The sequence below is a fragment of the Scardinius erythrophthalmus genome, assembly GCF_964197995.2.
Source record: "Scardinius erythrophthalmus genome assembly, chromosome: 14".
NCBI classification, from domain to species: domain Eukaryota; kingdom Metazoa; phylum Chordata; class Actinopteri; order Cypriniformes; family Leuciscidae; genus Scardinius; species Scardinius erythrophthalmus.
In genome coordinates, this window is record NC_138234.1 from 25,234,662 (window position 1) to 25,335,651 (window position 100,990).

The window sequence follows — 100,990 nt, forward strand, 5'->3', positions numbered from 1 at the left end:
ATCCAAGCATGTAGGTAAATCCCATAATACTGCTGTTCAACACCTATTTTTAACGTCCATTTAATTCGGCAATCCGCGATCGCACGTGACAGCGTCAGCTGATGGATAACACTACCTCACATTTATCATTTACTTTTTGATAGAAGAAAAAAAACGATTACAAATAAACAAAAACATCAACCATCTCATATCCTATCAGAAAAAAAGTCCATTTGATGCCTTTAGGAGAATTTTATGAAATATTAATCATATATAGGCCTATTATGCATTTAAAAATGCAGGTGACTACTTTGGATTAATGTAGACCTTAATTTGTCCTCATATGTCTCATGCAACATAACTTGTCAATAAACCAACCACTGACTTGCATGCATCTTTAAAAGAAATGTATAGTCCAAAAGAAAATTGCAAGTTCATACATATACATGCACAAAATGTCTTCAGTACTGTTCAAATCTTGATACCAGATATATAAAGGCCTAAATGAAGCTCCATCCTCCACCACTGGATGGCAGTGTGCATCCACGACTGTGTCTATTCACTTACCTTGACTAATTTTGCCTGTTTGCCACTAAGGAGAAAAGGGTGACCTGTGCTTTTTACATGTCGGCATGAACCCCGTCATTTGCCCTTTAAAGGGTCATCAGCCAGGTTTTCCTGTCTTGAGGCCTGTGCTTATTAAGTAGGACTGTGCTTAAATCGGCTTCCTCAGGAAATATATATTATGTACGTTCCTCAGTCTCTCTCTCTCTTCCAGAAGGTTACAACATGCTGAGGCAAGTTCGCCAGGTCTTCTTTTTGATTGACAGCTTCCTAACAAGGACAGCCTAAAGCGACGGAGGTGCACCCTGAAGCCCCTCTCCTCTCCCATGATGCACCAGAGGGCAGAGGGCTGTGTGTGATGTGTTTGTCTTTATCTTGTTCCACCTGCACACACAGCCAGAGCGGTATAAATGTGACATTACATATATGAACTTTCACCGTTTCTCATCAGGGTGGACATGATGATAAAGAGCCATTAAAACACCTTCCTCTGTCCTCTGAATGGCTACATGCTATGAAACGGGCAAGAAAAAAAGAAAAGAAAAAACTACAGACCTGTCAAAGTGTCATTATGCATCTAGACCTGCTTGCACATTTTAACATGGGTAAATTACACTTCATATATACAAATAAGCAGGTGCTGAATGCCAACAGATGGAAAATATGTTGACTGATGACAAGATGGCGAAAACACTCTAACCTCTAATATTTGCATCAAAAGATATATTTAATGATCAAATAGAGAAAATAGATCTTATATAAACAAAAGAGCTTTCTAAAAGATATATTGCAATAACCTAAGCTTTATCAACAGCATTTGTAGCATATACCTGTTACCACACATAAAAATTAATTCATCACAAAAAAAGCTAAATCATGATTACAGTAATGCTCAACACACTCACATCACATTGTGTAAATATTGGTTCCCAAGGCAATTGGAATCTAATCAGCAGACCGTCGAGGCTTGTGTATCTCCAAAATGAGTTGAATTTTCAAAGGAGGTAGCCAAGGCACAGTTTCGAGGGCCAAGAAATGTCCAATCAGCTGGAGAGTTCCTTGGTCCAGCATTAACACAGCTGTAGTGCATTGAGACAAGCAACAGGCACCACAGATAAATAGGACGAACATACCTGACCAGTTGGACATGGAAACCAAGAGTACCTCATTGTCGGCATACCTTGATAAACCATTCAACAAAAACTCGAGGCAGTCATTAAAATTCCAGATCAAAGGATACATTCATGTCAGCTCCATCATTCCCTGCACAACGACAAACCTTATTCATGTGTGGCGCTAATCAAGATGCGGAGTCCAACAAAGCATTCAGACATCAACTTCTAGATCTTCTAGGACCAAAGAGATGGAGAAAGAGCAATTGAATGTGAAAGAAAGAATGAGAGGCAAAAGAATACACCACAAGGGATTCCAAACATCTTGAATGCACTTTGATGTATACATCTATTTTTAAATATATACATACTATTGCGCTCTCCTGGGCTGCACTATAATATTCCTGACCAAACAGCAAACAGCAGGTAGGCTAGCGAACTCTCCAGAGGTATTCATCTTCTATATTTTCTGACAAGGCAGCTCTACTCATTCAGTTCTTCCCCATTTCTCTCTCTAGTAAAGGTGGAATCTGTCAGTTAAAAGCAAGCATACAGTACAACATACACACATTACTCTTTCTTAGCTATTGAAAGTAATTCACACACTTTCTATTTATCATTAGAAATTCCATGTGTCAGATATGGATGTGAATATTGATATTGCTACAATTCATGAACCTTGAAATTTTCAACAACCATTCAGAATCAAGAGTTCAATCATAGCGTATTACTGCTAATAATTAATGTATTTACTTTTACACAAAAGAACTGCAATACTACAGCCGTTTACACCTAAGAAGTGTACTCGTTGATCGGATCACAAGTGCACAACGCTAAATACAGGAGTAACCGGGGTCTAAAACGCTTTGAGCTTGTCCACTTTCGACCACTTCCACAGGTAGTCGAAAACGCATTCGACTGGTTTGCTTTCGTAGTGTAAACGCTCATGTGGTTGAACAGCCACAAAAGACAGTCTACTCTCCACCTACTGACCTAATGCCTAAACATTATTGGAAGCGCGCTAGCCAGACGAGATTTAAACTTTGTCGACTGAAGACCCAAGTTTGGTTTTCTAACATGCACTCACAGCATTCTTGCAGCTTTCAGAGCAGAAACAAAAGTTGCTGCTCTCCGCATGTTCTCCGTCATTTCCGGTCACATTCATATGTAAATTTTGTTCATTAGATCAAAGATCGGAAAAAGTCCATACATAGACCCTCCTCTTGAAGAAATCAGGACAGAAGTGGTTAAAAGAGATGGATTAAAACACCAGGTGTAAACGGGTATGTGTTTCCCTCGTCTACTTGTGATCCGATAATACAAAATGCATCAATACCAGCTGTAAAAAGGGCCACAGATGAAAATACTTCAAAAACACTTGGTGGTAACATTTCCAAGTCCATCAAATTTAATCATACATGTTTGTTATAAAAAATGCTTTTAGCATACTAATCGGTAGAATAAGACATTAGTGGCAACAAAACAAGTGAGGTACTGGGGGACCATTCCTTGGCTGCCCGAAGGAATTGGTAATAAAAAGCTCCTGGTAGATGACCTATCAGCGATGAAACAGAGACACCGATCTAATGAGATATTGCTAATGAGTAGTGTAAACGAATGTGTTTGTTCTTTATCATGGCTAAAGCTAATAAACATCAGTTTATGGTATCACCTTGATTAGCATGTGAAGCATTCTGAATTCTTATGTTTTTACTCTGAAAATGTAAAATGCATTACATTGAATTTAACTTTCAAATCTCAAAATAAGAACAAGAAAAATCACGGTATGCAGTGTTTATTGTCTGGCCTAGTTTATTTCACAATTATTATATCCCAATTTGATACACTAGGAAATAAGTTCACATATTAAAACACTTATTTAACAACATCATTGCAATAAAGACAATAATAATGAGCAAGGCCTACATCAGGAACTTGGAATGGCAAAGCATTCCCCAGAGAAATACCTTTTTTTGGAAAGATACATTGGCTGCACCCCAGAGACTTGGCTCTCAAAAGCTAGCCACACACAGTATGCAGCCTTTGTTCCACTGAAAGCATTTGTCTTCAGTGCAGCGCAAAGAAGAGGGGTTAAAATCCAATTCAATCGATATCACTGGAGACGTACAGATACAAACAGAGGCTAAGGACCCCTCCCATCACCAGCTGAAAGTTAAAATAGAATAAAATGTTGAAATGCCTTTGAAGTTTCAATACCAAACCCTGAGCAAGTCAATACTCACCGTATTGTTACAGATACCCAGAACATTTCTACAGAAATCCACAGAAAAACAATGACAGTTCTATCTAAATATTCACATTGAGATGTTAATTATTGTCTGCTTGCACAAGGTCATGCAATGCTGAACAATAAATGGTATTTTAAACATTTGGTGGAGCTTATCAAGGATTTAATATTCAGCAAGAGTAAGGGAAGGTGGTCCATGTGAGGGTGTTGCATTGCAATCCCAGGCCAAGGTAGTGTATAAATAAGATGACTGTCCCACTACCATGACCAAAACCCCTCCCATTCACTCTCCATTCTCTTACCTTTACCACCTTCCCTCCAGGTTAACTCTGTGTCCCAGCTAATGAGGAGTTTCCGTGGCCTACTGAGCTCCCGGGATGGGATGGAGCTTACCCCCGGTGTGGGACTGGGGGAGCGGGACGGTAGAGCACCGGTGTCAGCCTCCGCTTCACTGCACATACATCATGCCGGTCATTAGTGGAGGATCAGGCTGGACCTTTGGCCAGCGCGCAACTGGCGGCAGGGAGGGGATGGCCATAAAAAACCCCAGGCTCTGTCACTCATTGTCACTTAAAGTGAGAATTTATCAGGGCCTCTGTCTGCGCACCAATGAATAATGAATGAGGTTCTGGAGCTTTGCCTTGACGCTCGGGTGCTAATGGGGCCGGAAAGCTTCGGCAGGACCATCCTTTGTGCCAGGAGGTTGCACTGTCAGGGTACGGACTGGCCTCTATTGGTGGCCGAGCCTGGCCATAATATCACACATTCACTGTGAGGTATACCCCTTCTCTTGATGTACATGCCTGGAGCACCTTCTAGACCCTGGGTAGTCCATTTTGTAACACCAAAAGTCTTAGGAAGTTTAACACCAGTGCCTATTTAAGAAGCATAAGCGCCCTCAGTTTTGGAAGTGTCCGAATTCTTGTACAAGTAGTGCATGTTGACATTCCCTTGTGTTATTTGGCACAAGACTGGATGAATGTTGTTATTTTGACAAAGCTGCTTAGGGTGGCCTTAGAAGAGTTAAAACTTACTTGACTATAAATATAGAAGCCCTTTTGCTGTCAAAATCTGGATTCAGGGAAGAGAAGTTTATCCCTCACTGGGGCTTTAGCATAGACTCATAAAGACCAGCATATTGCATCAGTTGTAAGTATCCAAAGAGAAATGATAAAAAAGGTCAGTTTATTTTACTCGTTAATTCAGAACAAGCTTGAGATAAGCTGAACACATCTGACATCTCAGGACCTTTGTATAACCGAAGAAGCAGATAAAAAAAAAGAGATGTAGGCTCTTCAGAATCTATAAATTATTGCCCTATGCAATACTATCAACCTTGTTCTGCATGTAAACCGCGTGAAATACGATCCAGCGTAGTGCAGGAAATACTGTCACAATCCAAACGTTTGGAGTTAACTTCTTGTGAGGAAAGTTTGTGTTTTCTGGACCGAAAAGGACTGTTCAGTTTACGCATTTTTTGATACTGTAACTTACTATAAAACTCTATGCTCCTGATGAAATAAAGAGTTCAAAATCAGTCTTAAAGTCTGGGAGCAAAAGAGTTTTTGATTTATTCAGAGAAAGATTTTGGGGCGAATAAAAAAGAAAAGAAACAATAAACAAGCGCACATTCTGAGCTTCTGCCACACTTTCTTCCTGTCAAGTCTGAGAACTTTCAGCTAATTACGAGCAAAGCCCCACACCACAGAGAACTTGCATCCGTCGCTGTCTGAGGATGACAAAAGGCTTAGAGGGGGCAAGAAACAAACAAGCCCCAGAATACGAAGAAGGCTTTCCAGCTAGCTGCATGGGCGACAGCAACATCTAATCAGTTGGGGTTTTTTTTTCAGCGCTGCCTTCAGCGTCGCATCGAAGGCACAGTTCCTCTGATCATTGTGCGAAGGGGCTCTCCCACTGCGCCAGTCTCCTCTCCTCTGAACCACGGGTCAGTCCTTGGTGAGTAGCCTTGCTCCTCCGTCTACTTCATGGTGGTGCATCTCAACTTCATTACCATGCAGAGACACATACCGGGGGTAACTGCACCCCAGGACTGCCTGGAGGGGCTACGCTCTATCCGGCCTCCATCGGGATCTCCCTCGCTGCTGGTTGCCGCCGAAACGGGAGCGCAGAATGGAAACGCAGTGCATTAAGTGACTCCGTGCCTCAGGGTCAGAGAGGAGGCGACGTGGCATCTCCGCCGAGCAATCGTAAACAAGCAGAGGATGTTAGATCTCTTCATCCTATTCAAATGCTTTATTATGCTGATTTTTGAGCAAACTGTAAGCTAATCAGGGCAACTTTTTCCCGTTCTCGCATGCACACAGGGGAAATTGTCAGAAAGGTTAGGTGCTGAGAGTCAATTCTGGTGCCTCGCCTCCAAACTTTACACTCTCTGGATCATTTCAAACAAACACGGAGAGTCCGAGGCTCTGTTGCAGTGGAAGAGATTTCATGCAGCATACTTAATTGGAAGGGGGCTTGGTGGACCATTGCGAGAAATATTCACATTCAGTATGCTCTTTGGGACCGAAGTTGTAAATAGTTAATTATGACTCTGTATGCAAATGTTGGCCTTTAAATGAATTCAAGGAATAATTTCCATGTTCATGTATTTGCATAAATGCATATTACATGCATTTCACACTCAACACCTCAAAATGTCATAAAGAGTTATACAATTTTAAGTTGATATCTAATGTATTAACTTGCCGTACCTCATACAGGTTACAGAAAGGACCTTGAGAATTTCACAGAACACAAAAAAGATTTGACGTTTATCTTTATACACTACAGGTCTCAGTCCTATTCTTCCTTAGAAAACTATTTTTTTTAATAAAAATACATTTATATACATTTACAATTATATTACATTTACATTACAATAAAATAAAAAAATACCGGGGTGATTAAACTGCCCTTACATCATATTCCTCCTAATTAAAAAACAAAATTCTGAATAGTATAATGTTTGTTAAATCATACTCATGTGTTGCAACCAACATGCAGGATAAAACTACATTAACATAAATATAAAACAAAAAATCAAAAAGAAATAACCAAATAAAACAGGAACTGATCACTATACACTATAATTTACATAGTAATTTCATATATTCTTGATGATAGTATAAATGTTTTATAACCATTTGAAATCAACACAGATTTTTGGATGCATGTTGGTCGTAACAGAAGGCCACCAGAACATCATTTTAGCAAATAAAGTAAATCCTACAAGAAACTACAACCGCAACAAACGATTGATGCAAAGAAATGGTCTGTTTACAGATTTTCAATGACATTTTACCCGACAAATATCCTTCACTAATCACCACCTGCATTGAAGATCCAACACATTATTGTTATCCTTATTCCAGGTGGGCTGGTCTTAAGACAAAGCCTGAGCTCTGGCTGACAAGAACAGGTAGAGAAGAAGCAGGGGAGGGAAGGAGGGCGGCTAGGACGACTGTGTTAATTGGACTTTACAGTAACAGCGTGACAGGTGTTGTTTGAAAAAAAAAAAAAAAAAAACTCAGCGAGAGTAGGAAAAAGAACACACCGAGCAGTTTGTCAGGAAAAGGCAGCTCCATCCTCACGCAACCGTTTCCCTTGCCGTTCTCCTTCAAAATGAATGCTGTCTACTTGTTTATCGCTGAGAGAACTCCAGGCCGGCATCCTCACACTTTTTTGGCCCTGCCACATGGAGGTGGGGCTAAGCCTCATCCTGATAGAAGCCCGCGTCAAGAGTAATCCGACAGGATGCCCCCCACTCATGATAGATATGCAATACTTGTCATTTAGAAGAGAGAAATTAGGTGTTTTCACAGATGCGGCAGGTCATGCCACTTTGTTGCCTCGTTGCTGTCAGAGCAAACCACGTTTTAAAACACGGGAAGTCTTCTCTTGCGTTAAAAGCTGTCAACAAATAAAGCCGACAACAGCTCGCTCTATTCTCTCCGGGCAAAGGAATTTGTCCAAAACAGATGAATCCGTGTATCATTCGTTCAATCGTTTTTTGATTTAATATTGAAAGTAGAAAAATGAGAAAACAGTTCCTTTTTCGATTTTTCATTTTTTCCAAAAAACGAAAAACAAGAATTCAGCTTGATTTTTCGTTTTTCGTTCTGAGGTAGCAAAATTAATAAACAGCTGGAAAATTCGATTTCTACACGTGGGCGGGAATGAAACGCCCCTTTCCTCTGATTTGTCAGCCGAAGATCAAACTGTCCCGTCATCAGCTCTTCCTCAGTTCTGCACTGCAGAATAAGAGTCCTCCGTTGTGTGGATTCTTAACGCGTTTATTGCAACTACATTTAATCTTTTTTTCATCAAACAACCAGACTAACGAGTGGTTCGACACAACCCGTACTGGGAAATAAACTAGACAGGGCTTTCTTCTGTGTAGATATAAATTCACCTAACTTTATGCTTTGCATCAGCTCGGTATGCAGGGTAAATGACAACTGTTAGCCTAACATGGTCGCCCTCGATCGCCCAGTAATTTTTTTAAAATAATAAATGTAGATATAGATAATCAATATAATTAGTTATAAATTAAATATTTTAACACTTATAGAAAAAGAAAAGAATAATGCATTGACTATATATAGCCTAAGCCTAGGCTATATTAACATAAACGCATGAAATGTCATTCAGACTGACTATCTAACAACCGGAGAACAGAGAACAACATAGATATTAAAATACATACTCTTCTGAGTTTTATAATGTAGGCCTTATTGTGTTTTATTAAAATTTATTAATTTATATCTCAAAGATGTGCGCTTGTGCGCAGTGCACTGGGTCATGTTGAGAGGGAAACAAACGCATTTTTATTATTAGCCTATTCAGAAAAAAAACGGTAAATAAAATTCAACATTAACATTATAAACACTATTAATAACATATAGGCTATTTCTATGCGTATTTTACTTCCCCTTACCATTACTTCCCCTTTGACATTTGCCTATGTCAAATCCTTAAATGAATGGTATTCAGAAAACAACAAGAATAAAAAATAAGTAGCCACGTATAATAAAAATATAACCTAATAGCTTATAATAATAGCCTATTGTGTCCTTTATTATAAACAACATTTAGCCTATTTTAAACGCCAAGCCTAAACAAATTTAGGCTATTTGAATCGAAACTGAAACTGTACCGGCGTTGGTTCCATATAGTTTCCATATTTGCAATGCAAAATTTCGATGCTAACTATAATGTAAAGAAGGCTTTAAACTTCAGTCGAGTCCCAATATAGGCCTACACGTATAGGCTAAATCATCCTCTTCACAGCATGGGAAATGAGTTTGGATTAACTGTGCGGCACAGCCTTTATATTGTACAACAGACGAATTAAATTAAGCAGAATAACTTTTTATATATTTGGTTGACTGTGTTTTATTTTAATAATGAACAGGCTGCGATGTCAAGTTAGCAATGCCAGAAGTGAACTGATAATAGCCTATGTTGCCTATGTTGTGAGAGCGAGCGATGCGTCAGCGCCATCACTTGGAGTTGTTGCTCAGCAGGGGAAATAACTTCGTTATTCGTTACTCTGTCATTCGAAACAGTAAAAATTTATGTTTTTATTTGTTTACATTCAAAATGACTACAAAATGTCATGCCTTTGAAAAATAAAGAAAACAACATGATTTCTACTTTAGTGCGTCTCAGTCTCCTTGAACATCTTTCTGGCGCACACCAAAAATGAACCAAAATAGAGTGAATAGCCTTCGGACGCGCCTACTTTTCAAAGTCAACATTTAGATTATTTGAAGTAAAATGCATTATATAGTCACTCAGGAATAAAACTCAGCGTGGTTCATGATAAAAAAAAAAAAAAAAAAAACTTTACAGTTCGGAAAATATGAAAATAGCAAACCCCTGGCACTTGAGAACTCTGGTCTACAAAGAAGAAAGCCCCGTCTAGTCTATTCCCCAGTACGGGTTGTGTCGAGCCATTCATTAGTCTCGTTGATGGAAAACATGAAAAAGTTGCAATAAACGCGTTAAGAATCCACACAACGGAGGACTCTTATTCTGCAGTGCAGAACTGAGGAAGAGCTGATGACGGGACAGTTTGATCTTCGGCTGACAAATCAGAGGAAAGTGGCGTTTCATTCACGCCCACGTGTAGAAATCGAATTTTCCATCTGTTTATTCATTTTGCTACCTCAGAACGAAAAACGAAAAATCAAGCTGAATTCTTGTCTTTCGTTTTTTTGGAAAAAAACGAAAAATCGAAAAAGGAACTAGTTTTCTCATTTTTCTACTTTCAAAATTAAATCAAAAAACGATTGAACGAATGATACACGGATTCAGATGTTTCACCTCTAAATATATATAGTCTATTGCTGTTGCTTGTGATGGCATACACACAAAGTAATTTTGTTCTGGAAAACGTTGTTGTACAAACTTCAGTTATCTCCAGCTGCATTGACGTCAACTCTAAACCACGTTGAATGTGATGTAGATGCGATTTCAAAGCGGTTTTCTTCTAAACGAAGGACACACAAGGTCATCAGAAAATGAAAAGCATCTCGACAGCGACTCTGCTGACAATTTCAGCCTTCCCTGCGTGTCTTTCTTCTCGTAATGACCGGAGACCAGCGGTACAGCCTCCGCTGGCATGCAGTACAGAGGAAAGCGTGGGAACGTACAGGCAGACGTGGGCTTTTGCTTCAGTGTGCAGCGAGGCCACAGGTTTATGCAGGAATGCCTGTGGTCGCACGCTCGCCGCGTAAATCAAGGCTCCAAAACAGAGCATTTCATTCAGTGAGGTTGGGGAGGCAAAAGCTCAGAGGACGCCTGCATCTGGTAGCGTTTTTGATTTACTAGGGACCTGCACAACATTACAGCACTGGAAAACGGTGGGAGCCCGAGTCCAAAGGGCTCTAATGTGTAGGCGAACGCAGTCTAAAGGATTCGGTCGTAGTGGTTGGCATCCAGGAGCGATCTGCCATTCCACAGGATATGAGGCAACGAGCAAATGCGCTGGCTTAAATGAGTTTTTCTGTACGAATCTGCGAGAAAAAAACCCCAAACCTTTCAAAAGGAGCAGGACTCATGTCATAGCAGTTAGGGTAATAACACTTGAAAGAGAATATCACATTATCACATCTGACATGTTTATGACATGGCAGCACAATAAGTTTTCCATAATCATTCTGCATAACATCTTGTTTGTTACACCAAGCTCATATATCATAAAGTTTGAACCTATCCAGACAAGATTGTCCTTAATTCAAAATCAACATAAATGCAAATAAATGCAAAATATTTAAATCCCTTAAAGAATTCAAACAAAACAATGAGGGAAAAAAAATATTTCAGGTCCTTGATTAAGGAGGTAGACAAATACAAACAATGTTTTTAACCCAGGTTGAATTCAATTTAGAGGATATCTTCATCAAGACAAAAACTAGAACTAAAACAAAATTAACATTAATTGATTAATTACTTTCAAATTTTCTTGTGTTTTCCAACCAGAGCATACGCACAGTCTGATAAAACTGTGAGAATGACAACAGTGATTTAAAAAAGTATTATAAGCCTGAATGAAACCGAAATAGCCAAACACGTATGATCAGTTAAATGTATTGCAGACTTAATTTGCATAAAAAAAAAAAAAAAAAAACACAACATCAATGATGCACCATTACTATTTACGTACAGCTTACAGGATGAACCCTATTTCTCGTTATTTATTTATTTTTTAGACTCTGAGTGATTTTAATTACTTTACACTCCAGATTGGAGTCCAAAAAGAAAATAATGGCAAACATTCTCTCTTTTCATGCTTACTCAAGCAAGTCTATTTACTTTTTTTTTTCTCATTCGCAGCTTGATGGAGGGAGGCAACAGGATGGGATGTGACATTTTGGTTGGAAAGGCTTCAGAATTCAAAGCAGCTGTGGGTAAAAACCACCTGTAAAGACACTCTCTGGATCAGATTTCTTTTGAAACCTCAACCTAGCATTTGTTTCCAATAGTTGGCTTGTGAAAAACCCCAAAAATTTCTAGAGATGCTTCCTTGGCCGGGCAACAAGATCTAAATATACCAGGAGATGCTTTTCAAATGTTTATGGGTCCTGCTCAGAGGGTAGCCTTTTTTAACATTGTTAAGGTTCACCACAGATGACCATGTATTTCCCCATGCTTCCTCTGGAAAAAAAAAAAAAAAAAAAAAACATAATACATGGAGTTCATGGACAACAGTATTGTATGTGCTTATTTGTGCATAGTATGCATAAAACAGCCAGTTCATCGTCAGATTACTGTCATCTGTAAATGTAAGTAATAAAAACAACAGGCCTATTTGTTTTGGCATGATTTTTTATTGTAAATGTTGGTATGATTTTAAACATTAAGTTAACGCATTGCGTCTTGTTAGAGTCACCATGAAATCAAAATGGACAATTCTTATGTTTTTACAGAATGTTGTGTTGTGTTAATTATAAATGATTTACCCATATATAGACATCTTTTTTTTTTTTTTTTTTTTTTATTAATATGCCAAGTCTTGATATTTTCATAGTAATTTCCAGGGTAAAGAAGGATAGTTAAAACAGCCTGCATAATGATTACCTGAGAGCTCACCTGTTACATACGGTAGGTGACACTGGTTATATACTCTACTGAAATCAAACTGCGTAGGCTATTTCACAACGAAAAGAACTACATAGCACCATCTTGCGCCCAAGTTATATGCTGTTAATGGCAAATTGATGTATTTTCCTATGACAACAGTATAAATATGATTCAGCACATAATTACATTTCATAATTGAACACTGTCACCTTTGACTTGTTGAGGTGGTTTTTGTAAAACTGCTTAAAACAATATTTGAAGAGTTCAGATGCAAAAGCCTCTAAGTGCCATCTGAAATTTTCTTCTAGAATGATCATTTTTATCAGGCTTGTATACTTATATTCAGTAATTTCACTTAAATGGCAATGAAGATTACCTATTAACTGTCATTTAAGTGAAATTACTGAACTTAAATATACAAGCTTTATAAAAATGATCATTCTAGAAGAAAATTTCAGATGGCACTTAGAGGCTTTTGCATCTGAACTCTTCATTTATTGTAAAAAAACAAATACACTGAACTGAGTGTGAAAACACTGAAATGCACAAAAACATTTTTATTTGACAACTTTAATTTCTATTACAAAATATTGAACAAGAAAGGGAAGGAGGAGATGGATATATAGATGTGAAATGACCAGACTGAGAACTTTATCTTTATCTACTAAATATATATGGAGAAAGTTTTCCTTTGGGGACATTTGCAGTTGAAAAAAGGTAATAAATCGCAATGTATCACAATACTCAGCATAATCGCAAAATGTTTAAAATTACAATATAGACCTTATTTACACCGGCGCCATCTTTGATTTTTAACGGGAATGAAAGTGAGGCTATAGGGATAGACATGCATCTCTTTAGTGGGATGTACTGTAATTTAATGCGTTGTGGAAAATTATAAGTGATCTGGGAGCTTTATACAGCTATTTACAGCAAATGCCACTGAAAACACGTCAAATCTATCTCTCACAGACTCGCTTTCATACCTGTCATGGCACTGCTCTGAATAAGGTCTATTGTATCGAGGCTTAAGTATCATAATAATATCGTATTGTAGAGCCTCTGGCGACTCCCACCCCTGGTTGACATGTTAAGATTATCCCCAAAGCACAAACAAAACAGCATAACATAAAATGACCAAAAAAGCAGAAACATACGTTTCAGTAACTGAAGTTTTTAAGGACGACGATTTCATTATGACAAAAAGTAAAAAAATAAAATGTTAACAGGGTTGACGAATAACCTCTTTAAATAATACATTTTGTCAATCAAAATGTTAAAATTATGTAATAAAAATACAAAAATGTTAGCTTTTATAAACACATCTTTATTTTTCATAAATATGTGCATATTTGCCAAAATAGCAAAGTGAAGTTAAAAACAGAGGGGGGGGAAGAGACCCCCCAAAAAAAGAAAAAATATATTTTTGTTAATGCATGTTGAAAACTGTCTATGGTAACACAATAAAAGCTGGAATCAGATATTCATTGTTAAAGTCATTTTACCACGCATGTATGAGGGAACGCGTTTTGTAGAATGACCCAATAAAGAACAAAAGGAAAGTAAAAACAGAATCATTAACAATACATAAGGCAGAGTTTACTCGCTGTTGTTCTTTTTTTCCTTAGAAACCGCAGTTCTAAGATATTGCCAGACATAGCATTTTGGAGAAAACTTTTCAAATAATAATAATAATAATACATTTAAAAAAAAAAAAAAAAAAACAGCAACGGTTTGAATGGTGGATGTTTGGAGATCATCCCTTGATAATTCTCTTCCCCTCACAAACTAATTGGTTTAAAGTTGCCAAGCATGCGCCACAAGCTATTTCAAACCTGCATGCTATTGACATTTCATGTTTCAAAGCACAAATCCTTTCAATAAAGGAAAAAAAAAAAAAAGAAAAGAAAAAAATCCTGAGATGCGCAAGCTATTTTCCTCCATGCATGTCCACTGGGGGAAACGAACATTGTCTACTTGTTTTTTTTTCGCCCCGATTAGGACTTGTTTGTTGTCCCTGCTGCACTCACAGCTCCAAACTTGGACAAAGTTTGGCTCAAAAGCTGACACTCTCTGCTGACCACACAATCGGCCAATAAAGCATCAGCTTCCCGGCCACTTCAAACGGCGTGAAAGAGGCGAAACTCGCCTCAAGAACCAGACCTAAAGAGAAACGGCACGTTTCTCTTGCCGAAATACAGAAAAAGAAAAAAAGAAGAAAAAAAAAATCTATGAAAATGCTGCCAGCAGCTGAATCTGCTGCCAATGCAGAAGGGACACGTTACAAGTGCTGGTCCCTCTGGCAACAGACAGATATAGAGAGCTGAACCAAGCACCTGGATCTTAAGGAAAGAGAATATATTTGGCCTTGGTGCAAAAGGTAAAAACATCTGAGTCAGTTCGGCTTCTGTAGTGACATCTCTCAGTGTCTGTGCAGTCTGCCGACAAAGTGTAAAACGGATCAGTGGGTAACAACTAGCATACTGTTCAATAACAGGTCTACACTACTTTGGAACATGTTTTGCGAACAGCGAAAAAAGAAAAAAAATCTCAATTTCTTCAGACTGACTGATGCAATTGTTGGACGTTAGGAAATACATCATGCTACCACTAAATTAGCAGAACTTTTTAATGATCTTTCCAGTTACTTTTGAATCATTTTGCTAACATAGATTTGAGAACCCAATCAACAAATTCATTTAAAAAGAAAAAAAAAATTCACTCAAAAGAATGATTCTTCAATGATTCAGAGTAAGTTAAACTCTTAAAAAAAAAAAAAACCCCTCATATTTAGTAAATAGAGTGTTACTATTTTTTTTTTTACAGTACTATTTAAAAGTTTGGGTTCGGTAAGATTTGAATAAGGCTCTTATGCTCAAAAAAGCAGCATTTATTTAATCAAAAATACAGTAATATTGTGAAATATTATTACAATCTAAAATAACTTTTGTCTATGTGAATATACAGTAAAACGTAATTTATTCCTGTGATCAAAGCTGTATTTTCAGCATCATTACTCCAGTCTTCAGTGTCACATGATCCTTCAGAAATCACACTAATATGCTGATTTGATGATCAAGAAAAACATTTCTGATTATCAATGTTGAAAATCAATGTATTTACTCTCACAACTCACACAATTTTAACGAATCCTTGCTGAATAAATCTATTAATTTCGATTAAATAAAGGAAATTGGACCCTAAACGTTTGTTCAGCAGTGTACAATCATAATCATGTTTGCTCTTTAATTCCACTGCTCATATTGAGCTAAAAGCGGTATGAACATGCCTCTCATCTAACACTATGTGAGCTGTACAACAGAAGGTTCCATGCAGGTCAGTGTCAGTCTGTGTTATGCAGTTAGACTGTATCACCACTAGATGGATACCTGCATCTGTTTTCCAATATCAAAATGTACACTAAGTGCACAGACAACAAATAAATAAAAAAAAACCTTTTTCATAACTAATATCGACATTGGACCAGTCTGGGTAAAGGTAGCAGCTTGCACGAGGTTGGAAACAACAATCCAGATATCAATTGTGGTGTTTACTGAAGTTTGTTTTCGTTGTTCTGGCAGTTTCAAGGGAGCAATTTCCAGTGATAAAATTGAACCGCTTTCCTTGAGGAATTCATTAGAATGAGAGGAAATAGTCCCCTTGTCGATGTCTTTCCTGGAGGGAATAAGCCGGACGTGGACCCTGGGGCACGGGCGCGACACGCTGCCAGCTAATAAAGCTCGGGGCTAAGCGGAGAGAGTCGCTAAAACAATACAAATAAACACAAGCAAATACGAGTGGGCGACGCTTTGGGGGATTGATTGGCATGTGCAATTAAAAACACTCTGAAAAGCAGCACAAATAAGAGTTTTATAGTTAAAAAGTGAAACAGTTTCAATGTTATGCTAATTTGGAGAATGCTAAACGGATATCAAACTTTAATAAATAACCAAAAACACCAGAGTAAATGGTTTAAGTCATTTCATTTTATTTATTTTTTCCATTTCAATTAGCATACAAAGAATTAATGTGCATCTTGAATGTTAAACGTTCAAATAAACAGTCAAAAAAAGACAAATAAATAAAAAGTTGCCTGTCGCTCCCAAACGATTTGGGTGAAAGTAGAGTACAGACCGTGAGCGTCCGATTCATGTGTGCTTTACCGTGGTAAAGGATCCAGATCTCGCTGGAGACGGCTTTGAGTGCCTTGTTGAGATAAATACATACTATTATCTATAAGGCAACAAGCATAATCTGTTATCGTGTTAACATAAGGCGAAAGAAAAAGGTGATTATTGCAAAATACATAAAAAAAAAAAGAAAAAGAAAGGGTAAACACTAAAAATGCTCTCGATTAAAGTTACAAAAAACATACCATTTTATACTTGGTACTATCACAGCAAATCATACTGTCTGCAAAAGGTGCTGCATAATAGCTGCTGTCTGTATATTATAACTTCATACGCTTGTGTAACTCATATTAGACCGAGTTTGCAAAGATCACAAGCCACATTCTGGAAAGCAGCACATGAGCACATAGATTATAGTCTGGAAGAGGTCAAAGTTTGCGTGAACATAGTGGAATTGTACAAGGCCAAACGGACTCATTGTAAAAAGTAATTTGTAAACGTACCTCTTTCAGGATGTGTTGCATGTAAATCAATTGAATGATGTAATTAGAGCCAATCTCTTAAAAAAAACCTTTTGGTTTACAGGAAGAAAGGCACTGTTTTCTTTTCTTTTCAGAGCAAGGCACTATGAAGGCATAGAGAATGTGTGAATATTTATAAGTTACTGCATTGCAAGTGAGGCCTTTGCATTAAACATTTATTAAAGTTCAAGTATCAGCCGTAAAGGTGCGGATACTGGGAATAATTTCCTTTTTAAAACGGACCTCATGCTGAATGCGTTATACGATAACGCAAATGCACCGTATTGTCATGATCAATGATTTATTTAATGCAATTTAAAACCACAAAAGGTCTAAGACCTCAAATCCCAAGAAGAATCGCAATAAACATGTTTTAGGTGCGGTAGGGATGGCGAGGAAATAAAACATTACTTGGGACTGAGTGCATGTTTTTCTGGCATCACAGCAAGATGCAAGTACAAACTGCTGAGGTTTAGATATGGACTAGTAATTTAGCCCATAAAAATTGCGACAAATACCACTATGATATCACGCTCTTTTAATAGAACGACAAACCTCCTAAATGTTTTAATGCAACAAAGTTGCTTTTTAAGGGGAATTTTCATTCTCTTTTTATAGGGATGTTTTTCTCATAAAAAAAGTTCTTGGAAGAGTGTTATGGGATTGTGAAAAGCATATCAGATTTCATGCTAATGCGGTAACAGCAAAAAATGAAGGTATATACACAACCATCGCACTGTACCAGCATTGAAACCAGCAAAAATCAAGTCAAACCAGTTTTTAGAACACTGCTTAATTTACTATTTTCTTCTTTGGAGAGCTATATTAAAAGGTCATGGTCATTTTTTGTATTTTTTATGTTGTTTTGGTATACCAAAGGTCTTGCTTTGTGCCTTACATTGTATGTTTTGTACTGAAAGATGCCAGGTTTCATTACGATGGAGCAAAACAAGCTTTAAATGACATTGGTGGGCCAGATTAAGGTCTTCAAAGTAGAAGCAAGAGGAATCGGGTAAGCAAACTCAGTTTGCGATCGTCAAGGCTTGCATGTGCTTGGCGATGCTGTATACGTAGGTGATGTCAGGTCTTTTCTCTGGGTCGGGGTTGATGCACATATCTACCAGTTTTCTCAGCTTGTGGAAAAAAAAAAAAGAAGATGAAAATATAAGATGTTAATTCATAATACAGATCAATAATACGAAGCACCAGACAAACCCCAACTTTTGAATGGGGAAAAAATTATATATACACATACATACATATATAAACAATTTATTTTTATTGTTTTTTGACTCGCTAAAGCATACTTTTTTTAATACATTTTTCATAAATTCTTAATAATAATAATAATAATGATGATAATAAATATATTTGCAACAGTTTTAGTTGGAGTCTGGATTCCTGTATTAGTCATTGGTTTAAGACAAACAAGATGATTGACAAAAATGGCAAGTGTTTCAGAGAACAGAGCTCAGAGAACAGGAAAGCCGAGGGAAAGGCTCCAAGCAATGTAACTTCCAGCAAGAAGCCCTCTGGCCCTGCGAATGTTTGTTAATTCTCTGCTACAAACATTCTACACATAAAAGAAGTACACAAACATACAGTCCCCGCCAGTGAGGGACGGGAATGATAGTCGTGATGCTGCACTGAGAAGTAAACTAAGCCCAGGCAAGCAGCAGTAGCAGCGGCAGCATCATTAAAAGTGGGGGAAAGGGGGGAAAAAAAGCGGAAGGAAAGAAGATGCCCCTGTGTCAAATCGCCATGGCAACCGCCTCTCTTGCCGGGGCCTGGCTGCTGTTGCATGGCGCGGCGTCTCCTAATCAGCCCGGCATGTGAAATGCAAATGCAGACAGTCTGAGAATTAGTGGAGAAGAAATAGGAGGCGGCGGCAGTGGGGGCGAGTAAGGATGCAGATATGTAAAATATTCATGCTTTTGCACGAGAGAAACGCGGGGGGTTCGATGGTCGCGGCCCCCCCCCACCCGTTTTAAGGGGGGCTGTCTGTCAGGTGAGATACAAGAGACGGTAAATGACACACCAAAGATGAGCGGCTGACACTTTTTTGCCTTTCGCCTTCAGGAGCATTGTTTACATGTAGACAGGGAGGGAGGCAGACCTTCCTGCAGCACTGGAAAGCTGAAGGAAGTGCTGAATGGAGGAAGAGTCGTGCCAGGCTTGTAAATAATAATAATGGCAGCTTTGGTCGGACGTGCCGGATCTATCGGAGGATTTTGTGGGTTCTCCAATGGTTGACATCAGAGAGTGCCGGCATGTTACGTGGAAAGACCGGCTTTCCATGCTGGAAATTCACATGCTGTTTTGGTGATGGACTGCTTGATGGACCAGAATTGAACATGCTATTCACAAGTATGGGGAGTAACTAAAAGAGATCGGTCTGATTATTTGGTCATCATTTACTCACCCTAATGTTGTTCCAAACCCATTTGACTTTTGAAAAATGTATTTTGTACATGCAATGAAAGTCTATGTGTGGTCCACAACTACTTCTCTTGTAAATAAGCTCTTAAGGCCCTGATATACTCACGACAAAGTTATTTTTCGTTCTTTCTTTAGGAGTAAAACGAAGTTCGAAATATGTGATCAGCGATATACTGGTAGCGAATATCCGACCACGCCCACACTGCTGAGAAAACTGAGAAATAGGCAAGCATTTTTAAAATAAAGCATTAGAAAAGCATCCGATTATAGCAACATGGATTTGTTTGCACGAGCTCTGCAATTCGGCACTCCAGTAAAGTCACGTCATGTTTATTTATATAGCACTTTATACAATAGATTAATTAAAATCAAGCAGCTTTACTGTTTTAAACATGAAAAACAGTGTCAGTGTCTCGTTTCATCAGAATTACAACATTTTCTACTATAAAGTAGCTCTCCAGTGTGTTCATGTTCTCACTCACAGACGTTTAACCTTGACTGACTAATAAGACCAAATTAACCCAAAAACATTTTCACGTGAAAGAAGGCGGAGCCTCAGCGTACACCTATCTATTACATAATCGCCATGAACCAATGGTAGTACAAAGGTGTTTACCAGCCGTAGCAAACTTCAGGAAAATTTGCTTTGGCAAGCTTTTTCTGAACTGCCAAAACAAACTCCAAACGAAGTTAGTTTTGGCATGATTTTGTTCTTCGATTTCGCTTGAAGTATATCAGGGCCATTAGTGAGATTGACACAACTATGAAGGTTCGGCCACATTAGCAAAATTTCCTAGGCCAAAAAGGTAATTGCCTATTGTCAATAGTGTAGCGATGTATGAAGCACAGCTCACACGGAAGTCACTTTCAGACAAAGCAACTTGGTCAATGTGGCGAAATCTGCATGTGCAATTCTTTGAGCTTGAAACATACCTCTTCAGAGTAATGGTCAGACGGTAGTGGGGGGTAGTCACACTGCTCGATCTTTTTACACAGCGAGTACAGGTTCATTTTGTCCCCGTAGAATGGACTCTGCAAGGCAGCCATCTAAGTGAGAAGAAAAGAAATGAAACATTTAGAGAGAAGGTTTCAGACGTCCTGCTAGCTTAAAAAAATGGGTGACAAGTTCTTTTTTTGAACTTGCAATTTGGCAAGGTTCATATCATGATCATTTTAACTCAATTCATTAAAACAAAGGTACAAGTAGTGAGCATTTCTATGAATAAAAACAACAACAAAATTTACTTATATTTTCAGTTCACACCTGGAGGTTGAGTAATTCATTTACTCCAATGCAGGTACCCATATCTCTCATGCCTGCAATGCACACTAAATCTTCATCAAGCAAAGGCTGACTGTCTGAGGAAGAGACTATGGTGTCCCACGTCACAGATGGCAGCAGACAACTGCCATCTGTTTGCTCAAGATGTCAAAAAGCTAAGAGTCAAATCTATAGAGCATGTATCATGTCACTCTCGAGATGTTGTGCGTTGCATTAACGATATTAAGTACATTAAACATTCTTACACTCTTAAAAGTAGAGGTTCTTAATAGGCATTGATGGTTCCATGAAGAACATTTAACATCCATAGATCCTTTCCACTGCACACGAGGTTCTTTGAGGAAGAAGTTTCTTTAAGATTAATAAAATGTTCTAAAAATCTTTATTTTTAAGAGTGGAATCTTTCCATTGCAGAATAGGTTCTTAAGATCATTAAAAACATGGCTCTTTCAAGAACTGTTCACTGGAAGGTTCTTTAAGGAACCAAAATGGTTCTTCTGTGGCATCACTGCAAAACATCCTTTTGGAAACTTTATTTTTAAGAGTGCACTTAGAACAATATAGTTCATAACTTTAATATATATAATAATATAGCTAAGCTGTAGGATGTTTAGCTTATTGCTACATTAATATCAAATTCAACTGATGTGTGTGGAGACAAATGGGCTTACTCTGAGCATTTTACTGGCTCACTTAACTTTAACTTTTCATTTAATTTTTGCTCAAAGTTGTATTTCTGACTTGTTAACGAAGTAGTTCACCAAAAAAATAAACGGTTTACTTGCCCTTGTGTCATTCTAAACCTTAATGACTTTGTTCTGTTGTACACAAACAAAGATATTTTAAAGACTGAAAATCAAAACAGATAAATTTGGGCAATAAAGTAAAAACAATAAAAACAATCACGCCACAGGTGGCATGTATCTTCAAAAGAACAAAAAACTAAACGCATCCATTTACTCAACACTTCCAAACCACATTTGCCAACTCATGGCTAATTAGCTTTATGTATCTGGCCTGATACACTTAAAGAAAATGATGGATGTCCTATCCCAAGAAACCATAACAACACGAAAAAATAAAATGCAAAAACAAAAAAGGATGATAGCATTTCAGTAGATGTTTTGTGAAATTAATGTAGAAGATGAAAAACAATGTTGATGTCAGACTTTTTGGGACATCAATCCTAGTGGTAGGGAAGAGATGGATGCAGTGCATCCTGTTAGCCTGGAGCTGTGCAATCCCGCTCAGCCAGGAATGTGATGCTTTGATGACGTTATGAGATTATGATACTGCAAAAGCAGACTGGCAAAAACAGCCCCATGCAAAACAACTGAAAAAAAAAAAAAGAAGCTTTCCAGATGCCAAGCATGCAAGCCACACAGTACTCGCACGAAACCACTACACCGCAAAGCACACTGGACGAGAACTCAATTAAATTGACATAGAAGGACAGAGAGGAAACGGCGAGCGAGTTAACGGAGGTGGGGGTGTTGGGGGGTGTGATCGAGCGAGGCGAAACGGCGGTTTGGGCTGTCAGAGGAGGAGCGGAGGAGAGGAGCGCGGAGGGGCAGAACTCATGGACCAGAGCCGGTTTCATCACCGCTCCACACAAAACGGGAAAGGGAGGGCCGGAGGAAGGGGGAGTCCCTCTCTAATCACTGGCAGTGCAGGAACTGGGAGGACTGGGATGTTTCTTTAACATGCACCATTCTTACACAAGTACTTCATACAGTACTTCAAACTAAATGTGTCAGAGCAAAAGTCACCAAAAAAATGCTCAGGTGTTGTTTGAACAAATCCAAAGAAACCACCCCCAAGTCTCCATACCTGCATTTATACGGCAGCAAAATTATGATTAAGTGACATATAAACAACAGTGACAATTGAATTCTATAACTAAAGTGACTCTTACATTTTTAGGATTCACACTTGTATTCAAGAGTGAGTGTGGTTAACCTGTGAGTTGTTGCATTTATTTTATATTTTTTCATGAGGGGTTCCAGTAACTCAAATAAACAACATGAACTTAAAAAAATAAAAAAATAAAAGCATTTTGGTATATGCACGACTTTGCTAAAGCAGAAAGAGATGAACAAACAAAAATGTCATGTCATCTGAAAGTTTTACATCCAGACACTGCCTTCCATCAAGACTCGACAGATTAACTTCTTTTTATACAAGTTATTTATTTATTTATTTGTAAATGGACACATTTGTTTGTATGTGTGTATATTCACTGTCTAGGAAAAAGAAAAAAAATCGCTGTAAAGTTGCTGGATTTAAATGTCAAATGCTTAAGAGTCTATGAATGGATAATTATTGCATTGATTATTGTGTTTCTAGCATGTTATACACTGAACAAAGATGCTGCCAAATGTACTGAAATGCCTTTGGAGACAGCTTATGGTATAAAAATGAACATTCAATTCACGGGCAACAGCTCTGGTGGACATTCCTGCAGTCAGCATGCCAATTGCACGCTCCCTCAAAACTTTAAACATCTGTGGCATTGTGCTGTGTGATAAAACTGCACATTTTAGAGCTGCCTTTTATTGTGGCCAGCCTAAGGCACACCTGTGCAATAATCATGCTGTCTAATCAGCATCTTGATATGCCATACCTATGAGGTGGATGGATTATCTCAGCAAAGGAGAAGTGCTCACTAACACAGATTTAGACAGATTTTTGAACAATATTTTAGAGAAATAGGCCTTTTGTGTACATAGAAAAGATCTTAGATCTTTGAGTTCAGCTCATGAAAAATGGGGGCAAAAACAAAAGCATTGCGTTTTTAATTTTGTTCCGTGTATTTTTGGCAACAGTTCTTCTAACCCTAATTGATGGAGTGTGAAGCTTTTCATTTCTTAAACAACCATGTAGGAAGAAACATCATGGCTATATTCCAGGATGACAATGTCAAGATTCATCAGGCTCAAATTGTGAAAGAATGGTTGGGAAGGAGCATGAATAATCATTTTCACACATGAAATGGCACCTCTGAGTCCAGATCTTATACTCATTGAAAGTCTTTGGGATGTGCTGGAGGAGACTTTACAGAGTTTACAGAGTACATTGACAATACAAGAGATTGACCAAAAAAATGTATGCATCTCTTAATGGAAATAAATGTTGTGATGTTATTTCCATCAAGAGGTGCATACATTTTTGGTTGCAAGTGGATACAAAATATTACGAGCTTTCATGTTTGCGGTTGCCAGATGTCAGGGTTTTAAATCCCCCAATCAGAGCTTCTCTCTTAAAAAGAAGCATTTTCTGTCCGGTGTTTTACTTAATCTTTGCAATATGGCATCCATAAACATGAAAGACCGTAGAGGCTTGTAAAAAGCAGTCTGTAATATTTTGTATCATCTTTTTTTGTACAAAATGTACACGCACTCTCTCCACACTGTGAAGAAGTGCCAATGATCTGAAAACACTGACAAACAATTAGGGATCTCCATTTGAGATATTATGCTTAAATAATAGTATCACCCAGACAGTCTGAGTTCTGAGCCACTTGCACTGTTTGCTGTGACTAAATCTGCCATCAAACCCCTCAGTGATGAACTGTAATAAATCCAAACATGGATCTCGACTATAATGTTTGATATTATGGTTGCTGAATAAATGCACTTACGCAACCTATGTGTGGCAGTACAAAGTCTTTTTTGCTGTTGTTTTAATAGAAAAACATGAATGTAATTTGGAATTACTGTTAGGAATTTCACTGTTTAAATTTTGGAGAGAAGTTTCTTGTTTTACCAGTAATGTAGAAAGTGTGTTAATTTATATGATAAATAGCCTATAATAAATAAAAGAAAACTAGATGATGTAAAATAAACCATGCGTATGAGCTGACATTCTCTTGATTTGTGCTTGTGTCTTGATAAGTGAAAGTGCAATAATTCTGATGAAATGCAAATATATATATTTTTATTCAACCATTATGAAGCATGATGAAATTGTGACAAAAAAATTGACTAAACTGTCTAGACATTTATGCCTAGTTTCAAATACAAGCCTTAAGCCTAGTTCCAGACTAAAATGCATGTTTTAACTGAAAGCAACTTGCACTGATGCACACTTTTTTAAGGCATGTTTATAAAAGTTACTAAAATGTCCTAATTGAAATAAGGCCTAATCCTGGCTTAATCCAAGCCTTGTCTTCGCTTAAATTAAAAATGGATAACGAAGTAAATGGATAAAGTAGACAGGTAAACTTATACATGCTTTTTTCCCAGATAGGTATGATGAAAATAATGGGGCCAAAACTTGATTTTTGTAGAAAAATGCATGTCCTTTTTGTTCCTCCATCAGTTATGGGGATGGAAATGTATGTATGTGACAGTAATGGGCTCTGTGAATGAGTGTGTTTTGACCAGACTGCATTTGGTGTGTTTTTCCAGTGAAAAAAAATTATTCACAGCAAAAGGGTGGGTGTTTTTTTTCTTATACAGACTCAAGATGATATACCTATAGTGTCATTTCATAGCAACATCTGTTTTGCCAGTGTGCCGCCACTCTTGCGAAGAGTTCCTCAAGATAATTGCGATGTGCAGGACCGTAGAACGGCATTTAGGCGAGATGAAAACGCAGCCGCGGCTTAGACTGTTTACATGCGGTGTGCCTACCTGTGGAAGTGTGGCCACAGAGGGGGGTCAGGGGCAAGTAGCAGCTGTAGCCAGCAAAGGGTTAAACAAGGACCACCATATTTTCATGCATCTTCCGCTCCTGACAGATGAAAAATGTCAACTGTCCTGTTTTTATTTTGGAGTTTTTGCACTATTCATCTGGTTCATTAGTGCCTGGGCGCTCTTGGCCCTGACAGCTGCTCGCCCCGTGCTCCCGGCCCCTGAATTTTTCAGGCTAATTTGATTCGGGGCGCCCAGGCGATGGGCAAGATGATTGACTTGCTCCCTGACCCCCGGAGCCCAGCAGCTCCCCTCATTGGTATTCCAGAGGAGTCCACCCCGCACCACGCTGGCCTGCTGTCTGTCTGCGGGGCTTCGGCTACCGGTGCACGGTGGCGAAAGACACACACGTTTACACACTCACATGCACACACAAAAGAGGGGGAAAAACTTGCACACACAGACACCAAAGCTTAGAGGAACATACTTAAACAGAATCTCAACCACCAACATGGTGGTTGCGCTGACACAAATACACACTCGACACTCGAAAAAAAGAGCCATGCCTGCTCAGAAACACACACACACATAGATAGATGCTCAAAATATCACAACAGCAGGAACCGAAAACAACTAAGACAGACATAACCACATATGGCCACCCAGACAGGAAGACAAAAACAGACTCTTTTCTAATTCCTACCTTAATACAACCTGACCACCCTGGCTTGCGACGATAGTTCCTTTATTTAGTGAAACTCAATACACTACAGGGTTAACCCCAAATATCTCACCCATTGTTGTAGCGTGGAGACTGCAAAGTGAACTTGCATTAAGAATTTCCCTTCCAAAATTCCCAATGGCGCATCAAATCAAGCTGACAAAGCAAATGCAATCAATCAAAATATAAACAACTCTGATTATGGCTGCTACCATTTCAACAAGTGTTGATTACAGCATTGCATTTAGGTCTACTGTGATTACATAAAATGTTTCTATATACTTTTTTTTAATAGCTTGGAGCATTTTACCTAAGCACACATACATACTAGTACCATATATATATATATATATATATATATACATATTTTTTTTTTAAATCATATTGGTCAAAAATGGATTTTTAATTGTGTATGCTCATTTAAACTTTTTTTCATTTATATTCAGATTAAGTGAAAGTGAAGTGCAAGTAAATGTAACTTTAGCAAATCAACGTAAATATCCATTTTTCAAACCATAAGTCATCATGTCCTGATGCCTAAACTCACTTGTAACATTTCAAATGATCGATTTCAGTTTGTACTGTTTTATTTTTTATATTTATTTTGACAAAATAGTATCCAATTTTAATGTCAGCCTTTGATCGCATATCAGCCATAACATGAAAATAAATACTAGCTTATCGTATCAGAATTCAGAGAGAATGTCTCAGTCAAGGAGACCATTGTTTTATTATTGATCTCTGTACCTTGTTGAATTCTTTGCATGCCAATTAAACTCCTAGAGAAGGTCCTGGCTCAAAGGAGCCATGGAGGAGGGCGTAGCATATGAAAAGACTCGTGTTCAAGTGTGAGAAAAGCATCATTATTTCATGTTGCTCATCCTTCTCGCACTCTTTTTAATGATATATTAATCAAATGGAAGTGCAGGCATAAGGAAGGAACACAATTAAATATGAATCCATATTCTGCTACTTGAAAAGTCCCCGTCTGACGCCACAAACTGACTTGTACAAACGCCTAACCTACACACACAATGATGTTTAAGTTCTCTGGGTTTTCCTCTTGAACAAATGAGAAGTGAAAAATCACCTCTCCTTTTAGTAGCGCGATCACTCCGAGAAGAAAAGTTTTAGACACGTTTTGTTTGTAAATTTGCTGAATGAGTGTGCAACGCTTCTTGGTTTTATGCATCATTAGCAAAACATGGGTGCGGCTGCTCATCAGAATGTCAAGAGTTCTTCTGAGATGCTGGCGTTCACGTACGCTGCTCTCTCAAAGCGCCTTTAAAGAACATGAGTATTCTGCAGCTGTACACGGTTGGGGCAAATTAATTCACTAAGATATCAAATTAAAATCTGAGATATGTGGTGAGAAGACACCAAGGTATACTGGGTAATCTATATTTGAATAGGATTCGGGGAGGGTTTAATTAGCTCAAACGTCTTGATGGATGTTTACTATTCAGGTGTGGGATAACACTTCCCAAAAAAAATCTGCAAAAATACTTGAATATATAAAATTCCTGAGCTCTGAAAACGAAGTGCTATGCTGCATCCCGCCAACTATGGACTAAGCATTCTTATTTAATGAAAGAATATCATTAGCATTACATATCAAAAATTCAACACTCCTCTTGCACCATGTGCATGCTAATCTGCTTACTTTTAACGTTCAACGTCACTTAGCAGATTCGGTTCTCATCTCCGATGTTCTACTCAAAACACATGGTCGTAAATGAAGATGTGACTTCACAGTTTTAATTGTAAAACCTGGAGCAGGAAAACTGGCCTTGTGTTTTTGCGATGAAGGGAGATGCAATGGTCTCTGCCTCTTATTTATGCCAACATAAATCTGAAACACCTTCGAGAACGGCTATTAAGAAGAGTTTTAAGAGGACTTCAAAAGGCCGAGCCAGACCGTAAGTGCAGAGATCTACCTATATGAACTCGGTCTGTCTTTAATAGAGAGTGGAGATGGTGCAGGGCGGAAACGGCAAGGACACAGAGAGGGCCATCGGGGTAGCTTGAGACGATCCTTTCATTTTCAGCATCATAAAACCCAACACCAAAACCAATTGCACGAGTGCTCCAAGGATGGGTTAGGAGATCATAGGCTAATATAGCCACAGGAAATGGTTTTGATGGTTGGGGGGGATATGTAGAAAATTTGTGGTCTGATTTAAGGTTAAATTGGAGTCAACTGAAAGGTGAAATCACTGAACGGTAGTGGTGAGGATTATGGTTAATCTCAGATAATAAAATCATTATTTCACCAAAAGATTTGGTCACTGACTGATTCATCCAAACGATTCATTAAAAGAAACAAGTCTTATTTTATTACAATTTGCATATACAAATCTAGAAAGGGACGCCAGAAAAAGTGAAACTAAAACTAAAATGAAAGAGAAAACTGAACATTTTTAAGATTAAAGCTAATTAAAAATATCCATAAATATTAAATACTTAAGTGAAAGAGAACAATTTGTTTACTTGTTGATTCATTCAAGAATTTCCACCAAACTGTAGCAAAATGTTATCTTAGCTTAAAGCTGCAGTCCGTAACTTTTTTGTATTCAAAATTTAAAAAAATTATATAAGCGAGTACATCATGAATCCATTTTCCAAACCGAGTTTTTGTTTTATTCTGAATCACTACGGTCCACCTATAATAAGTGTTTATATTCAGACTATTTAAGACTGGTTCGAGTCGGCACCGCTGCGGAGCAGCACAGTATCTGCATGACCCGTCATAGACATAAACAGAGAGAAGTAGCTCCGGCTACAATGTTCTTCTGCAAGACGCATGCAGTTCTGTTTATTAAAAAGTTACGGACAGCAGCTTTAATAACCTGTCTTTAACCAGTTACAATAAAGTTTAACTAGCTGCGTTTCCTGTTTGCATATGTATATATTTGTATTGTAAATGTTATTAATTGCAAAACATGATGCCAAAAATACAAAATATCCGTTCTTATCGGCAACAGAGCCAGCTAACTGTTGACCTATTCAGGAAGTAATTGAAGAGAAGGACTGCAAAAACTTGGTATAAAGTTTAATAGTAGCTAGCGTCCAGTCCACTAAAAACCTTTATTGGCTACTTTTTTGAATAGCCAAAATATTACCCAACTAACACCCAAACAGATCAAATGACCCTCAATTCTTCCACCTACCACAAAACCACACATTTTCTCCATATTGCAGAGCTGTCAATAATGCAGATGGACCGTGGTGTACAGTGCAGTGCTATTGACTGATGCGCCATGGGGAGAACGTGTCCCGTCTGCCGTGAAGGCCATTTGGGAGTCAACCCCAACTCTGGCCTCGTCCTGAACCCCACCTATTCATCACAGGATGGCCGGCAAGCAACATCAGCTGACCAAATGAGCTCCAACCAAGTGCGTCGGCATCAAACAGAATAGCAGATGCATATGGAGGAATACAATGCACAGATATTGATGATTTTCAATCGAGGTCTCGCAACCTCAACGGCTTCCACCACCCCTCACCCCCCTTGAATCCTCCATAACAGATCGACTAAAAGATTCATGCTCTCAGAATAAAGGAATTACATGCACACATATAGGCCTTTCACACAAAATAGATCAATGAGGATCAATGGAAGATGGCACAAGTCTGCAAATTAACAATTCAGCAGTTCAGCACTGCAATGGAACACAGCAGATAGCTTTCAATTGTCTACTAAGACAATGTTTACACACACACACACCAAAATAAATTATAAAACTGGACACACAATATATGGGCCTATATGTAGAGTACCTGAGTCAATGATATGATGCAATATCTTTTTGTCCCATCTTTATGAAATTATTCAAAAACTACCAGGCTTGCCCCCTAATAGTCCACTAAACATTAGTCGACAAGAAGAGACTTAGTCAAACAAATTTGTAATTAGTCAGTTAGCTGCAGAAAAAAAAAAAACTCCACAGGAAGTGGCAAAGTCACGCAGTCCATAACGGACAGATCGTAAACAAGGCTGGTCCATGTGGTATGTCGGGCAGGAAATCCAAATGTTCGCCTATCATTCATCAACCTCAAATATGGCTTATTATTTGAAACATGCAAGTAGTAGCCTAATGTTAGTGACTTTACATGGCAGCTCACTCTAATATTAACCTAGATAAAGGCATTATTTGGTGCATATCCAAGGGTGCGGAGATCACTTGCATTTTTTCCTAATAAACCGCAAAAAGAACTTAAAATGCTCCATAATTTCTGATCATATAGATAAGAGTAATATTTCAAATTCCAAACTGTAGAGTCTACTTTTATTTGAGCAAACTCACAATAACAACAGAAGTTGCAGTGTTGAAAAATAAAGAAAAACAGATGCGCTTTCTGCCGTCTCAGACTCCGGGAACTGCTTTCTGGAGTAAGTCACAAAAATGAACCGAAACTTAGCGTATACTTGCCTCACAGACATAACAAATATGTCTATCGAAAGCTTGAAATTTCTACTTTAAAATGAACTATTCAAATCGAAAACAACCTTATGAAATGTTACTGTGTTAAACCATTAAGCTGCAGAGATGACGAGTCAGCATCATCAACTTTTGCAGCTGACACTGACTCAGAAAACACTAGTTTCATAAATTATTAAAATGTTCCGAAAGTCTCCTTGCTGTACGTAAAGGCAAAAATTAAAGCCAAAAAACAAAAACAAAAAAACAGATACAGCTATCCTGACATCACAAAAAAGCCTGCTTCATAGCTTACTAAGTTCAGGTTGTAAAATGTTGCGATTCAACTAAAAAATTTGAATAATCAATTACAAAAATTGAAATGTTGTAAGAAATTTAAAAATGATTATTTTTTAAATCAGTAGAAAATGAAATGTAATTTGATTATAAAATATTTCTTAAATTGTTCTTTTTTATTATTAAAATGCAATGTATATAAAATGCAATATATACAATTGAAGAAGATATAAAAGTAAATTACATTTTTCTCCAATTAGTAAATAGTAAAAAGATGATCAAATGAAAACTTCATGATAACGACTCCAAAGTCATTGTTCTAAAAAAAACTGCTTTAAAGTAACATCACAGCAACTGCCGACGGGTTTGCCGATCATCAGATCTGTCACTCAAACAGATGTCAATTCATCACCTCCCAGCTCTCCGCCCCCTCCAGGTCACGTGAACTGCTGGAAGTGGGACAAGATGAAAGTCTTCGTATACCGTGGGGCAACAGCCCCGATCTGTTCGAGGCTGAGCCTGGACCTGGCTTTAACAGAAGCTTAAGAGATCACAACTGTAACCCGTTTGCCTTCTCCCTGCACTTGGCTGACCCATGGCCACTGCGAAGCAGGACGGACTGATCACACTGATGGGCCTGGTGCATTATGGGAGACTAATTAGTGCCAAGAAACACTGTCTCCAAGCAGCGGTGAACTCAGATGGTTGTTTTTCAGCCCCAGGCACTTTGGGAGGTGTAGCTACTGGTTAGCTCCCCCAACCCCCACCCCCCCAAAAAAGAGGCAAAAAGACGAAGTGGAGAAAAAACACACTCAGGGGATTGAAGGGATAGAACGGGTACCGGACTAACAATGCATCTATTTCCACACTGTGCGAGTGTGAGTTTGCGCCTGCTTGCGTGTTTATACACCAGTTTTCGGTAGCCAGTGCATCCCACGGGATCGAGCATTGTGTCATTTATGGATTGCTGCTATCCATTCCAGGTGGCCCCAGTCACCTGGTTACAATGAAACCAGAGCCAAAAAAAAACAAAAAATGCCCACTTTTGAACAGGGATCGGAATTTCGCAAGATCTGATGTTTAAAAGAATAGTTCCCCTGAAAATGTTAATTATTTCTTATTTCCTCGCCTTCAAGTCATTTCAAAGACATACTTTCTTTCATTGAGCACAAAAGGAGAATTTCTGAAGAATATACAGGCCGCTTTTTTTGAAATAATGAAACCAGTTACAGTCTGAAATAGTTTGCCTAAGATACATTACAGGACAACTAATTTAAGAATCCTATAAAATAGTTTTATATATTTTATAGTTTATATATTTTTATTACTTTTATTAAGTACCAGAGGTATACATCAACCTAGACATGAGGGCCTTGGAATATTGTCTCATCAAAACGTTTGAGAACCACTGATATCAAAGCATTTAAAAAATAATCAATTAATTGTTTATTTAAATGAATTGTAATCTAAATCAAAGTATCACACACATGACCAGCGTCGGTCAATAGTGAGCCTATACGTTCTGACGTACAACCCAGAAGCGCTGCGCTGTTACACTACGTCAACTCACTCAGAGGCCCACTTAGAAGAAAATGAATAGTTGAATAAAGTCGTTATTTTTGTTTGTTTTTTTCGCACAAAGTATTCTCATCGCTTGATAAACTTATGGTTGAGCCACTGTAGTCACTTTGACTATTTTAAACATTGTCTTTACAAACTTTTCTGGGCCAGCAAGTTTCAGTAACATAGAAGCCTATGGAGGACTGATCCAGCTCTCAGATTTCATCAAAAAATATCTTAATTTGTGTTCCAAATATGAACGAAAGTCTTACGGGTTTGGAACAACATGAGGGTGAGTAATTACTGACAAAATTCTCATTTTTGGGTGAACTAAGCCTTTAAAGATTCAAAATGACAAAAAAGCACATTAAAGTATCATGGAAATGGTTCACACAATTCCAAATCTTCTGAACAGACCAAAATCTGTAGTGATACACTGTAAATCTTAATAACCATTGTAGCTCTTCTTGGTTAATTTATGAAAGCAAGAAGTAGTGATGTCTAATTCACAAATGAATCATTCTTGTGAGTCAAATCTTTTTTTTTTATAAATCCATTGGTCCAATTCACAAAATACATGAATGATTCATTCATAAATAGGCTGATTTGGTTCTCAACTTCTGTGAATCATTGATCAAATCATTGCTAAACCTGACTGGAGACAAAGATTATTAACGAATAACTTAAATTTAAGTTTATCATATGACTTAAGAAGCCTTAGAATAGATGAAATGGATGACTTGAATTATACTTTTATGTTGTTGAGAATATTGATAAGAAAGGCAAGGATGTTCTTCAAAAAATGTACCCTTCATGTTTTTCAGAAAAAGAATGCTATACGGATTTGGGACAAAATGAGGGCGAGTTAATAATGACAGAACTTTTATTTTTGGGTGAAGTGTCTTTTTAAGGTCCAAACACACTGCTGACCCCCTTGCAACTTCATCTTCATCATCAATTTAGACTAAGTGCTGAAGAGAAAACTGCTGCTCCGAGTCTAATGGATCCTGGTCCGCTGTGTCTTCGAGAAGCGTATGCTATTAAAGCATAATCAAAGCAGGCAGTATCATTTCATAGCAAGAGCACTGCATGTTATTTAAAACACATGTAAATGTCATTCAAATTTCCTCATCAGCTTGGGAACATACTCCAGGTATCCTACGCAGAGGCCAGTTACCTCAGAGTACAAAACCATATTGTTATTTTCATGACAGACCGCGAGGTGTAGGATTGCGTCTCACAAAAGGAGACGAACGGTGCTGGCAGAAGCTTGAGAAGAGAAAGGGAGAGTTAGGGAGGGCCGGGAAGTATAAACGGAGGAAGGGGGAGTGATGGGATGGGTTTCTATACCTTACCTCATAGAGCAGGCAGCCTAGCGACCAGATGTCAGATTTGAAGTTATATCCGTTTTCGTGTATTCGCTCGGGAGACATGTAATATGGGGTGCCCACTGGAACAGAAAAAAAGACAGATAGAGACAGACAGAGAGAGAGAGAGAGAGAGAGAGAGAGAGAGTTAGGCTGTCTGGTTTGCTATGCGAGGAGTTCATCCATGGATGCTTCATTGACAAAGGTTTAAGACTGAGGAGTTTTAGATGACTAAAGAAAGGTTACTAACAACAAACTCAGCGATGCGTGTGTACAGTGTGGAGGAAAACACATTTTAACAGTTTGTACACTACTGGCGGGTCAATTTTGAAAGAAATTAACACTTTTATTTGGAAATGAGATTTATAATGTTACGAAAAAAAACATGAAAAAATTTATGAAATTAAAAAAATTAAGCAGCACAACTGTTTGTTTAACATTGATAATAGTAAGAAACGTTTCTTGAGCAGTAAATCAACACTTACAGTTCTGAATGGCAATGAAATAAAACATTAACATGAACAAAACCTGTATAATTTGGGAACAGTAGAAGTTTGATGTTCATATTAGAAGTAGAACAACTTTTACAGATGGAGCCAAGTGCTGTAAATGTTCATGAACGTATGTAGGTGGTTTAGAGATCTGGGGGGACTGCTTTCAGATTGCAAGTGTGTTTTGGGGAATGGAAATCTCAGCTTACATTCGAGCAGATTTAAAATGTTTCATTCACCTCTCATTATAAAATAACCTCAATGATTTACAACAGAAGCCATTCAACATGGCCAAATGAAACTTTAATCAATTCACTCATGTTTTTTTTTCTTTCTCCACTCCTGTACACTGGATTGTCTTTGAAATTCGATAAACTCCAAAAAGCCACTGCACCAAAACCGTCTTCGATGGTTTTACCAGGACTGACACAGGAAAATCGTGGACCTTTCTGATGATTTCACACTGTAGCGTGGGGCTCATGCATGACGGCTAACCACCAACGCATACTGGTTTGATCTTGCCATTTAAATATTGGTCTTGGTCATTTGTGTTTTTTATTTTTTATATATTACCAATAGAGTGAGTAGGGGGTGGAACTATCAGTTTGCTCAACCAATGGCAGACAGTGGAAATGTTTGGGAAACCTGCCAGAGGTAAACACAAATTACGTGCCATGATGTCGAACATGTTGGAAGGCATTGCGAATTGCACCGTGACAGACGTGAGACTGAGCAGAGCGTCAGGTCGCTTAGTCTGTGGCCCTGCAAAGAATTGTGGGTAATTGGCAGTGACTAATAGCCATCAGGCAGAAGAGCGGGACCCAAGAGGCCAGTCAAACTCCCTGCGCTGTACTCCCTGAAGCCGTGACAAGCTCTTTACTGCTCAGTGACTGTGGCCAACCAGCCATCCACCGTGAAAGATTGATGATAGAAAGGGGGGGAGGGGTAAATAAGAAAAAAAAAGAATAGAGTAAAAAAAAACATTCTGACAAATGCTCGCAGTTTACGAAAGTTTAGCCTTGGCACAAACAGCTCAGATGTGACAAAGCGCTAAGAAGTCTCAGGTGGCGAGAACAAGAGCCAAAGCAAAACGTCTCGACACCGAACAACGTCAGAATGTTTGGGCGGGTAGCGGGGCTGAGGTTGAAACACTTGCTGAGAAAAACACAAGTGAAAATGTGGCCCTTCCCTCCTACTGTTTCGCCTCATGATGCAATCAGTGTCAAACAGACCTACGTTAAAAGCATTTTCTTTTATAAAAGTAGAGGAAAGTCAAACAGATGGTGAGAGTTGGCCTATGAGAAATTCCAAATGGCATCGGTGGGATCTGATTGGTCAATATTGTTATTTCAATTGTCATAAATTTGCGATTATACCTAGGGATGACTCATGTATTTAAAGGATTAAAATAAAATGTTACCAAGATGATATCAAGCTAATCAAAGTGTAAAAATAGGCAAAATGAGCATGTACAATTAAAGAAGAAAAATCCAACAAACCTCTAATATTGTTCGATAACCAATATGGTAGAAATATATTGTGTTGTGTATTCCAAAATATATCTGTGAAGCTGAAGTGAATTTAGAAAAATAGAATTGCAAAAAAAAAGAAAGATAACAAATGTTTTGAAACCGGTTTCCAAACACTCCACTCATCTGCCACTGGTCAAACAAACAGATAGGTCCGCCCCCAAACGCATGCTATTGGTCGAGCCAGTGTTGCTATACTGGGTTGCTTGGGATTCCAAAAAAAACAGACCAATATTTTGAAAAAAATCAACTTGTGTTGACACTTTTAGCAAGAATGAACTTACGATTGGTCTATTTGAAAAGTTTCCCCTATTAAACTACTTTAAAAAATGTTGGAGGTGTCAAAAAAAAGTATGACCTTGAAACACAACATAGAAACTGGCCTCTTCATCACAAGCGTAACTAGCAAAAATGGTCATCAAATTTGTGCTGTTTCAAAGGAGTGCATCGACATCCATCATTAGAGACTAGAAAAGGATCTTTCGAGCTAATAGTTTTATAATAGCCAAGAGCTACAGAGCAACTACTCCGACAACACGTCAAATTATGAGTGCATTACTTAGTCATGCAAATAAATCGTAAGTTGCGTTGGGATTCATTCCCATTATTATGAATTATGACATTACAATGCATTCTTTGAAAAATGGGCCAAGATCCTTTTTTGTACGGCAAAACAGAGAGAGAAGAGATTACCACAGACTCTCAACGGTACGTTAATTACACAGGAATCCACAAACATGCTTAATTACAAAAAAAAGGAAGTGTAAACGGTGCGAAGTGAGGGATTAACAGAAAAATCCGCTCGGTCCCGTTAACTCCTCAGACCTGTGAGTCAGAACATATCACCCCATCACCTCAAAACCCTCGGATGAGACGCTAGCATGTAATTCACATGCTCTCTGCGTTCAGGATTAGCTTGCTTTTCCTTACTTTAATTATCCATTATATTCTTATCACTCTCCCCGACTTTCTTTTGTTCCGATTTCCTCTTTAAAAGCCTCCCTTTCAGCTCATTACCCTGCTTAATTTAAAGGCTAGGAAGCCTCTGGCAGGAAAAGTAAAGATGAGCTATCTTCCTTTCTTTCAGTCTTCCGCTTTGTTTGTATCTGTGGGCTGCAGAGTCACTCGGAGACGGAGTTAAAAGGCTAGGGATCGGCTTCTTAAGAGAAGAATTGACAGCCGTGGAACGGCACTTCCCGGACCTCCATTCAATGTGCATCCCAGAGTTCTACCGTGGTGGTTTGTCTCATTACAGGCTGAACTGTCAACCCCCAAACCGTACCGAAGCAACCCTGCACCCTCCACCCTAAACCGCCCCCATGCAGGGAGAGAAGCGAAAGAGGGGGAGAGGTGGAGCGATATTGCGAGGAGCGAGAGAGAACGGGAAGCTTTGGTCTGCTCGCCCCTGAGGGACACACAGATCGAAGGTCTCTTTGCCCATGGGTGAATTTAACCTGCCATGTAGACACTCATGAATTTCATACCCTGCTACGGTTCAACCTTCAGCCTTCGTATGGAGAGCCTGAGCCTACGGGACAGGTGACAGAACCGCAGGAGTCTCTCTCTTTCTCGCGCACACACACACACACACACACACACACACACACACACACACACACACACACACACACACACACACACACACGCACACTGTATCTACCTGGGTGTCTTTATGCTCGTTTGTACATTCATACTGTCAATACTAAAACATCCCGAGAGAAGAATTTCAGGCGCTCGGATAAATAAATAAGTAGGTAGGGAAGTAGCTAGGTAGATAACTCTACAAAAGACAAGTGCAACTGCGGTGGTATGATACACCAATGCATTAACGGTTATAAATCATGTCGGGGGCCTAAAAAAGCCTTGTTAGGGATCCCTAACATGGCAGTCTGTAAATGATATGGTGTGGCACCGGCCCCAGGAGCAGGTGCGAATGGATGATGTGGTCGGTTCCCAGGTGACGCAGGCGCCATTAAGACATGATTAAGGACAGCCCTGATTAAGCCCTCGCCGAGATTGTAGCTCATTCTGAGATGAGGAAGAGAAGAATCCTGTAGAGGGCGCTGTGAGTTCAGGTTTTCAGATGCATGCGTTTCCTGACTCACAGTGTTGTTTTCAGTAAAGGTGAATTCTGAAAGTATGCAATGCAAGACATGCTGCGAACTTGGAGGTTACTTCTCATACATCATCACGTTGACATAAAACATTATTTTATACTCCTACACACAGATGCATAGTTTACCTATACATATTACATTTATATGCCATTTATATTCTGTTTCATATCGTAGTTTGTGAATACAAGACAATAATTAAATCTATTCTGGTGTGCTAATTGTGTTGTTTACTGTAACCTGTCAGCAATAGTCTAATAATTGTAAATGCAGAAATAGAAGTCCAATTAGCTTAATTAGATAAAAATTATGATAATATTAATTCTAAGTACATTTTATAAATAAAATATGAGTTTGACATGACCGACCAAAACTTACTAGCATAATGCTAAAGCGTCTCTATGATATTTGGATCCCTAGATATGGTTTGGGTTTAAGTGTTACAAATGAATTTAAGCATTACAGCATTATAAATGTACAGTATGAAAAAATATAAATTTATTTTGAGATATTTTTTAAAGATTATATTTAACAGTAGGGGTGTAACGATATTCAAACCAAACCGAAAAAACGCGATACACCAACCCACGGTACGTATCGCGATACTCGCGTGGCGTACCGAACACACCCCGCCCCCTTCTGCCCAGCCCATCCCTAGCCCATAGTTGAGGTTGACCTCACTTATGTCACAAAACTCATTTTTCTTCCTTGACATTTGCTTAAATAGTCATTAGGGGTGTAACGGTACACATATTTGTCCCGCAAATTTCGTTATAGCCTAACCACCACCTTTAACCACCAATAATCTCAATAAGCTCCGCGTTTTGTTACCTTCTATATAAGAAACAAAGTGTATTTTTCAAATGATGCCCATTTTATCACGAAATTCAAACAATAAATGCCGTTTTGACGCTCTTTAGCGTGGTGTGACAGATCACTGTATAGGCACCTCCGTTTAATCCGCAGAGTGAACGCGATCATCTCTTCCTAATAAACATGAATGAACATCTGAAGGTATGTTGAAAGAAACAGTACATACAACTTACTGAAATGTATTATATCGTATTGTAATCGCTCAGTGTATCAACGGTGGAAAAACAGCTTGTAAACAATATCCCACTTAGCATTACATTTACCTCAGGCAAGTCATTCAGTATCCACAGCTTGTTGTTTTTTTCTCTTTCACTGAATATATGTACTATATTAGCCTGTATTAATTATATTTTACTTAACCTGTTAGTGATGTCTTGATTATTTAATGTATGTTTAAAATATCTGTCATGAAAATGACAGCCAGTGTGTAAATTATTATATTTCAACAACAAATTGGAGTAAAAACATATAATTAAATTTAGAAGTTAATGCAGGAACTGCCTTATGTGCAGTCTACATGTTTGCATACAATTCATTATTTGAGTGTTGATTATTATAAAAAAATGAAAATAAATAGCAACTGAATTTAAGCTAATAGTTTGGGCCCTGTTGTTAACCTTTAATATTATAGTAATGTGCAAGTAAGGGCTCCCTGAATTCATTTTAAGACAGAGTTTGTTCAGTAAACCACTGTTTAATATATATAAAAAAAGCAATTTTATGTTTAGTTTTCTCTGCCCTGCTGTACTGAACCGAACCGTCAAAACCGAGATACGTACCGAACCATTAGTTTTGTGTACCGTTACACCCCTATTTAACAGTGTCATTAAAATCAATCAATAAATAATTGACTCTCAGTGTCTCCTAAAGCCAAGTGAATCAAAGTGGATTAGACGAGAAAATGATTTAAGATATTTTATGCTACATTGTAGCAAAAACTCTTGACTTTGAGGGTGAAAAAAAAGTCTTTTTTAGCAATACCACTGTCTATAAAGCAGAAGACAAGCTGTTAACAAATTTGTATACTCTTGAAATGAGATTTTAAACAACAGGTCATCTCAAATATACGGCGTGTTAAAACTGCACCTCCTCGGGTAACTTCGCCAAAAGTTGCTGTCTCACCATAGGGTGCCCTAGCCTAGCATCGTTAGGGACTGAAGATCCTGTACTCATCCAGACATCATATGTGTGGAGCGCGGACGTGGGGTCAAGGCAAGAGGAAAGGCCAAACTGCTCAATGAAATGGATACAGCCACTGGCACGCTTTGCTCTCAACTGGCCCCAGGGGCCGTCGGAAAGGCACTTTTTTATAAGACACATGGTTCTGCTCGCAGCCAGCCCTAATGAAACACATCCGGGCCCTACTGAGTAATTAAAGGTCCTTTCCGATGCATTCAATCCTCATTTTTCCATTTTCCACAAAGGACATAATGAAACAGACAAGGTGGTTGTAGGGAGGAGCACTTACCTAGAGAATGAGCTGCGGTTGTTTTTGAACTGAAGAAGCGTCCCAAGCCCAGATCTCCCAGTTTCACCACCCCAGTGGCTGTGATGAAGACATTAGCGGGTTTAATGTCTGTGGAGGGAGTAAATGTGAGTTTTAGTGACTGACCATCATTAAAATACATGGCCTTATAGAAAAATTCTGCACTTTTTTTGAAGGGGTAGGCAGATATAAATATGGTAAAATGAAGGTTAATTGAGCTGGCAGCAATGTACTCTGACTGGAAGAAACAATTATTATGTTAATTGTTATTGTTAATTTAATATAATTAAAATTAAAGAAACAATTTTAATGTTTAGTATGCTCCCCCCTGCTGTGCTGTACCATGAAGTCGAAACCGAGGTACGTACCGACCCGTCAGTTTTGTGTACCGTTACACCCCTATTTGGCTCAAATGACAAGACTCAATTATGTTTTCCTGCTGGTCCAGTCGTGTGAGTAGATCTGATCTTATGTGACCTGCCACATTTTTAATGGCCTCAAATGAGGGATTTTTTTTCTTAATACTTCTTATTTTTAATTTTTTTTGCAATGTATTTCCATATTTTCAAGAAACAATTATATTTGTACTGTTATTTTTATATTATATAAATATAATATATAATAATATAACAATGACCCTGGGTCCATTGACCAATAATATATAAATATTATATATTATACAATTACTTGTATTTAAAAAAATATATATATATAAAATACATTACTAATATATATTTTTCTTTTTCTCTTCCATTTTTTGTTCAATTCAATTTCTTTTTTTTCTCCAGAATTTGCAACAAGCTAGAAGTGATACAAATTTAAAGTAAATCAATAAAAAAAATTGGATTACATTCTAACGGTTTCAATAATCTCACAGCTAGATAACATCATCTCTTCAAATCAGCAAATCAATGTGCAACGACAAAGTAGAACATTACAGATAAGCAAACATTTAGGTTTTCAAGGCATAAAAATGGATGATCAATAATAATAAAACTTTCAGTGGCAACACGGCACTTTTTCCACCAACTCCTTATTTATGAGTCCTAAACTACAAGTATGAAAACTTGGAACCTGTTGATCCTGTTAATGTTAAACAGAATCACACCAGTCGGACAGAAGAAACATTTCATTCAGATCCATAAAGCAAACAAAAACGGCCTACATAAATGTTAGGAAACATTTAAGAAAGGTTAACGGAAAGGTTACCATTAGCAAGGTATTACGCATCACCTTGGCTCAAATGACTTTCAAAGAGACCAGCCGGGACATGACGGTGCAGGAAGCATGTGCTCGTGTTTGATGTCAGACACCTCTGGACATGAACTTTTCCAACAGTAACATATACATATAGGCCAGGTGCTTAAGAAGAACAAGATCTGAACTGACTGCCAGCGCTGTGAAAAATCCCACCGCAGGAGTTTACAATCAACAAGGGAAAGGATCTGAATGTAAACCCATGGCCTGCTGTAACCTTTATCGAAAACATACACTCACACGAGTCTCGTATGTTACAATACTTCGACAAGTGTTGCATAAATACATGGGAACTGGGGAAGACAGTCTCAGGTCGCTATGGACAGTTGCGTCATCTTGCTTGTTTTCAAATGGCAAAAAGATGATGCAATGCGCTCGGCAGTGTGTCTGGTCAAGCTTGTGAATAGCAAAGACCTTAGAGTCTCGTCTCAGAGCTGATGAGAAGCAGATGAGAAGTTTTTTCTTCATAATATGCAATAAAACACGAGGATGATGTAGTGTGGTGTCAATGATGTCCCAATTAGTGATACATCATTATGTTCCACTAGTCATCCAACAACTGAACATTTGATTAGTAGTTTACATGTATTTTCTGTAGTTTTCTGTAGTTTTAACAGTGTCACTCTGTCTAGCTGTGTCTAACAACACAAGGATGCATCTCATGGGAATTCAACCTTAAGAAATCTGTACGACTGGGGTCAGATGAACCTAAAATATGTCTAATTAAAGAGAGTTCCTTAAAGTAACAATGAAACCGGTCACTCACAAGATCATAACAATAGCATCCAGCCATCTACTCAATTCCCGATGGACAAAATTAAGTCCCGTCCTACAGTTTTTCTTGTTTGAAAAGCTATTTCACTTGGATATACGTCATAATAGGGAAGGCAAGAGTATCGCAACATCCGTTTTATGCAGACTTTAATTTGATAAGTCAACTAGTTATTCACACAACCCATCGACTAGTCAAAATAATTTTGATCCTCCACAAGAGCATTAACATATTTACATATCAAAATCTATCAAGTTTTTCGCAACTTTATCAAATCAGTCCTTCCTGATTAACATCAGTGTGAGTTTGTGGCAGTCAGCCAATTATAACGCATTCATTTACATAGATAGTTCTTAAAGGTACAGAAGCAGTTATTTTAACTCTAAAGGTGGGGTCACATTTACCACTGTTCATCAAATTTTTGTGGGCAAAAAAAAAAAAAAAAAAAATCAAAAAGTATTTTTAATAGGAATCCACGCAATCAAGAATTTTGCATGAGATCTCAAAGATTTTCCTATGCATATTTCGCAGTGGGTTCAAGTTGGTTAGTCAAATTTGTGTGCTTCATACATGGCTACACTTTTAATAATAGAAAAAAAATCACCTTTTTGGTAAGTGATATTTAATTTAGTCTTAAAATTATGACACAAACAAAAAAAAAAAGTACAGAATGAAATAAAATGTCACAGAAATGTAGAATATGTGCCCTTAAAAAGTCTGTTTCTTTGTGTTCATGTCACTGGATTTGTGTGTACCTCTGTGCATGACGCGGCGGGAGTGCATGTGCTCCAGTGCACTACACAGCTGAACAAAGTACTTCCATACTGTCTTCTCGGGAATCAGCCGTCTTTGTTTCTTGAAATGCTGCAGGCAATAAACAAATAAATAAATAAATAAATATGTTGACGGCACAGACTTTTCATAGACGCATGCAATCTTCGTTAACCCAGAACATCAACATTTTACTCAAACAGCTCAAATGACTATTTGGAACATACAGTTTTTAAGGATATTAAGAGGTCTTAAGATGAAAATGTTCCAAAAGCTCAGCATGGTTTAAAGCAGTGACCATGGATGTGAAGGGCTCTAGGTTTGCCTATAATCTGATGCAGGCTCTAGATTGAAACCCCTCAATAAACTTTCCTTCCCTTTTCATTTGAAGTAACGGCAATGGAAAACATCTGAAGTTTGTGAGTACAGCAGGAGGCTCATGGGGAAACAAACATTTGGGGAGACTTTCAAGATGCACACATGCTTAGGATGATTACGGCATACAAGCACTGAAAAACATCTCAATGAATCTGACAGAGGACAACTAGATAATGTCAGCATAATCTTTACATTATGGATGCACAATATATTTTGAACATTTGTTTGCTGATATTTCTGATTTTATCGGTCGATACTGAATATTAATTAGTCCATTTAGTATGTTTAACTAAGGATGCTCAAGACGAGTTTGCTGTAGTCCAGCACTACCTTAAAGAGACAGTGATAGTTTATGGAATAAGCTTTTAAGAGGACTATTTCTTGAAGCATCACTATTTTCCCTTTAAGAGCATGTCACTTTTTTCATTTAACTTTGAAATAAATGGTAAATATGTTATTTATCCATCTATCACCCATCTTTTGTCAAGCTTCAACTTTCTGCACAGTTCAAACGCTTGGGGTCATTCAATTTTTAATGGTTTTGAAAGTCTTTTACTCTCACCAAGCCTGCATTTATTTGATCAAAAATACAGTAAAACAGTAATATCGTGAAATATATTACAATTTAAAATAACTTTTTCTGTTTTAATATTGTTTTTAAATGTTATTTATTTCTGTGATGGCAAAGCTGTATTTTCAGCATCATCACTCCAGTCTTCCGTGTCACATGATCCTTCAGAAATCATTCTAATATGATGCTTTGATGGTCAAGAAACATTTATTATTATTATTATATCTTTGATTAGTAGAAAGTTCAAAAGAACAGCATTTATTTTATATAAAAATGTTTTGTAACATGTCTACAGTTTTTGTAACAATGCCTTTAACATTTTGTAACCATGTCGTTACTGTCACAGATACATCACCGCATACGGTCATCATACGTATTTGCATATGAATCATGGACTGAACATGCAATATAAATTAAATTATACTTAAAAAAAAACAAAAAACATTTTATTCTAGCTTCATGCATTCTATTTTTATCAACACTTGAATGTGGGTAAGTTTCATAAAAAAAGCAACATTTTAAACAAAAAGCTGAGAAAACCGTGTTTTTGTGTCGATTTAGTAGATAGATTTAGTAGATCGAGTCCATCAACACCCCCAAAGTTTGGACAGTCCTATACTTCTTCATGGGTTCGGCATTTTATTCGGTAATGTAAGGCCGTTTTGATTTATGTTCCGTTTAATGTTTGATGATCACATTAGCTTACATGTGCATAAGCAATGCTTCTATCACTTGTGTCTGCATCTTCTTTGCCTGTGTTTTGATCTGGAAATTCTGTACTCTTTTAGTAGATGCGTAATAGCGCCCCCTACCATATAAAAGTGAAAACATGGATCCCCAGAAAATTGTGTCAATGGCGTAGTTAAATTCACTAAAGCCATATGAAACTATTCATTTTAGTTTCAGCACTGATAATTTGAGTTTTATATTTTTAGAACAACTCTAATGAATTTGTGAAGCGAGGCAACCGATTCATTTAAAAGTGCAAACTCAAACAAACTATTTGCTCATAGATTGGATGCAATATCCAATGCAAGGGTTTTAAAATGTTGTAATTCCCTGTTGATTTTAAATGACTGCTTAAAAGTAACAAAATAAGATTTTACAAAAGAATCAATCTAGGGCTGCACAATTAATCGAATTTCTATTACGGATGCCATGATTACATAATGGTTCAAAGCCGCGATTACAAAACAAAATTCCACTTACATTATTCTGCGTGCTTAAGAGGTGTGTTAAGAGCATGTTACGTTGTGAGAGGCGAATCACGAATACTTCAGAGAAACCAGCACTTAAGTGTACGCTGATTGGTCGAAAACACGCGAAACACCAGCACACGCCATTTTAAAAAGCCGTGTAAACACACAGATTAGAGCCTATATATTTACTCCACAAACTAACTCTTCGAACATACAAAACAGTGATAGATGGAGCTCTCAATATTTACACTAAGGACAAAATCCAACATCACTTTGAAGGGACCAAGCGAAACATTATTATGGTATTTCTGCTCAGCTAGCGACATTGGGCATCAACCACATGGCAAAGGCTGATATTTTCTCACATACGGTCTACTTTGTATAACAGCTCTATCCAATAACGTATTAGACAAGACTGTTAAACAGATCATCAACTAATGAAGATGGAGAATAGGAGCGCTGTGGACTTGGGCCATATAAAAATATGGCATGCAGTTGCTTAAATCAATGGTATAAAGATATTCAAAACATCATTCAATGCAAAAAGTGAAATCGTAATGAATAAATCGCAATTACAATTTCAAGAGAATAATCGACAATAATGATTTTTGCCATAATCGTGCAGCCCTAAATCAATCCGACTCCAACTCTGCACTTTTTGAAATCAAACTGAATATTTAATCTCTTAAACGCAGATTTCAAGGGTGTTTGGTATTGGTTTTACCAATTCCACCTCAAAGTGCAACGTTTGTTTTAATAAGAAAAGTTTAAGCCTCGTCGTCAATTCTGAACAGTACTTCTAAAACCAATAGCTATTAATCCTCCTAAAACGGAGTGAAACAGCATCAAATGATATGTCTTTAGAATTCTGAAAAGATTCAAAGCTTTTAGTACGGTGTCATCCAGTGTGGTCGGTTTAGTCTGGATGAGGTCTGCGAGTGCATGACCTTGCTTTAAAGCAGAAATCAATATGACTTTATGCTATTAATTAAGACAGAATGAAGCTTGCTTAGGCAAAATGGCTCGGTAATTATGACCTTTTCACATGCAGTCTCAATAATTGAGACACCGGCAATGAAGTAAACCTGCTTGTCAAGGCAGTTAAAAGGGGTCGGGAATTGATTAACGAAACAAAACAGAGGTTATTTTAGCGCGACATATTACTTCATTGTGCGAATGCTCACTCCGCCTATTTTGAGCCTCGTCCGCACTTGTACCGCTTCACAGAAATGATCAGAACGGCGGTGAGCGAGCGGGCTCGAGCCCCAGAAAACCTTGGCCCACATCCAAACAAAGCCGGTGGATCTATTCTTCCCCTGCCTTTCTATTTGCATATCAGAGGGCTGTTTGATGTCAATGAGGGAGAGCGGCAGCCCCCTCTGTGCCTTTAAAAAGCAAACACGGCACATGCAATATTCTGTAAGTGCATGCAAATGAAGGGGCCATTTGATTTCATTTGAATTCCGAGATGGACAGAGCATTGAGGAGGGGGCTGAGATGGAAAAAAAAAAATCAAAAAGAATAAAAAACAAGTAAAATTTATGCATTTGGACCCTCTGTTTTACATATGGCTCAATGTTCGGCCGTACAATGCTGGGGGGATTAGCCCTGCTATACACCTTTGGAGTGACATTGTTTAATAAAAAAATAAAACTAATTAAAGCGCTGCTGAGCAGAAGGGCTGAGAAATCCAGCGGCGCAGTGGAGCAGACCGAAGTAGCTGACGGTCAGGATATTTGCACAAGCGTGCGTTATGATGCATATGTCGAAGGCGTCTTCATACTAATCCGTCCTGTTCCTCATTTACAGACGCAATCCTTCTGCAAACGCTTTGTTTGCGCCGGGAATGATTTATGCGGGTGGAGATTTGGCAGCGAAGGGTTTTACATGCAGACCATTAAATGTGGAGCATCAGGTTGTAGATGTGAGTTGCAGGGGTTGTCAGGAGGAAACGGGAAGGCTGAGCGTATCGAATGTGCGGAAGCTACATGATTCTAATAAACAATTCGATTCCTGTAACAGAACCAAAGGGATCCCAAAAACGTGGTCGTAGTGCAGATCATTTTACCTTCTTTCAGCCGTCTAGCAGCCGGGGTGGTGGGAATACTCTGAGGGAAAAGAAAAAAAAGAAACTGCTGACAAATCGGCATGTGTCCTTACCTTTATCATTTGTGAGAGGTCCCCAGCGTCTGCGAGTTCCAGTACTATATTTAGCTCGTTCTCTTCAATGAATGACGCGTGGTATTTAATTACATTGGGGTGGTTCAATTGCTGTGGAGAGAAGGGACAGAGGAAAAAGACAGTGTGTCAGTGACTGTTTAAATATTAACAAGACTCTGTGGGTCAGGAAAGCCTGCAAACATGAAGGCGGCAGAAACCACAGCAGATGCTTGTATGAAGGTAAACGTGACATTATCGTCTAGTGTTTTAGGTACACTGGTGTCTTCAAAACCAAACGACTTGAATGGAACACAAATAACAACAGTGGCACAACCAGCAATATAAAAAAAAAATATCAGTCCAATAATGTGTGCATGTATATTTATGAACAAATATTTGTGTGTGAGTGATATATATATATCACTACATATATATCAAAACAATTATTTAGGTAATATTAGATTAAATATTTTACCTGTACATCCATACATATTATTATTATTATTATTGATTGTATTACTACCATGCATAAACTTTGCAACTAGACAAGTACATCGTTTTAAGATTTTCTGTAGTCTTCTGGGTGGTCCAAAGTAAAAAAGCCCACCCTCAAGTCTCTACATATGGCTCGGGTCCCTCCCTTAATGCGAGTCTAAGGGATTTTTCCAGCATTTTATCATCAACCAGGTGAAAATCTATATATCAGACATAATAGCACACCTCAAGCCACATGCTTTAAGCTATCATTCACTTCCAAAGTTTAATACTAAGGGCGATGGGTTTGTTCACATCCTTTAAGTATGAGCTATAGTAAAACTGACACTTGCCTTAGCAAACAAGGCAAATAAACAGAAGAAAACAAACGTATTGAATCCTATGGCTGATGTTAACATAGAGGCCAGACAGCAGCAGTGCATGGCAGAACGGCATGATCCCCCAGCCCAAGCCTTCAGCTTTTCCTTGTTTCCTGTTGGTTGGTCAATGAGTAGAAGAGTTGCGATCGGTTCGTAGCGCTGAAGATGACTGGGGGTGGAAAATAAAAGGAAACAAGTGTATCAATGAGAAGCGAGACAGGCAAAGGCCCTCGCGAACGGGAGGGTGTCGGGCCCCCGCAACGCGCTGTGACACAGCAGAGGGGGTTATTAAAGAAATGTTCATGCCCCGCGCTGATATAGGGGAGGACGTGTGCGCCTCTGTCGCCATCCTGTGACTTTCGTTAGATGTATTTTTGGATCACACAGCTGCAGCGAGTGCAGCCGGCGGTGTCATCCCCATTCTTGCTTCCCCTTAGCTGGCACATCCAATGTGGCGGACATGAAACGCAGCACGATGTTGACTTTAATCAGGTTAAACGCTGTAATTTCACTCTCGTTTACCATTGGGAACAATATTAAGCCAACCCTCTGTTTACGACGAGGCAGATTACAGTGACAATTATATTATGCCAACTCACACTTGTGGGTTCTGCGAGCGGTTTCGCAATCCCAGTGATTCCTCATGAAGCAGAATGTTAATATACTTAAGGGTTTGTGCTTCAAACTGATTACCGTATTGATCCATTACAGGAAACCAAGTGAGGGTAGTTCAGAATGGGAAACGGTACAAGTATGTCAGAATCGTTTGCGATTTCTGTCAAAAAAAAAAAAAAAATGTAGAAAGCAAACCAATTTCCGCATAACAGCGTAATTTTGTTTACAATGTGAAACGGGGGGGTCTAAAAAGTGACAGAAAAACAAATAGACAGATACAACTGGGAGGGGCTGCTCACGCCAGTCTCCCTCATTATTTTGATTTGCGACTCTTTCGTATTTTCCCCCAGCTTTGTCCACTGAGGTAGAAGGCATGAGTCTGTGTTCCACGCAAACGGCTTATTAGCGGCTTGAGGTGAGCTGGTTATAACGACTGAATTCATTAGCAGTGGAGTAGAAATGATTGTGTAAAGGAGACAAAAAAAGGGGCGAATGAGAGACAGGAAGAGGAGGAGGAACATGATAGGAAGACCAGGAACGAGGCCAGTGTTGCGGCAGCCTCTGACCCCAGCACATTCGGTTGGCAAAGTGTTGTTAAGGAGCGTAACGGTGACCTCCGTCACCTTCGCCAGCTACATGACCTCTTCACCCGCCACCTCCCGTGGGAATGGAGGCATCTCAGGGGGCCTGAAAGTGCCAACTTGCTTCTTTCTACCCTGTTTTTTCATATTGATTTTATCGCTGGAGGTTGCCAGGTCACTGTACTTTCAAGTTGCCACAAAAATCATTCAAAAATCAATGATATTCCAAGTATGTGGGTAAAGACAAACCCTTTATGCTCATTTGAGGCATAGAATTCTTTCAGCTTTGTAGTTGGACTCCCACATCAGTCAACACAATTCATCAACTCTCGTAGAAAAGTAATGACTTCGGGTCACTTTGTGCAAACTGCCCTTTTGTCTGATTATTACTGTATATACAAAAGAGCAAGAATATAAAAAAGCAGCAGGGCGAAAAAGGAAGCTATTATGCTTTCTCAAGGAAGATGCGTACAGACGGAGATGGAGCGAGAACTGGCAATGGACGGCAATCGGAGCTGAAGCAATTAACATGACAACACAGAGAATTGTGTGTGTGTGTGTGTGTGTGTGTTAAGGGAAGGCTTATCCGACAACTGCTACAAAAACACAACAGAGAAGAGAGAAGCCAGACACCTCAGATCAGCTAGACATCAGCTCTTATTGGTGTTGTCATTAACTTTCGTTAGTGCTTATGCTACCGTGAGCTGTAGACTGTTTAAGGTGGTTTGATGAACGACAAACGATTTACAAAGAAAAAAGAGATTAAGAAACATCAAAAGGTTCATGGGAGAATGTGCTAAATTTCCTTAATGTTGCAGTGTTACCTTCATCCTCAATGTAGTGACTGACAAATAGTTTGGCAATTAAAATATAATGTAAAATAATTGAAATTAAATACCATTTAATTGTATCATATCCATGGCTTTGTGGCCAATCAAAATGTCAGCAGGGCACGTAAAAATCGTAAATAAAATAAATAAATAAAATAGATAAAGGTGAAAAATTGCTAGCCAGAAAAAAAAAAAAAGCCAGCAGAACGAGATAAAACCTGTATTTTGTGGCACTGCAAAGAAAAAGTGTCAATCTTGGCCTGGAGGAACGACACAAAGAGGACCGTGTTTTGCACTTGCCTAAACAGAAAGAGAGAGGAGAACAAGGAAGAGGGAGAGACGGATAGAAAGAGCTGAAGGTCTAATCCAGATCAATTGTTTTCTGTCTCTGAATCTCTCTCTCTCTCCCCGTGTTTCTCTGGTATCGGGTCTCGGCAGAGGCACCTTTAGAGATCCTAATAGCGGCACATGGTGTCGGTCTCTCTTTTCTCTGGTTTCTTACCTTCAGGAGATCTATTTCTTTGATGCAATCTTGCCGAGCTTTGGCATCCATCAAGTCGAATATCTATCAAAAGATCAAACGGGAGAGAGAAAGAGGAAGGAGAAAGAGTGTTATGGCATAAAGATGGAAAAAGAAAAAAACAAGTAAAAATAAAATGTTACTGGTACAGGGTGGTAGGGCAAGGAGGAGGGGGTACGTCACACTGAAACCCAGGACCCCCAATCCTCTGCCCCACCACATCTACACCCCTCCTGCCTCGAGCATACCCGTTTTCATATATTCACCTGTGTTTATGGTCTGGAGAACTGTCAAGAAGACGGGAGTTCATTTTTAGTTCATCCAATTTCTATTACATGTTTCTTTAAAATACTTTAATCAGATACAGCACTTGGCAGTCAAATATTTTTGTATAATAACCGCTATAGAGTTTATTTGTGATTGTTTCATGGCTGTCATATCACTTCACATTTTCTTCATTTTTGAAACTCAAATTAAAAGAGAAATCAGTATTGATTTATTTATTTAACTTTTAATTCATTAGTATTAATGAATGTTTTTATCTTTTAAGCGAATGTATTCATTAGTATTAATTACTATATTTGTCGATGTATGCATTTACCCATATTCATTTATTTATCTTTTAATTTTTCCTTATTTTCTTACCATTAAAATAATGCATCTATTTATCTTTTATTTATTGATTTGTATTAACTAATTTATTTATTAGTATTAATTCATATATATTTTTATTCATATTTAATTATCGTAATTTATATTTATTTAATTACCTACTAATGTATTTATCTTTAAATATTTGTATTAAATAATTTATTAGCATTGACATTTGTTTATTTATTTTATCTGACATTTTTTTAAAACACCATCCTAATAATACAATTTATTTTGCGACAATAATTATCAGCTGACTGTACATTATCTCTTATAATTTGTTCACACAGAAAGCATTTTTCATTCCAATGCTCTACTTTTCCATTGTTTTTCTATGTAAAGTGTGACCGTTGAGCTAGCGTGGACCAATCAGAAGACCCCGGAGGCAGGGCAAGCGTTTGTTTACAGTAGCAAGTTGGCATGGCAACTGTTTTATTTTTGTTATTTCCGTTATTGCATCACGTCTCAAAAAGACATCTTGATACCCTCACGGTCAGCGCTTACATTCCTGAGCGTTTTTAGACGCAAAGATGCGTTCTGTGTGAACGGCCCCTAACTTATTCTAAAACAGCACAAACAATCTTGTTTTACAAAATCAAAAGCTGATAATCCTGACAGCATGTTAGATGTATCTGTTAAAATACTGTTTTGATCATGTCTGTCCTGATTATGATAAAGCACACAGTGTAAACAGCAAACAGAAATGTTAACGTCGCAAGGCCAAAAGTCTAAAATCAAACCAAAACTTTCTAGCCTAAAGAACGTAAAACTAGCCCTGAAGCAAATATTACATTCTTCATTCATGCAATCAGGGTTGCACAATATTTGCATCAGGAAACATCACGTATATTCATTATCCTAATCACAAAAGGTGGAAATGTTGCCCGTAGTGGACTTCCACCCTGACAAGCTCTGAACCACATGAAAAAATCAGTGAAGTTCATTGAAGTTTGCATTGCAATATGTAAGAAATATTACGTTTCTGCAGCTCTAAATAAGTTATAAAGAAAGTTTGAATTTAAGTCAATATTTATCTACTATAACAATATAACAAGTGACAGTATTGCATGGATGAACTGCATTATGGGATATATTCACCGAGTTAAGTGTGTTACTACCTGTCATTTTATAATGGCATATACAAAAATACCAATTCTTTCTCAGCTCATCATTAGTGTTAATAAAGTCAGTGGTAGTGAGGGAGACGACCACTGTGGTGGAGGAGGTGTGTGTGTGTGTGTTGGGAAAGCAGAAGCGACGATATCCGGGCACCGCTCTTTTTAATCTAGAGCTTGCCAATTATTTCTTCCAGCACATCTGCTTTGCACATCCACAGGAAACTGTGTTTTGAGCTGGCTGTGTCTGTGAATATGTTTATGGCAAGAAAAGAAACACATTCAATTGTGATTATCAGCCAAGAGCCAATCAGATGCCTGCTTCTGTTCAAATGAAATTTGAGCAAATGTACTGAAGTCTGTTTTTATGCAAGGGGTGTTTTGGTGCTTTCCAATCATTCAACCCAATACTGTTTTTATCTCATTTGTTTTTGTTGTGCAAAATTCACAACTCGATGAAAAAAAAAAAAAAAAAAAAAAAAGACTAATTCGCTAAACCAATGGCTTTGTTGTTTCATTTGGAATTGCGCATTGTAAAAAAAAAAAAGTACATTTAAAGTATTTGTATTTCCCTTCAGATGAACAAATCTTGTTCATCAAGATACATGGACTACAATCAACTCTGGAAGGTTTAGATTCACACTTGTTTAGACACACTTGTACTGTTGGCGGTCAAAAATGACAGCATTATAAATGAATGGGAGACGAAATTCATCTAGTGGAAACGTTTGGTACTGCGCCCAAACAAATTCTTAGGTGAAAGCTAATTTGGAACACGGCTTGTTTAGATTTATGGCTTTGATTTTCTCAGTTTTAGAGTAAAACGTGTTTTGGAAATATTTCCTATAAAAGTTAAAAATGGTATTCAAGTTCGTTTTTTAAAACTTCACTTCATCGATAAACTGCCAATTATAGTTTTTAAGAAGAGACCAAACTTAAGTTTATGCTCCAAAGCACTCGAGATTTGTGACCACTAAAGTAGGACATTTTATTTTCAAGTCTATGCTCAAAAAGTGAATAAATGGATTATAACTACTACATAAATATAATTTAGTACCATAAAATCTAAAAATACAAAAATTTAAAAACATTATTGAACTAAAATATAATACAATCATTTCATTGAAAAATAAATAAAAATAAATAAAATACATAAATCAGTCATTTTAACCGACATGTGAACAGTACCGGAGGGTTAAACAAGTGTTGCAACAGAAAATTGACAATATAGCTATTTGCAAGACTTATTCACACTTAACATTATTCACTATAATTGACCAACTTAAAACATTCACTAAAAACCTAATTGCAAACATTAAGGGATGTAGAATATGGTCATGCAGAATAAGGCATTAATATGAGCTTTTTGAGTACTATTAAACAGCCAATATCCTAGTAATAATATGCATGTTAATAAGCAACTAGAATAGTGAGAACTGGACTCTTTTTTTGAGGGCATAAAGACATTACATGACAAAAGGAAGTTCTTACCTGCACTTTTTTCAAAGCTACTGGAGTATGGTCTAGTATGTACGTAGCTCGATAAACCTCGCTGAACTGTCCCCTCCCGATCTTCTTTATAATGGCAAAATTGGCTAAATTGTTATAGCCCATATCCTGTTGGATTTTCTGGAAATGAAGAACAAGATAATAAGTACATTTCAAGAAAGAGAAATGAACATCAAATGAACATCAGACAGCTTTTGTTTTGCGCTTTTCCAATCGTCTTGACAAAACAAACATGTCCCCAAAGATCGGCCATTGCTAGCCAAACCCCGTGATTGTTTTTGTTTATATGCCAAGAGATGTAAGAAAACTCTCAAGGGCATCGGGGATAGGTGTCATTAGGGCGATATGTCAGGGCAAGAGAGTGTGGGAACGAATCAACATTAACCATCCACGTTGAATCCAAAACGCCGTATGAATCTTTGCCGTATACTGTCTGGACAAATCAGGCGAGTGGTGACATCCCTACTTCTGAAGTGACTTATGCTGGACCAGTTAGTGACAAACTGCCCCGAGTGTTCTTCCCAAGAATTCGTGCGGCGCCTTGACACTTGTGCTCTAAAATTAAAAATCTAAACAAAACCCAGAATTAGCCCCTCGGAGATGGCGTGAGCAAATAAATAAATTAATTAATTAACACTCTGACCTTTAGAGGCTTTTGGAGTGTAAACTTTAATCCCACAAACGTTCTGGCTACTGGATTTGACAGATAGTGGAACGCAATGTCATGTCATGGCGAACTACCCAAAGTTGGCCATAAGATGGCCTTGAAGGGAAATTATATTGTGAAGATGGCAACGGTAGGGGAAGGATGACTCAATTGTCTTGTCAACAAATGAAATCTCTTTTATTTATAGTCTTGGCATGCATTTTCATATTATGGTTCCAAGTTAAGCTTAAGCTTCACACATCTCTCTGAAATGTTCATCCATTAAGATATTCAGTCATGGCAACAAATGACAGCTCAGTGTGAACGGCATCAGTGTCTTTCTTACAATACAAGAACACTTGGACGATCTGTCAAATCCATCAACATTATTGTGTAAAACTGTCTGATATATATAACAGGTTGAACTGAAATAAATGAGTTGGAGGAAGCACTGCAACTTGACTAGATGCCGGAGGGCTGGATGTAGATCAAGGGGCGACCAATTTAAGAATTTCATTGTTTTTTAACTTGACAGCTTTAAGGGGAAAAAAAAAAGGTGTGAGCCAAAGAATTGCCCCATCCAATTAACACACTGAGGTAGCTTGTTTTTCCATGTGACAACACGCTCTCAGCCCCTTTGTCCAGGGACACATCTGGTGCAGCAGAAGCAGCGCTCTCTTTTCTGCCACCACAGCGAAGAGAGAAAGCTGGATCTGACTAAATGTAACAATATCAAGCTAATATAAAAATACACCAGGTTTCTTGGCAAAATTTAGTTATTCTGTGTCAAATCTAGAGAGGTTAATGGAAAAAATATATATTATTTAAACAATAGCAAGTTGGAAAGTTCATGTTTTTCTACGGGGGAAAAAACAGGGTGATCTAACTGAAATAAAATAAGTTAAAGTACTAAAAATAAAAAATGAAAATGGAAAAATAAAAAACTTAAATTAAATAAATGGTCATTCAAAATAATAAATAAGATATTATGTAAACAATGCTAAAATAACACTGATTAGTTAAATTATTTAAATTAAATTAAAATTAATGAATTCATTCATATTAAAATCTACTTGACTGCTTTTATTTAAAACTTTTTCAGCCAAATAAAAACCATGTGGTGCAATCAGGTGTGGTCCTACTTTTTATTATTTTATTAATAGTTACACCACATGAACTTTTCATGAAAACAGTATAATTTTCAAAACCATATGAATCCAACATGAATACACAGCGCACACAACCTGACATGTTTTTTTTCAATGTAGATTTTCCTATTCTTTATTCTAGACACTCTTATACGTCATTGCCCCATAGATGATGCATACATTTTGTGTTGATTTGGTCAGCAGCGGATGGTCCGCAGAGGGGCAAGGCATTGCTTTCACTCCCCACATGGTCACTTGACAAATGTTAGCATGAGCCTCTAAAGCGGCATGACAAGCGCATGCTGAGAGCAAAGTCGAGCTAATGTGTTCTGGCATGCGGCTCGCTAATCACACATTTACATATGCAATGACCTACATTTGCATGTCAGCTCGCGCACTGTCCGGCCTGATTAACGATGGGCACCTCCCAGCGCCGGGGAGGCCGGCATAGCGGCGGGAGGAGGCCAGAGGGTGGCGGCTTTTTTGGCAGCCGAAGGGACGCACTGCCAGCCAGGATTAGGCCTGACGCGGCCTGAGCTCCAGACACTTCATTAGAGGTAATCTGTTTAGCAGTGGGCAGTGTATGTAAACTTCACAGGCCATTTGCGGCACCTTTCTGCCCCCTGGCCTCGCCTTCAAAGGGCAGCAGGGGCGCCCTGACTGACAGCTTGTCTCATCCGTGGCTCTGCGCTGTCACACAATTTAGAGCACTGAGCTGACACGAGATGAACCGCAGCAGCCGAGGATCTCCACGACCGCCGGGGTCACTCGACAGCGGCGTGACGCAGTTTGTACAGATTGCAGCTTGCAGGAGGGGCGAGAGCTCAAAGGGCTTGTTGCCGCTCTGCAGGAAGTGGAGAAAACAAAAATAACACACGGAGGTGGGAGGAAAGGGGCCAAGGATGCCTTGAATTGGGATGCTGAACAACTTTTATGCAACGCTTTCCATTAGGATAGTCACATTAGATGGAAATGAAATGTCAGCGAAATGTTGCAAAAAAAAAAAAAAAAAAAAGGCCAGTCTATTGTCAAAGGTGTAGCAATGTATAAAGCATAACTCACACTGGAGTCACTGTCAAACCAAAACTGATTTCTCTCTCAGCACGGAAAATTCATGAGATCAACTTGAACATGAGTGAAATCTGCGAGGGGAACTTTTCCATCCTCACACAAAACTCTCAAAATTGCGCCGATTCCTATTGAAATGACTGGATTACGCTCACAAAATTGAGCTAAACAACAGTAAACAGTATCGCACCTTTCACTTCAAGGATGATGACTATACCAATAACTATAAAGTTATAACGAATCGTTCTAATTTTATGAGAATAAAATTATCTGACAAAAGAATTCAAATTGTATGAGAATAGGGAAGATCAGGAAAGTCCTATAGTTGTGTAGCCTATACCACAACTGTAACGATAACGGCACAGAGAAATTATAGTTGGTATGACTTTCAGAATGATTTTTTCTAGATGATGAACGATAAAAACAGTAGCACAGAATTCATCCTGCTTTAAAGAGCTCAAGCATTTAAAAACGACAAAACTATAGCACATTGATGATAAATATAATATAATAATAATAATATTGGTTTGGATACTAAAATAGTTATCATTCTTGGTGTGAATGGGCCTTTAGATTCATCATTTTGGTTAAATAAATAAAAAAGGTCAGAGGAGACGGAAGATGAAGCAAAGCATGCTGGGTAAATGACTCAAAGGGACAACACATCACAGGAGCAACAGCAAACGATGGAGGGTTGGCCACTGGTGACACGAATGTAAAAAGAGAAATGCAGACATGCAGCCGTATGACAGGGGATGTGAGATAGGAGGAGGAGGAGAATGACGGAGGACGGGGCGGCAGCAGCGTGGAGACTAGGTGTGAGCTGACAGCACAACACTGCCAGCGGCTGCCAAGGAAAGGACAACCGAAGCGCTGAAGAGGTGGTGCAGTAGCAGTGGTGGTGGTAGTGTTGGTTGGTGCTGGGGGGGGGGGGATCTTCGTGGTGGGGGGAACAAGGCAGGAGATCCTGTTCGCATCCTTTTCATCAACGTCTCTCTCCAGGCCCGGCCCATGCAATATTTATACCTCCTTCGCCCCGCTCCTCTTCAATCTGCTCCAGTATTTAAAGTCCTTGCTTTGCAAGGGGATTTTGCTTCGTCGAAAAATCCGCCGTGACGATTAAAATCGGATCTGAAGATCTCGCCCTCCCACTCGCTCTGAGAGCAAATGAGCCATCAAATATGCACGCCTTACCGACTCATCCGGCATCTCCTATGCATATCCATCAAACCTTGGGGACTTTAAGATATGATATCATATGCGTGATTGCATTCACAATTCAGCATTTTCTCTTGCTTCCAAGGAAATACGAGCTGAACTTGAATGCTTGTTGCGAGTCTTGTAAAAGTCATTCTCTTAAGCTGTCACGGTGTAATCCGTAGCCAGACTTACCTTGAGTGTTACCTTCAAATTAACGTCAAATGTCTCATATGTTTAGTGATAACAGCGGGCCTTAAGTTTTCACCCTCAGCTGTACTCGACAATATTTTGTAAAATAAGACCAATCATTATGACCGGTCAAGGAAGTTTGAGCGATATTGGATTTTGTGCAATAACTAAGGTTAAAAAAAGCCAAATTCCAATTTATCGGGCAATGTGTTTTGAGAGAGTATAGGAGCCTAGAATGTATGAAATCCCAGAAGCAGCTTGCAACCAAAAAATCCCCAAAATAACCAAGAAATAGTTTTTATAAACTGATTTAATACATTTCGGACTTTTGTGGTTGTCTGGGCTGAACCATCCCAAAAAATTAATTTATACACATTCAACATTTATTTTAAAACCTTCTGGATTCAGCTTTTCCCTTACCTATTTGTATCCATAAAATTCAATATAAGCCGACTGGTAGACTTCTAATTCAAATATAAATCAAAGTATACAAGATATAATGTTAGTTTGAACGCAACACTCATGGTAAGTCTAGCAATTGATTATTCAACGAAAGGCTAAAAAGAAGAATGTCTTAATTTTTTAATTAAGAGGGACTTTTAACAATAACACCCTTGGAAAAACTCAGGACTTCTTTTTTGAAATTCTCTCCAGATAAGGGACACCCAAAATACATTTTGTCAATCATCTACAACTTACTACAGTATAAACAAGAATGAGCAGTAACTTACCAACAGTAATATTTCAATACTGTTTTGTTTTCCTTTAACAACATCCGATATTAATAATTACACAATGCTAAAAATATTAGTCCATAAACAACAATGATGTAAGAATTCACAAGATCAAGATGTTTTAACATTGACCAAATGACCAAAAACGGAATGTCTGTGACAAGGCACATTTCACTTTTAAAACTTCTAATCTAATCTAAATCTTCTAAATATCTATTTAGTGAGGATAAAAAAAAGTTTAATGACTGATTTACACGCACAAGAAAGATACTGCCCATGTAAAAATGAATAAATAAATGAGGAGTGATATCTGATGTTCAGAGAGCTTGTATTGGCAGTCATTAATAAGCGAACAAACATTAAGACAACAATAATGGTGTCAGATGATTGGAGGAAATTAGTCAGGGTGTGTGAAAAGGAAGTACGACAAAAGAGAGATTAAGAGAGAGAACGATGAAAAGAGAGAGACCAAAAGACTGCTAAAAGCAGCAGATTTCCAACACCTCTGTCTCTGGCACTGGAAACACATGATGGCTCCTGTGTGCAGGAAACATTGCTTGTGCAGAGAGCAGAATCTCATTATCACCTCTCACCCGGCACAGCAGAGAGACAGCCGGAGCAGACCGCCGCCTGTCTCTCTGCGGGTGGATTGACAGACACGGGGAGATTTGAATCGGGGGCAGATGTGGATGTGGAAGAGGGCGACAGGCTCGTGCTACATGCTGCTAAGCAAGCAGGTGTTGAGTCAGGATGGTAGACGCCGAAAAAAACCCAAAAAAAAACTCAAGTGTCTTTTTAGAACTGCTATATAATGAGATTACAAAAGAAAGTTTGGCTAGACTGTATGTGTTTGTGTGTTTATGTGTGAGAGAACACAAACCTGTGGCTGAAACACTGGCACCGGCGGCTGCTGGCCTTGTGATTGGGCGTCCATCGTGACAGCAGCAGTCCCTTACACCCCTGTGAAGAAACAAACAAACTAAATAAGATGCATCAACCATTCCCGGCACGCTGGCCTTGTGATTGGGCGTCCATCGTGACAGCAGCAGTCCCTTACACCCCTGTGAAGAAACAAACAAACTAAATAAGATGCATCAACCATTCCCGGCACGGCTACAGGAACAAACCCTCCCTCCGTGTAATAATCTCCAGTGAAGGTGGACGTGTGAATCTGGTAATAGAATTAGGGTCAGGAGAAGCGCTCCTGACAATCACGAGCTTCCGCGGGAACGGCTGGCCTGCGTCACCTCGCACGAGGAACTCGATCCGACGAGAACACAACACCCATTGTGTTAATGAGACCTGTCAAAGAGCCACGCCACTGGAGACCATTCAAACTGAATTGCAAATATCAATTGTTAAATCAAATGTTAAAACTTAAAGCCAATTCGTCGAGTGCCAGAGGAAATTATTGCAAAAAAATAAAGATGCAAAAATATTCTTTGAATGGGTGTAACCAAATACAGTGGTCACAATACTATAGACCCACAATTACAGTTTAAAACGAGAATATGCACTAGGTACAAGACGAGGTCCACTTCTGAAACTCAATATTATTATCAGTTACATGATCTATAAATCCTTTAATTAGTATACTGATAAATAATAATGTGACTTATTCTGTATTCTTCTGAAATCATAATTTCCAGTAGATTAAGTGGAGCTTGGCGTTTTTGCACAGGGAACACACGAATAATCAAAATAACCACATTAAAAAAGATCTAAATTATTAATCACAGACTAAATGTTGTAATTATTAGAAGTTTAAACTAAATTATCCAATTAAGTAAACTTTCCTGAAACGCAAGTAAAAGACGCAATATACGTTTGCCCATGCCATTGGATTCCATCGTTGGGCCATTTTTAAAATTGTTTTACATTACAAAACCAAAATATATTTGGTTTTAAATTCTTCTTTTTTACATTTTGTTTAGAGTTAAAACCCCAAGTCTTTATTTTGGTGTGAAAACTGAAGGTAGACCTTCAAATTCAGTGTGTAGGCTGGCAACAGTTTTAATCCTGCCCATTAAAATGTTTGAAATGTGAGCGTAAAAATGTAGTTAACCTTGTCCACTTATCTTTTTCAACTCACATTATAAGCAGACCACACTGTGACCCACACTTGATGCACATTCAGAGATTAGTTGTTTAACCTTTATTATCGACATTTACCAATAACTGTTTCCATGTAGTTCAAATCAGCCCGCTTTGAAGACATTTTCCTGTTATCACTGTAAAGCTGCAACAATCTGTATTGTGTAAAGCGCTATATAAATAAAGGTTGACTTAACTAAGTTAGCTAATTAACAGCAATTTGTTTTAAAATATTTTGGTGGTCTAAGTATTGAGCAAAATGTGTTACTTTAATTTTGGAATAAATTCTATTTTAATTCAGAAACCGTGTACATGTTATTTGGAATCATTAAATAATATCTGTCATCCTGATCTCAAGATATCCGTTTTAGGACATTATAAAAAAAACATACAGGTTAACCACAAATGTCAACCCAAAGATTGCTTCATTATTTTTACACACAAAACCCAAACCTTCAGTAACGACCTCCCATTAAGAACCTAATATCTGCTTGTTGAGTCTACAGCTCCTCGAAAGCCTTAACAGTAATGTGGGCACAATAAAGCGTATATGCAAGTAAGAAACAGTGAAGACGAGTTGTCTTCGCAGAGCCGACGATGAGAAGGAATAAATTAGGCCTGAGCTCTTGTCGGTGACAGAGAGCAAATACAAAAGATGGCTGCGTGCTTTTCTTTACATCAAGCCGGGAGATGGGCCTGTGCGTGCAGCAGCCATCAAAATTTTTAATGATTGCTCGGTTGTCACTTCACTGCGGCGTGCAGCTCGGGTGAGCTCGCCGTGTCCTCACTGTACTGAAGGAATATGAGCGAGGGGTTACACACACAAAAAAAAGAAACACTCCTTTCATAGAAAGGCCATTTACATGTCGCTCACCGCGGTGAACGTCCGTCTCCGCGCGTTGTCAGGGCTGAGTGGATCGAGGAGCTCGAGCCAATTAAAATACCTCATGCCGGTGAACGGAGAAATGGAGCTGAAGCTGTCACCATGGCAAAATAAAATCAGCCCGGTTTGTTGAAGGTTAATAACACTAATTAAGCACCAACCCCGCGTCTGAGATTTGAGTGGCAGTGCGAGCAGGACAGGGTTTGTTGCCACCGAAGATTTGTTTCTGTTAGCCATTTTTGCAGTTTAGCTAAATTTGTCTCCACATTAAGGATTGTAGAAACTGCTTGCGTGACGCATTTTCTCTGGGGAAGAAACTAGTCATTAAAGCCACACATTTAAACAGCCTCTCTACGAGTATGTAATTAGTATTGGAAGAGTACATTTTTAAATTAATGAAACACACCCGAGCTCCCAAAAAAAGGGTACTTATGTAACACACTCTGACTAAGTTCTTCCTTTACAAAACTTCAAAATGTGCCTAAAGTGAATAATTCTGGGCACCAATTAGCAGTTTGAGACAGTCGTCAATGGACGCTCCTGTTGGCAATGTATTATCTCCCTATTATATATATATATATATTTTTTTTTTTTTTAACTACACTGAACAAAATAACAAACTGCACATTTTAGAGTTGCTTTTTATTGTGGCCAGCCTAAGGCACACCTGTGCAATAATCATGCCGTCTAATCAGCATCTTGTTACCTGTGAGGTGGATGGATAATCTCGGCAAAGGAGAAGTTCTCACTAACACAGATTTAGACAGGTTTGTGAACAATATTTGAGAGAAATAGGCCTTTTGTGTACATAGAAAATGATCTTAGATCTTTGAGTTCAGCTCATGAAAAATGGGGGCAAAAACAGAAGTGTTGCGTTGATAAATTGTTCAGTGTATTTTACGCAATTCCATTGATCAGAATGAAAAATCAAAATCAAAATCAATCACAGGCACAGTTGAGTTTTAAAGTGAACATGAAATGCTGTTTGTAAATGTGACATTTCAGGGGAGGACATAAAGAAAAATAATGTATGATAAAATGAAAATAATTAGATTATAATGCTTTGACAACAAAATTATTTTAAAAGAAAGGACTTAATGTTTTAACTGTTGTATTGATATCACTAAAATTGTTAGAATAATCAATATTAAAATAAAACACTAAAAACTGGATGGATGGATGGAGTTTCATGGCCGATAACCCCCTCTGCAGGTGACAGGTGTATATAATTTTGCCCCTTTGGTAAAGAGTGTGTCTGGCATTTGCCAGTGTCAGCACGGGATGGGTTGCTCTCATTGTTGGTTAGCTCTACTTCAGTTTCAAGCAGTACAGATTGAGGCTGGCAGCAAAGCTTCCCTGATTGACCTATTCCGTGTCAAAATGACTTAAGGGCATCAGCAGTTTCCATCCGCAGCCCTTTGCTAACACCCTCATTAACAGAATCAATTAAAAATGCCACCTGATATCAGCACAAAAGCACCCAAACAAGAATGATTACAGGAGTTGCATGCTCTGGAGATGACTGTATACACACGCACGCAACACATTTCGACAACACCCAACTGTCTAGAGAAACATTCATCTGAGCTTTTTCCACTGGCTATTTACGGTGTCCACGTGGTTTACACAGCTGCATTGCTTGTAAAATTAACATACTGAAAAGAGGCCAACAACTAAGAAGCTATACATAGCTTAGCATGACAAAAAGGGCCATTACATGCTATGATAACAGAAGGCAACCTACTTGAAATACAGGCCTGAGAGCTGACTAACAACGTAAGCGGCAGTTTTGCTGCATAGTCCCATAGAAAGACTTCACACTTTAATCTGTTTCTTCACTCACTCCGTTAAAATTACTAATGCAATTTTTTTCTTGTAACTAATAAAGATAGTTAGAGCTGTGGCTTGGTGGTTAGACGTTCTACACATGGAGACATGGTGCCAGAAATTTAAGTTTGAATCCAACATTGACTATGTTTACATGAGCAATGTTAATGACTTAATCTCAGTAAGATGTTTACATGACACGGGCAAACCTCTTCACTCCAGTTAACATGCAATTTTCATTATTCTGATTATTCACTAAGAAGAGAGGTTACTTTTACCACCATTATACAAATTAACAAGTCAGGTACAGTAGGCATGTTACCAGCCACTGTTTTAATCTACTTACATCAAATGCACATTTCTATGGTCGTATTGGAAGGTTATCCGGTGTTGTGATGAACATCGCAATGCTGCTGTAACTGGGTTAGCCAACGCTGCATCTCTTTCTTTGCGTCTCTGGGTGAAGACATGGACTGCGCAGCAAGTTGTGTTGACAGAGTTTAACGATTCGGAGTAGAAGGAAAACTCCAGAATAATGTCACGGAGTTCATTCATGAAGTTGAGTGAACAACACACAGCATACTTTCGCCTACTGCACATACTCAGGCACAGGAGAAAGTTTAGTTGAACTTGAAGTTGTGACAAATGTATTTCAATTTTACATAATGCAGAACAAATTTTGAAAAAAACAGAAATAGGAAAAAATGGGCCATAAAAATCCAATCCCTTTCATAATTTTACATATTGTTCAATGAAAATAATTCAACAAAAAGGTCAAAAATTAGTTATCTTGCTGGCATTGCAAGTCTAGAAATTATTATAGATTTGATCTAGGCTATACATTTTGCACATTAACATTATTCATTTTTACATTTATGAGCAAGCAACCTTAAAATGTGTTGCTTTATATCAGTTAACTTTTCTAACACTCCTAACCCTGTCCTTAAATGCTAAAAGAGAACAAGCTAGAAGTCTTTATTGTGCGTGGGTGTCCATCAAGAATCAATGCAGCCTTCAGTTATGTGGAAATTATGAGTAATTGGCAATTTTACAAGGCATCAACTCCTGGAGGCTGAAGTGATTTTATATCACATTTCCAATAATTGTGCATGTACGGCATACTTCTTTCTTAGAAGCAGGAAAAGTTAATCAAAGAATAGATTCACCCAGTGTTCCCATGTCCAGAATAATAAAAGTGGACATAACTGAACCCATCGGTAGCCTAGCAAGCACAACAGGGCAACTTAAGTGATCAATTGATGGCAGGCTGCCCTATATGTCCTTTATTCCCTGTTTCTTGGCTACTTTTTCATGCATGAAAAAGAAAGAAAAAAAGGGTGGAGGGTTGGATCAAGGAGTCTGGATGTTAACTGGTTCTGGACCTAAATTAGCCTTTCCTCACAGGTGTTCACGCAGACCAGATCATACGCAGATGAATTCAAAAGTGCATGAAGGAAAGGAAAGCCAACAGTAGAAGAGCATGGTATGAAGAGCACATGAAAGGCCGCTTTGAGCCTGTGAATATAGTAAAAGCAGTGGCCATGATTATAAGAATCCTTTTTATGACAGTGAGGCTGATCATTAATGATGGAATAGTTGGAAATTAAAAAGGACCGACATTTGCACATTTATTCTAATCAGTGCCGAAAAGAAACATGAGCATAGAAGTACAAGTCACCATGGAGAAGCTCAAGACATGTTTGAAGTTTCAGGATCGTCCTGTTGATTTTGCAGCTATTTAACGATGCCATTTATGGATTTTTACTTGTCAAAGAGCACTTTTGATCTACTATCTGACTAAGTGGACAATTAAGATATTTAACACTGTGCAATTAAAGAATAATGTTAATGATTGTGTGTATATATATATATATATATATATACACACACATATATACACTGCAATTGACTAAAGAACTCTTGAATCTTTCATAAGGATTAATCTATATTTAATTTATAATTCATGGAGTGCAGACTGGTAAAGCCTAGCACAGGTAAATATGACATTTATTGTGGGTTTATGTGAGGATTGTTTGAAGTTCACTTAAATTAAATGTTATATTTTTTAAGCCAAATAAAATGTAAAAAAATTGATAGCTTTCAATTACACTGCAATGTTGAATGGCTATAATTGGGGGGAAAAATCATTTTCACGAGACATCAGTAGCTGTATTAGTATCGGTGATACTGGCCTTCATTCATAAAAGATGCCATTAAACAAGTATTTAAAATATACTGTCTTTAAGTTGTCTCTACATTAATTTGGAGATTAACAGTGAAATTATTATAGTAAAATGTTTTAAAAACGTATAAAAATGTAATCAAAGAATATATATATATATATATATATATATATATATATATATATATATATATATATATATATATATATATATATATATATATTTTTTTTTTTTTTTTTTTTTTTTATTAATTATGCAGGATTTAATCAGTGTCAGTATTAATTGACCCTTAAACAAATGCATATGTTGCACCATATGCTCAACACACTGCTGTATTAATGTTCAAATATTACAAAGAATTTCATTAATCTCAATAAACATTCAAGAAGCTTTATGTAAAGCAACAAATGCAGCCTAACTGTATAATATCCTGCAAATCTACAAATGCCGCACCCCACTAGTTCATCTAATGGGCTGTTTTCTTGTACCCTACAACGATTGCATTTCCATAAGGAACCAAGTCTTGTGGTCTTGAGGGAGTCTGGCCCGGCCATCCATATTCCTGCTCGCCGCCTATTTATAGGCCTCCTTTACATTTTTCACTTTCACATTTTATAGGGTAATGATTATTTCTCAGCGGAAGTAAATAGCACAGCACAAATGGCCTCTGCATGTGAGGGCCGGCTTTGATTTATACCCACACACAAAGTAGTGCGCAGGCCTTTGCCTTTAACACCCGACTCTACTTTACGGCAAGTCTCGGAGGAGCACGCTTTTGAGAGCACTACCACTCTGCTTTGGGGTCAGAAACCCGCTACAGTAACGGCGTGCGAGCGTTTGTATCTCTTCCAAGTCGGCCTCCTTCAATCATCGCACACACAAACACTGGATGCGGCGTAGGAGGCTGGAGTGCGTGCAGGTGTAATGATCCACTTCACGTATGCTTGAGTCAAAAGGACGTGGCTCGGAGGAGCTGGCAGGGCAGGAATAGACACGGGCCACCTCGGCCTGCTGCCTTTTGTGTGCGTCTTCTCGAGGGCCAGTTTGATGAATCAGTTCTGGGCTTGGGCTTTTGTGAGTGTGCCGTCAAGCCTGCAGGTGTTTTATAGTGGAGGGTCTGAGAGGGAACAGTTAATTACCCTGCAGGGGCGCGCAGCTCCCCAAACGCTGTTTGATGTGCAGAGCTTGAGCGTGCTGAAGGGAGTCCTAAAGTGATGCAAATAATCCATTAGAGGTAACTTGACTAGCCTGTTGTCTGCGCAAAGATGACCGATTTGAATAACACAGGATGAGGAATAAACATTTTATCTAAATGCACTGAAAACATTCAGACCTCTTATAGTTAATGAGAGGGTTTTAAAGTTTATTGTAATGTTTATTTTATTTTTTTATATCTGTTGTCTACAATGATTTTAGGGCAACATTTTCATTTACATGTAAATTAAAAACAGGTAAACAGTTATATATTCAGTAGGGCCAGCTGGGGGAGAAAACTCGATTCACCTTTTTTACGATTCTAAAACTGATTTTTTTATTCCAGAATCGATATTCAATTGCTTTATTTTTGTCCGTGCTTGTAGATGAGGTTGACAGAAGTTAGCCACTTTCGTTCTAACAGAAGATGAAATGTGTGAGTGTTGAGCGACGTAATATCCCAAGTGGACGCGTGGAAGAGACGTGAGACTGAACGCACTGAAAAGCCCTCGCGCTACTCATATGCTGAGGCAGAGATAAGACAATAAAGCTGCACGATACATCTTTAAAAGACTGTGATCTCGATTCAAACACCCACGCAATCTTTCAATTCATCTGTCTATTAGGCTAAACTTTGACAAAATCGTATCGCAACATTCAAAGCTGTGTTGGCGCTGCCACTGACCCACAGAAAGTTTTCATGAAACAGCTTCACAATCATTTTTTTCAAACTCATAGTATCATTATTTCTGTGATGCAATAGTTAAAATTATCATAGAAGTACTTCAAATATGAACACTGATGTCTACCATAGCAATCAAAATCAGCTTTTGATAGAAGCTTGGTGCTTAAAGGTGCATTGCGCAACATTTCATGTTAAAAATACCCGTTTTTCTAACCCATACATGCTTAAACAATTGCCTGATGGGCTGAATGAGCCCTTCTCTGATCACTGCGATTGCCTCTATAATCCTGTACAGTAAAATAAATAAGAGGGATTCGGGACGGAATTTGAGACTGGGCGTGACGTCATGCGCGTTCACGCTCACCTGGTAATGTCTGGCAGGTTTGTGTATTCGCCGCGTCTATGATTCGCCGCGACGCCGCCATTCTCCGTATCAGCGAAGACAACTCGAGCGACAAACCTTTAGTCAACTTTCGACAAAAGTAAAAGATGGATTCAAAGAGACCGGCTTGAAGTTCATTCCAAACCCCAACGCAAACTCCACGTAAGACAAAGAAAAGAAAACTTTTGTCTAGTGCCACAGGCGTCGGAATAAGACGAGAGTCAAAATCGGGAAGGCTTTCAACAAATGGAGAGATCTCCGGTCTGCACACACTAGGAAGCGCCCGCGCCCTCAGATCACTTGGACGTGGCTGTGTACAAAAGGTAAAAACGATATAAATACTGTTCGTTGGAATCTCCGGTCTGCTCTAGGGCTCAAACGGGATCCTCAGTTGGCTTTTTTCTTGATAAAACGGTAAGATATAACTTAGCCCAGTCTCTAATGTCTGATACGGCAAATCTATGACAACAAATGACGTAAATCTATGAATATTACCTTGAGACATTTCAGTGTACTTTGTTGACCAACTGTGTATTGTATGATTATTATTTTGAGCTTTTACAAACTAATAACTTATATTGTTCATGAACGTGTTTCCATAATAATACAATCATAAGTGGATACAGTAAACACATAAAACAGTTCAACATGGAGATAGATGGAAACAAAAAACGAAGTTTTCTACTACCCCCGTTTTCCCCTCACACATAAGTGTGTAATTTACTCAAAAGCCTTTCCTTTCACATATTTAAAATGACTTGCAGATTTATAACTTTATTACCTCTGAAGACATTATGACTGTAAACAAAAGATTTGTGCGGCTGATGCGCCTTTGGTTATGAACTATTTTTTACAGTCTATGGTTATGAACAGCTCGTGCTCGTGCAAGCGTGCCTGTGGTCCATGAGCGTGCACACCTCTGGTTGCAGTTTCGCTTGTCGCCAGAGGGGGCATAGTTCTGCAAAAACTCAGAGACTTGCGCAATGCACCTTTAAAATAACACATTTATCAATTACATTGTTTCGCCACTAGGTAGCGACAAGTGACTTAAAAAATGTATTTGTTATTGAATCATTTATTCAAGAGAATGTATTATTGTATGATGCTTCTGAAATAAAAGTCAGAAAGATGTGATGATTTGTTTTTGTAAATATGACTCATCTTATACATCATGTACAGTCTGTATAAGTGTATGATTTAACTTTTCCCAATGGTCTAGAGTAAAAAAAAAAAAAATTGCAATATATTGCAATATCGAATCGCAATACTTGTAGAATCGCAATTTTTAAAGAAAAAAAAAGAAAAAAACAATACATATCGTAATCGGCACCCAAGTATCGTGATAGTATCGAATCGGGAGATAGGTGTATCGTCCCAGCCCTAATATTAGGGATGCACTGAAATGAAAAATTCTGGGTCGAAACCGAAAATTCTGGATGTACTTGGCCGAAAACCGAAAACGATAATTACTCATTTTCTATTTTTTGTATAATTGTATTAATAATAGACTTTTTAATTAAATTCAATGATTTTATTGAATCGGAATTTTAAAAAATAAAAGCAAATAAAATAAATTAACCACATTTTAAAAAACAAGTAACACCAAAATTGGAAAAAATATATTAAAATAATATTAAATATCATTCCTGCAGGTCTTGCACTTATAATGAAATCTATCTATCTATAAATACTGCTTACATAAATAAAATATAATTTCATATGTAATATTTCTTGTGTATAACCAACAAACAGCCCGAAATTAAGTGTTAATTTCCCAAGTGTATAAAAAAAATAAAAATAAAAAAATCACTCAACTCAACATTAATAAACCACCTAAATATGAGATTTATCTTGGAGGGAAAGAAAACAACTGCCAAATTTGGAACCACAGAAAGTTTTTTTTTTCTTTCTTCAAAATGCTGATACCAGTTGTCACAGCAATGTTCAATGAGCTCTTAAAAACACTACATTAAATTACCATTCAGTGACACAAACATTAATAAAGTCACTCGACCGAGAAACATAAAATAGATGATATACAGCACTTCTTAACACCAAGACGTTTCACTCTACAATAAACAATGATTATGTCTTTTACATGACAACCTTATATCTGGTCAATCAGGTTGATTTGAATGTGCCAAAGTCAAGAACAGCCCATAGACAAACTCTTCAAACTCACATTACAAAAAAATAATTTGATAGGTCTTTCTTTAAAGATTCAACGAGTTGTCAAGTGAATCAATGTTACTTCCTGATTGACTTCTAAAGAAAGCAGAGCATAAGAGACATTAATCTGATAGATCTCAGCAAGATCGCATGCACCTGCAGGCACTTGTTTTTTTTGTTTTTTTAAGTGTAGTGAAAAACATAATTTGGAAAAAAAAAGAAGCTATTTTCAAAGAAACACAAAAGCTCTGATCTAAAAGGTGATACCAAATGAGATACCTCATTTAGCCCCAGTTCTAAGGAAGCACTGCATGTACTCTTCCCAGAATACACTGCAATTCAGTGGAAAACAAATGCTGATAAGCATACTTATGCAAATATGAAATTATTATTTCACAAAATATTTGTGTGCTATTTCATTAAGTACTACAAATTGATATTACAATTTCAAATTATCAGTTTCAAACAAACAAGAATTATTTTACCCAAAATGTGTGCAAAACAAAATGTTCAATAAATATGTAGCCTACTGTTTTATCTAATATTTGTGTGCAATATTTCATGTGTATATACATGTGTCATATTTCATTTAATAAAAAGTTGATTTAAATTGAGTTAAGTCTATACAAAACTATTTTAACTAAGACATGAAAAAGTATCAAATTCAATCCAAATAATAATTTACTATTTTACCCAATAAACTGTGTGAAATACATGATTTCAATAAATAAATAAAAGTTCAATCTACATAAAAACTAACAATTTTCCCAATACATGCTATATTTTAATCATAAAAATGTCAATTAAAAAAAGCTTAGTCTAAATAAAAATGTGCTACAGTTATCAGCATGTGGCTATGTATTCAGAAGACATCAAGGCTAATGTTTCACAGCCAACAAATGTTTTCTTGCATGATACAACTGCTTGTTATTTGTGGCCTGAAGACCCCTGGCTGTACCCGTGACCCTACGTGCGGCGGATCCCATGTCACGTGGTCTAATGAGGACTAAGCCATGTCACTGACCACAAAGTTCTCCAGCTAACCTCTGACCGCGACGGGATGTGACAACTTCCACTTCGGGCCTAAATTCCTTTTATTTGCCGCAGCCAGAGGTCAAGGCCACCAGCTGCAATCATGCTAACAGAAGCCTACAGTGAATATCCCTCCATCTCTCGCTCCTGGGCCCTTTCTTCTCAGCTAAAAGTTTGACAACGATTTCAGTGGCGTCGCAGCAATCACTGAACGCACGATACATTATTACCGTTATGCTCTGTATCACGCAGAACCAAAACAACAGATGTTGATCATGCTTCATTTCTCTGGAATATTCATGATGCAATAATCGGACGCATATCATAACACGTTTTCTTCTGCGGCCTTTGACAGTTCGTCAACATCACAATTCAGTCGAGGAAAGAAACATTTCGTGTTTTTCTGCAAGGCGTAATGATACATGCCAATTAACTATTTCAACACCTTGGTCATGAAAAGAGATGTGACATTTAAATGTATGATAAAAACCGTGTCAAAATTAGGGATGTGCAAAATAAACATTTAACAATATTTTTGTGTAATAGTTAATTTTATATATATATATATATATATATATATATATATATATATATATATATATATATATATAAAAATCAATCTACATAAAAAGTTTACTATTGTAATAAATATTTGGGCAACATACATTTCATTCAATACTACAAAGTATCAATTAAAAAGCTCAGTCCACATAAAAATGTACTGTTCAACACAAGGAATTAGCAAAATTACATGTTTTCAAAATCAATGCTTGGTAGGTCGATTGAACAACTAGTCTACTAAATTGTTTTAAAGGTGCTCTAAGCGATGTTGAGTGACGTCACTTCTTGTTGACGTTCAAAGTATTGTCAAACAAAACGGAGGCTAACTCGACCCTCCCTCCTCCTCATCCCGTCCCCTCCCCCTCCCTTCGGTGCTTCCTGAAACAGTCATGAACCATTTAGAAAAACCAAACTGGATTTACTCGCCTGTCCAGCAAAAACAGAGCCACCTGAATGTCGGATTGGAAGCCCTTCTGCCGGCGGAGTTCTCACCACCTTTTGAACGCTTTTCCGATGTAAATTCGAGACTTTGCGCATTCCTTCTCCTTTTCCCTATTCTTTGTTATTTGGCTATCGAAACGTCATCTTCTTTGGTCGTGTGTCAGCCATATCAAAAAAATAAACATTTTTAACATTAGTTGTTGTCGTTGACTAGGACATCTCTCCTCTAGCTAACTTCATGCTTCTCTCTCCTCCACTCCCCACACCCCCCTTCATGTGCACCCCCAAATCATTCTTGTCAGTTATTGGCTGGAACACTGTTTGTTATGTTTCGTGGTCCAGGCTGGGCCAGTTTGTTTTTATTGCCATTTGTGGAGCCTGGGCTGTCTGCAGAGACCGCATATTTTTTTACAGTGTGTTCAGGGGACAGGCAGCTAGTGGATAGTGAGGAGATGTTTGCTGGATGTGCCAAAAAATGTTTTGGCCTAAAAAACGTGACATCGCTTAGAGCACCTTTCAAGGAAGTCATGTTACAATATATGCCAAATAATATAGATAAAAAAAAAGTCAACCATACTAATCAACTGGTGGCAATTAAAAGCGCAAACGGAGAAAAAAAAACCAAGGTTCAGACATAGTGCCGGAAGGTTGAACGGAAGTTACCAAGGGGCGCTCAGTGGGGCCGTTTATTGATGCTGGCCGTTCATGCAGTGAGGAGCTCACAGAAACCCTGAGAGGTCTCTTCTCCACCCCGTATACCATTAGGGACTTCCCTTTCTATGAATCCCTTCTATGCTTATTCATCAATTGCCCTTCACCCCTTTCATGAAAATACATCTGTAAAACTCAAACCATCACATACCACTATCTACTAGCAGTGCTTCTTTCTCAGAACACAGAGCAGAACTTAAAGAGAATGTCTTTGGTGAATCTTTAATGGGGCGCAAAGGATCTGCCCTTTTCATGAGAGATAAGGGTGCCGGGGAAAAACGCTGTAGTTGTACAAAGATTGTAGGGCTTGCATTGCTCAGTACTGAAGTCTTATGCCCCTTTCTCAGTGATTTTACCAACCCTCTACGCACAGAATTGTAGTAAATTGGCTAGTTCATTTTTTTGTTTACTCGCCAGACTGATATACTGTTATATATATATATATATATATATATATATATATATATATATATATATATATATATATATATATATATATATATATATGATTCCACCAAATCAACTTATCTTGGTAAAATGGAACAGCTTTTAAACATCTGAACGTACACTCTTATGTATGAATGCATTATTGTAATTTTAACTGAACTTAGGACTGGTGATGAAAATAGATCATAGTAATAGATTATAGTTATTATAAAAAGATAATACTACTACTACTAATCACAATATACTAACGCACTAAGGATTGATGACCTGCTGGGTTCATGAATATTAATCACGTTATCAACGTTTGCTCGAACTGATTTACTGAAATCAAAACAGGGAAGGTAAGCGTAAAGATGAGCGATGAGCCAGCCAATGAGATTGACGTTTGGGCATTAGTTAGAAACCGACATGTCTTCTGCTTGTTCTTAAAAGCTGAATAATTCCAAATGAACTTTATTTTGACAGGAAAATAAAACAAAGAATGTTGTTTATATGTAGGCTCTCTCTCTTTGCATGTGTGAGAAACAGCGCCCTCAGCAAAGCGAAGGCGAGTCGGCAGTTAGCATCACACTGGTTCCCTCGACAAAAACCCAAAAGGATTTTCCAATGGCGTTTGGATTATCGCAAAAAAACAAGCTCTGTGATCAACAAAAGTTTATGATACTTGCACGTTTTGTCCAAGATGATTTTCACAGATGACAACAATTCTGAAGCCTAAATGCAGTCCCAAGTAGAAAGCTAAAGGTAGGCTATAAAGTTTAAACGAACTGCACCACGGTTGCCTTTTTCAAGACACATAACAGCTTTAAAAAAAAAAAAAAAAAAAAAAAAAAAAAAAAAAACACACCACAGACCTTATTTCAGCCATTTAATCAAAAACCCATTGACTTTGGGACGATGGAACCGGAAGTGCTAAAATGCTAATTTGCTTCCGCGTTTTGGCCTACAAAGGGATGTCATACCTGCACCACTCTATACTCCAAAACTGAACCTGAATCAAACAGGAGCTTGAGAATCGGGAATCAAATTGGAAAAATCTGTTTTCACATACACAGCCCTACTGACTACAAATAAATCATATAAATATATGGAGGTTTATTAGCTAATAACTGCATTTTAAAAAGCACAAGACAGCACAGCAAATCCATTGACTTAACTGATCAAGTTGGAAATGATTGCTGAATAAATGCTAACTTTTCTTCATAAATCACAATCCAAATTGGTTGCTTAAAAGGAGCCACAGTTCTGCCAAAATGCCAGTCCTTAAAGCTGATCTTGGATCAATAATGTTCATGTTTTAGAAAATAAAATAATTACTTCACATCATTAAGGTCTACCCAAATCCACCAGTAATAGTCTTGTGTTCCTACTGCTGTTGTACTTTTAATGGTCGACGAATGCTCATGACAAATGACAGTTAAAAAAAACACTTTGAATATCATAAGCGTGCATTTAAAAACGCGCTTGGCCTGTTAACAACCAGAGAAAACGCTTGCAACATCAAAACATCAATATCAATGAGATTCCCTGGGATATTTTTGGCCGAAGCCAGAGTGAAAAAAGCATGGCTCAGCGCACGGTTTGACCCAGAGACCTGGAGATAGTAACGTGACAGACTCCTTGTTCAAAGAAACTGGCCTGCTTTCATCTCCGGCTTTTTCCCGAGCCGCACTGGCCCATGCCATCTGCTTTATTCTAATACAGGGCTTAAAGATGCTGTTTTTTTCAAGGCTTCCCAAGTACGATAAACAGCCTTTATGTAGCTCACCCCTGTTTACAGCATGCAGTATGCTGTGCTGTAAAATATTCACTGTTAAACTGTCAACGATGCTGGCCACTCGCCCGGACTTCGCAGTATGGCGGCACTTGCCCTCAGTTTACGCCCCCTCGGCCCCCCACCAATGCCTGCTCGCGTAGAGGCCCGGGAACCGGCCCACTTCTCAAGACCTTCCAGAGCAGTTCAAACGCCCCACAAGCTTCCAGGCTTGGCTTCAGGCACGTGTAAAGTTTTTTTGTTATTCAATGCCCTGCAAAGGCACCGCCAAAAGTTTCCGAGTTCCAACTTGGCATGACTTCTGAAAAACAAAAAAGCGACCACAGCTTCCTCCTGCAGCCCTCGAGCCGGCTGTTTGTTTCCCTGACTGATTGAATGCAGAGAGCAGGGTCCTGTCGCGGAAGATCCCAGAACGAGGGGGTGTTACGTCTCACTCCAGCCACAGACCTCGACAGCCCTTGGGCCGAACAAACTCAGCGGAAAGCTGATGAGTGTTAGTATGCCAGGCTGGCGTGCCCGGCTATTTGCAACACTCGGGTATTGCGTATTAAGAGAGACAGGCTTTCAAAACACACGGCCTCTTGCCTTCTCTCCATGTCATCCTGTGTGAAACATTAACTGTCGTTTGCAGTGAGAAATGCCGATAGCGACCCGTACGAAAAGACCGAGGATGTTCTTTTGGATCACAGTGCATATTTATTACGGTTTTTCTCGTATTTTGTGACAAACGCATGCTGTCAGCGTCTCCATTACTGTGTTTACAGTGGCATATGCATCGTGTAATTAAGCTATGAAAGAGTTCATTTCCTGAGGAAATCTAAAGCAACGAGAGAGGCGAAAAAGGATGACAAATTTCACAAACATTCCTGTCTTGCGAAAAGAACTCAAATTGTGCCTGATCAGCCTAAAATACAAGTCATGATTACTTGCTGATAATGACAATAAAAAAATAATTTATACAAGGACAAATACGAGGGTCAACTAAATGATAAAGTACTCTAAAATATTGCCTAAAAATCAAATGGATATATTCAAATCTCCTCAACTTCAATGGTGATTAAAATCTTAAAATGCTTTTAAAAAAAAAGTCTGTAAATGTCCCATTTAGCATTTGACCAAAATGTGTTTTTCAGCGGCCAATGCAATATCTAGTGTTGAGTGAATGATTTAATGATATATTTAAAAAAAAATTACTTAAAGAAGTCAAGTGAGACTGACATAAAATTGATTAGATTAAATTAATTAAATTTAATTTTTTTTAATACAGAAATTAAATTGAAGATATTTTAAGATTTTTTAATACACATTTTTAAAGGAAGTTAAGACCAATTGGGTAACAATACAAAACTGGCACAAGAAATAGGTCACATTTCTGTAAATCGGCTCACTTTGAGGTTGATATATATAAAACGATTTACTGCCTGGCATATAATAATTCCCCTACTTATACCTACGCCCTAAAAGTACTCTTCTACTGAAGAAAAAGTACACTTTTGAGTGTGTAGCAGAAGATTAGGCAAGTTTTGGGACATTAAAATGTCATAACTGTGTCTTTAACAAAACCCATTATTGGATAGCTCCTGTCACCATAAACTGGCCTGTCAACCTTGTAACTCGTCACAATGGCCTCATTTACACACTCCACATTTTAGTTAATTCAATTTATACAACAATTCTATTCATCTTATTTTCCCATCATATTAGATAATAGCCTACATTTCTCTCAAAAATTCACTTCTATCTAGCCTGGCTAACGTCAGACCTCTTTCTCATTGAGACATGGTCTGGGAACCACGTTCATTTTCTCGTATTTGAGGCGTGATTACGAATGCCCAGAGCTGTTTATTGGGCACTACGAATGTCTATCAAATGCGCCTGTACGTAGCTCATAGCCAATCGTTTCAATTATACCAGATGACGTATGTAGAGCGACAGAAATTCGACGAGGAAGAAGACGATGGCTGAAGAAGACTAAACTACTTAGAACACTATCTAAGGCTGCATCGAAAGGTAACTTCGCGTCTGCTGCCATGTTGGATCCATAGATATAAACAAACTGCTTCGGTGTGTCGCATAGACGTCGTCATCGTATTGCTGCTCCCTCCCCGTTCTGTGATTGGTCCCATCGCTGAGGCGAAAATCTGGTCCATGGTACCCAGGCTGCCTAGCAGCGTTAATAAAATCGTGTTGCGCTCACGGCAGCATGGGGAAACCCAGGCTAACTTCTATCACAAAATAGAAACAGAAGTGTCACTTCTCTCTATGCCAAATATGGAAGCTTGAGTCTCAGACCACTGCAACAATATAAATTCTGTCAATATTAGAAAAAGATGAGATTATAAAATAGTGTAGTCAATTTTGTACAAATTTGAAACATGACGCCGCCCACTTGGGGGAGGAACCCACTAAAAAGTTATTAAGTACCATTTCTTTCTAAACGGTTTCCACATGATGACTTTTGAGTGTTTAAGCTTTCGACAGATCAGATACCTAATATATGACGATTATTTATATATTAAATATTTGATAGGGGAAAAAAAGTAGAGGGACACTGACAGTTAACAGCAGGCGCGCAGATGGCACTGGGGACGGGGGGGACATGACCCCCCCAGATTCATAGTGACCCGATCCGTCCCCCGCCCTCACTATCCCTACGAAACGCGACAAAAATCGGTAAAACAGGGGATTAATCACTGTTTTCGCTATACATTATGTGTATACACTAGGCTATAGCCTACATAAACGTGTTTTTGCAAAACGGATTTAAATCCGATCTTCAATTCCCGCGCTTGGTCCCGCGTCTGTGACTTACTTTCACTTTGATTTGCGATAGTTTGCTTGATGAATATGTTCAGCTTCTCGTCTGCGGCGATGCTGTTCCAGTAGCGTCGCCATATCTGGCTATAACATTACATATAGCCTATAACACGCTCTCACACGTTTATTTTTTAGCATTTTTGGAAGGAGTAAAACTTACATATATGGTTTCAACAACCAGATGCATTTACACTTGTCCAGTTTCGTCTGGAATGCGGCCCAGACCTCCTCCTGAAGTGGTTTGAGCGATCGGATTCAAATCTGTCTCGAATGCGTTTCGGAGGGCATTTACACCTGGTCTTTTCACGATCGGATAGCTATCCCATCACAGAAAACGCATGAAGTGGCCAGGTGTAAACAGCCCCTATTTCTGAGCTGAACCGGTGATTTTCTGAACTGAAAAAAAAATGACTGTATAAATGTCATATAAAGGCGATGAAGAGACAAAAAACAATCACTTCGTTTTTTCAAAAACCAAACAATTAGTATTATTATTATTTGCACATAGGTTCTTTGCTTTTTTGTTCATAATGATAGACTTTGTATGCTGAGATAAGCAAATGTTTAAAAAAAACATACTTTGCTAAAGACATGAAGTTTTGGTGGGTGATTGGCATACTAGTCAAATCCACTGATCTATATAATGTCATTCTATATAGATCAGTGGTCAAATCTGATCATGCATTGCTAGTGGTGATCAGGTAGGCTTTTGTTTACATTTGGTCATTGTTGTTTATCCATGATTTCAAATAACAATCCCCCAATGGCTTTTTAATGCAAATCATTAGCCCAAATTATGCATACTTGAGCACTAGTTAAAGCCCAAATTACGAATATAACAAATTGAGTTTAAATCATTTGCTGACAGCTTGGTCCCCCCCAGTTAAAAAATTCTATCTGCGCCCCTGGTTAACAGGTTAAAATTATTTAATGTTCACTTCATATTTGGCAAAACTGAAAATTGTCATTATTTACCTTCATAATGATAGCTACATCCAGTATGAAATCCTTTCTTCTGTGAAACTCACTTTCATTTTGCATCATCTTATCATACAATGCAAGTTGAAAGGTGCCTCAATCTGTCATTCTAGTATCAGATTTTGTTTTCCACAGAAACATAACATGGGTTTGGAAAGACATGAGGGTGAGTGAATGAATATTTGATATTTGATATAGCAAGCCAAGAAGCACTATATTTCAAAGTTTGCAAAACCACTGTATTTAATATTTTGTGCTGATTCATTGTTCAGCGTCATTCTGACAAACCCTGAATCCACAGTAATTTCACTGGATTTATGAGGTAATACACTGCATGGACTTCTAATTTCTTCTAACAGAGGCCTACTAAAAATATTAGTGACCAATAGACGTGATAATAAACTTGTCCCCTGATTCAATCGTATCATTGTGAACATGAAGAAGGAGGTTCATCATGAACACAAAACAAGTAACTTAACAACGCTTTGCTGTCAACAGCTGGAAAGTGTTGCCAAAGTAAGAAAGTCCTGACACTCACATAAAAAGCATAGTGATGACTTCTCAAGACGAACAGAGCATTAAATACCTTTGCTATTTGGTTTTACGGTTATTTGGCCAATGTCAGAGAAATTAGGAGTGAATTTCTCTCAACATTTCTACTGCATGTGTCACGCTGACAGACGTTAGCTTAGCCACAATGCTCTAACTAACCGTGCCATGTCACTGCTAGAAACACAACCAACACTCTTAAAAACAGCTCCAAACTAACTTTCAAAACAGGGTGAGTGAATGTCTGAGTGGATAGAAAACGTTTTAGTGTTAAATCAAATCATCTGAAAGTTTGTCTCGGGTAAATTACTGCCACAGCAGCGTTAGCCTAGCGCGCTAACTCAAACTAGCCCAAAGTTCGGTCAACTTTTCCTCAGTCTTTTCTGTTATAACGTCGAATAACATTTAGCGCATACACATTGCCTCACCGACTCAAAATGTCATTGTTGAGTGAGAATAAACACGGAAAAGTGACTATCAGTTTTTGAAGTTGACAGGAGGGAATGATGTTTAACTCTTACCAGGAAGTGCCAGCTGAGTTTCACGCGCGATGAACTGGAGCTCGCGCCGATGAGGATGAGGAGGATGAGGAGGATGAGGATGAGGAGTTGGATGGTGTACCAGACTGTCAAGGTCGGGCTCCTGCTGAGTTCCTGCGCGACGCCGCAACACAAACGCGAGCTGTTCGCGCGCGACTATAGAGATGTGTGTTGTGTTCGCGTCAGTGTGTGCGTGTGCGCGCTCCTTAACACGCCATTCCAGACCTGTGAAAGTTACACACACATCCCAGCATGATCGAAAGAGAGGGCGGGGAACTTCACGCAGGCCAATAACTTTAACATTCACAGAGACCAGAGTAATAAGGCTATGCAGAAAGATGCGTTTCTAAGTCTATTCTGCTCTATTCTTCACTGAAGGTTCCCATCACTTCTATTTTGTTCTGTTGTAGCCTACTTCACAATTGTTCTATCTATTATATTCTGAAGGTTTCAGGATTCTGTTTCACGTCACCTCATCTATTCTCTACAATGTCAATTTCACTACATTCCTCTGCGCTTAATCTAATTTGTTTCAGTTCACTAATATTCTGTTCTAGTTCTATTATGTTCCACTTCAATTTTATTCTATATTGCAGTTTTCACCTCACTTCTATTGCAATTCTCTTGTATTTCACCACACTTTTTTTGTTCAGCTCATAATATTCAATTGTTTCACTTTAGTTCTATTCTGTTTCACTGCAATTTTATTCTATAGAGCAAGTTTCACCTCACTTCTAATAGAATGTATTCTCTTGTATGTACATTTCACCAAACTTCTATTTTCTTGTTTGTTTGTTTTTTCAGTTCACTAATATTCTATTCTGCATTTCATCACAATTCTATTTTCAGTGTTGTTCAATGTTACAAGTTTTACCTCACTTCTATGCTATTGTGCTCTATTCTCTGAGAAAGGTTAACGCCACTTCTATTTTATTGTTGCACTTTACCACTGATCTATTATGTATTTTTAAGTTTTACTATTCAGTTTTACATTACCTAAGTTCTATTCTAATCCATTCTCTTGTGTACATTTCACCACACTTCTATTTTATTCTGTTGTGCTTCAGTTCAAAACCTTATTTTCTGTTTCACTTCAGTTCTATTCTGTAAGATGCACTATGTTATTCCATTTTGTTCAGAACTTCAATGTTCTGTATCATGTCACTTTCATGTCACCACATTTCTATTCTAATTGACTTTGGTGAATTCTGTAAATTATGCTTCACTGCTCTTTTATTCTGTTCTGTTTCAATTAACTAATATTCTATTCTATTTTCGTTTTTGTACGTTTCATTTGATGCCTATTCTGCCCTGTTCTTTGTTTCACTTCACTCTGTTATATTTTTTTGCTGTTTCACCTCACTTCTATTCAAGTTTCACTTCACCACTATTTTATGTTGTTTCAGTTGACCTACACATCCATTTTAATCTCCAAACTTCATTTAATTTAATTTTATTCTTTTCAATTTAGATCTGTTCTATTGTTACAAATCTAAGTTTTGTGTTGGAATATAGGTAAGGTTAAATACAAACAGAAACATTTATTATGGCGCTTTTCCACTGCATGGTACGGTACGGCTCGGTTCAGTACGGCTCACTTATGTCGCATTTCCACTGCATGGTACGGTACGGTACGGCTCGCTTCGGCTCGCTTTAAATGGTACCACCTCTGTTGAGGTTCCAAGCGTACCGTACCGATACTAAAATGTGACGTGAAAACACTGCAGATCACTGATTGGTCAGACAGAAATAGCCATTTAAATAGCCAGTAGACAACAGCCAACGCTGTAGCACCTGTTTTAAAAGTATTTGCTTAAAAAAAAAAAAAAAAAAAGAGTATAAACTTCAAAAAAAGAAATGGCTGAATCGTGGTCACTGGACGAGTTGCAGACGTTCCTCTCGTTGGTTGCCGAGAAGCGGATGGGGCAACACGGAATGAAAAATTCGCATTTAATATGATGATGTCTTGGCAGTAGAGACGGCAACTATAACGATCAGTCCCACCCACTTTGAAGCGGTACTAACTGCAGTGGAAAAGCACCCGAGCTAAAGCGAACCGAACCGTGCCATACCGAGTCGAACCACGCAGTGGAAAAGCGAAGCGAGCCGAACCGTTCCGCGCCGTGTCGAACAGTACCGAGCCGTACCATGCAGTGGAAAAGCGCCATTAGAATTCAGATCTTAAAGGGGTGGTTTAATGCCCCTTTCACAAGATGTAAAATAAGTCTCTGATGTCCCCAGAGTGCGCGAAGTTTTAGCTCAAAATACCCCACAGATATTTTTATATAGCATGTTAAAATGGTCACTTTTTGAGGGTGAGCAAAAACGCACCTTTTTTGTGTCTGTCCCTTTAAATGCAAATGAGCTGCTGCTCCCGGCACTGAGGGCGGAGCTTCAAGAGCTGGTGTCCTTTTACCTCACACAGACATGCGCTGAAAATTTCAAAAACTTTTAGCCTTTTATGTTCAAACCAGAGTCAGACAATGCAACAGGACATTTCTGAATGATTAGTTGATGAATTTATATTGCTGATGTATCTTCTAGTGATTAGCATATTCTTTCATGATAATCTATAAATCGTGTTTATGTAAATTCTAGGGTTGGTGATGTCACTTACTCAGGAGGAATGTCATGTAGTCCCAACCAGACGTTTGTTGTAGTCCTTAAAAAGCGATTTCTTTAAAAGCAAATATCTCCCTTTGCTTTGAACTTTGAGCGTCGTAACTTCGCAGATGTTAGCAACATTACACACTAACTAAAGTTAGAAAAGTGAAATCATAATCAACCACCCCTTTAAATACTGACACTGCAGAAACATGATCAAAGAAAGTAGTCTACCCATAATATGATGATTTACCAGTAAATGTGAAGATACGTTTCTATCTCTGATTGATTTTAAATCGTAATTTTGGCCACCCCTGAAATGGCTCGTACCATTAACTTTACCTGAGCTGTTGAATTAAATTATGCTATAAAACAGATTCAGTATTCCTCAATGAAAAAAAAAAAAAAAAAAAAAAAAAAAAAAACAGTGATATGCAAACTCAGAATATTATGCATACTAGCAATAATTAAATATGTTAAATAACACACATACTTTATGTATTTAATCTCACTTTATTAACCAATGCCTTTGCTTCTGACCTTCGCTGATCTAATTTAACCATACAAATAAGCAAAAATTACTTTAGATGAACATCACATCACATTTGTGTTCTTTTTTTTTTTTTTTATTGCTGAAGTAAGAGTGTGTCCTATTCTTCTTCAATCCAGAATGGCAGAACAGCAGAAGGTTTGTGTGAGCTGCGCCCTCTACTGTACAGGTATGAATTCGCATTTCCTTCAGTCTGAGGCTTATTCATTTCACTTTAGGTATGAAAGGGCCTTTACATTTGCCAAATATATATATTTTTTTGTTATTAAAAAACAAACAAGCTAGTCCAGCCCAGGTGAGAAAAAGTAACGCAAAAGTAACGTAACATTACTCTCCATGAAAAGTAACTCAATTAGTTACTTTTTTTAGGGAGTAAGGGAGTAACTCGATATTGTAATGCATTACTTTTAAAAATAATTCTCCTCAACATATACACACACACACACACACACACACACACACACACACACACACACACACACACACACACACACACACACACACACATATATATATTACATATTACATTATCACTAATTTCATTCCTAATTCACTTTTCACTTTTATATATTCTCCTTTATAATTTTATTTTATTTTATTTTATAAATGTCTGGCTCTAAAACAACTAGAGTTTTACCACTGAATGATCATATAATGTCTAATCTTATCAGAAAAACTAATGAACAAACAACATAAACATCATAATTTGTTGTGATTCACGTTACGCTGATTCACGTTAACTTCTGATTCTGATGTGGATAGGCCTGTATTAACTTACCAGTTCCAAGATTTAGTTACAAAACGATAACCACCTCAGCATATCTATAGATTACTTTATATCACTTTATATCACAGTAAAAAATCATATGATCAATAAGTTATGACAACATATGTTTTTACATTGCTTTAACTCATCAAAATAAGTTAAGCAATTTTTTACTTTTTTATGTTATACAAGATCCAACTAATTTAAAAAAAAGTCAGTTTAATGTAATTTAAGTTGAAATGACTTAAACATCCAAGTTAATTGTACTTAAATGTACAGTAATCTTGGTAGTGTCAAAATAATATCAAAAGGAAGGCAAATTTTTGTTTACACCTCACAACATTAACACTCAAACTGCATCAATATAAACAATATCATGTGTTGTCAGCAATAAAATTGCTGCAATAAGCTGAGAGGATACTATACAGTACCATAACATTCAATCAGAGCATTTGAGGGGAGCATTTTCTGTTCCGTATAAGGAAAGTAACAATGTTTTCTCCTACATTTTGACAGTTGATAATCAACAAGTGTTGTGCGCTGCTTTTCTTTCTTTTCTTTTTTTTCCTGTCTTGACACTTCAATAGCAGTTCTGCTAACCTCCTCACAAATACCATATAAGAAAGGTAAAGCACACACTGTGTGTTTTCCCCTCTTCTTGAACAAGCGTTGAAGATTAAAAGAAATGTCTGCGGAAAATCTGTCAATTCTGTTGGCGAATAACGGCAAGCTGGAATTTAATGGCATGAGTTATATTGGGCTCCCTCAACACCCACATTTTGCTCTCAATGAGATCAATGCTGCTTCATGACAGATAGGGACTGTCTTTAGTATCTTCAAATTTCTGGTTTCTGAGGGAATAATTAGATAGATGGATAAGAGGCAGCTCTTGTGACTGCACACAGGAGCTCTGGCTCAACACTGCAGTCTGTTGTCTTGAAATCTGTGTAATAATCAGATTGTGTCGATTGTTCTAAAAGTAGAACGACGGCAGCTCCATAATGTTAACTCTCTCTTTTTTTTTTTTTTTTTTTTTTTTAGATATTTGTTTTGCCAAAATCCTTGTTTGATTTCATATTTTTTTGGAATGTAGATGAGCTTCCTCGTGTCTTTTTTCGGGTCTTGTTTGTCTTTACCCCCAGACAATGAACTTTTTTGGTAGTGCACGAAAGGGTCGCGCTGCAGCGCATAAAAAAAACGCCAGCTTGATTTGATTTATTATTGCAGCCGTCGATAAGAAAGTTACACGATTCAAATATTCATGTCTACCTGCATTTATGTAAACACACGTGAGACTTTTGTCTGTTTCTGTTTGCTTGTGTGTCTGTAGTCATGGAATTTGACAGTTTTGTTTTCTATGTTTTCATGAATATACACATATACATCTATTTGTTTTAATTATTTTTTTTATTGGCACTTGAGGACCATCTTTTAAGCATATGTTTTCTAAATTACAAATTTTTTAAATATAGGCTACAAGCAGAAATTTCCATATTATGTCAATCTCAGTCTTTATATTTCATCATCCTTCATTTAATTACAGTCAAAATGCATTATTTCAGCACTGTGTAATAAAATAAATGTAAATTTACAGTATGCAATGCAATCAATTAAAATAAAGCACTAATACTTTGAATAACATTTAATAATGTCATTTGAATAGATTAACATGTGATCAAAATTATGATCATACATTATTATGAATTGATTCATTTCTGTATGGATATAATTGAAAACCTATTAACTAATTCTAATTAACTGTGATTTAAGAATTATAGCATTTTGGGTGATTGTATGAGTCTGTACTACATGTATGGTTCAATTTTGAAAAATGTTACTAAACGTTTCAGCTTCAGTCATTAGTTGTTGTTTTTTAAAGCTTGTTCGTGGTATGTTCAAGACCTGTAAAAAGATAGATAGATAGATAGATAGATAGATAGACAGACAGACAGACAGACAGACAGACAGACAGACAGATAGATAGATAGATAGATAGACACTTCATTATATATGGGTGTGTGCACCTGTATAAATGTAGCCTACATTTGTACACTTACCCGACCCGCATGTTAGTCATTGACCTCTGAACTTAATGTTCACAAAATTTCAGATGTGTTATCTGCATCAGCTGCTAAGGGTCACAGTCTCTCTCTCTCTCTCTCTCTCTCTCTCTCTCTCTCTCTCTCTCTCTCTCTCTCTGTGTGTGTGTGTGTGTGTGTGTGTGTGTGTGTGTGTGTGTGTGTGTGTGTGTGCACTTGCATGTTTAGTGCAGACATGAGCATGTCCTTTTGACAGAGTAGGAGGCAGTGATATGCATACTTTCCTGGGATAAAAGGTGCTGGTGTGGAACTGCCACTGTATGGTAACACACACACACACACACACACAGGTGCCAGGCTGACTGTACACATCAACTGACACCGGGCTTCTTGCTTTCTCGTCTCAGCAGTGTATATGCAATGTACTTGTCGGTGTGTGTGTGTGTCCCTCTCAGGCTCACTCTACCGTGTCAGTCACAGGAGCACCTGAGTCCACATCACACACATCAGCTGTTTACACACCAAACCACAGATATTCACTAGAGAGACAACATTGAGAATCCCCAGAGGAACATTTTATTGCTCAGAGGTTGCTCTGTATTTTGTATTTTATTGCTCTTTCATGGCTCAGGAGACTTAATGGAGTCATGTTTCACTTAAGCATCAATTTTGACTCCGATGTTTTGCCTAAAACTACTTAGAAGAAACACAAATACACAAATGAGACATACAGTAAGATTGACATACAGTATTGAATTGTATTGGGGTTTTTTTTGTTGTACTTGCAAATAATATATTAATGAAATTAAGGCTAATTAAATTAGTGTACTACTTAAAGAGAGTACACATTTTATACGTTTCTCAACACACTTAAGTACATTTTTAAAAAGTGCACTTTGTAATGTAATGTAAAATTGAAATTTTTAGTTAAAAGTCCTTTTTGAATAATTTTGTAATAACATTTTGTCATGATTTAAGGACTGACATACTAAAGCACTTAAATAATTGTAACTGTAGTGTGCTATTTAATATTACATTTTAAATGAATTTAAACTTAATCAATATAAAAATATGTCATTACAAATATGTTTAAATACATGACGTTTTTCAATAGAAATTAAATACAATTTGTGTTTACTATAAATGCTTGTCAGTACATTCAGCAGTGCACTTTAACCATAATTCAAAGACAATAAGTCATTTTAAAACGACACATTATATACGTAATATGTACTGACGTGGGTTTTAATTTAAACTAAATTAAACATGCAATAAAGTGTCCAAAAAACATTACAGTCAGTTCATAATTAAGTATATTAATTTAAAGTATGTAATTTCCATAACAAATTATCTTTTTAAAAGTGTAAGCTTACTTTTTCACAAGGGATAGCATCATATTACCGTAGCTTTAGCTTGCAGTCGTGGAAGAATTAGATACATATTTGAGTTAATATTGAGATTTCTGACTTTAAATAGCACACTTTGGTAAATCTGAGCACAGTCTGGAACATTATTATGTCTTTATTGATATTTGAGAAACATTTGTTTTCAACTTAATCTCATTGCCATCTAGGAGAGAGTATTGAAATGCTAAGAGGTCTTCATTTGTCTCTAGATTTCTATCATTTTTGTACATCTGTGGGCATAAGTGTCAAATGTGAAACACAAAATATTTTTCTTCCACAGAAGAAAGGAAGTTTTACAAGTTTGGAACAACACGAGAGTCATTAAATGAGGACATAATTTTCATTTTTGGATGAACTAACCCATTAATAGTGTGTTGTTGTTGTTGTTGTTGTTGTTTTTTTGTAGTGCAAGCCTAGTGTATATTAAAAAAGAAATGTAGCCTATATATATATTCTGACATAAAATCAGTGTATCATGTAAACAAATCACAAACCTTCCTGATTCATCATGCAGTTTGGCTCCTTGTGTGTGAGAGAAAGATTTCCATGTAATCGCTGTCTGCAGGGGAGGACAGCATCCATCTTCCTGTTTGCTTCTGGTTATGGTGACCGTCCACTCCTCCAAGTGTGTAAAAATAAACCCACCATCGCCTCCTTTTGAACTCTCAAGGTCCCTTGTTTTCCTAAGAATTCCCTACGGACACGGGTGTTAAGAGCCTCTTGTCTGTTGACTTTAGCCCAAAGGACAACGGACTACTGAATGTGACGTATAAACGTGAGGAATTCATATTTTTAATTACTTTGTTTACACTTAATCTTAGCCAAAAGGCAGATAAGTAATGAACTGATATTTTTTATTATTACAATGTATAGCTATACACGTATAAACCCTGTTTTGACACTTGAAATGACCTCCGTTGGTGTTACCTATTTTATCCAGGTAAGTTAGATCCAGTCACATTGAAGGTAGGCTACACTATTTTGTTAAAAATGTGTTCAAAAACTGTGTTTTGTCATCCTGATTCCCACTACGATAGGCCTAAAATAAGTGTTTATATATGTTTATATATATATGTTTATATTCGGATTAATTTAAACCGAGCAGGACGCCAATCGCTGCGGAGGAGCACAGTACCTGCGTGAATCGTCATTTAAATCAACAGAGAGAAGTAGCTCCGGCTATAATGTTCTTCCGCCAGACGCCTGCCGTTTTGTTTATTAACCGCTAGAGCGCCAAAAGTGACATATTGTAACTTTAAAGAGATAGTTCACCCAAAAATGAAAATTCTGTCAGCATTTACTCACCCTCATGTTGAACACAAAATAAGATATTTTGAAGAATATGGGTTATCAAACATTTAACGGTAGCCATTGCCTTCCATAGTAAAAAATACTATGGAAGTCAATGGCTACTGTCAACTGTCAGGTTACCAACATTCTTCAAAATATATGTTGTGTTCAACAGATGAAAGAAACTCATACAGGTTTTGAACAACATGAGGGTGAGTAAATGACAGATTTTTTTTTATTTTAGGCGAACTTAAGTGACTTATATGTTCCCAGATGAAGCACATTGTGTTGTCTGACTAAACACTTTTATGAAGGCAGCACAGAAATTGTCCACAGATTGAAAAGAATTACGTTTTGCGGTCATCCAGCATGTGCAGATCATTGATGCAGCCCTAAGCTTGACAAGTCTGGCATAGCAGGAATTCAACACTTTACTGTTTACTAGGCCCCCATGTGGCCCAATGCTTTCCCCACACACACTTAACAGAGTATAACACAAGCATTGTTTAATAAAGCTGGCTTTTTAGATATTGTTACAATAAGAAATATTCAGCATATTATTTTAAAACATTTACCACTACATCAAAATTACATAAAAAAAGAAGGAATATTTCCCTTTAGTATTTTATTGATTTATTTTTTACTAACACCACAAGAATGTGTTACTAAGAAAATCAGGACACCCAATATATATATATTTTTTTCTAAGATAACCAGTTTTTATTGTCAAATCAAACATGCTTTTACGAACTTTTACTGTTGTTTTGTATTAAGATTTTGGATTTACAAGAAGAAATGTCCTTTTAAGGTTATAGTATACAACAGACATCAAATGAAACATCAATATAAAATAATATCCACCTGAAATTGCTGTCAACAACATGAAGTGCATGCAAAAATCTGAATCTTTTTTCTTTTTTTTCCTTTTTTTTTTAAATAACTTGTTTTCATTTTAAATACAGCCATATGGTGTTCCCTTCCAGCTTCTCTTGGTCGGACATTTTGCTGCCAAGTTTTAGGAAGGCTGTGTGTTCATGATAAGTGACATTTGTTGCACAGGAATGTTTTACAGCAAGCAGAATTACAAGGTTGTGTGTGTGTGTGTGTGTGTGTGTGTGTGTGTGTGTGTGTGTGTGTGTGTGTGTGTGTGTGTGTGTGTGTGTGTGTGTGTGTGTGTGTGTGTGTGTGTGTAGACATGCATGCGTGCGTAGATCCCGTCTCCTGCAGTCGCCTCTTGGAGCAAGGTTGCTCTGTTATGTATCTACAGTACTGTACAACTTATCTTTCTTTGCCTTCCTGCCTCATTTCAGTCATAAGAAAAATATCCCATTTGTTGTGGATTCTCTTACGAAGATGTTTTTAAACATTCAGGACCAAAAAAAAAAAGAAAAAAAGAAAAAAAGAAATTTGGAGTACATTTTTGGTAGATTTGGTACATTTTTTTGTTGTTGTTTAAATCACTCTAAAATCTGATCCTAATATTGTCTTTGTCTTCAATGGTGAAGAATTCCGATCAAAGCTTCTTTTAATACTTTAGGGAATTTTCAAACGTCGTGAAGTTTGGCTGTAATGCCCCAAGATTTGTTCTCCCTGAAAAAAAATCATAAAGTAACATTATATTAAACTACAGAGCAACCTTGCTTTGAGAGGTTTATGTACTAGTTTTTCAAAAAAAGGCTTTCTAGCATTCCTGTGCTTTGTATTTCTGTATAAAGTAGCCATGTTCATGCATTAAAAAGCATTTTTTATTGACTACAGGGGCTTTGGTTCAAATCCATGGGGCATTACTTTAACAACAGAAACAGAATAAAGTCAGAAATCCATGTCAGAATGAAAGCAAGACAAGGTTCGATCTGTCATGTCGTGTTGTGTGTGTGTGTGTGTGCGTGTGTTTTTTGTTGTTGTTGTTTTTTTGTTTTTTTTTTGGGGGGGGGGGGGGGGGGGGTGTGAGCAGAGGTTTAAATCTGAAAGCAACACAAAAATGGTTTGTGTAATGAAAAATAAAACGCTTGTAAAGCAAAGTAGTTTTATTCACACAAATTTAATAAGATATAACAACTGTTTGGTCCATAAATATTTAAGGGGAAATAGTTTCTATACACCATCTTTTTTCAAGAAACAAGGAAACATGGACAATCTTGATAGAACACGTACTGTACTATTAACACGAAGATCAATATATATGATTCTCGGATTTACCAACTAGTTCTGAAAGAGTGCACAACTGCCTTCTATGACATCGCCGCCCCCTTGTAACAGAATACACCATTAAAAAGATCTTCAGAAAAATCAGATGAAAAACAGAACAGTACAAAACTAGTGAGGCGTTCCAAGGATGGAAATCATTTAACAAACAAACATGTATCTCCTGAATTTTCACAAACTCTCTTCCAAGTCGCATAAGGCACATAGTAGAACTGAGTTAAGCATCTACTTCATGAAGCAGATCTAGTGTACCACTTTGTTCTACAACAGAACAAATTTGTCATCACACAAGGAAATGTTCCACCCTAGCGAGGAGCCCCGACCGATCTCCGACTTGAGCCGTAAATGTTGTTGTTTTTTTGGTCTGTTCGGTGGCAGAACATTAAAAAAGAAGGGGGGGAACCAGAACAAAACAGGGTGATGCGTGTCTTTCCCAATTAACTTCCTGCTTCGCATTCACAAATCACTCATAACGCCTCCTACTGGGCACCATATTGTCACTGAGCGTTGGATATGTTCATTCAAAACAGTTGTTCCACTAGTTGAGGCCCGGCAAACGATCCAGGCCACCTTGTGATCTGATTCGCACACATTGTGGCAAATTAGGTGGTAACGTTTTAAACAATTACCGCCGTTATTTGGCATTACAGTCCGGCGTCAGTGACAAAACAGACCTAAATTGAGGTTGCAGCATCCACTTGGCGTTTGAGCTCATGGGAAACATTCCCAGTGAATACACTCAAATAACGTTGGATATAAAACTGGAAACGTAGTGTATGCGGACATACTTTTTTTTTTTCTGTGGCGGGCATTTAATGTCTGAAATTATAAAGAAAAGTTGCTGCCTTCAATTTTTTAAGTACAATTAACTTGGATGTTTAAGTCATTTCAACTTAAATTACATTAAACTGCCATTTTAAAAGAAAAACGAGTTGAATCTTGTATAACTTATAAAAAAGTTGAAAATCGCTTAACTTGTTTTGATGAGTAAAAACATACGTTGCCGTAACTTATCGATCTATAATGATCACAAAAACAAATCAATGACAAGTACTACAAACTCAGCTGCCACGCGGTTGCAAATGCTACACATTTTTAGTAGGTCTCGTCTTACATTTCCAAAGGTCTTTCTGTGGTCGCCAAAGGGTTTTTGTTTTTTGTTGTGGAAAATAAAAATAGAATCTGAAAATAAAGTGGGATAAAGACAAAAAAAAGCAAATCCGTGTTAGAAAAGGTTTGTCAAGGTAGTTTGTGGGGGGCTCCCAGATTCGTGGCTGTCCAAACTAGAGGTCACTGATGTTACTACGGTGATAGAGGGATTGGTCAGGTCAGTTAGTGTGGTGGCCGTGCTGGGTGGGGTCATAGCACCGCTGTCGGAAGAGGGCGGCGGAAGTGACGTGCCGTCAGCCTTATCAACACCCCCATTCTCCTGCCGCAAAACGTTCCTTCTGAATTTGGCCCGTGCGTTTTGGAACCAAACCTGCAAACCAATCCCAGTGTCTTTACTCTTTTTGTGTTTTGCTGGGAATTATTGTCATATTTGTGCCTACTTATAAGTCATATCAATTCACATCACAAAGTTAATCACTACTAAACAATGCCAAAGTGATTTGAAAGGCTGTACAAAGTAACAGGCCTCAACTTTTGAAAGGGATTCTACTGGAAAACATGGACCATCAATTTGGATTTAGTTTTTCTTTTATGGTGCACAAGTATTGCCCCTTGAATTAAGCCTCTATTTAGTATATTGCCTTGCAAAATGTCTAACAACATGACATAACAACAGAAAAATGACTGATGGATTAAAACGGAAAGCAAACAACTCAAGAAGGGGATGAGAAGGTGTTGGTGTGGATGTGAAATGGACTCTACTGTGTGGCGACGCTTACCTGAAGAACTCTCTTGGTCAGTCCTGTCTTTTGGGCAAGCTGTTTTAAGTCCTTGGCATCGGGGTTGTGGTTTATGGCAAAGTAGGACTTCATGGTGCGAAGCTGATGGTGTTTGAACGATGTACGCATGCGCTTGGTCTTCTGGGAAGGAGGGTAGGATTGCTGATCCCGATCCAAATGGTCCGCTTCGTTTTCGTTACAACCTGAGTAAGGCGAAAATAAAGCAATGAGATTCGACATAGAATCACTCGACAACGTTTGTCAGAGAAATATTCGATTTCAAACTCTACATTGAGGATTCAAATACAGTATCGAAAACTATACCTCTGTAAATGACTTAATGAATCATAAACATGCCATCAACTTATTAAACTCTTAAAAACAAAGGTTCCGAAAGTGGGTTTTCTCAGTGATGCCAAAGAAGAACCATTTTAGTTCACAAAGGAACCAGTGAACAGTGTGAAAAGCATTTTAAAAATCTATAAATAACCTTTTGTAGGTTCCATGGATGTTAAAGGGTTCTTCATGGAACCATCGATGCTTTTAAGAGTGAAAAAGTCATGAGAATCACATGACACCTGACGAAATTAATTTAAATATAACTAAATTCAAAACAACTGATTGCCAACCTTTTGCAATTTATTACAATATTCATATGAAAATTTGGGGATGAATAGCGTCACCTTCGTTTTAACTTAAATTACTTGATAATTTATGGATGTATAGCTATTAATACCCGTTAACTACGTGCCGTGGATAGCGAAAATGATTTATAAACCAAAAGTCTCAGTTGTAGCCTTCATGTTAAATCGCTGCACCGTTTGGTAATTAATTCGATCGATGCTCATTTCACCCCATCGTTTACGTTTGTGTTTACATTAGTAAGTATATATTTAAAAAATGCAACTATTAGAATTAACAATGATTTATAGCTATGAGGAGAACAAAATGTTCTCACAAGTGTTGCCTTCACGATCCAGGCTCATTTTTTGCCACCAGAGGTCTCTAGCTACAAATATCTATGCAACAAGTCGACTGGTGCATTGGGTTTTTAACGAATATGAAAATATACAATACTATGCAAAATGATTTATCATTTTGAAATGCAAAACAATTTAAAACTAATAATAATTATAATAAAAGAAAATAATTCTTAGCTTATATTTTAAACAGGCAAGCTGAAAGAACAAAAGATTGAAGAAAATGTGAAAAAATAAATATTAGCATTGTACCAAAAATTACATAAATAGAAACAAACAAAATGCTTAAATAAAAAATTACAAAAAAACGAAAACGACAATAAAAGGCCTCAGTAAATAAAACTGTCACCAGTCATCAATAATATCGCGGAAGTCGTATTAACTTGAGAATTATTACAACTGACAACCATTTAATTTTGTAAGACAAACTGCAACTATGATAAAATATTGCAAACTTCACAGCACGTTAGAGTCATAATAACGAAGGAGTTTAATGTGCGCTCGCGCTTGTGTCCTGAGAACAGCCATGACCTTCAAGTGGCTGAATCGGAGCTGGTTGAAAGCCAGAGATTCCGACGTCACATTCAATTAACGGAGAACAATTAACAGCCAGATTACCCTTATTTCTCTCCATTCATGAAGAACGGCAGAAACTTGGCACACAAAGCCACATTTTTTCCAAGCAGACAGTAATTGTAACAGCCAAAACAAAACAGGCACAGCGGGGGTGCATTATGACGTATGGCTGAATTCTAAAAAGTAGAAAAATTAGAAAAACCGAAGAAATAGTGACTGGTAATACGAGGGAAGATAAAGGCCTGTGGGCGATGGATCTACATTGCTATGATCCCTGCGCGTGCACGGGGCTGGGTCACGGGGTTCACTCCTTTGAGAATATCAAATTAGATGTTTGATGACGCACTAATGAGCGAGGCCTATAATTAATCAGATCCAATAATCAAGACACAAGCGCGATATAGCCAACATTTTACTGTTGTCGCATAAATAAAAAACAAAGAAAAAAATATAGGCCTAAAACAGGGGAAAATACAGTGATATCCCATTATTTTTGTAAGCTATATTCTGTAATATTCTAGGCATAGGATTATGTATGCTACAGTATTAATGGAGGGTGGACTATGCAGTTGTAAGATTTTTTTTTATTTTTTTTTGTGAATTCGCGATAGAGCGCTTTTTTTTGTGATGCTACAAATATTTTTTATTTAAAACATTTTTAATGTAATTTCTGTTATAATGATAGACATTTGAACATAATGAAAACACTGATTTTCACTTGAACCGAAAGTGGGACACTTAGCCTATTGTTTGCAGCCATTAAGAACTAAAAGCTAAACCAAAAAAAAAGGAAAAAAAAAAATAATTCTTATGATGAAGATGGTTATTATTGGAACATCGTGGCTGGTTTGTTACTGGTCCAAAGTGATCTACAAGCATACCATGGCCCTACCACCTGATAATCCATCTGATCCATATCTAGACCAGCTTGGGCCAACTAATGATCATAAGTGACCACCATGGTCCAGCCTGAAACCGTCACACAACCAACAACTAATATATAATGTCTATGCTATTAGTATATTTATACAGGCTATATTCCTTGTATGATACAGGCTATATTCCTTGTATGGTTTATGTCATGTTAGCTCATACACTGTGAAAAAAAAAAAAAGTGGCCTTAAATTTTTAAGTACTATCAACTTGGATGTTTAAGTAATTTAAACTAAAATTACATTAAACTGACTTTTAAAAAGGAGTTGACTTTTGTATAAGTTATATATATATATATATATATTAATTGTTTAACTTATTTTGATGAGTTAAAGCAATGTAAAAAACATATGTTGTCATTACTTATCTATCATTATTTTTTTTTTTACAGTGTAACAGTATGGTGATCAATGATCACAATCCCGCAGAACAAGTTTTAAGTATCCCACTTTCCCTGAAAGAACCTGTCCCACTTTATCTACACATAGTGCACTTCAAACAGACCCTTACAAATAGGCCTACTGTAATGCAATTTTGCATATAGTGCAATATATAAAATTTAATTTGCTGAATTGAATATAAAATTTGCTGCCTTACATTTTTAAGTAGCCTACAATCAACTTGGATGTTTAAGTCAGTTCAACTTAAATTACATTAAACTGACATAAAACATGTCTTGTGTAACTTATCAAAATAAGTTAAGCAATTTTCAACTTTTTTTATGAGTTAAAGCAATGTAAAAACACATGTTGTCATAACTTATTGATATTTTTTTTTACAGTGCACTAAAACAGGCTATGAGAAATGCATTTAGCGTATAGAGGAGCCTTGCGATAATTATTATAGACGTTTGCATTTGATTGTCTGCTGATTTTTAAACGGCAACTGAATTAAATGCATTTGTCCGCTTCCCCCCTAATATTAAAATAAAATAAAATCAATGTTTATCTAAAGCACAATTATTCACATCTTATGTAGGCTATAGGCGATTACACGAACAATGAAGGATATAAAGTGCAACCAAAATGTTATGCAATGTTATCCGTCCATTGAGTAAGTCCATTTAATGCACATCTCACCTGAGTTGTAAGAGCCGATATCTATCCCCATCGCTGGACTCTTCCTCTTCCTCGGCCTTCCTTTCTGCACCGTGCCGGTGCCATTGAAGTAAGGTAGCGCGAGCCCTCCGCCTTTGGCCGCTAATTCAGCGTAGTTTAATTGAGGGTGATACTCTCCCTGAACAAGGGTCTCAAAGTGAACCCGGCAGTAAACCAAGTTGTCTTTCATGCCGAAATGGTCACCCGTGGTCAGTGTTTTGTTGCATGTGGTGCAGGTGAAGCAGCTCAGATGGTACACGGAGTCCCTGGCGCGCATCACCATTTCCGAGGCGGAGATGCCGAGGTGGCAGCGGGCACATCTCTGCACGGAGAACCTTCTGGAACAGCACGAGTCATTTATAATCACAAATAATCACTCAAATCGGTGATAAAGTTCATTAGGTCATTAACGAACAGCACACAACGCATAGCAGATACAAAAAAGCGCATGCACGTGCAATTTTTTTGACTCATAAAATCATTTTAAAATGTTTCGAATTATTTGAATACACTAGGTCATCGTAGTGATGCTATTTAAGGAACAAATTAGCCTATTTTGGATTTCCTTTAAATTCAATAGGCTACAAGATTTAAGTGGCAGTAAAAATAGCCTAAACGAATATAATTTGAGTTGAGGAAAAAAACCCATCGTGCATTCAGCATGAATTAATTCTCCTTATTAGATTAATTTAAGCGTGTCAAAAAATCACTATATGGGTCAATGGCTTACACTGGCTCTGATGACACCAGTTCTTTATGCGTTTAAAAAAGTTACTAACCAGGGCCTACTAAACAGGCCAAATGCACGGTTTAAGCCTCAAAGTTAAACTTACCTGTAGTAATCCTCTTTGCAGTAAATGCTGCCATCCTTCGCGAAACACGTCAGCTCGGATTCAAGGGCCAGTTTACATTCACAACACTTGAGACACCTTAAATGCCACTGTTTATCAACGGCGAGTAAGTAGTATCTGTCGGAGATTTTCCCACCGCAGCCGGCGCACAGCGCGGGCTTCTCTGGGCTCATGGAGGGCATAGTCTTCAGAAAACACAACATAAAGAGATGGAGTGAGTGAGTGAGTGAGTGAAAGTGTATGCGTTCATTAAAATATAGGCCTACCACACTAATTGAGTTTGCCACAATAGATTTAGAACTAAAACTAAATAAAAATAAAGCCTGACTGATAAAACAAATTAGCCTATGCAGATATATTTTTAAAATGTAATTGTTAACATAGTGCGAGATGGATATGCCGATTTATTAAGGCAAAATTAGATATAATGCATAGTTCTATAACGCAGGCCTATGTTTTGTTTTTACTACGATGTTTATAACAGTGTAGCATTTTCTAAAAATAAATCCAATTTGCAAAAGTATGCATAGGCTTAATGATCATACTAATAACTACAATTAATATTAGCTTTATTGCATGTTTAGCACATTGGCATATGCATATGTGCAATGTATTTTTATTTATTTCGTGGTCTTATAAGAAGTTATTCTGTTGTGTTGTGACAACTGCTAAAATTAAGCCTATGTAATATTTGTAAGAATATAGTTAAAAATGTAAAATATGTACATTTGTATCAATAAAGATCCCTCCTTTTTTATTTGAATTAAGTAGGCTACGTTTTACTTACAAATTAGCCTCGCCATTTTTTTTATATATAGTTTAGGCTACTTTAAAAATCTTCCAGAACATGACTTTTTGTTTTCCATGTTTCTTGAGGCCTGCTAATCTTGCAAAACGAGGATCGTACATTAAACTCATTTTCGGTGTGTTTTTAAGTGGGTTACAAACTGTGAAGTCTGCGTCTATAAAGAGTTTAGGCGTGCTGAGATTTGCTCAAACGGAAAACACACGCTGATAATGCACAATCTTACCGTTTCTCGTCCGTTCATCTGGACTGTTTTAGCCAGACGAGACTCGGTTTTAGATCTCCTCTCCATCTCCTCCATGATCCCTTGAATATGATCCCCAGAGATGCCGTGGAAAAGCATGGCTGCTGGACGCAATGTGCAACTGCTTTCTTTCGCCTTGCACCCCACAACTTCCATATACAGCTTTCCGGATCCTTAAAACATCCGAGTGGATCTACACCAACAAATTCACACAAATGCAATCAATATTTAAAAATATAGCCGGTGGAATTTGATGGATGGCGCTGGAACAGTCAGGAGAACAAGTCCACTTCTCCAATGTCTCGTGCAGGAGGAAAAAAAAAGTATAGTCCGGACGATATAAGGCAAAGCTGAAGTCTGAAGGATGTTTTAAACCTGTTTTTTCAGATAGTCCCAATCTCCTACTGGGGATCCGAATGCTTGAAAGTCAGGTTTGGGACTGTGTGTGTTAGAGATCCTGTGTCCTATTTGTGAAGAGAGCAAACGCCTGCCCAGCTCGGGTAATTGGGTAGGAGGAGTCCTCCCTCTCTCCAATGCCACTGATTTCTATTCACCAACAAAGACCTGTCACTCTCTCTTCAAACCGATGGTGATGGGCAACACGAGCTTGGAAAGCACTTGGTACAGAATTTTTACTTCTTTTTAGCTGCAGTTTGCCACTTTTTTTTTCTTCTTCTAGTTTTAAGCTTATGCTTCTATTAATGCTAGTTCAAAAGTGTAACTGAATTAAGTGTTGAATCACATCTTGTTATTCATCTAAGCTGTCTTAAGTTTTGTGTCTTGTTGGAAAATTGCGATTGGGAAATTATCTTATAGAGTTGGTTGTTTAGTTTCTTATCGCAAATGATGCAACTGAAAGCCTGTATGTGTCATTTATAATTAAATTTAAATTCCTAAAAATAGCACAGTTGTATTTTCTTGTTTATATATTTGCATGCATATATTTGAAGCAAGTGTATTATGAAACACCCATATATATATATATATATATATATATATATATATATATATATATATATACTTGCTTTCTTTAAATTGATTTGAAATTTGCACTCTGCACCTTGTATCTCAACTGCATAAATTCAGCTATAATGTATTTTATGCTTAAGTAAGAAAATGTAAAACAAATGTTTGAGGGTAAAGTGTGTGACATCTGTAAAATGAAAGTGGTCTAAAGTGGTGGCATAATTTAAAAGTTGTCAGACTGCTTTATCAAGGTGTGTGTGTGTGTGTGTGTGTGTGTGTGTGTGTGTGTGTGTGTGTGTGTGTGTGTGTGTGTGTGTGTGTGTGTGTGTGTGTGTGTGTGTGTGTTGGTTGGTCTCTTTCTCTTCTTGCGGGAGAAAGAAAGAGAAAGGAGAGCGAGGGAAGGGGGAGCGATGCTGTTGGGAGGAGGAATAAGCAGTTGTTTACATTCTTTGATTTTCAGATGTCAAACGTCAAATGAATCTCATTGCCACAGTTTATTTTCTGTACGAATACATACGAGAAATGGTCTAGAATTATATTTGAGAATGATAATAGCTACCTCACTGATAGCAAACTGAATCCAATTAGTCGTGATAGTAATGATATCAAAGGCAGAATGGATTATCTAGGCGATATTTTGCATCTCTTTATGTAGCGTTTAAACTGCAACACTCGTTTCGCAAATTTATTTAATTAAGTACTGCACGAGCATAGCCTTAAAATTCTTAAATTTACACACGCCATTTATTCGATTTATATATTTTAAATAAGGATTTAGGTGAGCATTGTAGCCTAATTATCTTTTTTATTTAGATTTTTTTAAAATAAGTCTAGCCGCTTCCTTGTGTCATTTTATCTTTCTATTCAGTCTAATTTGTTTATAGTTTTAATTAGTCTAGCAATATATTCATCTTTTTCCATACCCTCCTCTCAAAAAAAAAAAAAAAATATCCATGAATTATTTCGCTCATTAGAAGAAATGAATAAATTCGTCCTGATCTTGAGGTAGGCTATACAGCTCACAAATACTACAGCTTTCAATCGTGCGGTTATATTTCCATCAACTTCATAAAATCGACGGTAACGGTTTATCTCACGTGAAAATAACGTGTCTGTCAGCGACCAAATGAGCTTTATGCGAGTTAATTTGTCCAACTGAAATCATGTCAAAATATGATAATCTCAAATGCAATATAGCAGCAACGTTCGCATTTAGGCTACAGGAATACGAGGCAAATTACAGTCTTTAGTTTGTATAATGGCTTTCAATTGCTTTTAAAAAAACATTTATGTTTGCTTCAGACATAAATATTTTTATCGAACAAAAATCGTGTTTTTCAGTTGTTAGATTTTTAACCATCTAATTATTTTTCTCTAAATCCTTAAGCTCATGCGCGA

The 100,990-nt window shown here is 37.6% G+C and overlaps 2 protein-coding genes across 2 annotated transcripts; both read right to left on the reverse strand.

Moving 5' to 3' along the window:
- Positions 1-16,460: 16,460 nt before the first annotated feature.
- On the reverse strand, positions 16,461-80,683 carry nek7 (NIMA-related kinase 7). The gene is made up of 10 exons (XM_081384516.1): positions 80,374-80,683; positions 60,006-60,085; positions 54,123-54,260; positions 50,848-50,910; positions 47,466-47,576; positions 43,142-43,250; positions 40,340-40,447; positions 33,853-33,947; positions 20,516-20,629; positions 16,461-18,276 (listed from the first exon to the last, which is right to left on the reverse strand). The coding sequence occupies exons 2-10, from the start codon at positions 60,057-60,059 to the stop codon at positions 18,166-18,168; spliced, it is 903 nt and encodes a 300-aa protein (XP_081240642.1). The 5' UTR covers positions 60,060-60,085; positions 80,374-80,683; the 3' UTR covers positions 16,461-18,165.
- Positions 80,684-91,059: 10,376 nt separating this feature from the next.
- Positions 91,060-99,560, reverse strand: lhx9 (LIM homeobox 9). Its single transcript, XM_081384024.1, has 5 exons — positions 98,609-99,560; positions 97,560-97,762; positions 96,709-97,064; positions 93,141-93,343; positions 91,060-92,731 (listed from the first exon to the last, which is right to left on the reverse strand). Exons 1-5 carry the CDS (start codon positions 98,780-98,782, stop codon positions 92,477-92,479), a joined length of 1,191 nt encoding a protein of 396 aa, XP_081240150.1. The 5' UTR covers positions 98,783-99,560; the 3' UTR covers positions 91,060-92,476.
- Positions 99,561-100,990: the final 1,430 nt, after the last annotated feature.

Bases quoted from the DNA above. Each gene is read 5' to 3' on its own strand.
- nek7 (XM_081384516.1), bottom strand. From the start codon at position 60,059: ATGGACGCCCAATCACAAGGCCAGCAGCCGCCGGTGCCAGTGTTTCAG. The intron at 54,261-60,005 runs GTTTGTGTTCTC...CTTCATTTCCAG, and splicing joins TGCCAGTGTTTCAGCCACAG to AAAATCCAACAGGATATGGG. The intron at 18,277-20,515 runs GTATGTTTCAAG...TTTTTCCACAAG, and splicing joins CTGACCATTACTCTGAAGAG to CTGAGAAAACTGGTAGATAT.
- lhx9 (XM_081384024.1), bottom strand. From the start codon at position 98,782: ATGGAAGTTGTGGGGTGCAAGGCGAAAGAAAGCAGTTGCACATTGCGT. The intron at 93,344-96,708 runs GTGAGATGTGCA...CGCCTTACTCAG, and splicing joins TATCGGCTCTTACAACTCAG to GTTGTAACGAAAACGAAGCG. The intron at 92,732-93,140 runs GTAAGCGTCGCC...ATTGGTTTGCAG, and splicing joins TGACCAAGAGAGTTCTTCAG to GTTTGGTTCCAAAACGCACG.